Genomic DNA, 138,997 nt, shown 5'->3' with positions numbered 1-138,997 from the left:
AGGGCTACAGTCCATGGGGTTGCAAAGAGTTGGACACAACTGAGTGACTAAGCGCAACATAGCTCTCTCTTTCCCTGACAGTTTAGAAAGAAAAAAACATTAGCATTGCTTGTTGGGTGCGTGCAAATACCTTTTCTCTTTGTATAGGGACAAATAGCTCCCTGGGAGGCAAAAATTCACTCAATTATGGAAAAATGTAACCAGAAACCAGGGAGCATGCCAGGGAATGGCCTCAAGGCATGAGAGCTTCCTCCAGCCTGGCAGCCCTGACACATGTCCCTGTGATGTCACAGTGGCCCCCTTCCCCCCAGAGACTTTGCTTACTGGGGATTCAACTCCAGTTGTCAAGGTAATTTTCAGATATACTCTATAGCATGCATAGTTATGGGTGGGGGGGGGGGCGTTCCTTCTTCAGACCTCAAACTGCTCTGTAAGACACGCCATCAACGCAAGCCGCCCAAGAGACTCCCTTAAATCCATGACAAGGAATCTAAGGTGTTGTCCCAGTGTTCCTCGCCATTGATATTGTCTGAAACAAATTTCAGAAAACCTCTGTTTTATCAATGATATTTTAAATTTAAATTTTATCTGATTATTGGAGTAAAACTGCTTTACAATGTTGTGTTAGTTTTTGCTCTACAACAACGTGAGTCAGCCATATGTATACATGTATCCCCGCCCTCTTGGGCCTTCCTCTTACTCCCTGCTTTACAATGTTTTGACTTTGGTCATCTGACCTGTCGCTTTCCCCCTCGGTGGTGAGCTTGTGTCTGCCCAGTCTGCCATTTGACTGCAGATTACAAGAAAGACCTCGGAGCAAATCTCAGAGAAGCTCGGGGACCTCGTCTGGGTTAGACAGAGAGTGAGGCTGCCAGGCATGGCCTCCCACATAAACCAGTCTACCAGGCCATCCCTTTATCTCGCCTCTGGCTGGGAAGGACCTTAGACGTTGTGGTCATAGCTATGTGGTCAAAAGCTCTCACTATGTGTCAAAGCTCTCACTTTTCAGATATGGAAACTGAGACCAGAGTGGACTACGTATTGTCCAAAGCCGTGGAACCTTATGCTTTCATTCACTTTCATTGTTTTTAGTTGGAGGATAATTGCTTTATAATGTTGTGTTGGTTTCTGCATACAGCATCATGAATCAGTCATAACTGAGACCTCCTCCCTAGTAAGCCTCCCTCCCACCCACCCCCACCATCCTGCCCATTAAGCCTCTCTATTGAGCCTCCCTCCTACCCTACCCCCAGCATCCTGCCCCTTTAGGTTGTCACAGAGCGCCAGGCTGGACTTCCTGCGTTATAGAGCAGCTTCCCACTAACTCTCTATTTCACACACGGCAGTGTATATATGTCAAAGCTACTTCCTCAATTCATCCCACCCTCTCCTTCCCCCGCTGTGTCCGTACGCCCATTCTCCATGTCTGTGTCTCCATGGAATCACATGCTTTTAGCGATGGAAGACACCTTTGGTCTTTTGTGATCTAGCTCCATCTCTCACCCAAAGGAGAAACACTTTCCACACACTCTTCGCCAGGCCAGGTGATCACTCATCCTCTGCTTGAACCCTTCCGGCTGTGGGGCGACACGATTTTTCCTGTCCGTTCCATTCACAGACATGTCTAATTGTTGTCTCGCCCTTCTCTGTAATCAGAGGGCATCTACTTTCCTGCTGTGTCTGCTGACAGCTGCTTCCAGAGCCACCAGGACAAAACCTAGAGCCTTCTGTGTCCCAGGACAGTTACCCTCGCTGCCTGCCTCCAAGCCCCCTCTCCAACCCCACCTCCCAATGAATCCCTTTACTGATTTGACTGCTAAGCTTGCCCTGCCTTAGTTTCCAATGAGGGTTAGGTCCAGACAGACTTCCTTTAGTGTAGCTTAGTATGTTTATTTATTTTGTTTGTATGTATTAATGACAACCATCACCTTCGAAAAGTCCCACCCATTTTCCATTCCTTTCTGAAGTGCAGAAGGCTCTCATTAGAACATGAATGAGTTCACTGCACTCTTCAAAATCGGCTAACAACAACTAAAAGCTTGCATGTGCTTCCCCTGACAAGCCTGCTTAAATATAATCATAGATCTGTCACCAAATGTGCAGGCTTATGAGGGGTTGTCAAAGTCTTTGCTGAAGTGGGAGATGTTGGGGGGTGGGGATTTTTTTTAAGTTAACTGAAGAGGAACAAATCAAGGACCAAATAATTTTATGACAGTTTTGCTTAGCTGCAATGTAGCAAGCTTCACCTGGATTCATGATATTGCAGAGGATTCCTAGCCCTAGAAGAGAAAAAAATGAAAGTTCTGTGTTGCATAGATAATCGGTCTTGATATCTCTGTTCTTTTAACCTAGGGAGGAAACAGGTAAGGTAAAAGAACCAAGTGATCAATTTCACTCATTCAGATGCAAACCTGTGGTACTGCCTGGAATAGACCAGAGGGCAGTCGCTGAATACACACTTGGGTTTCTTTAAGTAATGCCCTGTTCAAATGATTCTTATTATTAGTCACATTTCACATCATGATGCCAGAGGGTGATGGGCTCTAAGGATTTCTTTAAAAAGATTTAAAGCTTTCCTTGTTAGGCCATTTGGATTTGCATCACAACATGAAGGAGAACAATTTAGATCTTTCTGGGTTCTGTAGATAGGATCAGCAATTGTTGTTCAGTCACTAAGTCATGTCTGACTCTTCGAGGCTCCTCTGGACCTCAGCACACCAAGATTCTCTGTCCTCCGCTATCTCTTGGAGTTTGCGCAAACTTGTGTCCATTGAGTCGATGATGCTATCTAACCATCTCATCTTCTGTCACCTCCTTCTTTTGTTTTCAATCTTTCCCAGCATCAGGATCTTTTCCAAAGAGTTGGCTCTTCGCATCAGGTGGCCAAAGTATTGGAGCTTCAGCGTCAGTCCTTCCAATGCATATTTAGGGTTGATTTCCTTTAGGATTAACTGACTTGTTCTCCTTGCTGTCCAAGGGACTCTCAAGAGTCTTCTCTAGCACCACAATTCAAAATCCAGCACCATAATTCAAAAGGATCAGTTTTCCAGCACTCAGCCTTCTTAATTGTCCAGCTGTCACGTCCGTGCATAACTACTGGGTAAACCATAGCTTTGACTTTATAAACCCTTGTTGGCAAAGTGATGTCTCTGCTTTTTAATATGCTGCATAGGTTTGTCATAGCTTTTTTCCCAAGGAGGAAACATCTTTTAATTGAATGGCTGCAGTCGCCATCTGCAGTGATTAAAGAGTGCAAGAAAATAAAATCTGTCCCTGTTTCTACCTTTCCCTTTATATATGCCATGAAGTGACCAACAGAAGCTGTTGTAATTTTCTACATTTTGTGGGGCTGCCTCTTTGAGGTCCTGTGGGCATTGGCCAGGGCCTCTAAATCCCAAATGGATTCCACTCTGGCCTGTGCATCTAGTTGCTTCGAGGGCTGGGGTGGACACAGCGCCACCTTGTACAGTTGTTGCAGAAACAATGCCCAGTGAAGAGGGGCATGTGATTGAACTGGTGCATGGGCTCCTCTGTGGCCGTCAGGCTTTCCATGGACATTCCTGCCTCCTTCCTTCAGCTTCCAAAGCTGAATCTCCCAGGCACTCTATTTGACAATGCCTCAACAGAAATAAGATTTCAGGACTCTGCTGGTTTAACATGTGCTCTCCACTTTCTCACGAGCCCATGGCTCTGACATGCCTTGCCCTGAATGAGAAGTACATCAGCAGGAAACCGCGTAGTTCTCAGACTGCTCCAGTGGCATATTTCTATCTAGTTCTCCAGAGAACTTCCCCTTCCTTCTTCATGCAGCCAGGTTAAATGAGGGCATCTCATTCAGACATGACTTGAATGCCCTGACCCCAAAGCAGCATCATGAAAATCAGCTTACCCTTTCCTCCAAAGAAAGCAATCTCACCCTTTTAAGCTCCCAGGAGTGATTGTAATGAGGATTATGAACAAGCACTGCAGATACCAATTTCATATGTAAGAACGCCTTCCAGTACCCTAACCCTAAGGATAACCCTAAGGGTAGACTGCTGCTGCTGCTGCTGCTAAGTCGCTTCAGTCGTGTCTGACTCTGTGTGACCCCATAGACGGCAGCCCACCAGGCTCCGCCGTCCCTGGGATTCTCCAGGCAAGAACACTGGAGTGGGTTGCCATTTCCTTCTCCAATGCAGAAAGTGAAGTCGCTCAGTTGTGTCAGACTCTTAGCGACCCCATGGACTGCAGCCCACCAGGCTCCTCTGCCCATGGGATTTTCCAGGCAAGAGTACTGGAGTGGGGTGCCATTGCCTTCTCCGCTAAGGGTAGACTAGAGCAGTATTATTGGCGGTGGTTTTCAAAGCCAGGCTGGTGATGCCTGGAATTAAGTTATATTATATCTGCACATGCAAAGGAAAGGGACACCAAGGAAAGAATGGATTTGGATGGGAAACAGAAAGAAACATGTGCTGGGTGTAGACGCTGAAGACATCTGGCTTTTCTGGAGCCTGATTTTTTTTTTTTTTTTTTTGGAGCCTGATGTTTACTTCTTGAAAGTGAAAGTGTTAGTCGCTCAGTCGTGTCTGACTCTTTGGGACCCCATGGACTGTAGCGCACCAGGCTCCTCTATCCATGGAACTTTCCAGGCAAGAATACTCGAATGGGTAGCCAGTCCCTTCTCCAGGTGATCTTCCCAACCCAGGAATTGAACCCGGGTATCCTGCGTTGCAGGCAGATTCTTTACCATCTGAGGCACCAGCAAAGACAATTAGGGACTTTTTGTGAGAGCTGGGTGTGGCTTTGTAATATCCTCTAATTTTACTGTAAGCCTCTTTCTGAAACCTTCTCATTTCTGGGCACCAAGGATGTATCAATTGTTGTATTTGTTACTCTTTAAAACTTATTCTTGTACCTGAACAAGGAAAAGTAATCTTTCAGGTGAGAAGTCTAGGTCCTCCTGAAGAATGCATACAGTCAGGATTAGGTAATTATCAAGGAAATGCAACTTCCTTATTCTCAACCTAGAGAAATAGAAAATCACTTGGGAGAGGGAGGTCTTTAGGGGAATTGCTCAAATGAAAGAGTAACAAATATTTGTAATTAGGGACTTCCCTAGGGCCCAATGGTTTACACTCTGTGCTTCCACTGCAGGGGGCAGGGGATTGATCCTGGTTGGGGAACATGCCTTGTGGTGCAGCCCCACCCCCCAAAAAAAATTGTAATTAATGTCATTTGTACTTTTTATGGACTTTGTGTTTTGGAGTTTATTCTCGGATGTAATTTTAACGATACCTCCTAAGATCTTTTTATACTTTCATTTACCTATCTAAAATGTGTCAGATGCTAAATTGACAGTGTTTTAACAAAAAGGGTTTTGTTGCCCACTATGAAACTGTATCAGAGGCCGCAGAGTTGCACAGACCTAGGTTTGAGTCCTGGCTTGGCAGTGTTGCCCAGGTGATGTTGGGGGCGTGACTCCAAGTCTCCAGACAGTAAATGGGGGATAACAACAGCCTCACTTCCGAGGTGCTGTGAAGGGTAGGATGACATACTGTAAATAGTCACTGATACCAGGGCTGGGCACCTGATGTCAAGAACATTAATTTGTATCCAGAGATTTCAGAGGAGAATGGGACTGAGAGTCTATGACTCATCAGGCAAACACTTGCATCTGTAAACGTCTCTGCTCTCTGCTACCCTTCCTAGGACCAAGCCAGACAGCCAGAACCTCCTGGTTGGGCCCCAGGTTTAAACCCTAAGTAAATATCAGATATAATCTCACGGGGAGCAAGAGCATTTTGTTACGGGTACGGAAATATTTTATCAGTCTTCAGACAAAGTAAACAGGAGATGAAAGGGCATCATTTTTCCCAAGTTTTCTGATGTATAGAGTGAGAAAATACCACTATGAGAGTCTCAGCAGCCTTTGGGGAATCTGGAGTATGGTGAATAAGACCATGATGGTGTTAAGTGTAATAGCCTTGCTAGATGCCTAGGTTCTAAGCTCAGTTCTGCCACTAACAGTAGGACTGTGTTAAGTCACAAGCTCCGTGGGTCTGATTTTCCCTGAGAATATGATGGCTCAGCTAGCGGGTCTCCATGGCCCTGTGAACTTCTGAGTCCTCGTCAGGTCTCCCAGGGTGTCACTTCCCACTCTGGGGGGTCAATAAAGGCACTCTGTAGAGCCCTAGAAAAAGGCTCAAAGCAAGCCATGTTTTTCTTCCCAGATAAATGAGTCCAGGGAAATAGACCCCTCCCCCAGCCTCGCTATGCTCTGGGGTGACACAAGGCAGCCCAGCCACCACCTCTCATGGGGGTCTCCTTGGGGGGTACTTTCTGGGTCACACCCCTATATGAGGCTGGTGGGAGCCATGGTTAAACGGAGGCATCTCCACTTGGAGAAGAAACACCTTTCACTGAAGCTGGCAGCGATTAACCAGATGGCCAAAAAAACCTACCCAGTCCCCATCAGCGTGATGGAAGGTCTTCACAGGGAGTTTTAGGACTTTCCATATTTAGTTCCAAACTGCACGTCCTTGTCACCATGCTGCAAGCCGGCCAGCTGTCTCTCAGTGGGAGTGCATGCTGCTGTTTCTTCCTGACGTGGGCTTGCTTGACACTGTCGTGCTTGCTCCGTTTGAAAGCAGAGTCCACTGGCCCTAACCAGAAGAACTGGAAAATCCAACACAGATCTCTGTGGTTCCTGGATGTGGGGAGCAGCCTTTTGCTGGACAATGGGCCACTAGTTCAGTCATGTGTCTGGTTTAATTGCTCATAACTTGTCAAGGTATAGATATCCCTTTCAAGTGCTACATAATCAGCATAAAAGCAGAATTCACACAAAGAATGCCTTGTTTCCTATATCAGTCCCCAAGTAAGTTGTTTACCTTCCATCAACTGATCAGCTACAGTGACATCCATAATAAGGGTGTCATAGACAGGCTTTGCTGCCATGATGGGTGGGCTTGCTTTCCACAAAGTGAGTAACTCCTGCTGTTGTCTTAATTATTTTTATTTTCATTCATGACATAAATGAGTGAGTCAAATTTAAAGAAAGAGGGCTTATTTAATCAATCGCATTTTAAAAGCAAAGACTGGTACTGAGACTCAGGGTTGAATGTGTGGTTATGAGGGGCAAACTGATACACTGGGTGAAGCAAAGGGGAGGATGTTGGTGAATAAAGAAAGTGATGAACTTGGGAAACCATCCACAAATCAGTGAAGGTTTTTTACCCAGACTGATGCTGGTACATCAGGCGAGCTAACCATTCTTTAACAAAGACCAATTTTATGCCCTTACTTAATCTTTAATCTGGTCACCATATGTTGTTTCTGAAGGATTAGTTAATTAAAAGACCTTATTTTGAGGACAAGCTGAATTGGCAGTGGCAATATGCTGGAAAAAAAGAGAAAAAATTCAGAAACGTCTGCAAAAATGCTTAATGATTTCTTTTATTAATAAAATTTTTGAAAACTTAAGCTGGCCTGGACAGAGACCATAGATTTTATTCCAAATTCTTGAGCTTTTAACTCATGAGAAACAAATGCCCACGATTCTTTTAGAGAACACAATTAAACGTCAACTGATAATAGTAATTTGACAGTGCCCATGGGGTAGAGATACCTCTAGATTAACTATATTTCTGAGGTAACATTTAAACCAGCAAAAATTCTACCTTGTTAGAATTCAATATTGCTTTGTTGTTATTTTTTTATACAATAGTAAATATTTGTATAGAATTAATTTGTATCAGTTTCCTAAGGCTGCTATAGCAAAGTCCCACAAACTTGGTGGTGTAAAACAAGAGAAATTTTCTCTCCCAGTTCTGGAAGCTGTAAGTCCAAACTCAAAATGTTGACAGGTGTTGACAAGGTGCGGACAGTCCAAGGTATTGACAGGACCATGCTTCCTCTGAGTTCAGGGAATGATCTACCTCATTCCTCCCTCCCTAGCCTCAGAGGGCTTCTGGCAGCTCTTCATGGTCTTTAGTTGGTAGGTACATCACTCCAGTCTCTGTCTTTGTGTAGCCTTATCTCTCCGTGTCTCTGGATCTCTATGTCTTCGCATGGTCTCTCTCATGCATCTGTGTCCAAATTTCCTTTTTTTTTTAAAGGACACTGGTTGTTGGATTGTGCTGTGCTGTGCTACGTTGCTCAGTCATGAATGATTCTTTGTGACCTCATGGCCCATACCCCACCAGCCTCCTCTGTCCATGGGGACTCTCCAGGCAAGAATACTGGAATGAATTCCCATGCCCTCTTCCAGGGGATCTTCCCAACCCAGGAATCGAACCCAGGTCTCCGGCATTGCAGGCAGATTCTTTACCATCTGAGCCACCAGGGAAGCCCATGAATACTGGAGTGGTCAGCCTATCCCTTCTTCAGGGGATCTTCCCAACCCAGGAATCAAACTGGTATCTCCTGCATTGCAGGCAGATTCTTTACCAGCTGAGCTATCAGAGAAGCCCTGGTTGTTGGATTAGGGCCATCCTAAAAGGTATGACCAACCTAGACAGCATATTAAAAAGCACAGACATTACTTTGCTAACAAAGGTCCGTCTAGTCAAGGCTATGGCTTTTCCAGTGGTCATGGATGGATGTAAGAGTTGGACTGTGAAGAAAGCTGAGCGCCAAAAAATTGATGCTTTTGAACTGTGGTGTTGAAGAAAACTCTTGAGAGTCCTTTGGACTGCAAGGAGATCCAACCAGTCCATCCTAAAGTCCTAGGTGTTCATTGGAAGGACTGACGCTGAACCTGAAACTCCAATATTTTGGCCACTTAATGTGAAGAGTTGACTCATTGGAAAAGACCCTGATGCTGGGAGGGATTGGGGGCAGGAGGAAAAGGGGACAACAGAGGATGAGATGGCTGGATGGCATCACCGACTCAATGGACATGAGTTTGAGTAAACTCCGGGAATTGGTGATGGACAGGGAGGCCTGGCGTGCTGCGATTCATGGGGTTGCAAAGAGTTGGACACAACTGAGCGACTGAACTGAACTGAACTGAATACATTAAAACCGCATCTTAACTAACAACGTTAGCAAAGACCTCTTTATCAAATAAGGTCACATTCTGACAGTTACCATTTCACTGTCTCCAAGTTTCCATCCATATATTGGGAATCATATCTGTGGTTCATATGTGGTTTTAGGGTAATGGATGTATTATTAGCCATTCTCCAATAGGATCTATTCTTTGAGTCTTACTCCTGAGGTCTGATAAGATGGGAAGCCAAAATTCCTGTGGAATTATTTTCATAGAAAGTGAAAATTATTAAGCAAGGAATCTTTTCTCATGTAAACTCTTCAGACTTGGATTTCCTAGAACACACCTTCAGGAAAATCAATTTAGGAATTTTATCCAGTAAAAGGAATAAAACTAGAGATGTAGGGATGTGGTCTTCATGTTTATGTCTTTCCCACCACTCCCCATTCATAGAATGTTGAAATCCTAACCCCCAAGGTGATAGTATTAGGAGGTGGAGCTGTTGAAAGTTGCTGAGGTCATGATGGTGGAGCCTGGTGAAAGGGATTAATGCTTTAATAAAAGAGACCCAGAGAATTAGCCCCTCCATTGCACCATATTAGGACATGTGAGACATTGACAACCCGAAAACTAGGAGAGGGCTTTCACTGGAACCCAACCATGCTGACCCTAACCTTGGACTTCCAGACTCCATAACTTGGAGAAATTGACATTGTTTACAAGCTACCCAGTATATGATATTTTGTTATAAGCAGATTAAACAGACTAAGAGTAAGTAAAATCCTTATCTCCAAGTCCTAATCCTATACACACACACACACACACACACACACACATTGAACCACTGAATGCCACTTTGAGCTTTTGGCTTTAGGAGACTGTTTTGGAATTTCTACAAGTGCTATATAACATCCTCGTGAACTTCTGTGTAAAGGCCTTTTTTTAAATCTTTTAAAAGATTCACGATGACTTTGGAGATGGCTGCTGTTTGACAGTTATAAAGGAAGAACAGTCTCATGAGTGCAAGGCAGGGAAAGACGGTCCCTGTCTGGAGTACAACCCAAGAAGATGGGAGAGGAGGTCACCCTGTGGAGTGTAGAGTTGACTCACTCTCTGGTGAAACCAGTTAAAATTATAAGAAAGCAGCCATTAAAACTTCTGGAAATGATCCTAAGAACAAACAGTAAATGAAGAATAACCTACACAACTCAGGAAATTCAATGAACTTCAAGTAGGGTAAATACAGAGAGATTCACAAATAGACATATCATGGTAAAAATGGTGAAAGATAAGAGAAAGAATCTTGAAAACAAGAAAAAAACCAAATTCATTACATTCAAGGGCATCTCAATAAGATTAACATCTGACTTCTCAGCAGAAACAATAGAGGCCTGAGGCTGGGGAATAATATATTCAAAGTGCTCAAAGATAAAATCTGTCAACCAGACAGTGTTAGTATAGACCCCAAGTTGAAGGGTATGGTCCACAACGAGATTGACCCTATGTCAGATCAACTGACTACAAGCCAGAGGGGTTCAGTAACTTACCAGAATAAGCCACAGAACTCAGGACAACACCTTAGTTAACCTGCAAAAGAAGATACAGGTAATGTGGGGTCTGGGAGGATCCCAAACACAGAGCTTCAATGCCTTCTCCCCAGGGAATCAGTGTATGTTCCCCTTCAGGCACACTGATGATTTTGCTAACCAGGAAGCTCTACCAGTCATGCCTAGAGTTTTTATTAAGTTACCACTGCATTGAACATTGGCCATGTGAACTCTTGTCTCCAGCTCTTTCCTCCCCTCTCTTCCCTGGAGATCAGGAGGTCAGGTTGATATCATGTGGCTCAAAGTTCCAACTCTCTAATCACAGGGTTCTTTCCAGCATGACCAGTCTCCATTCTGATGCTAAACAGGGGTTCACTCTGAGTCAACTCATTGGCACAAACTTAGGTGTAATCCAAGGGGCTCACAAATAACAAAGGTACTTCATCACTCAGGAAATTCCAAGGATTTTGGAAATTCCATGCCAGGAACCCTGGGCAAAGAAAAGACAGATCATTTATTATACAACAATCATCGTGTGCCATTCCTGTTTGCTACATTCAATTTGTCTGTATTTTTAATTGATAATGTTTGCATCTGTATTCAAAAGAGATATTGGTTTATAGACTTCCTTTATAGATGTCTTTGCTTTGTTTTTGGTATCAGGCTCATAGGATGAACTCGGGAGTATTCTGGTATTTTTTGGAAGAGTTTGTGAAGAATTAATGTTAATTCCTCTTTCAACATTTGGTAGAATTTACCAGTGAAGTCATTTATTCTTGGAGAAATTTTTGTGAGCAGTTTTGCAATTAATAATTCAATCTATTGATTTTCTTAAGTCTTTTAAGACTTTCTATTTCTTCTTGAGTCAGTTTCAGTCATTTTTTTATTTATGGAAATATGTCCATTTCATCTAAGTTGAGTTATTTGTATTTTTCATTCATAATCCTGTTTTTTAATTTTTATATTTGTAAGGTCAGTAGTAACACCCCTCTTTCATTTCTGCTTCTTTGTACCACTGTTCTGGAGATGGTAATAAGGATACTGCCCTATGTTTTTTTGGAGTGACACTCATGGTTCATGAGCATGGTGGTGGGCAGGGGTGGTAGCCTCTGGTCTTCTTGGCTTGAGTATTATGCTGTGGAACCTCTGCCAAATGAGTGAGGTAGGATGAGGGGCTCAGGCCCCAGGGTTCTTGGCTTGCTATACCTGGCTGGAGTAGAGCCATCACGGTATAAGTGAGGCTGGGTAAAGGAAGGGAGTCCATGATCTCTTGGCTACACTCACCTGGAATTTCAACAGAGGCTGGTGGGGTAGGCGAGATAGACACGCAGGTGGCCTGCCCACCTGCAGAACCACTGCAGCTCTTTATGGGAACTGGGGAGAGGCAGTTCAGTCTTCTCGGACTGCCAGAGTGAGCCTTCTATCACGCTGATCTGGGGCAGAGGCTGAAGAGCATGGGTCACAGCTCTAGGGCCACAGATTCTTGACATTGAAGTAGATTTTCTTGGTTCAGTATTTCTTCCTTTGCTGTATGCAATTAGACAATTTACAGAGATGTTTATTTATAGATAATTCCACCAGTTAAGGTTGTTCACTGGAAAGAGGGTCTTTAGGACTCCCCACATGAAATTCTAGAAGTATGCCCAATTTGCAGCCTTGCCGCAATGCACTTCAAGTCTTGGCTTTGTAACTTGAGGTGGCTGTGAGCAGTTTATGGGGGGCTGACAGAAAATAGGACACAAAGACCACAGAGGAGACATGTTACGTGGGGAGTTAACACTGAATTTGAGAAAATGTTAAAATATGAAGTAATTACCTTTGAAAAGTAAAGTTTAAAGTTGTGAAGAGCTTAGGACATGTTCATTGAGCAACAAAAAAGTGGAATGCTTGCAATGGAGAGCAAGACACATAACTTAGACACAAATAATCTCTCATAAGGTTGTTAAATAGCAGAGTGTGCTGCCCATAAAGCTTGTAGAATAGCACTTTAAAGCAAACTGGATCCTCAACTTTAGGTGATTGATCTCCTGAGTAAGTCAAATGCAGCTTCCCTATCACCACATTCATTATGGAAGAATTTGACAGAGGTACTTTATTAACATAAATTATTAAAATAGCATCAGTGTTGTACATTTTACCTACAATATTCAGTCAGAGCAAAATACAAATATTTAAAAATTTTTAATATGTGTGTGCGCTCAGTTGTGTCTGACTCTTTGAGACCCCAGGGATTGCAGCCCACCACGCTCCTCTGTCCATGGGATTCTCCAGGCAAGAATACTGGAGTGGGTAGCCACTCCCTATTCCTGTGGGTCTTCCCGACCCAGGGATCAAACCTGCGTCTCCTGCATTGCAGGCAGATTCTTTACCACTTGAGTTACCATAGTTTTTAATAGCAAAGTGCAGTTAAACCAAATGATGTTCTGGGCCGGACAGATGAGTATTTTGTTCTTCCTCCAGGAAGTTAAGGATTTCCCTGGTGGCTCAGATGGTGAAGTGTCTGCCTACAATGCAGGAGACCCGGGTTCAATCCCTGGGTCAGTAAGATCCTCTGGAGAAGGAAATGGCAACCCACTCCAGTATTCTTGCCTGGAAAATTCCACAGACGGAGGAGCATGGTAGGCTACAGTCCATGGGGTCGCAAAGAGTCAGACATGACTGAGCAACTTCACTTCACCAGGAAGTTAAACAAATAAAAACAGCTATCTTTTCTTCTTGACTCTGGCAAGGCTGTTAGCTATATTGCTGCCCAGACTGAAGCACAGGGTAAACAGCCTTGTTAGATCCCCAGCAATGCTTGGGTTGTTAGGGCATGTCAGCTTCCGGAACATGGGTGATCTATTGTTTTTCCCTTTCCAGGATGAGGAGATAAATCATACTTCAAATATTTATCAGCAATATCTTGCTTACTCTAGTAAGGCACTTGGTTGTGATGTCATTTCAAATGAAATGCCAAATATAGAATGATTTCAAGTTAAAAAGATAGATATTATTTAATGAGATGCCTCTTTGCAAGTTAAAATCTTAAAATCTTAAGGGAAATACATGTTCTCACGTGTTGGCAAGATTATAGAACTTGGTCTTTCTTTGGGATCCTCCCACTCTTCCAGTGGCAGTTCAGCAATTTCGTCAATAAGAGGAAGAAGTAGCAGATACAGTGATGCTAGACAACTTCTCTTAGCAACACAAAGTATACTGAACATATATTTAAATGATCATTTGCAAAGTATGGTTAAAATGACTACTTATTAAAGTTGGGCTCTAGGGTACTAGAATTTGACTGTTGAGTCAAAAAGGAAAAACTAGGAACTACAGTTGGTGAAATACATAAAAATTATATGTAAACTATGTATTACATATGTAATTTCATATGTATGTTATGATTATATTCATATAGATATATAGATAGATATAGTAATCAATATATTTATACTGAGTATTATAGCTCCCTGGTGGCTCAGATGGTAAAGAATTTGTCTGAAATGCAGGTGATCAGGGTTTTCTCCCTGGGTCGGTAAGATCCCCTGGAGAAGGAAATGGCAACCCACTTCACTATTCTTGCCTGGAAAATTCCATGGACAGAGGAGTCTGGTAGGCTACAGCAGTCCATGGGGTTGCAAAGAGTTGGACACGACTGAGCAAGTAACCCTTTCACTTTCAACACATAATGCTAAAAAGCTAAATTCTATCTGAGCTAAAAGAAAGTCAACTTAAAGTGCTTTGGTGAATAGCAAAATGAAGTACAATACTCATTAATGTGAAAAAAATTCTCATCCTAGTTCACTAAAACCTAATGATTTAAAAGGGCTTCCCTTGGTGGTTCAGTGGCAAAGAATCTGCCTGCAATGCAGGAGACACAGGTTCCCACCCTGAATCGGGAAGATCCCCTGTAGAAGGAAATGGCAGCCCACTTCAGTATTGTTGTCTGGGAAATCCCATGGACAGAGGAGCCCAGTGGGCTAGAGTCCAAGGGGTTGCAAAAGAGTCAGACACGATTTAGCGACTAAACAAGAGAAACAAACCATTTAAAACCTGATTTGAAGCAATCCTGTTTGTTTAGTTTGAGGGGTTTATCCCCGCTTAGAAAATAGCTGCACTGACACATCCGTGGATACTGACAAAGTGTTGTTCACCTCAGTTCAGTTTAGTTCAGTTGCTCCGTTGTGTCTGACTCTTTGAAACCCTATAGAGTGCAGCATGCCAGGCCTCCCTGTCTATCACCAACTCCTGGAGCCTACTCAAACTCATGTCCATCGTGTCAGTGATGCCATCGAACCATCTCATCCTCTGTTGTTCCCTTCTCCTCCCACCTTCAATCTTTCCCAGCATCAGGGTCTTTTCCAATGAGTTGGTTCTTTGCATCAGGTGGCCAAAGTAGCCAAAGTATTGGAGCTTCAGCTTCAGCATCAGTTCTTCCAGTGAATATTCAGGACTGATTTCCTATAGGATGGACTGGCTGGATCTCCTTGCCGTCCAAGGGACTCTCAAGAGTGTTCTCCAACACCACAGTTCAAAAGCATCAATTCTTTGGTGCTCAGCTTTCTTTATAGTCCAACTCTCACATCCATCCATGACTACTGGAAAAACCATAGCTTTGACTAGACTGACCTTTGTTGGCAAAGTAATGTCTCTGCTTTTTAATATGCTGTCTCGGTTGGTCATAGCTTTTCTTACAAGGAGCAAGCGTCTTTTAATTTCATGGCTGCAGTCACCATCTGCAGTGATTTGGGAGCCCCCAAAAATAGTCTCTCACTGTTTCCATTGTTTCCTCATCTATTTGCCATGAAGTGATGGGACCAGGTGCCATGATCTTAGTTTTCGGAATGTTGAGTTTTAAGCCAACTTTTCACTCTGCTCTTTCACTTTCATCAAGAGGCTCTTTAGTTCTTCTTCACTTTCTGCCATAAGTGTGGTGTCATCTGCATATCTGAGGTTATTGATATTTCTCCTGGCAATCTTGATTCCAGCTTGTGCTTCATCCAGCCCAGCATTTCATATGATGTACTCTGCATATAAGTTAAATAAACAGGGTGAAAATATACAGCCTTGATGTACTCCTTTCCCGATTTGGAACCAGTCTGTTGTTCCTTGTCCAGGTCTAACTGTTGCTTCTTGACCTGCATACAGATTTCTCAGGAGGTGGGTCAGGTGGTCTGGTATTCCCATCTCTTTAAGAATTTTCCACATTTTGTTGTGATCCACACAGTCAAAGGCTTGGGCGTAGTCAATAAAGCAGAAGTAGATGTTTTTCTGGAATGCTTGTGCTTTTTTGATGATCCAGTGGATGTTGGCAATTTGATCTCTGGTTCCTCTGCCTTTTCTAAATCCGGCTTATACATCTGGAAGTTCTCTGTTCTCATACTGTCGAAGCCTGGCTTGGAGAATTTTGAGCTTTACTGTGCTAGTGTGAGATGAGCACAATTGTGAGGTAGCTTGAGTATTCTTTGGCATTGCCTTTCTTTGGGATTGGAATGAAAACTGATCTTTTCCAGTCCTGTGGCCACTGCTGAGTTTTCCAGGTTTGCTGGCATATTGAGTGTAGCACTTTCACAGCATCATCTTTTAGGATTTGAAATAGCTCAACTGGAATTCCATCACCTCCACTAGCTTTGTTTGTAGTGATGCTTCCTAAGGCCCACTTGACTTTGCATTCCAGGATGCCTGGCTCTAGGTAAGTGATCACACCATCGTGATTATCTGGGTCATGGAGATCTTTTTTGTATAGTTCTTCTGTATATTCTTGCCACCTCTTAATATCTTCTGCTTCTGTTAGGTCCATACAGTTTCTGTCCTTTATTGTGCCCATCTTTGCATGAAACGTTCCCTTGGTATCTCTAATTTTCTTGAAGAAATCTCTAGTCTTTCCTATTCTATTGTTTTCCTCTATTTCTTTGCACTGATCACTGAGGAAGGCTTTCTTATCTCTCCTCGCTGTTCTCTGCAACTCTGCATTCAAATAGGTATATCTTTCCTTTTTCCTTTGCCTTTACCTTTCTCCTACTGAAAGGCAAATTTCAGATTGCAGGAGCTTGGAAATACATTTGCCTGTCATTTCAGTATCCAAGTTCCTTGATTATATCTGCTCCTAAACAGCTAGATAAGAATTGAGCACAAAACATCATCAATGTCTTGATGTATCCCATGTGTCATAAAAAAAATAATCACAAAATAAAAAGCAATATATTTTTTGTAAAGCAGTTAAGATCAAGGTCACAAATCTGTAAAACAGCACAATTACTGTATATTGGATAGCCCATGACCTTCTGTAAACCTTCATTTTAATGGATTTTAAAATACTCTAAGTAAGGTTTTATGTACATAAAGGATATTTAAAATATTTATTGTGGCATATTCATAAAGCAAAAGGGAAGTTATACAAAATTACTTATACTAACAACATTGCATTGGGTTATCTATAAGTGTTTTAGATAATTTTCTGAGTCCTATTAAAAATCTGTATATCTTTAAATGTACTAGTATTTGAGTTGGTTTGTAGTGTGTATATTTCATTCGAAAAAATGTTTTAAAGTCCTAAGTCACAAATAACGAATTGTTATTATTTTGAAGTAAAAGTTAACAGAATTTTCCATATGTATTCCAAATCACAGACTCTTAGAGTGATTCAGAATTTGAGGTCATCTGGTTTCATTTACCACCCACTGTGATAAACACTGGTTCCAACTATCTTACAACCTCTATCTGAAGACATTCATGGGCAGAGAACTCGGTGCTCTTGGCACATGAATGACTCAATGTTGGAGCATGGGCTAGTTGTTAGTCACTGGGCTAAGTTCTTTTCTAATGTTATCATAAAATAGTTCTGTGAGGTATTAATACTCAGTCTAACAGATGGAGAAGCAATGTCAGAGGTGAAGTGACTTGCTCAAGGGTATTCTGTTATTCAGTGATCGTATCAGGTCAGTTGACACAAATTCAGTGTTTTAGACATGCCGCTATGCTGTATGACAAATGCACTCTCACTTTATATGATTTCTCTTCACATATTCGAAGATAACCATCACAGGCTTTCCTGACCCCTATACCCCCAACAAAGAGTTTCTTATTCAGCACTGTTTCTCATGTTATTAATACTTCTCAATGTCCTTCTGGTTACCTTTACCAGGATGCCGACTGTGGGAGACAGCATGCGATTTTGGGAGACAGAAATCATCTTTTTCCCACTTTCGTTTGCCCTCAAAGCTATAAATATTAGTTTGTAAAAGATCAAACAATAGAAAAATATATCAGGTCAGTAAATACTAGTCCTTACCTATCCCCTGTATTTAACTCTATATTTTGTTGCTAATGTTAAGTCGCTCAGTCCTGTCCAACTCTTTGTGACCCCATGGACTGCAGAATGCCAGGCTTCCCTATCCTTTACCGTCTGCGAGTTTGCTCAAACTTCTGTGCATTGATTTGGTGATACCATCCAACCATTCTCATCCTCTGTCGTTCCCTTCTCCTCTTGCCTTCAATCTTTCCCAACATCAGGGTCTTAACTCTGTATAGTTATTAGGAAATTATTGTGTCCCTTCTATTATCTATTTCTTGTTTCTCTCTATATTCAAGGCAGCCCTTGCTTTGAACAATTCTGGTGTGCACAGTTTTAGGGACCACAGTTTAAATAACACCCGTTGCCCAACAACACAACTTTCAGCTTCAGGTATCACGGTATATTAACTGTGAGTAACTTACCTATGAACAGATGCATCCCATGACCAGTGATTCATAATGTCACCTTCAAAGTCTATTAGTGACTGGTCACCGTTCTTGTTTTTAGTTCATGCACAGACAGCAAATCATGTAGTTGTGTTGCCATCTTGTCACAGAGCCATGTGACATTTTACAAAAGTGAAAAATCAAAAGAGGGAATTGGCCTAAAAGACAAAATGTACAGCAAAGCAATGAAAAGTGAAAACAGTGAAAGTTAAATCTGAATGGAATGTAAATACAGTTTCAGAGAAAATAGCTGCCCAGGAGAATGTTTGATGGACTCTAGGTACACAACCAGAGAAACTTAGTGAGGGTGAACTTATTAACATAAATGAGGAAAGTGAATGTAATGAAAAGAATTCGCTGTCTCAGAGGAAGTGACACTGGCCAAAAAAAAAAACCACACACACATTAAAGGAACTCTTAGAGATATCACAGTGCTTAAAGCACAAAGATTAAATGCTGGTAACTGATCCAAACTTAGAAAGGAGCATGACAATTTTCCAGGGCAGAGAAAGGACACCTGCGTTGTCTCATAAATTTGTGATGAGAAGAAAGCAAACACTGTTCAAATAGTCTTGGTAAATTTTCTTAGCGAAGAAATAAAAATTTTAACTCTCAATATCTGTAATGTTTTAAATTACAGTGTGCTAAATAAATATTAGCATTATTTTTAAATTTCCCCCATACATTTATAATCAATGTGAAAATTTTTAATATTTTAATTAACAAATAGTTTTAAAGATCATGGAAAAATAATACTTTCTCCCATTGATTATCAAGATTGCTTTGCAGTTTCAGCTTGCATGCATGGTCATTTTTATAATCTTGCATTACTGTACATAGCAATGACTATTTATGTAATTTGTGTGTGTGTAAACAAATGTGTACCTCTATAGAGATAGTTGTTTATTTTTAAGTAGAACTTAGTACCATTTGACTCTTTACCCATTTTGCCTGTTCCTCACCTCGCAACCACCCATCCGTTCTCTACATCTATGAGCTCAGTTTTTTGGTTTGTGTTTTATTTGTTTGTTCTTAGATTCACAAGAAAGTGAGATTATATGGTATTTGTCTGTCTGACTTAATTTTGCTTATTATAATGCCCTCAAGGTCCATTCAAGTTGGTGCAAATGGCAAGATCTTCTTTTTATGGCTAAATAATATTCTACTGTATATATTCATACATACACACATATATACATATACTATGCACACATACATGTATCACATTTTTTTAATCCACTCATCCATAAATGGACACAGGGTTTTTTTTCCCCTCATATCTTGGCTCTTGTAAATAATGCTGCAATAATGTATGTATCTTTTCAAGTTAGTGTTTTCAATTTCTTCGGATAAATATCCAGAAATGGAATTACTAAGTCATATGATAGGTCTATTTTTAGTTTTTTTAGGAACCTCCATACTGTTTTCCAGGGCTTCCCTGGTAGCTCATCTGGTAGTGAATCTGCCTGCAATGCAGGAGAGAGACACCAGTTTGATTCCTGGGTCTGGAAGTTCTCCTGGAGAAGGGGTAGGCTACCCACTCTAATATCCTTGGCTTTCCTGGTGGCTCAGACAGTAAAGAATCTGCCTGTAATTCGGGAGACCTGGGTTGGATCCCTGGGTTGGGAAGATCCCCTGGAGGAGGGCATGGCAACCCACTCCAGGATTCTTGCCTGGAGAATCCCCATGGACAGAGGAGCCTGGTGGGCTACAGTCCGTGGGGTCACAAAGAGTCGGACACGACTGAGCGACTAAGCGCAGCACACAGTATTTTCCATGATTCACGACGGCTGCACCAGTTTACATCCTCACCAACAGGACACACACAGGCGTTCCCTTTCTCTACATCCTCACCAACAGTTTTTGTTTTTGTCTTTTTGGTAATACATGTAGTTAAAAAAAGGTAATAGGATATTTACATTACCACATTCCATTGATGGACATTTAGGTTGTTTTAAGCTTTTCACTATTATCGTTGCTGACATTCTTTTGTCCGTGTAGGCAAGTACTCTAATGAATGAATTTCTGTAAGTGCAACTACTGGGTCAAGACATTTATGCATTTAAAACTTTGATAGACACGGCCAAATAGCCCTTGAAAGAGATGTATAGTTTATATTCCTTTAAGCCATTATAAAAGTGCCCATTTCCATGTGACCTCACCAAGTCTTCTTAAATCTTGCCAATTTCATGGGCAAAAAAGTCAAATCTACCAGCAAATCTCATGGGTTTACCTCCAAGTGTCAGTACTATCCAGTTCTCCCATACTAAGCCAATTCATAATTAGCTTTTTAAAAAAGTTTTAAAATATCTATTGGGGTATAGTTGCTTTAGTTTCTACTGCATAACAAAGCGGATCAGCTCTACGTATACATACAGCCCCACTTTTCTGGATTTTCTTCCCATTTAGGTCACCGCAGATCACTGAGATCCCCGGGCCGTTCAGTAGGCTGTCATTAGCTGTCTATTTATACATAGTAGTGTATATACATCAGTCCCAACCTCCGAATTCATCCCATTTCCCCTTTCCCCACTTCATATCCGTATGTTTGTGCTTGACGTCTGCATCTCTATTTCTGCTTTGTTAATAAGATTGTCTATACCAATCTGTCCAGTTTCCACATATATCTGTTAATATACAATATTTGTTTTTCTCTGACTTTACTTTGAGTCTCTAGGTCCACCCACATCTCTACAAATGACCCAATTTCATTCCTTTTTATGTTTAATATTGGTATTACACTGTATATATGTTGTTGTTGATTAGTTGCTGAGTTGCGTTTGATTTTTGCAACCCAATGGACTGTAGCCTGCCAGGCTCCTGTTTTCCAGGCAAGAATTTCCCAGGCAAGAATACTGGAGTGGGTTGTCATTTTCCTCTCCAGGGGATCTTCCCCACCCAGGGATAGAACCCACATCTCTTGTGTTGCAGGCAGATTCTTTACTGCTGACCTGCTGGGGAAGCCCTTGTATTTATGTACCATATCTTCTCCATCCACCCCTGTTGATGGACATTTAGGTTGTTCCCATGTCCTGGCTATTGTAAACTAGTGCTGTAATGAACACTGGGGTGCATGTCTTTTCAAATTATGGTTTTCTCTTAGGTACATGTCCAGTAGTGTGATTGCTGGGTCACATGGTAGTTCTATTTTTAGTTTTGAAAGGAACCTTTAGACTGTTTTCCATAGTGACTGTATCAATTTACATTCCCACCAACAGTGCAAGAGGGTTCCCTTTTCTCCACACCCTCTCCAACATTTAATGTTTGTAGAATTTTGTGATGATGATCGTTCTGACAGGTTTGAGGTGATACCTCATTGTAGTTTTGATTTGCATTTAAGCGATATTGAGCATCTTTTCATGTGTCTCTTGGCCATCTGTACATCTTTGAGAAATGTCTATTTAGACTTTCCACTCTTTTTTTATTGTTTTTGTGATATTGAGCTGCATGAGATGTTTGTATATTTTGGAAACTCATCTTTTGTCAGCTGTTTCGTTTGCAAATTATTTCCTCCCATTCTGAGGATTGTCTTTTTGCCTTGTGTATGGTTTCCTTTGCTGTACAAAAGTTTTTCAGTTTAATTAGGTACATTTATTTTATTCTCATTACTCTAGGTGGAGGGTCAGAGAAAGATCTTGCTGCAATTTATGTCTAAGAAGTGTTCTATGCTTTCCTCTAAGAATTTTGTAGTGTCTGGCCTTACATATATGTCTTTAATCTATTTTGAATTTATTTTTATGTATGGTGTTAGGGAGTGTCCTAATTTCATTCTTTTACACATAGCTGTCCAGTTTTTCCAGCACTACTTATTGAAGGAAGCAGTCTTTGCTCCATTGTATATTCTGGCCTCCTTTGTCATAAATTAGGTGATCACAGGTGTGTGGATTTATCTCTGGGTTTTCTCTTCTGTTCCACTGATCTGTGTTTTTGTTTTTGTGCTAGGACCATATTGTCTTGCATAATTAACTCTTTGTTGCTTGGACTAATAGCTTTCTAACTGCTTCCTCTCTCTTGGCCCCATTTCTCATAATCCATTTTTCATATGGCAGGCACAGAGATCTTTAAAGACAAACTAGATCACAGGACTCCCTGTTAAAAATTCCATAACGGCTTCTAGCTTAACTTTGAAATGCTAGAGGATGCACATAACTCAAGTTTGGCTGCTGCCTACCCTCTTGACATTGTCCCCATCCTCCCGACCCCCATCCAGTGCAGCAAGTTTGTACCAGCCTCACTGCCTTCTCTTTTTTAATGGAATGAAGTACATGCAGTTGTATTATCCATAACCCCAGGTTTTAACCCCTCTCCCTAAAACTCCTGAATCACTTAACACAAAAGCTAGGATCACATGACTCACATCTATTGGTCACCCTCACCTCACCTCCCAGACTCCTCCAACCCAAACTATGCACCATTTTTAATCTGGATGATAGGACTCCAAGCAGTAAAATGATCTCATGGTATATTTAAAACAGAAAGCATAAAAAAGAGAAACATAGCGTTAGAGGGAAAATATTTAATCAATTTCATGAAAAAAAATATACAAAGCTTCAGAAAAGAGGCATTAGGTTTCAGTGTACAGTATAAACATTCTGGTTTTCTATAATCACATGTATTATACACTTCTTTTGAGTTGGAAATGAAGGCTACTGTGCTCTCATTCCAAACCATCTTAACACATGTACTTGAAAAAGTCACTGAAAACAGACTTGAAATAAATGTAGAAATACAGTGTTGTACAAAAATATATTACTCTATCTACATGAAATGCTCACAAATGCAGACCAAGTCAATTCTTTTAGAACTCAACTAAGTCTAATACATGATCCTGTAAATTGGATTTCAATCGCATTCTTTATCTTTGAAGAAAAATTAGATATAATCAAACTCTTGGAATGACAGAGGTGAAGTCAGCACAGCAGACCAACACTATTCTCAAAGATAAAACCACAACTTAACACACACACAAGAGGGGAAGTCTGAGTTTTTAAAACTTGACAAATTTATGAAATGTTACAATTTGAAAGTGATTGTGTGTATATATGTATGTATATGTGTATGTATGTGATATATATGTATCACAGCAAACTTTGATTAATCCATAACCCACATGTAAAGTGATGACAGCAATTAAAGCATTTCTAAACTGACTCTCAATGCATGCTAACAGTGAAAACTTCAAACCTTTAAAAAATATTAACCTATGTATAACATAATTAGAAACATATACCTTCAAGTAGAGTAAAATTGATTTTAAAGTCATGTAGCACACTGTTCTCCTTCTTTAGAAATGGACATATGAAGAATTTTAGAAAAAAAAATTTACCACAACAAAACCAATCTACTGTATCTGTCATTTGTGGAACTATATAGTTCCTCATTGCAACTTCTACAGACACTACTGTTTTCAAAGAGAGGGAAGCCTAAGGTGTGGAGTGGATGTGCTATGTATTTCTACAGGTAAATTTGGGTGATGAACATCAGAGGCACACAGAGAAAGTACATTCCAACTCCACACACACACTTGTTAGCATCTGAACATGTAATGAACAAAACAGGTAGCCCATTCTGCACATGCTCACAGAGTTAACACATATCTGGTGGGACTAAGAATGATGATGACAAAAATCTAAAAATAGAAGATAGTTCCAAGACTGAGCCTGTCTTTTCAGAAATTAATGTGTCTATTTTTACCTTTCATTACCATAATTTATCAACTGTTTTACCCTATATACCTTAACACATATTTTTTATGAGCATAGCACACTAGATAATCAAAAATACTATTTAAACTGGTTCTATTCAAATTTGAGGATTGCTTTTCCCCCCTCTATTATGAGGCCTCATTTCAAACATAAATATGTAACCCAGTATATTAAAGGCAAAAGGTAATAAATTCCACTGTCCCTTTAACTCAAAAAAAATCTGACAATTTTGCTTAATTCTGTACTACTGAAAAACACCAGCTCTGAAAGTTGCTCCTTTAAGAGGAAGGAATTCATACCATGCCCTGACATGTTCCAAAAATGCTTGCGAGTATGTGGCTGTTTAGTGCTTCACCAAGCTTGTTCAGGGCTTTTCAGGATATGGTTGGTAGAGGCCAGGAAGTAGATTTGGAAGTACTTACAATTCTTTCCTTTTGATCACGGGGCTTTCAACAGAATAAAATGTCCTTTGGTCCACTTGAGAGTGACATGCCAGTGTGGAAAAGGGACATCCCAAACAAGCAATAACTACAGCCAGGCTGACAGTCCACAGGTATCTAGGGTTCTCACTTTCCAACTCCAACTTCTGACAAAAACTAAACCGAACCCGCACACCGAGAAACACAGGGGATGCAGTCAGAGAAGCCGGCCGCGCCGCCTCCTGCTCTGCTTTTCCCAGGCTGGGGTCAGACTGGCAGCCCTGGCCCAAACCAGCCAGGCTGACCCTCAGTCTAATAATACATGAAAGGGCCAAGGTGTGCAGGGCATGGAATACACACAGGAGGCTAGTCCAGCCTCTAGCTCTTAAAGGCATGCTTTCTATTATCCTACTGCAAGGAAAAGAGGGGGGTGGGGACACACTTTTAAATATTCAGAACAAAATCATGATTTATGGTTACTGTGAATTCATTTAAATAAACTGTGTGCCACTGGAAGAGAAAAGGAGGAAATCTTGGTGATTAACAGTTAATTCTACTTGTAAAGTATAACACTGCCATGTCTTAAAGTTGATGCACATTTCCTTATAGATTTCTGATTTGGAATTTTATAACAATATTAACAAATTCTAGTAACATTTAAATTAGCAGATGATAAATGAAAAACATTTACATTCCTGTAACTGGATGCTCATGAATCATAATCCGTGGTAGGCAGCATTCTACTTCAGACCTTTTAATAGTACCTAAAGCTGGAATAATAGGTTGATCTGGTGAAAACTTTACTAGAATGGAATTGTGTATATCTTGAGTCCTGGGGGGCAGAGTGGGGTAAGGTCTATATACTGCAGTAGTTATGAATCAAGTAGGCAGATGATTCTGTGTGTTAACAGATGGGCAGAGTATTATGTTTCTATAGCTCACTTTGGTCATTAAAACAGTTATTTTCTTAAATATGAACAAGCTTTCAAAGGTTTGAGACAGTCCTGTACTAAGAATAAAGTTATACTTGTGACAAGGTCTTATAATTACCTTCTGAAGACCAATTAAAATAGCATTGTTGGAACTAATACTGAATGGCTAGTTAGTTCTTTAATACATCCATCTGCCAAGAAAAACTCTTGATAATATCTGAATTTAAGAAAGAATGGCACATAAAATCTTCTGAGAGAAACAATTATACAGACTGTTCCAAACCCTGAAGGGTAACTACGTATAATGAAAAGTCCAAAAAGCTGATATAATTAAATGGATTTACTTTAAACTTCAAAAACAATCCCTACTAGGACTTTTGAAGTTCTTTGGGTTGATTAGTTACTATATATAACTATGGAAGATTTATGCTGTAAAAAAACCGAACAAACACTTTTAAAGGCAGGCATAAAAGCATGGTAGTTGAGTAGATGCACCCAGGTTGGGTCAGTCCTAAATGTCTGATCTCAATTACGCTGGTCTAATTGGTTACCACTTCTTTGTGTCTCAGTTTCCTCATCAGAGAAATAAGGAAAACTAGAACCTCTCTCATAAGGTGGTTGTGAGGATTAAATTAGTTAATACACAGACAGCACTTAGAAAAGTGCCAGGCACATAGTTAGCACTGAATAGATTTAGCTATTATTCTTATAACTTTATTCAAATACTGCAAAGGCTTAAGAAAGCATTCACAAAAATAAATACTCTTAATCCCAGTTTGTTTTCACTCTATGTCTAGAAGTAGAGCTAGAAATTAGGAGATCTGTGTTCAAATAGAAGATCCATCACCCACTAGTCACTCTTAATCATTCAACAAAACTGGCTGAGCAACTGCCTGCACCAGGCGCCTCTCCAGCATCAGGCAGTTATTCGGGGAGTGCTGAACTTGAGACATGAAGCCAACATTTTAAAGTTGCTTCCTCATCTGTAAAATGGACATAAGATCTACCTGTCTGACTTGTGAGGCAAAATGCATGAAGGCACTTGGAAGGCTTGGAAAAGCACCATCAGTGGATATTCCAGGAACATGGTTTAGGGTATATCTGGACTTTCTCAAAGGAAGTTCATCAGTCATCATTACAGGTCTTAAAAAACTTCTTAAAACTGGAGGTTTGTTTCTTTATAACATTGTTTATAAAACAGTAATATATTTATTATAAAACTATTTCTCTTCTTGAATCCCAGCACTGCAGAGAGTATTAACATACCACACAGTTGGTAGAGGAATAGTTTCCTTTAGAAACTGCAGTTGCAAAGAAAGTGTGAAGCCATGTGTTTTATGGTCATAAATTATTATCATTATTATTCATGACTGATAACTGGCAGTTTCATTATCTACTAACTGCTCTACAAATACTATTTCACTGAGCCCTTACAGCGACCCCATTTTACAGGGCAGAACCCAAGTGACCGCAGAGTCTGTGTTCAGAAACACTACTACATCACACAATAAAAATACTAGCAGCAAAAGCCACAATTATTTTTGTCTCCACCAAACCACAAACTGAAGAGAACTGGTAGATCAAAGAGCTCTAAACTGAGTTCTGATCTTTCTTGATAAAAGTGACTTCAGAAAAAGTTATTATGTAATTAGTTCTTACTGTTCAGTTCATTTTAAGTCTTTAAAAGCATATTCCCAGTTTTTTTTTAAATAACCCATTGCTCAATTAAAAAAAATGAAAAAGTAGAAAATATTCACAACTCTACAATTAAAAAAAAACAGAAAAAGCTGAAAATATTCACAATTCCACCACTCACAGCCCACCACATGACACAGTCCCTTTGCATATATTTTCATGCAATTCATGAGTTAAGAAATTTAGTTTTTGATGACTGTTCCTATGTCAAATATAATGGTTAGACTGTTTCTAATCGACAGATATAAACTAATACTAAATGTTAGGCAAGTAGAAAATTACTATATTACAGAGGTATGTAATGTTAATGTCTTCCCAAATTTTCCAACTTTGAAAAAGCAAGCAGAGAGCAACTTATCTCAGTGGTACTATCTCCAGACTATACTGGCTATGTGAGAAATTTAGTTGATCTTTGTATCTGTGTAAGTATATAGACACGTACATTTATCTACATATACTAAGCTTTTTGGGGGCTGTGTTAAGATTTATAGCTTTCTGCAGGCCTGATAATACTATAGGTAAATATATTATTACAATAGTTTAGGAGAAAGTTGCTTAGTCATTGAACTTTGTCAAAGTTACACCTACGGGTGATTAAACTGTAAAGTTTTCCCTTGTGGACAGGTTAAATATTTGCTTGAGCATTTCCAAGATAACCAAAATTCTTTTTGGAGATATCAATCCTGAGTATAAATACAGAAAAGAAAATTTTACCATTTGTGAAGTGATATAAAGAATGTTGGAAAAAACAGTGACAAAGAAGCAGAATAATTTAGGGCAAAGATTCTAGGTACTATGTCTAAGTGTATGTAATGCCACATTACTGGCATTTTGATTATGGTGACTAACACTAAAATAGTTTTTCAAACTATCACTGAACATAACTTTTGCTTTTCTTCATGCCATAAGTTTAAAAACAGAGTCAGGAATCACAAAAGTTTTTAAAAATGAACTTTCTAGTGCTCTCTCTTATGTAAGAGGTTTATTATGTTAGTCATAAATTCTAAGAACCTATTTATATTGCTTAACATGATTTACAAAAAATCATGTAATATCTATACATAGTATTTTAAATGTGAAAAACAATGTAGATTACTGGATGGGTAAGAATAAGAATGTTCAATAGAACTGTAGTTAAAAATCAAGAAGAGTATAAGCTTAATACTAACAGAAAACTCTATACAGACAAAATGAACATTAGTATATTCTAGAAATATTTTTGGATTTTAATGTACATGAAAATATATACTGTGTGTAAGTTCATGCAAAATACTGCAAAAATAATTATCAAGCATTCCTGAATTAGCGAGTTAAAAGTGTATATATTTTCTTCAGAGAGTGAAATTGTTTATGTCCTTAAATAGGAAAAAATTAAGTCAAACTATTTTCATTCTGTCCAGCTGGAAATGAGAAGTATAATAATAAAATGAGATTTTAAAAATGACTACAGCCTATTCTCCATAAAAGAGAATGTCAATATTATACATTCTTTTATTACAGAACTTTTTTTTTATGGAGAGAAAAGGTTTATGAGGTACTTATAACATATATAATTTTAAACAGAATTTCTTTTAACTTTACATTTATTCTTCTCTTTAAAAATAGCTTTAGGAGGCTACAAATTAAATAGTCATGATCTATGCATTCCCCTACTTCATATTTAGGTAATCTGAAATAGTATGTTCAAAACTATATTTCAAAAGAATATAAATATATGGGCAGATGATTATGCTTAAAAAATTACAATTCAAATTGTGCACTGGTTTTGAAGCAAGAAGGTGTATTATGTTATATTGTCTATAAATATTTACTGAATAAGTATGATTCACCTGTTGTTTTTAAAATCTTGTAAGCTGATTAAACCACAAACATGTGGAATCACTTTTAGTAAAAACAAGCAGTCTTTTAAAATAGTTATAAAGAGAAAGCATCACTGAAAAAAAAAACTTTTCCAAAATCTTCTGGTGACTATTTCTTTTAAGGTTAGAAAAAAACATACCAAAAACAGGATCAGCAAGTCACTGTATGTTTCAGCCTTAATATGTTAAAGTAATATATTAAGATACTATACATAATGAAAGCATAAAAGTGCTTCATATTGAAATTTTCACCTTGAAGGCTTAACAGCTATTTTTAAAAACATCACAACAACGATCATTTAAATTCTCAATACGGGAACCAAAAAACCCTCAAACCTGGCAAATCTGCATTTAATGCTTCAACTGAAATGTAAATTTCTAATACAACACACATACCCATTTGCATTGGACTTAGCGGTAACAATTAATTCTTTACCATTAAGTGGTGTCACATGCAGTAATGTGTTCTGAAGTCCCTTTCTCCTTGAAAGTCATAGTATTTCTAAGGAGTCATTCATTGCTGACTGTTTATTCATTACTAAAACTGTTCATTCAGAAAAACGTTAAAAGGAGTCTGTATATGTCCTTAGAGACTCTAACTTCCAGAAATATAGAAATATATTTTCTGTATATAGAAATATACAGAATATTTAACATACCATTAATAATGGTATGCTAAAATAGCAAATAATTTATAACCATAAATATATCTCAAATGAGAAAATCACAGAAGAGAACAAGGAACATTTTTACCACCTAGATGCTCTTTAAGCTACTACTGTGATGAAAAGACATTTTTTTTCTTGACCTAAAACAGACCTTACACCTTGAATGGCAGGTGTCCTTATACCAACACGTAGACTGGATCTTAAGCGCTGTTTAAAGTTACTGTGAAATTTACACATTCAGATGTGCTGCTTCATAAAAGGTAAAAAAGTTAGTTAAAATATTTGGTATCATTATTGTTATCAGTATTCACTGAAAATTATCTTTCCTGTAACATGGACTTAAGTCTTGTGCCAAGTAACAGCCCAGATTACAGAATCATGGTTGGAATCATGGTCAGTGACTTTGCTGCTACACAGCCAGAATGAAGGAATTTGTCTATAATAAATAATTAAATAAGCAGCATACTTTAATATAAGTTGCTAGAACTGAACAATGGGTTTCTGGGTACACAGAAGCAGAAATAAAGTTTCTTTTCATAAATTACAGTGATGGTGGGGATATTGAGAAGAGGCGGCACTGGGTTGCTAGTCAGCTTGCTAAAATATATACTTGAGTTCTACTGGAGGTATGCAGTCTTGCTGTGTATCAGTTATTTGTAAAGGCTGACTGAACAAAATTCCCTTCATCATACAGGCACTACTGTCTGCACTACAGTAATAGAGAAACACGCTGATAGACAGAATGGCCTCAAGTGATAAACAATCTCCAGGAATCTGCAGTGAGATTGTTGGTTGATTGGAAATGCTCTCTATCTCTCCAGATGGTATCTGTCCTTGAAGAAGCCATTCATTGCCTAGAAAATAAAGAGATAAATTATTAAGACTGCATAAGTTGAGTAGGAAATCAGACAGACTTTACAAACACTATATTTACTCAACTAACAATATTTACTGAAAGCCTCTAAATGCCAGGCATTGTGCTCTGTGTGAGGAACACAAGATATAAGAAGTCCTAGTCTAGTTATCCTGATATCAAATTAAAATTCTTTTTTTGAACACTGCAAACATAAATATAAATTAATTTTTATTGAAATCAAGATGAAAATTACAAGTATGGTTATAGATTTAAAATGTGGTAAAATTAAAATGAAAATGTAAAACTGAAACCTGTTAGTAAGTCCCAGAAATAAACATAAGACACTTCAGAAAATAGTTAATTTTTACCAGATAAAAGTGTCTAGAAACATAACATGCAAACTACAAAACAAGCTAGGGAATACAAACGTATGTACAGCTCTGCAACGACTTTCCAGTAAAGACAGTGATGAATTATTGACTATCCAAGGATAATAAAAAAAATTGATTTTATTTTTCAGAAACAAGTAACACTGCATACATTATTCCAATGGACTCAATGTAAAAAACAGATCTTTGTTTACTTCATGTTAATACATAAGACTCCTCTGAGACTCAAATATATAAATCATCTATACAACAAACATCTAAAAATCACTAAAAATCTGTCTTCTAGTATTAAAGTTTTCAAAATGTCTTCATTCACCCAGTGTCTTCTCTCCAAAGGAATGTGTGTGTCACCCTGAGGAAGCACATACCTAGGCTGACAGCGTTAGAGGGGCTTAGCTATTAAGAGCCAGTGTTTGGGAAATGCAGGGCATGCTTTCCTGCCATCTGAAACAGAATACACTGAACATAATCTAACGACTTACCAATGACTCAGGGCTATCTGGACAAAAACCGGACCACCTACTGAGCAGTGATGAAACTCTATGTCTAGTTTTTAGCTTCTCTTTCTGTTTTGACTTCAGGATGAGTCGACAGACTACAGCACCTGTCTCTACCTGTCCTCTTCATCTCTCCTTTAGTTTATTGCTTCTAATATTCTGTTGATTGAAAAATTAAATTTGAGAAAAATATATCAAGAGTAAGGAAAATGTGAAAGGTGAGACTCTAAAGAGTTAAATGCAGAGCTTTTAAACATAATTCTTTTTAAAGTCTCTGGCCTTCTTTGTTTATTTCTGGACTGAGGAATATGTTTGATTTTGTTATACAGCAGATTAGTAGGGGAACTTCTTATATTTTAAATGAAAACAGGAAAATAATAAATTATGCTATTTTAATGTCCAGGTTTAGAAATAAAAGTGTTTCTGTAGACAATTTTCAAATACTTCACATGAAGGATTTGTGAAGCACAACATGCCCTTGGGGCTTTTATACTGCCATTTATTTATTAATTTATTGGCTTAAAACCTTCCCATAAATGCTGGCAGCTTTAAGATTAGACCCACCAAAATTTAGTTAAAAATCAGTGTTATGGTCTCTAAATAACAGGCCAAGAAGAAAAAAATGTCCTTTAATCACAGGTTTACAAAGGTACCCTATAAAATAATAGTCAAAGACTTAAATTATTAGGATTCTTGCTTGAAAGTTTATTTGTCCCTATACCAAAAAGAAAAAAAAAATTGTTTCTCTGGTGGCTCAGAGGTAAAGAATCCGCCTGCAGTGCAGGAGATGCGGGTTTGATCCTTGGGTGAGGAAGATCCCCTGAAGAAGGAAATGGCAACCCATTCCAGTCACGGCAATCCATTTTCCATTGCTTGGTAAATTCCATGGACAGAGTAGGCTGGCGGGCTACCGTCTATAGGGTCACAAAGAGTTGGACATGAGTTGGCAACTAATGCAAACAATACAATAAAGATGGAACCCATGCCTTGGATAAGTGTTAAGATAACTAAGAATTTTCTCTCTAGGTTATTTCATTTTCCTTTAACACTATCTATACTTTGTATTCTAATAACTCAATATTAATACCATTAACTTGTATAATTGACAAAGTAGAGTTAAAATAAGCATGTTAAATTTACCAATATCCTACTTAAAAATAATGTTTAATTTCACAGAGAGAAATTAAATTAACATGATCTCCCAGTGATGCAATGCTTTCAGACTAATGGACCGAGGCCGAACAGCTGAACTGGCAGCCGAGGACTTGCTCTAAACTAACTGAGGAATGAATGGCCAGGGTCTGAGTTCTCTTCTGCCCACAAAGCTAGCTCCAAACATCCTCTAGTGCTGCATGGCTCAGAACTCTCCTCTGCATGGAGTGGATGGTGGTGATCTTCTCACAGGCTCAGCTGGTCCCTCCGGAGCCAACACAGTGTCTTCTGGCTAGCCTACCAAGAGCCCTCTGCTCTCTTGCTGTGGATTCCAAGCGGGCAGCAGCAGGACAACAGCTGCTGCCCTGAGAAAGTACCAAGGTAAGAAGGTCATAAAGCCTGGATCTGGGTAATTACAAAAGAAAAGTGTGTGAGAGGGCATGAGAGAGGCGGAGTAGGGCAGGAAACTGAAAACTGAGTGAGAACATGTGAAAAAGCTTGGGAGACTAGGACAGAGGAAGATCACTAGAGACAAGAAGTCAGAATTCAGTTATGGACTACACTATTTCACTTTGAAATTATTATCTACTCTGTTAGAGATGCTGGAAAGCAATGCTATAAGACAAGTAGTATACTGATTACTTGTTAATTCATGAAATAAGTTCACACTGATTCAAATACACACCCAAGTCTTAACATAATTTACAGTAACTGAATACTTTGAGAATAGGCTCAAACAACAAGTGTTCTTAGGCTAAAAGATCACAAATTAGAGAGTGAGGACAAAGGCTCTGCCTGGATTCTAATCATAGTAATTTGTGTGTATTCAATTACACATCCTGCTCCAACAATGTTTTTTCTTTTACTCGAATGGCATACTTTTAAGCAAAGGCTTTGGCATTCATTTTCTTGTAGCAAGCAAGTTAATGGGGCTCAAGTTCTACTTTGGGAATCTCTAGAGAAGAAAACACAGATTCAAGCTTAATAACTGGTCTCAACGGACATGAATCTGAGCAAACTCTGGGAGACAGTGAAGGACAGAGAAGCCTGGTGTGCTATAGTCCATGAGGTCACAAAGAGTTGGACATGACTGAGCAACTGAACAAGTCAGTTCTTAATGATACTACTGAAATAAAATGAACAGCAATTGAAAGCTCTAAAGTATTTGACAAGAAACTATCTGGAAAAGTGAAAGATAATAAAACAACCAAAGAATTGAATTAGAATATGTCAAGTTATTTCAATTAAAAACAAGAATAAAAAATTTTAAAAAAATTCATACTCAAGGGGGAAATCTAGTTCTTTAGAATCTGTGAGATTTAATGGTATAGTGGTAATCACAATTAATACTGGATCAGGACTTCAGAGAACTCCTGATTAAACTACTTAGTAACTACACTTTTTAAAATTAATTTTAATTGGAGGATAACTGCTTCACAATGTGTTGGTCTGTGCTGTGCAATGTGAATCAGCCGTATCCATATATTTCCTCCCTCTTGAACCTCCCTCCCAAGTCCCCCACCCCACCCGCTAGGTTGTCACAGAGCTGCTCCCTCATGCATAACCTTGGCTGGAGAAAAACCACTTCCATGTGGACCAGACTAACTTTCAATTCATGACAGCCAGCCTCAAATGCAACCTTTCAGCCGTTCAGCAGTCATACTGTATTTCCCTCACGTAGTCACCCCTTCACCCTTCGGACCCTCTTTCTTCAAACCTCCAAAACCTTCTCCCCATCCCCTTCTCATGCTCAGCTGATGGTTGTATTTCCCAACATATTAATACTAAGAAAACAAGCATGCAGAAAAACACTTCTGCAAGCATTCATCTCCACAGCTTCCTATCCAGATCTCTGGGTCACACCTGGAGCCTTCCCTCCTTACCATGGAAATGCTGCCCACTTTCCTGGCAAAGACCAGTTTTCCACCTGTGCACTCGAGCCCATCCTCTCTCATATCTTCCTAAAGGATATCCACGGCTACCACACATCATCCTTTCTCTACTGATCTTTGCCATCAATAACAGAAAACACACTGCTCTCCCAACTCTGCTTTCCCCTTCAAGCAACTGCTCTCTTTCTCGTTATCTTTTTAACTAAACTCCTCAAAGAGCTATCTACATTTGATTTCTCCAGTTCCTTTCTTCTTTTTAAATCTGCTCTCATCAGGCATCTCCTTCATCATTCTGAAATAGCTCTGGTTGAGGATATAAATTAACTATAATGTTGAATCAAAGATCAATTCTTGGCCCTTAGCTCATCTATCAACAGCACTTGACACAGCTGATCACTCTTTCCTTAAAACACCTGCTCTAGAAAACTACCCTCTCTGAGTTTTGCCTGTACTTGCTTATTCATTCTTCAGTCTCCTGTGAGGCTCCCTCTTCCCCTCCTTGATCTCTGTGCTGCAATGTGCCAGAACAGAGCCACCAGAGTATAACCTATGGATGGGTGTTGGTCCACAACACAATGTGTTAACTCAACACAATGATGAGTTAAGTGCAGAAACCAAGAGTAAGATTTGGAAACTTCTGTAACATCCAAATGTGTAACTGGTGGCCTTGAATTTTATGTCTGTAGAAAATTAAGTTCATTTCAAGCACTAGTAACCCTAGAGCTCGTTTGAGATGGAGGGGCACAATGGAAAGGGCTTCCCAAGTGGTGCTAGCAGTAAAGAATCTGCCTGTCAATGAAGGAGACGCAAGAGATGCAGGTTTGATCCCTGGGCTGGGAAGATTCCCTGGAGGAGAAAATGGCACCCCATTCCAAAAGTCTTGCTTGGAAAATTCCAGGGACAGAGGAGCCTGGCTGGCCATAGTCCATGCGGCCGCAAAGGGTCGAACATGACTGAGCGACTGAGCACACACACAGAGCACAAAGGAAAAGATACTGAACTAAGGACTAGCAGGGCTGGGTTCAAGTTCCATCTTTTGACCTAATTAAAATATGCCCTCAAGCAAATAATTTTACCCCTTTGAGCCACTAGTCTCCTCATCTAGAAGAGGCTTAGGACAAAGGGTGTATTTTGATGCCTTTCAGTTCTAATATTCAAGGACCTATCATTCTAAGACCCAACAGTCCGCCTCATGTGATGAACTTGCCTAGGAGCAAATGGCAGCAATTATGATTAACTTTGGGTGAGTTACACAGTTACTTAATAAAGAGAGAGAATCAACCTCAAAGACTAAAGAAAACTGCTAAAGTGGGGTTAGATCTGGATCTTTTTGTGTTATAAGACCCCCTTCAAATCCTAACTGTAGAGTTAAAGTATCACGTAACAAACGAGAAAAATTTCTAGATCAAACATCAAAAATTCACGAAATATTTGCATTTGAAAAGGTTACTGTCATACCTTCAGCTGACAGAAACCAGCAACTGGACGCTCCCTCCGTCAGCTTTGTTCCTGATGGGAGGTCTAGTCTCAGCTTGAACTGAAGAGTCTGTCCGGGACACGCAGCCACGGGGGAAAGTCTAACGCCCGGAGCAGATTTAGGAAGTTTGGGTAAGGTCTTTGGTTTTTCTGCTAGACATGGACCATCCACCACAGCATTTTCAGATGTGAAGACTGGGAACTAAAAACAAGAAAATCTGTTTTTTAAAGCACAAGTACTTTACAGTACTGTAGACTGAGAGAGCTTCTTTTCAGACTTCAGAACAAAAGTGAGGTTCAATGTCAAGGAAACTTAATTGCCATTTTCTTCTGAATCAGAATGCATTTACTTAGACTTCCTCATGATTATTTTGTAGGTTCAAAAAATATTTCATCCTAGCCAAAAGACTGTCAACATTTATGAATGAAATGGAATGAAATTGTTCAATATGTTTATTGATAACAGGAAATTAAAATAAAACTTTATCAATTTAAAGGCAGTGGATGTAATACACACCCTCTTATAATTTTCACTGCCAACTATAAGATGTCAATCATCTCATATCAGAGATCTATGTCAAGAGAAATGAACTTATGATGGCATCTGTGTTTTTATTTTAAATCTTGGAAATTGTTAGAATTTTAGACAAAGAACTCCTGGATTTTCTGGACAAATGTGACATAGAAAGGGATAACTTTGTCTATATCTTTAAAATTAGAACTTATTTAAGTTTCCTCTCATCTTATTTTTAAGTCCTGACCTTTAAAGACCTTTCTTTAAAGATTATTTGGTAATGGATTCACCATAGGAAACAAAGATTACACATTAGTCTGAGGATTGTTTAAAAATTAAAAAAACAAAAACACTCGATTAAACAATCCAACCCACATAGTTTGTGTGTATCAGTATGTCCATATATTTAAAAACAGATGCGCCTTTTTTTTCCTTTTCTGAAAGTTCATCAAATTCTCTCCAACTTCTAGTGTTTTTCTCAAACATTCTTGGCACAGATGAAATTTTTACTTTAAAAATAACAGGATATCCTTGGAAGAGGCACCCACTCACTACTCTGTCTATATGTTTCACTTTCACCACTAGTGTTGGTCTAACCAAAAGTGCCTCTGTTGTTGCTAGGGATTTCAGAATCTTTCTTAAAATGATGCCCCTTAACTTAAAGATTACTTACCACGGAAACTGTTTTGGTTTCTAAATCCAACACTTTAATTTGATGGTTATTGGTGTCTGCCACATATAATAATTCACCATTCTCTCCAATACACAAGCCTCCTGGTTCATTAAAAGTTGAGTCGGTAAAACTGGAACTGATAATATTACTTGCATTACCAGTTCCTGCTAATGTTGTACAGTTTTTTGTTTTTGGATCCACAACTTTAATCTAAAAAGGACAGAACAAAAATTTATTTATCTGAAGCTCAGTTTCACATTTGTGGTGTGGAAGAGTAACATATTAATAAGCAAGGCAGAGAAATCCTGATTGCCATTAGTATTCTTAATAAACATCAGAGAAAGAACAGACACTTCCATATTTTCTTGAACAGCCAAACATTCAAATATCTCTAAGGGGAGATATTTCATCCTGAGAGTTAAACACTATAAAATCCCCAGTTACATCCTGTCTTCTAGAAGAACTCTTTGAAAAAATTATTTAATGTTATTCTTTTCCCTCACAATGGGACACAGTTGAACTGACTTCCTTCTTAGGAACATCTAATACCGGCTGCAGATTTGCTACTTACGTTAGATGCTGTGATTCCTGTATTTCAATTACATTAAATTCATAAGCTTCTCACCACACAATACTAATATTTATGTTCCAATGATTTTATTTTAAAAATGCATAGTAAAAATAAAATAGACAAAGAAAACAGAAATGTTGATGAAAACGAATTATTTGCTAACAGGCACGGCAACTATGCAAAGGCTCAAAAATGTTCATCTGTTAACTGACATATTAATTTCCCTGTTACCTGCCCTCTCCTTATTTACTGAAGTTGTTACTAAACAGCTTTAGTGGCTTGCAATTCCCAATTTTTGGCTATTGTCATTGGGAATTTGTTTAGTCCTTTCCCCAGCTCAGAGTACTATCACATCATTTCTGCAAAGAAAGGACCAAAAAAGGAACAGAAAGGCTTATGTACAGTTGTCAAAGACTGTTATTTCTCTCTACATTTTAGAGTGGCAGTTGTAGGAGACTCACAGATCTTTCAGCATTTTAAATACCACAAGTAAAAAGCAGGGTATTATATAATTCTGTCAAGACTCACCTTGTGATTGTAAGAGTCTGCCACGTACAGTAAATTCCTTTTCTTGTCCCAAGTTACTCCAAGTGGGTGCTGAAGCCTTGCACTGATTCCTACTCCATCAACATCACCAAAAGCAAATAAATTCTTTTTTTTTAAAAGAAAAGAAGCAGCATGTATTAAAGTCTTTTCACAGAACTTTGTTAGGGTATAAAGTGAAAATTCAGATGGCTGTACATGCTATTTAAGTTAAAGGGAGAAAAGTCTGATTTCATATAAATAGGGTTGGGCATTTGACTGAAACTAGAAAAAAAAAATGACAGAATTCTGAACCTGACTTAATTTGTGGTTCTACGGAATCTTATTCACAAAAATGACACATCTGATCTGGACAGGTCAGGTCTACTACTCTGGTGCTCTTTCCACCCTCCTGCCAAATTTCTACTCTTCATTTTCCCCTTGCTCAGTAATCACAATTTTATCCTTCCCTTCTCTCGGAAGCCTTGACATTTATACAGAATCGAATCATATCGGTTAACTTTTCTTAGGTGGTTTTGTTACTTGTGCTTCTTTATAGTCACATTTCCTTTGGTTTGACTTCCATTTTAACATGGGTAAGTTCAAGCATTGTCTCCTTCCTACGTCTTATGAACTTCACAACTCAGAAAACTGCAAGCTCGCTAAGCAGGCCCGCCGTGTAAGCGCTTTTCATTACCATGGGATCTCTCTCTCCTCCCACGAGGTGCTTCACTGCCCCATCTTTCAGCGAGACGGTTCTCACTGTGCTGCTCTCACTATCTGCCACAAACAGGCAGCGCCAGGGATCCTCTGAGGCCAGAGACAGGCCCGAAGGCTGGGCAAAGCCTGCCTTGTGAGGGTATGCATTGTTTCGATTCTCTTCATTTCCACTTCCAGCAAACCGAAGACAGGTTCCTTCTTTTAACTCGCTAAAGAAGACAAATTAACAGGTGAAATGTCAACACTGTTACATTGTGCCCAGTTTAATTATTAAACAAATGAATGTAAATGATGAAGCCAATGGTGATAGCATTATATATTAAAAAAAAATTTGCTGATCTTGACCTAGTTAAATTGTGCAAATAAGCTTTCATTGTAGTTTTTCTAAGTATTAACTTATTTACCCACTGTATAGGGCTCTTTCTACCTTTTTTTTTAAACATACACAAAAGTGAAACTATTCTCAATGATTAAACAGGAGATCCCAGACAAAGTTAAAAATACATGAATTAAGGTCACATCACTGATGAGATAGTTTTCCTCCAGATGATCAGAGGTAGGTACAGCTAGATTCCACCTTTATATCCTAGTGTCTTAGCTTCACGCAATATTAGATTTTGAAAGGGAATTAAAAAGATCTAGATAATCTCTTCTAGCTCTTGATAGTTCTGAGCTTAAAAGGGAATTAAAAAGATCTAGGTAATCTCTTCTAGCTCTTGACAGTTCTGAGCTTAAATTTTCATTAAAAATGTTTTATTTTCTTGTACATAAGTAGAGACCAGGTTTCCCTGGTGGCTAAGTGGTAAAGAATCCACCTGCCATCCAGGAGACGTGGATTCAATCCTTGGGCTGGGAAGATCCCCTGGAGTAGGAAATGGCAACCCACTCCAGTATGCTTGCCTAGAAAATTCCATGGACAGAGGAGCCTGGCAGGCTACAGTCTATGGGGTTGCAAAAGAGTTGTACATGACTTTGTGACTAAACAACAAAAAATATAAGAAGAGACCAGCAAAAAGAATTAAAAGAATCATCTGTGAAAGATGGGTGCTCATTTTAAAGTAATAATATGATTTTGCTGCTTTAATCAATTGTACAAATCCATTTCCTATGTATACTAGGGAAATTTCTATTTAAAGGACTATTGTAATGATTTCTTTGTAATGTGGAGAAAGTTTTATACCTTGCTTTCTAAGTTTATGTCAGAGGAACTGTAAGGAAGACATGCTAGTGTCCTGTATTGAGGGGAGGGAAGAAGCTGACTTGGGATACAAAACAATGAGAGACTCTGTATCATTTTCTAATACTGTAATACATGCAAAAAAAAGTATAAAATGACCATCAGTCACTTACTGGTTAATATCATCCCAATGCTAACGTAGGTAGGGAACAAGGAGTAGAAGCAAAGGGATAGAAAATGTATAAATACAGCCATTTATTCAAGGCCTATTTTTATGTAATAACAAATATGCCAAACAAAGGAGTTATAACAATTTTACAAAGGAGCTCTCTTAATAAAAGCTAGAAATAGTGGGGAGAAACAGTAACTTCTAAAAGCTCAGGAATTATTACCACTTTAAGGTCAGTGACAAATAACGCATTCTTGAAATTATAATACAAGTCAGACTGGACACTTTTCTATTGTGAAAGAGTGACAACTCTACTTAGTGAAATTTAGACCACTCTTGACTGTCTAGGTCCAAAACAGTCATCATTTAGAACAACGCAGTCTGGTCATCTCTGCTACTTCTTTTTTCCTCATCTCATATGCTGTTGGTTACCTCACTGTTCAGCTTCTGTCAGCTCTGGCCTGGATAACAGCAGCGGCCTCCTCCTTGTACCTGTCTGTAGTATTGCCACACTCCAAATGCTACCAGTGTTCTTTCAAAAACACAGATCTTATCATATCACTTCCCAACCTAAAACTTCCTATCAAGTCATGCAGAATACCTTTCAAATCTCTTAGAAAGATTCACAAGGAACTTCAGGATCTGGCTTCTACTGACATCACAAGGGTCATTTCTTGCCTAGAAAACCTTTACCCTTCTGAACTCCTTCCTACCCTTCTGTCAGGTTTAGTTAGTAGCTAAAAAGCTCTTAGTTAGTAGCTTCTTCCAGGAAGCCTTCCTTTGATACCTTAAATTTTATTTATATCAGATGTTCCTCTTATTTATGTAAGAGATATGCCATTTCATCTCTACTACAAAGCATAGTGCCTTGTTTGCTTAATAAATATTTTTCAATAGATGATTAAATGCTGCTAAACATCTCACAAAGCAACACACACACAATTTAGGATATCCGATATTCTGGATTATCTATACAACTGCTCCTCTCTACTGATAAAGGTAACTGAGGTGACTGGCACGTACTTTCTACGGTGATTTGACATTCTTTATGGTCTATGAATTTCATTCATTTACTTCCGCAGACCTTCACTGAGCTCCTGTCATATATCAGATACTGTGCTAGGTGCAGAGGACAAGAAGTGAATGAGAAAGGGTCCTTTCCTTAAAGAGGCAGACTAGTAGGAGAAAATAGCTATGTAAACAAATAAGTGCAAACAAAAATACAGAAGGTGAGAGAGAGAAGAGGGGAGGGTGGTGGGATGAAGGGTGAGAGGGAGGGAAGAAGGGAGATATGGGAGGAGAGGGGAAGAGAAAGGCTGGGGTATTAGAGGAAGAGGAAAGGCTTTACAGGAGAAATACAAGAAACTCTGTAGAGACACTACTTTTCCATCTTTATACCCCTTACAGTGGCAGCAATGCTACCTACATTCACTGTACAGGCTAGGCACTAGGCTGAGCTTTTCACACATATTAATTCTCAAAACAAAACCTATGAGGTAGATATAAGTAAGGAAAACTGAGGCTTAGAAAGTTAAAGTGACTCTCCTAAGCTCATGTAGATAAGAAGTGGCAGAGCCAGGCTCAATATCAGGCCTGATGACAAAGCCGGAGCTATTAATCATTCTTCCATGCAGTCTTCATATATCTGAACTGATCAGGGAGATTAGAAATAAGTGTTAAAAGATGTTTCCAGTTCTCTTTGTGAATGCTTGGTGAGACTGCTCTTCCTAAGCTACTTAGGGTTGGGTGTGGTCCTAAGACATACTTGGGCTGATGAAATGTGAGTAGAAGTGATATGTCACTTCTGAGAAGTTTTAAGAGCTGGTGAACACCTCATCACCTCTCTCTCTCTGCCAGGACCACTGGCAAAGCTCCAGATGGCGGCTGCTGCATAAGCTTGGGTGGCAGAGCAGTGCTTCCCCTGCAAGCAAACCTTGTCTTAAGCCACCGAGAACCACAGCTATTCATTATGGCAGCATAGCCCCGCATATCCTGTCTAGTACAGCGGGTGTTACAAGGATGGAGACTTTTGGAAAAGGAATTCTGTGAACTCCATGTTTACCCAAAGAGAGATGTTACCACTTACTTTTTCTTTGGTAATCTGCCACAGTCCAACAAGAGTGCCCATATCTGATGAGTCCCTGCCATGGCTATCCACAGAATGTTATCTCTTTGGACTTCTGAACCTTTATGAAAAGAAATAGTAATTATCATATATGTATCTGGTTAACAAACACTCCCAGTTGTTTCAGAAATTTAAATTAAGGGAGACAATAGTATGTTTATAAATCAGCTGATAGAAGGAAGCAAAAACATCTGCAATGTTTTAAGTCGTTTTGGAAATTTTTCCATTTTCCTCGTGAAAGGTTTACTTCTTTAGACTTAAAAATATACATTCACAGAAATCCAAAGTATTCTCAGTAGCAAAATGTCCCTCTGCATCTCTGGGCATGATGTTTTTAAACATCTGATTTCTTATTTTATGTGACAAGAAATCGCTTGATGCACATGCTCCAGAGAAACTTTGGCAGTCAAGAACCTAAATTACATGCTTCAGGAATACAGGAATAGTTCTTTGAACAATTTCTCATGAAGAATTGTACCTTTTAATAGTTTAAGAAATGTATATTTCCACCATATATTAGCTTTTAGGCTTAGACTCACATCACTACTGCTATTTAAAAACCTACTGTTTAATTGTTGTGAACTTTTCTCAAAAAGATATAGTTGACATGCAATAAAGCTAAGAGTACAATATATTATACCTATTTTCTAAAGTTAATAAATAATTTTGTCTTTTAAAACTGATATTACAACTTATTACAATGTGACAAGGCTCCATTTCTCAAATTAATTCTACTGTTAAAATATTTAATTATTTTAATTTAAACTGAATTCTGAGGCTACTTTTACATGTAGTTGAGACATTTTCACTAAAATAATTTGTTCAGATGTATCTTGTGCTAAAAGAAATATCTTGGTAAGATTATTTTATTTTTTCGTTAACTTCAGTTACGTCCAGAAGAAATATTTCTTCATTAACTTGTACTATTTTCAAGTGTCTTTCATAGCAACAAAAATAATGGTGATGATCAACAAACTGTGGTGCTATATGCCAAGCACATTATAGAGAATATTACCTAAATCTTCTCAAAAGCCCCAGGAGACAGGTGGTGTCATTAGGTCATTTTTACAGGCCCTTTACAGAAGAAACTGAGGCTCAGAGAGGTCATGTCACTTGCCAGGATCACAGAGCTAGTAAATGAATGAACTGGAATCGGAACCCAGGCAATCCAAGAGAAAACTATTTAACATATTGCCCCTTTCTCTGTTAATTGCTATCATAGAAATCTAAAGAAAGATAGTTTATTTCAATTTAATTTTTCATAGTCAAATACTCTTATAAACAAAAACTGTATTAAGAGTGACAATGGCATCCATATGCTCTGGGGACTCAGTCTCTGCTTAATCACTTTAAAACTAGATCAAAAGCTCTTCATTATTCTTATTTTGTCCCTGCCATGTGAAGACAAAGCTTGAAGATGACCTTCTAAAAGCCAGAAGAGAGCTCTCACCAGAAACCAATCATGCTGGCACCTTGACCTTGGACTTCTAGACTCCACAACTGTGAGAAAATAAAATTCTTTAAGCCACCCAGTCTGTGGCATTTTGTTATGGCAGCCCGAGCTAAGATATTCCCCCTGAGAATAGAAATGAGACAAGGAAGATCTGCTATCAACACTTATTTAGCATCATATGAAGGTCCTAATTCATACAAGTAAGAAAAAGAAGCAAAAAGCGTAAAGATTGGGAATAAAACTGTAAACATTAGAAGATGACATGAGTTTAAGCCTCTCTAACTTGGCCAAAGAACTGTCTGGTTTATACATAAGTAAAAGATCAAATCAGGTGTCCAACTTCTCCAAACAGGCCAGTCTTGTTCAACTAGGCTTGACTGTAAGAGGCCAAAGCTTCAAAGTAATGTTAGTGTGAGCCTCTGTTTGTTCTTGGTCTCTGCGTCCTTATTTCCTTTAGAAGTTGGAGGTATGAAAAAGAGAGCAGAAGCAGAGGCTGTATCAGGTTGGGTTTCAGGAGTTTATGATTCTACACACCAACTGATAAGGATAATGATGGGGGGTGTGGTGGTGAAAAGGATAACCATTCAGAACACTTCCTAGTTTAAGGCACTGAGCTAATAATAAGCCCTTTACATGGATTATTTCGTTTAATTTGACAACATTAGCAAGTCCTGCTATTATCATCTCTATTTTATAAAGAAAATGAAATTGAAATGGGTTAAATAACTTGTTGGTATTCACACAGCTAAACCTGGAATACTAATACCTTAGTGAGTTCAACTCCATGGTGGCTCAGGAGGTAAAGAATCTGCCTGTAATGCAGAAGACCCAGGTCTGATGACTGGATTGGGAAGATCCCCTGGAGAAGAAAACGGCTACACACTCCAGTATTCTTGGAGAAGGCAATGGCAACCCACTCCAGTACTCTTGCCTGGAAAATCCCACGGATGGAGGAGCCTGGTAGGCTGTGGTCCATAGGGTCACTAAGAGTTGGACACGACTGAGCGGCTTCACTTTCACTTTTATGCGCTGGAGAAGGAAATGGCAACCCACTCCAGTGTTCTTGCCTGGAGAATCCCAGGGATGGCAGAGCCTGGTGGGCTGCCGTCTCTGGGGTCTCACAGAGTTGGACACGGCTGGAGTGACTTAGCAGCAGCAGCAGCCAGTATTCTTGCCTGTAGAATTCTATTGATAGAGGAGCCTGGCAGGCTACAACCCTTGGGGTCACAAAGAGTTGGACAGGACTGAGTGACTAACACAGCAGCACATAGCAGTGAGGCCAAATCCAGATTAGTGTTATGATCAGAATGAAGGAACTACAGAAGTGAGCTTGTGCTTTATAAACACCAAGTCAATGTGATAATATTCAGACACAAAAATACAACTGTTTTATTTTATTAAAATAAAAACACACTAGTCACATTATATAAGATTTATTCCTCAAAAAAAATTGTTTCACCTGATTAGAAGATAAATGTTATTTTAGAGCATATTAATGGAAGTCAGAGAAGCATATTATCTAAGCTGTAAATTACCAGACAAGCATACTAAATAGTTGGATTTCAATCATTAAAGGTCAAATAAGTACAGCTAAATTTCTATCTAGGGAAATGCTGATTAAAGGGCCAAGGAAGGTTAATGGGATTCAGGCATACTATCTTTCCTTAAGCGATTTTAAATCAGGTAAAGTCTGAATTACTTAGAGACTAACAGGGGTTACTGAAAAAAAAGTTCTTTATGATAAAAAATAATTCTTGGGTTATTGTCTTGTATGAGTAAGAGTCAGCACAGACTTAATATGCACATTAGAAACATGGCAATGTTTCTGCTGAAAAGTGATTTTTTTGGAGTTATTTTTAATTATTTTTAGTGGATGACAAAGTTCTGACCATATTTAGAGTGATAATCAAAAATAAAGATGAAAAAACTTTGGCATAAATGTTAATTATTTTCATGCTTTTATCACTGTAACAGCATAATTGGATTAAATATTCAGGTACTATTAAAAACACAAACACACACACTTACATATCACACATATGTTTAAAATAACCAGAGGTATTTCAAATCCCTTTCCTTAATATCTTCTTTAAGTATGCTGTTCATTATTTGAGTCTCTTGGGGGAGTATATACACAACTGGATATTTATCTTTTATTTTCCATTCTCTTTACCTGACCTATTTCATTTCCTTTTAAGATTTACTTTTTCTTTAAATATGCATATGAATAGATAAGTGTTCATTATAAAGTTTAATAGTAAGTAAATATCCATGTGCATACCACCAGCTCAACAAAAGGCAGTATTATTTAAAAACCTCCTGCATCCCTTTATGAATATATCCTCTTCCTCTCTACCAGTCTAAAACTTTGTTTTTTTATTATATTCTTCAGTTTTTAAAAATCACCATGTTTGAATGGCTCTCTCATTGTATAATTAGTCTTGCTTGCTACTGAACATTCTACAAAAACTGAACATTTTTCTGCTCAACAGATTTCCTGATACTCATCCAAGCTATTAGGTATAGCTGTGGGCTCTTGTTTGTACTGCACAACTGCTTAATATATGAAGATATTATAATAAATACAACCTATTTTTCATGTTTTCCTTCTGATAATTCCACCCTCTTTCATATTCCTAACTATGGTAAAATTTCAGAAATATTCTATATAATTTTTAAAGTACTAAAGAATTTAAGTGTTTACAAAAACAATTTTTCTTAACCACAATCCCTGTCAAATTACATTTAATCCCATATCTGCTTAAACCAGTTCTACAATGATATAACTTAAATATATATGAATCAACTCAACATGAATGCAAAAGGGAAGCTATTTCTCTGAAAACAAAGTTAATACTTTGGAAAGACTCAATAAAGGCAAGTAAAGTCAAACTATTAGTGAACTAGATGTGGAAAGATAACTGGGAAGAATAGCTTTTAAAAATTTCAGCCCTCAGTTTATTTTGCAGGTGTTTAAAAAACTCTCATCATGGTTTAAGGAAACCAAAATAATACATTTTGAGTGGCATAAGACTATCAGGGGACACAATATATATTTATAGTTCTTAACACAAAGCATTTTTAGTTTTATGATTCTCAGATTTAACCATTTTTTTTCCTCTATGGATCACTTATAGCCAATCACTTCAATAAAGGATTCTACTGGATTTATTCACCTCTACTTTTATTTTACAAAGTATTTAGGTAGTTCACAAAGAAAGAAACCCTAATAAGATAAATAAATCTAAAATAATAAAATTGAAGCAATAGGTAAAGAGAGAAGAAACAAAAGATGCAGCCATACTAATATTAAAATATGAATGTCATGTTTCCATTATACTTTGCTAAAGACAAATCCGTCTCTAAGTTTCCTACAAATCAATATAACAATGCAAACATAATCAGTTAAGATACTTAAATTATCCCAGAGCTTAAAAATAAACTTGATACTGAGAAAAAAGTATAATTATTTATAACACAGAAAAGAACTTCTCTAGTAGATATTCAGAGAGGTTAAGATAATAACTAAAATGAGCAGCAAGCCCTTACAGTAAAAACAGTTAACAGTCCCATAGGACTGTGCTTTGATGAAATATAAATATGAAACATATAAATAAAAATGAATGTAAGATACATTGATATGTTAAAATATTTTTAAATGAATGATATGATATGATGCCAAAATATAGTTTAGTAAAAACAATTGTAAGGAGAGAAAGTAGTCTATGATCCAATTTCCCCATACCCTAACAAAATACATTTCTAGGATTATATTTCAGAGTGATTTAAAGCAGTGGTTCTAAAAATGATTTTGGGTAACATACCACTTTGGAACTCTGATGAGAATCTGACCAATTCCCCCAAACCTTAAATAGAATTTCTGGGAAATTTAAGAACTTCACAAAGTCTAATCACAAATGGCCTTGGGTATATTAAGTCAAGGTTAAAAACTCTCAGGGTTTTAAAAAAAAAACTCTTGTAGTCATTGAGATTACAGGACATTCGTACAGTATTTGAAAACCATTTACTCTTAGCATTTGAAAGGTGTTGAGCTTATTTAAGCTTATTTAAATTCAAGATTATTCCTCTTGCCAAGTATCTGGAAGCGAGGTCACTTTAAGTTCAGTTCAGTTCAGTCATTCAATTCTGTCCGACTCTTTGTGACACCATGGACCGCAGCACGTCAGGCTTCCCCGTCCATCATCAGCCCCTGGAGCATGCTCAAACTCATGTCCATCGAGTCAGTGATGCCATCCAACCATATCATCCTCTGTTGTCCCCTTCTTCTCCTGCCTTTGATCTTTCCCAGCATCAGGGTCTTTTCAAATGAGTCAGTTCTTTGCATCAGGTGGGCAAAGGATTGGAGCTTCAGCCATCAGTCCTTCCAACAAATACTCAGGACTTCCATTAGGATTGACTGGTTGAATCTCCTTGCAGTCCAAGGGACTCTCAAGAGTTTTTTTTCAACACCACAGTTCAAAAGCATCAATTCTTCATCGCTCAGCCTTCTTTATGGTCCAACTCTCACATCCATACATGACCACTGGAAAAACCATAGCTTTGACTAGATGGACATTTGTTGGCAAAGTAATGTCTCTGCTTTTTAATATGCTGCCTAGGTTGGTCACAGCTTCTCTTCCAAGGAGCAAGCGTCTTTGAATTTCATGGCTGCAGTCACCATCGGCAGTGATTTTGGAACCAAAAAATATAAAGCCTTTCACTGTTTCCATTGTTTCCCCACCTATTTGCCATGAAGTGATGGGACTGGATGCCATGATCTTAGTTTTTTGAATGTTGAGTTTTAAGCAAACTTTTTCACTCTCCCCTTTCACTTTCATCAATTTCATCAATAGGCTCTTTAGTTCTTCTTCGTTTTCTGCCATAAGGACAGTGTCATCTGCGTATCTGAGGTTACGGATGTTTCTCCTGGCAATCTTGATTCCAGTTCGGCATTTTGCATGATGTACCCTGCACATACGTTAAATAAGTAGGGTGACAATATACAGCCTTGACATACTCCTTTCCCAATTTGGAACCAGTCTGTTGTTCCATGTCTGGTTCTAACTGTTGCTTCTTGACCTGCATACATATTTCTCAGGAGACAGGTAAAAGGTGGTCTCGTATTCCCATCTCTTTAAACTGTTAAGTTAAATGCAGAGCCATATGCTTTTAATGATGCTTCCCAGGTGGTGCTACTGGTAAAGAAACTGCCTGCCAATGCAGGGGATACAAGAGATGTGGGTTCGATCCCTTGGTCAGGAAGATCCCTGGAGGAGGGCACAGCAAACCTCACTAGTATTCTTGTCTGGAGAATCCCATGGACAGAGGAGCCTGGCAGGCTGCAGTTCATAGGGTTGTACAGAGTTAGACGTGACTGAAGCAACTTAGCATGCACGCATGCTTTTAATGATCTATTGAGCTAAGGTAGCACTCATTTCCTTTCTAAAAACTGAGCCTAATAAAGATATAAGCCTCAGCACATCACTCCAGTTAGAAGCTGAAGGAGTACTTGTCAACAGAGCCAATATTTTCCTTGGAAAGCAATTTGGGTACACTCTCAATATGAAATAAACAACCAGAAATTCCATGCCATAAAGTAGGACCGAACAATTTCTAGCCTAGAAAAATATGTAAGTACTCTACTAAATGAATCCAACATAGTAAAGCATCTGGTAAAGTACACCCAATTTTTAAACAATATAAATTCTGATTATAGGCAGGATTAGACAGTGTTTGTCTTTCTCTGATATACTTCACATAGTATAACACCTTCTAGATCCATCCACGGTGTCACAGATGGCAAGATTTCATTCTTTTCTATGACTGACTAATATTCCAGTATATAGAAGTATTATTATTTTTTTAAACTACTCAAAATAAGCTATAATTATTAAATTAAAATTTTAATAATCTAAAAAAAAACCCGTCATTTCTTGATTTGCTTTTTCACATGGCAGTAAATAAAAAGGACATTGTTAAACAGTATACTGCATGAATAATCTTTTGAAATTTTGAAACTATAATCCTTCCAATTTAAGAATATTCAGAACTATCTTAATTGAAAACTGCAACTAAGATGAAATTCTTTAACATTAGAGAAATATAAAGTAAGCCAGAAAGATAAAGACCATTACAGTATACTAACACATATATATGGACTTTAGAAAGATGGTAACGATAACCCTATATGCAAAACAGAAAAAGAGACTCAGATGTATGGAACAGACTTGTGGACTCTGGGAGAAGGTGAGGGTGGGATGTTTCAGGAGAACAGCATTGAAACATGTATATTATCTAGGGTGAAACAGATCACCAGCCTAGGTTGGGTGCATGAGACAAGTGCTCGGGCCTGGTGCACTGGGAAGACCCAGAGGGATTGGGTGGAGAGGGAGGTGGGAGGGGGGACTGGGATGGGGAGTACATGTAAATCCATGGCTAATTCATATCAATGTATAACAAAAACTACTGTAATGATGTAAAGTAATTAGCCTCCAACTAATAAAAAATTAAAAAAAAAATAATAAAAAAATTAAAAAAAAAAAGAGAAATATATAATCTATCTTGTATATAAAATATGCATGTAATGTCACATGTTATATATAAAGATATAGTTATCCTACCTTCTATATATTATTGGTAGCTTTGCTTTTATGCAATTAACAAATCCCAAGTCATGGATATAAAAGCATAAAGTAACTAGTAACAATTAATCCAAATGAATGTTCCTATAATATTTTTAAAATCTTATTTTAACTCAGCAAAATTTACTTATTTAGTATCAAGTTTACATACCTGACCTTCCAAAAACTACATCCCAAGGGGAACTAATGGGCTGTTCATCTCCTTTAGCTCCACCTTCTTTATCTGTACCTTGAATTCCAATTCCAGCCACAGTGCTCACCATCTCAGCTTCTAGGTCAATCTATAGAAATTAATACAGGTTTTATACAATGCATCTATTTCCAACAGAACATATAGAAAACATGTGCTTTATTTACACTATGTGTGAACTTATATATTAAAAAACTGAGTGGTTTTAGTATATAAAATAAAAAAGGAAACGTGCAACATAAATACTTTAAAAAAAAGCTTAAGAAAAAAGGCTTATCAAGTACATGGTGATCTTGTTATTAAAATGCACAAAACTTAGTCCTTTTCATTTCTCTATCCATCCACTCCCCAACTTTCCTCTCACCCACTCGCCTTCATCATGCCTCTACCAAAACTGGAATTGAACTCAACTATAAAATATTTTAAAAGAAGGTGACATTTGAAAATGTAAAGCAGCATCAAGAAAAACACTTCTTAAAATTAAATGCATATTTAAATTGTGCTTGGTTAGTAATTGACACATTTAGAGCTTAACATGTGGTAAGCACTGACCTCATCTATCCATCCAAACTCATATACCTCTATAACTGTGATTTTGATTATTTCAGAGGAAACTGAGGCACAGATCATTAAGTAAGATCCCAATACCCCACAGCCAGTAAGTCCAGGATCTTGGATCTGAACCACTTCCAGCTCTACTACATGCTTCTGCATCATAAACCAAAAAACTAATGCATTCTACCAAGAAAAAAAAAGATGCTCTTGTTTCATGAGACTTTTCAACATCTTATGAAAATTTTCAAACAGAGAAAAGCTGAAAGAATTTAACTCGAGTGCTTCATTTTTTCAGAGCTCCGTTTTCCTTTATTTGAGGCAAAACTTACAACAAAATGTACAAATCATAAGTGTATCATCTGATAAATTCTCACAGATACATAAACTTGTGTAGTCCCAACGTACATAGATACAGAATGTTACCATCACTCCAGAAAGTTCCCTCACACCTCTTTCCAGTCATCCCCAAACCCAGTGGCAAACAGTATTAATTTTTTTTTCCATCATAGATTAGCTGTAACTCTTCTAGGATTTCAGATAAATGAAATGATACAGTAATGTACTCTTTTTGTAAGGCTTCTTTAACGTGTTTGAAATTTATTCATGTTCCTTCTGATTGCTGAATGGTATTCCATCAAAGGAATCTATCACAGCTCATTTACATATTTTTTTAAAATGTATTATTATTTATTCGGCTGCACTGGGTCTTAGTTGAGGCATGTGGGATCTTTAGTTGCAGCATGTGATAACTAGCTTTCTGACCAGGGATTGAACCTGGGCCCCCTGCCTTGGGAGCTCAGGGTCTTAGCCACTGCACTACCAAGTCCCTCATTTATATATTTTCTTACCGATAGACACCTGGACTACTTCCAGCTTGGGGACCTTTAAGTAGGGATGCTGTCAATGTTCTTATATAGCCTTTTTGTGGACATGCTTTCACTTTTCTTGGATATGTACACAGGACAATAACTGCTATGTTATAGGGCAGGTATATTAGCAGCTTGATATAAAAACTTCCAGAAGATTTTCTCCAATGGTCTATCATTTTCTATTGCCACCAATAATGTATGAGAGTTCAAATTGCTCCACATCTTCGCCAACCTCTGGTATCATTTTGTTTTTATTTTTTATTGAAGGATAATTACTTTACAGAATTTTGTTGTTTTCTGTCAAACCTCAACATGAATCAGCCATAGGTATACATATATTCCCTCCCTTTTGAACTTCCTTCCAATCTCCCAGTCTTTTTAATTTTAATCATTACAGTGGCTATACAGTGATATTTATTGTGGTTTGAACTCACATTTCCTTCTCAACTTACAACGTTGATCATTTTTCTACGTACTTGTGGTTACTGTCATATCTTCTTTTGAAAATGTTAAAATCTTTGGCTCATTTTTTATTGGGTTGTCATCCCATTTTTCAGTCGTAGATACCTTTATATTACACGGATACTGATCCTCTTCATAGATGTATTTTTGTGAATTTTTGTGACTATTTTCTGATAAAATAAGGTGAAAGGCCACAGCCTAATTATTTTGTGGCCACACCATGTGGTTTGTGGGATCTTAGTTCCCCAACTAGGAGCTGAAGTGGGCCCTCAGAAGTGAAAGCACAGAGTCCTAACCACTGGACCGCCAGGAAATTCCCACGGCTTTTCACTTTAACAGTAAATTTTAATAATAAGCAGAAGTTTTATAGTTAGATAAATGTGAATCTACAGGTTTTCTTCTTTTGTGATTTTTGTTACTGTGTCCTGTCTTTGAGAGACCTTTGCCTACATGCAAGTCACAAAGATATTCCTGTACGTTTTCTTCTAAAACCTTCACAGTTTTAGCATTTACATTTAGGTCTGCGATGCATCTTGAACTGATGCTTGCACATGGTGTGTGAAGCAGGGGTCATGTTTATTTTTTCCCCATGTGGGTATTTAGTTGTTTTAGTACAATGTGCAGAAATGACTCTCCTTTCTCCCGACTGACTGTTTTGATGCTTTTTTAGAAGATCAAGTAATTGCATAGGTGTATGGTTACCCCTAGGTGCTGTGTTTTTTTTTTAACTGATCTATATATCTATCCTTATGAAACTATCACTTGTTTTGATTAGTATGTAGTATAGCATTAGTATACTGCATAGCATTATAGGGTCTTGAAATCAGGTAGTACGAGTCTTTTAACTTTGTTCTTTTTCAACAGTGTTTTAGATGTAATAATCCTTGGCTTACATTTCCACATAAATTTTAGAACCCTTTTGTTAATATCTACCCAAAAAGTCAGGGTGTTTGGATTGGGACTGCATTAAGTCTATAGATCAATTTAGAACAAAATGAATTCTAATACTGAGTTTTGCAGTCCAATACTGAGTTAATTTTTCTCAGTTCAGTTCAGTTACTCAGTCATGTCAGACTCTTTGTGACCTCACGGACTGCAGCACGCCAGGCCTCCCACTCCAGCATCACCTTCTGGAGCTTGCTCAATCAAACTCATGTCCTACAGCATTGAAACATGTATATTATCTAGGGTGAAACAGATCACCAGCCCAGGTTGGGTACATGAGACAAGTGCTAGGGCCTGGTGCACTGGGAAGACCCAGAGGGATCGGGTGGAGAGGGAGGTGGGAGGGGGGACTGGGATGGGGAATACATGTGGGTCCATGGCTGATTCACTTCAATGTATAGCAAAAACTACTGTAATGATGTAAAGTAATTAGCCTCCAACTAATAAAAATAAATAAAACAACTCATGTCCTTTGAATCAGTGATACCAACCAACCATCTCATCCTCAGCTGTCCCCTTCTCCTCCTGCCTTCAATCTTTCCCAGCATCAGGGTGTTTTCAAATGAGTCAGTTCTTTGCATCAGGTGGCCAAAGGATTGGAACTTCAGCTTCAGCATCAGTCCTTCCAATGAATATTCAGGACTGATTTTCTTTAGGATTGACTGGTTTGATCTCCTTGAAGTCCAAGGGACTCTCAAGAGTTTACTCCAAAGACAGATACACAGATCAATGGAACAAAATAGAAAGCCCAGAGATAAATCCACGAACCTACGGACACCTTACCTTTGACAAAGGAGGCAAGAATATACAATGGAGAAAAGACAATCTCTTTAACAAGTAGTGCTGGGAAAACTGGTCATCCACTTGTAAAAGAATGAAACTAGAACACTTTCTAACACCATACACAAAAATAAACTCAAAATGGATTAAAGATCTAAACATAAGACCAGAAACTACAAAACTCCCAGAGGAAAACATAGGCAAAACACTCTCCGACATAAACAGCAGGATCCTATATGACCCTCCTCCCAGAGTACTGGAAATAAAAGCAAAAATAAACCAATGGGACCTAGTTAAACTTAAAAGCTTTTGCACAGCGAAGGAAACCATAAGCAAGGTGAAAAGACAGCCTTCAGAATGGGAGAAAATAATAGCAAACAAAGCAACTGACAAAGAATTAATCTCAAAAATATACAAGCAACTCCTGAAGCTCAATTCCAGAAAAATAAACAACCCAATCAAAAAATGGGCCAAAGAACTAAACAGACATTTCTCCAAAGAAGACATACAGATGGCTAACAAACACATGAAAAGATGCTCAACATCACTCATTATCAGAGAAATGCAGATCAAAACCACAATGAGGTACCATTTCACACAAGTCAGAATGGCTGCTGTCCAAAAATCTACAAGCAATAAATGCTGGAGAGGGTGTGGAGAAAAGGGAACCCTCTTACACTGTTGGTGGGAATGCAAACTTGTACAGCCACTGTGGAGAACAGTGTGGAGATTTCTTAAAAAACTGGAAATAGAACTGCCATATGACCCAGCAATCCCACTGCTGGGCATACACACCGAGGAAACCAGATCTGAAAGAGACACGTGTGCCCCAATGTTCATTGCAGCACTGTTTATAATAGCCAGGACATGGAAGCAATATAGATGCCCATCAGCAGATGACTGGATAAGAAAGCTGTGGTACATATACACAATGGAATATTACTCAGTCATTAAAAAGAATACATTTGAATTAGTTCTAATGAGGTGGATGAAACTGGAGCCTATTATACAGAGTGAAGTAAGCAAGAAAGAAAAACACCAATACAGTATACTAATGCATATATATGGAATTTAGAAAGATGGTAACAGTGACCCTATACCTGAGACAGCAAAAGAGACACAGATGTATAGAACAGTCTTTTGGACTCTGTGGGAGAGGGCGAGGGTGGGATGATTTGGGAGAATGACATTGAAACATGTATATTATCATGTGAAATGGATCGCCAGTCCAGGTCCGATGCATGAGACAGGGTGCTCGGGGCTGGTGCACTGGGATGGCCCACAGGGATGGGATGGGGAGGGAGGTGGGAGGGTTGTTCAGGATGGGGAACACATGTACACCTGTGGCGGATTCATGTCAATGTATGGCAAAACCAGTACAATTAAAAAAAAAAAAGAAGAGTTTACTCCAACACCACAGTGCAAAAGCATCGATTCTTCAGCGCTCAGTTTTCTTTATGCTACAACTCTCATATCCATACATGACAACTGGAAAAATGATAGCTTCAACTAGACGGACCTTTGTTGGCAAAGTAATGTCTCTGCTTTTTAATATGCTGTCTAGGTTGGTCATAGCTTTTCTTCCAAGGAGCAAGCGTCTTTGAATTTCATGGCTGCAGTCACCATCTGCGGTGACTGCAATGTTTTATAGTTATGTATTTCTAAAAATTTATTCCAATATTCTGTTTTGGTTGCTAAGTAAGCAGAATTTTAAAATTCCATTTCCAGTTGACCGTTGCTGCTGCTGCTAAGTCACTTCAGTCGTGTCCGATTCTGTGCGACCCCATAGACAGCAGCCCACCAGGCTCCCCCGTCCCTGGGATTCTCCAGACAAGAACACTGGAGTGGGTTGCCATTTCCTTCTCCACTGCATGAAAGTGAAAAGTGAAAGTGAAGTCGCTCAGTCGTGTCCGACTCTTAGCGACCCCATGGACTGCAGCCTACCAGGCTCCTCCATCCATGGGATTTTGCAGGCAAGAGTACTGGAGTGGGTTGCCATTGCCTTTGCAGTTCAGTTCAGTTCAGTTCAGTCGCTTAGTCGTGTCCGACTCTTTGTGACCCCATGAATCGCTGCACGCCAGGCCTCCCTGTCCATCACCAACTCCCAGAGCCTACTCAAACTCATGTCCATCGAGTTGGTGATGCCATCCAGCCATCTCATCCTCTGATGTCCCCTTCTCCTCCTGCCTCCAATCCCTTCCAGCATCAGGGTCTTTTCCAATGAGTCAACTCTTCGCATGAGGTGGCCAAAGTGCTGGAGTTTCAGCTTCAGCATCAGTCCTTCCAATGAACACCCAGGGTTGATTTCCTTTAGGATGGACTGGTTGGATCTCCTTGCAGTCCAAGGGACTCTCAAGAGTCTCCTCCAACACAATAGTTCAAAAGCATCAATTTTTCGGTGCTCAGCTTTCTTCACAGTCCAACTCTCACGTCCATACATGACCACTGGAAGAACCATAGCCTTGACCAGATGGACCTTTGTTACTAGTATATAAAAATAAAGATCTTTTTACATTGACTTTGTAGTTTGTAACCTTCCCAAATTCACTTATTAGTTCCAGTAACTTTGCATAGATTTCTCAGAATCTTCTATGTACATGACATGTCTCTGGCAAATAGTTGTTATTCTTCCTTTTTATCCTATATGCCTTCTATTCCTCTTTTTTGCGTCATTATAATGGCTAGTACTTTCAGTACAATGTCTAATAGGCATGATGAACGTGATCATGCCTTGTCTTGTTCCCAACCATGAGGCGAAAGTATTCAATACTTTGCATTAACTGTAGCTGTAGGCTTTTTGTAGACGGCATTTATCCTATTGCGGACATTCATTTCCATTTCAGGTTTATTAATTTTAACATGATTAAATGTTTCCCGCTGTTTTTCTGAACCTAGTAAAGCATCAGATGGCTATTTCATTGTTATTATGGTAAATTACATTGATTTATTTTGGTGATATCCTCTTGCATTATTTTTAGTAGCTGCTCTATAATCTTTTGAAATTATAAAAAATGTTCATCAATGTAACTTTATATTTTTATTGCAACATATAATCTGCAAAAATACAATTAGCAGCCAGGGATGAGTTCTTGAAATAGATCTTGATTTAAGACTTCCCTGGTGGCTCAGGTGGTAAAGTGTCTGTCTACAATGCGGGACACCTGGGTTCGATGCCTGGGTCAGGAAGATCCCCTGGAGAAGGAAATGACAACCCAATCCAGTACTCTTGCCTGGAAAATCCCATGGACGGAGGAGCCTGGTAGGCTACAGTCCATGTGGTTGAAAAGAGTCGGACACGACTGAGCAACTTCACTTTCACTTTCTTTTCACAGAAATTGACAGGATAGTTTAAAAATTCATCTTGGAGAAAGCCTGGGCCTAGGTAATGTTATAGGAGTTTTAATAAATATTCAAAAACCATTAATTCCTATGTGAGACAAATTATTACAAAGAAACAGAAAATAAAAAAAGAAAAAAAACTAACTTCGATGAGATCAGTATGACCTTGATTCCAAAATCAGGTGAGAACAGTACAAGAAAATATAGAATTTATGAATATGAATTTTATAACATTGAATGTAATTTTGGATAATCAAATCTAATTTGGCTTTTAAAAAATCATGATTAGGTAAGTTTTATTCCAGGGATAAAAAGATGATTCAACATCAAATACACCTAATAATATAATTCATCACATCAGTATACTAAGGGCAAAAAACTATACAATTATTTCCATAAATGCATAAATTATTTCCAGAAAATGCATTTAATAAATCATATAATAATTCTTAGTAACTAAGAGAAAATTTCTTAAGTTCATAAATATTTTATCTCCCAAAGCTACAGAAAATGCATGTAAACTTCTGGAGAAAGTTTACATGCATTCTACTTAAGACTATGAGCATGACAAGATATCTACTATTACCATAATGCTTAAAAGCAATAATAATAAAAGTAATGAAGTATAAAAATGAAAAGGGAAAAGATAAAACTGTTGTGTGTTTTTTTCAAACAATATATTCACATGAGAAGGAAACAGAAGTTTTTGCAGAAATGGATAAGGTGATCCTAAAATTCTTATAGAATTGTGAGGGATTTAGGAACGGTCAAAAGATGTTGACAAAGAAGTAAGTAGGAGGACTCATACTTTCTGATTTCACAACTTATTAAGTTATGGCGATCAAAACAGTGTGATATTACCATAAAGGCAGATAAACAGACCAATGGAATAGATGTGAAAGTCTGGATATAAACCCATGCAAGTATGAATAATTGATTTTCTAAAGGCTGCCAAGACTACTCAAAGGAGAAAGAACAGTCTCTTCCATAAACAGTTCTGGGATAACTAGATGTCCACATGTAAAAGAATGAAGTTGAACCCTTAGCTATGACAAACCTAGACTGCATATTAAAAAGCAGAGACAAAGGTCCATCTAGTCGAAGGTATGATTTTTCCAGTAGTCATGTATGGATATGACAGTTGGACCATAAAGAATGCTGAGCGTTGAAAACTGATGCTTTGAACTGTAGTACTGGAGAAGACTACTGAGAGTCCCTTGGACTGCAAGGAGATCAAACCAGTCCATCCTGAAGGAAATCAGTCCTAAATATTCATTGGAAGGACTGATGCTGAAGCTGAAGCTCCAATCCTTTGGCCACCTGATGCAAAGAACTGACTCATTTGAAAAGGCCCTGATGCTGGGAAAGATTGAAGGCAGGAGGAGAAGGGGACAACAGAGGGCAAGACAGTAGGATGGCATCACCAACTCAATGGACATGAGTTTGAGCGAGCTCCAGGAGATGGTGAAGGACAGGGAAGCCTGGCACGCTGCAGTCCATGGGGGTCACAAAGGGTCGGAATGAGTGACTGAACAACAACCACCACCCAAAAGAAATAAAAATGTATGCCCACACAAAACTTCTATGTGAATTATCTGTAATAGCCAAAAATTGGAAACACCCTAAATGTCAACAACTGGTTACTGGATAAAATGTGGTTTATGCACACAATGGAATGCTCTTCAGCAGTATAAAGGAACTCCTGACATGTTACATCATCAGTGAACCTCAAAAATATTACACAGAATGACAGAAGCCAGACACACAGACCATACATTATATGATTCTATTTATATAAATGTTCACAAGAGGCAAATTTATAGACATAGAAACTGGGGGGTAGAAATGGGGATTAATTATAACTGGGTATGAGGGTTCTTACTAGGAAGATGAAAATGTTCTAAAACTGATTTATGATAATGGTTTCACAACTTGTTAAATTTACTAAAAATTCCTGAATTATATACTTGAAATGGGTGACCTTTATTCTATGAAAAATGTATCACAATAAAGTTCTTAAAATACTACAGATTTTATAAGGTCAGTTCAGTTCAGTTCAGTCGCTCAGTCGTGTCCGACTCTTTGCGACCCCATGAATCGCTGCACGCCAGGCCTCCCTGTCCATCACCAACTCCCAGAGCCTACTCAAACTCATGTCCATCGAGTTGGTGATGCCATCCAGCCATCTCATCCTCTGATGTCCCCTTCTCCTCCTGCCTCCAATCCCTTCCAGCATCAGGGTCTTTTCCAATGAGTCAACTCTTCGCATGAGGTGGCCAAAGTGCTGGAGTTTCAGCTTCAGCATCAGTCCTTCCAATGAACACCCAGGGTTGATTTCCTTTAGGATGGACTGGTTGGATCTCCTTGCAGTCCAAGGGACTCTCAAGAGTTTATTCCAAAACCACAGTTCAAAAGCATCAATTTTTTGGTGCTCAGCTTTCTTCACAGTCCAACTCTCACACCCATACATGACCACTGGAAGAACCATAGCCTTGACCAGATGGACCTTGGTTGGCAAAGTAATGTCTCTGCTTTTTAATATGCTATCTAGGTTGGTCATAACTTTCCTTCCAAGGAGTAAGCATCTTTTAATTTCATGGCTGCAGTCACCATCTGCAGTGATTTTGGAGCCCCCAAAAATAAAGGTCACATACAAATAAAATACTACAGGTTTTATAAGGTCACAAACAAATAAAAAGATGTGAATCAAACACATCAAAAAGGCTGCCTATAGGTATACTTATGCACAGGGAACGGCAGGGGAAACAGAAATGGAGATGAGGAGGAGTTTAAAAATAAATAAGTAAGTTATTTCTAACAAGAAACAGGCTGACATGGAACAATGATGTTTGTGAGGTATAAACATAGGAGTGTGATCCACCCTCTGCAAATGGGATCTTAAAAACGTAAAGTAAACATTTTTATAGATTTAAAAAGAGAGGAAGAAATAATTCTACATCATTTCCTTTTCCTGAAGATACTGTCATATAATATAAAAATGACTCCAAGTAACCTATATTTGTTATGATGATTATGCTATCAATACTTTAGAACCCACTAAGTTCTAAAGCAAGAGAAATTAACGTGTAGTCAAAAAAGGACAAGTATTCCCTCTACCTTGTGGGCTAAATACCTTACTACCTCATTATTCTCTTCAATATCTACGGTACTCTGATGAATTTTAGAAGCACAGAACCCAAAAAAGATAATGATAAAGAAATACTGACCTTTAAGGAGCAACCCGAAGTACACAATGTTAAGTTATCAGTCCTATGAAAAGTTCTGCCAAATAGGGCTTCTTGGTCAAGTAAGCTTAGAAATACTGCACACATATCCCCCCACTAATGTATGCACAATATATTGGCATATTAAAATCTAAGAAATTCTCTAAGATGTTTAAAAAACAAATCTGCTTTAATTTACAAAGCCACAAAATCTTTTCCTCATGTAACATCTTTTCATATTAGGATAAACACACTTTAGAAAATGCTTCATTCAACAGATGTTACTTGCTCATAAATTCATTCAATAAATATCTATTAAATATACCTACTGTGGGCCAGGCTCTGTTTTAATTTAGGTGCTTAGAATTTCAGTAGTAAAGAAAACAAATTTCATGCCCGTGTGGGGATTTACATTACAGTGATTATTATCATTATATGTCCTACGTTTTTCCCTATTTTATGTATAATTATAAACTAAGTATATTAGTTGACAATTTTGTCAATATAAATAGGCAAAAACATCAAGAGAGAGAAATAGAAAAGCAAGGGAAGTGCCTGAAATAGTATGTTCAGACAGAATGGATTAGATGAACTTATTTTCCAAATAGATGGCACGTTAAAGAACGATAAATTACAGCCAAAATACTCATCTGTAAGAAATGCCTAAAATAACTAGGTAATACTATGCAGTCATATTCATATGACTAATATGGGGAAAAAGTTAAAGGAGAATGCAAAAATTATGTATATATATTATGATTCCATTTGTTTAAAAAGGAACATTCTCTAAAGACAAAATTAACTTGTGTATGAGTAGAAAACTTCCGAAGACACAAATTTTAACAATGGTTGGTTACCACTAGGGAGCCCAAATACTCAGGACTTTAAAACTCTTTAAGTATTACATCATTTAAAAAAAAAGATCATATATTGCTACTATAATGAGACTAAAAAATATTTAAGTCTAATTAACACATAAGTATTCTCAGAGAAAACATAAGGGCTGAAGGGAGGCAGAAATGTGTGTTTGTTTTTTTCCTAGATTTGAGAAAATTTAACTGAAAAGGGACAAAGCAACACTCACAAACTGATTAGGAAGATACCTCAAATTGAGAAGCCTTAGGGTGATTAGGCACATGACTTTGAAATAAAGGATTAAAAAAAGGACTTGATGGATTTGCCCTCTGTGACAATAGGCTGACCCACAGAAAAACAAGTTACATAAGAATAAAGTTAAAGCAAGTACCTCTGAGAAAAACTGAATGAGGATGATCTGAAATATTTAAGCAACACCCTCTCATTTCAAATATTTATGTAGCAAGTATATATAAGTTTTTCTGATTAGAAGTATTAAACCTTTATTTAAAATGGAAAATTACCTTTCTTATAAGGTGATTTTCTGTATCTGCCACATATATGATATTATTCATTATGGCTACACCTTGTGGTGAGTTAAAACTTGACTCTGAAAAGATTCCATCTTTTCTTCCCGGGTTGGGTCCTAAAAGACAAAGCAATCATAAGAGAAAAATTTTCTTATCTCAAAGTAAAACAAACAAACAAAAACCCGAAAATAAAAACTTGTATTTAAAGCTGGGATTTTAATATAAATGATACTTCTGCAGTCCATGGGGTCGCAGAGAGTCAGACATGACTGAGCCACTGAATAATAACAACAACCTAAAAACTAAACTGTTTCCCAAGATACCTGTTTTTCTCAGGAATAAGTTTTGCAAGTAACAGGACTTACTAGATAATGGTTACTGAAATACTTCAGTAGTGTGTATCAGAAGAAATTAATTCAAAAGGCATCTATTACCTAGACTAGAAAGAATTAAAAATAATTTAAATCTTTCAGCATCTAGATGAATGATTTTTAACAATTTTGGAACATAAACTCCTTCAATAGTAACAGTGAAAATTATGAGCCCTTCCCTTACAAAAATACACATGCCCATTAAATGTCTGTAGAAGGAAATGGCAACCCACGCCAGTACTCTTGTCTGGAGAATCCCATGGATGGAGAAGCCTGGTAGGTTACAGTCCATGGGGTCACTAAGAGTCGGACACGACTGCTCGACTTCACTTTCACTTTTCACTTTCAGAAGGAAATGACAACCCACTCCAGTGTTCTTGCCTGGAGAATCCCAGGGACAGAGGACCCTGGTGGGCTGCCGTCTATGGGGTCGCACAGAGTCAGTCACGACTGAAGCACCTTAGCAGCAGCAGCATTAAATGTCGCAAACAATTTCAAGGGGTTCACAGGTCGTGAGGATCGTTCAAGCATTCCTTAATAATAGCCCATGAATCCCAACTTAACAGACTTGGTTTAAACCCCAGCTCTACTTAGCTGTTGATCTAGGCAAGTTCTGTGTGACTTATAGCACTGTGTACATTAATACAGGTAAAGTGCTCAGAATAATGCCAGGTATATTTTGGTTGTTTGTTACTATTAATAACACTATCACTGTTGATGATGAGAGCTCTCTGAGGGGGAAAAAAGGGGAGAGTACTGTGGTCACCAGATTGGAGAGTACTAGGTACTATATAACTCCTTCACATATATTCTTGAGCCACATTAGCAGAGTAAAAGATAGTAGAATGAGACCACCACCACCAAGAATCTTTTAAAGCACATCTGATCAGTATCTCCTGAGTGCATCTGACCACAAAATTCTCTTTTAAAACTTGCAGAATAACTATAAATTTATCACAAGATAACAGTACTTCTAGAAACATGTATGGAAAAGGTAGTTTGCTGCTGGTTTCTCTGTTTAACAAAGGAGAATATCCATCTAAACTATTTTGAAAATTTGAGAAGCTATTAAAAAAACTTTTAATTATTTAAATGTAACTTGCTATAACACATGTTTTTGAGTAACAATTCTCTGCCTGTTACAAATTAAGATACAAAATTGCCAAAGCAAAATAAACAACACAGAACATACACAACAGAAACAACAAACAAATGCATTCAAGAGCTAAGGGAATATTATCTTGGCATAATAACAGCCCCAGGGCTTAGGGTATGATTAGTTTATTTGCATCCTTCCTTATGTACTAACAGTGCATGTGTGACTAAATCAAGACTGCAAAGAGATGAATTACTTTTCTATTTGACTAATATGTTGTTGGATGTCATTTCAGCCTGGATGAGCAGGATTAACAGTGTACTTAGTAGATTTTATTAATTAGGTAAGATGTCAACAAGAGCCCTTTTTAGATACAGACCAGGGAGATATGGAAGAAAATGACCTACGCCTATATGATACTTTTATTTTGCTACAACCAAAGGCAATGGATTCAAAAGTATGCTTAAGTTCTTATGGAAGGAGAGAAAAGTATAATGTTATACAAATCCTAGGTTATTTATTTTATAACCTAAGTCTCAAGTTCTTAGGGTATAATCTTGGTCTTAAAAAAGATATGGCTATATTTTGATGGAAAGGGAAATATAATACTTCCATATAAAATGCCCCAAATCTAAAATGTATACAATATTTTCATAAGATACAATAAAGTGGCAGTTTTTTGAACAAACAAGATGGGATATACAGATATACTTGAAAATTATACAAAAGATTTCCTCCTTTTGATCTTAATGGGATTTTTTTGGGTAGTTTTGGTTGTTTTTGAGGAAGTGAGAAGACATTAATTCAGATACCCCACATTAATTAACAGAATAATTTCTGATGAAGTTAACAGTCAATGTATATTGCCCTTCTGTAGTTATTTATAAATTTCCATTTTAATACATTTCTCTGAATAATTTTACATATATAATGTAAAATACATTACATATCATAATCAGCAAACTTTACCTCCAATGCTGTACTGAATTTGTCCATTCTTCCAGACGACCAAAATTCTATGATGTCCAGTGTCTGCTATTACCAGTCTATTAGAAACATGGTCCACTGTTATTTTGCCAGGAAACAGCAATGGTGACGGTGGCAAGGAATCTTTATAGAGTTTTATTCCAATTTTATTAGCTCTGATCTGTCCCCTGTCTTTGTAATACTTTAAAGCTATTGAAGTATATAAAAATAATTTCTCTTTATGTCCTTCTCCAATCAAAGAAAACAACATATTTCCACGGGGTCCAAGTATGATCAGAGTTGGCCAGCAGGAAACTTCTAGTTCTTGCCAAAGGCTGGCATCTGCATCATTAACCACAGGGTGGGTGATGTTGTATCGAAGAACAGCACTCCTAATATTATCCAGGACTTTTTCATTTGGAAACTTAGCCGAGTGAACACCAACAATCAAAAGACCATCTAAATGCAAAAAATTAAAAGTTGAACATTATTAAGTATTAATATTTGACTACCACTATCCATATATTAGGGTTGAGGTCATTAATAAGTATAAACAGATAAAAAGAGAAAAGATAGGACTAAATTAGTATCTTCAACTGTATTTAAGCTCATGAATAAAAAACTAACATTTAAATCTAAACTCAAATCTTGATGACTACATAAAAACCACATATGATCAAAATCACGTAGCAACTTTAAGTTTAAAACCCTGTGTCCTTTATCTAGCTAAAGCTTTAAAATAATTATTTTATTAAAAAGATGTTGAAATTTTGTAACCTTTCCCCACCTATTTTAAGCTCCTTTAAAATTCACAAAGACTATGATTGCTTTCTGCTGGTATTGACTGTCACATAATCCTCTTAAATTTTTCTGATCTAACTACATCATAGATTAACAGAATGAATAGGAACAAGATGTTGCCATAAGGTCCTTGATTTATTTTAAAATTCCTACTGTATAGCTCTTAGAACAGATCATATTATAGATAGCAGAATTGCTGAAAACTAAAAACAAAGTATGTCTTTTACCTAATCAATACAGCATGTCAAGAAAATAACACAGAAAAAAAAAAGTATGAAGTGTTAGGCTGGATTCACAGAAAAACTCAGTATTGACTACCAAGGTGATAAGAGGTAATAATAGCCATGTAAATTAGAATCTCCCAACATATTTATTAAAAACTATACAAACCAGTATGAAGAAAAAATAAAACCACACAAATTGGGAGGTCTAAGTACCAGAGAGCCCATCCTTCCATTACAACTAGCAACTCCAAATCAAAACACACACACACACACATATGCCTGACGGCTGAGAACAGCAAACAAAAGCAGGGAAGACTGTGAGAGAGGGGTCAGCACTTGGAAAAGCAAATTACAGGAGGGCGCGTTCCCAGCTGTATTTTGCTTCCCCTTTCACAGCTTTGCATTGAGAATGGGCCCCAGTGAACCTGTGGAACAGTTTCAGAAGATCTATCTACTATTCATGCCACAGGAATCTTAGAAGGAGAGGAGCAAGAGATTGGGGCAGAAAAAATACATAACACCAGAGCTTCCAAAATTTGATTAAAGATATTCAAGAAGGTTAGTATATCCTAAAGAAGAGAAACTGAAAGAAAACCATGCCTACCTACATCATTAAGTTTTGAAAACCAAAGATTAAAAAAAAACAACCCCACAAATGTCTTGAAAGCAGCTGCAGAAAAAAAGACAGTAATGAGTGGCACTTTGCAGAACAAGGTAGAAGGGCAGTGGGGAGGAGTGGGAAGGCCTGTACACTTAAAATACACTGTATGTCAAATATACAGCAATAAAGTTCTTAAAAAAATAGAATAAGCTCCCTGAATTCAAATTCTGGCTTTACTACTTTCTGAGTTACCTGGGGCATGGCACTAAATCTCTCTGTGTTATCAGTTTTCTTATTTTTAGACTAGGAAAATAATAGTAATTGCCTCACAGGTCAGCTTTGAGGATATAAAGATAATCTGTATAAGACATTTAGCATAGTACCTAGTACACTGTAAAACCTCAACAAATGTTCATTATTATTATTTAAGTTATAAGTACAAAGATAACCAATAAAAGAGAAATATAACAATTTCTATGTATCAAAAGAAATTAGTAATGTAAAACAGAAAAAAAGCATATGTTGACAAACAACAAATAAAACCTAATATACAAAATAACACATAATTATACATAATAATACTTAAAAATAAATGTGAATGGGTTTAATTCATCTATTAAAAAGATTCAGACACATTCTGTACATCAGAGACACATCGAAAACATAGTGAACCAGAAAAGCAAAAAATAAAGATATGGGAAAAGATATGTGGGCAAACGAAAGGATAGAAACAGAAGGGTGTAATTCTGGTAAGTAGGATATATCTGGGAGAAGGAAATGGCAACCCACTCCAGTATTCTTGCCTAGAGAATCCCGTGGACAGAGGAGCCTGGTGGGCTACTGTACATAGCATCGCACAGAGTTGGACACGACTGAAACGACTTAGCAGCAGCAGCAGCAGTAGGATATATCTGACAAGGTAGATGTCAATCCTCACAGCATTAAACTAAGGAAGAAATTTTTTAATGTGAAAAGCATTTACAACAAAGATAAAACAACTAGGAATACCCCCAAGGAATAAAGGAAGCAACTTGATAAAGCAGACACACTCCAGTAATAAAAAATACACCTTCCTCTCAAGTGTACATGGGATATTTATAAATACTGATCACAAAGAAAGGCTTATAAAGATTACATTCTAAACCACAATACAGTAAAACTGGTATTATTAACAAAAAAATTGTCTTTTGTTTCAGAAAAACTCCACTATTCTTGCATGTTTCTTCTTTACTCCTACACTAACACCACTTAAAACACTGCTGACACCAGATGGGTGGGTTTCTCCCCCCACACTAGGCAACTGTTTGCAACAACTTTTGGGTGTTCTCCATTCTAACATGCGGGCAGTCACTCACAAGACTGCCCTCCCACTTCTGATGCCAACAGCAAGTCACAGGTCCCCAAGCTACCCACACTTCTGTTCAAATTGGCTACAAATGAGATTTCCATGACCCTTCCCTTGGATTAGATTATTTGCTAGAATAACTCACAGAACTCAGAGAAACACTTCTGGTTTACTGTACAAGCGTATGATAAAGCATACAGCCAAACATCCAGATGGAAGAGAGAACATAAGGCTAGGTGTGTGGGAAGGGGTACAGAGCTTCTCCGTGCTCCCCCAGTCTGCCACTATCCCAGCTCCTCCTGTGTTCACCAACTTAAGTCCTTTGAGCTCTATACCCTTGGAAATTTTATAAAGGCTTCATCACAGAGGCATGGTCCATCATTAACTCCATTTCCAGCCTCTTTCCCCTCTCTGGAGAAGAGGGATGAGAGGTGGGGGTGGTAGGGGTCTGAAATAATCAAGCTTCTAATCATGGCCAGGAAAAGAGAATAAATCAAAAGAAAGCAAGTAATAAACAAGAAATTCATGAGATAAAAAAATTTTTTAATTCAGCATTCACTCCTGACAAAAAAATATAAAAAACTGAAAAACAGGAAATAGGAATTGACGGGTATTTTCTTTCAGTAGGAAAGTTAACCTTAATCACATTTATTGATGTGATCATTTGTTGATCAAACCTTTTCTATTTCTCTATACTGTAATTACTGCATATTATGTTACAGTGTGTTTCTCTATTTGGTATGCCCGTTTTCCTTTTTTTAAAAGACTTTTTGGGGGTTTTAGGAAGGTTTTTATTTTTGTTCCAGTGGTTATTTTCTATTAATATTTTTTATCATATTATAAACGTATTAATTCCCATTTTTATAATCTTTTATGGTCTGGTCTATCATTTTTAAATGGTATCCTTTAACTGCCACTTATTACCTATACAATTATCAATAGCCTGTTTCCCCACTTTCCCTTTTATTTCCATTTTTCTTTAGTTGCATTCTTTCTGTCAGAATATATGATTTTATATTACTCTTCAACTCTCGGGTTGTATTCTGCTGATTAGCTAGGTTGGACTGTTGTCCAGTAGTCTATTCCCTAGTTCTGGGTTCTCCTGGACCACGAGATGCTTTGAGAGAGAACTGGAAGGTGTAAAGCAGCCGCAGCCTGATCCTCTCCTGTGGGGAGACTGGTGCAGGGCACAGGCGCTGCTGCAGTTTACACACGCTCCTCCTCTGCGGGCTCGCCTGGAGGGCTGTGGGGGAGCGGCTGGCCCCCCCCCAGCTGCTCTAGCTCGGCCAAATCTCCTCCTTCAGCATGTCCAACTCCTGGGCCAAGTTGAGCTGCTAGCTCCATGATGAAGTGAACAAACATATTCTGCTGGTCACCTCATGACTTAAGCTGGAAGCTGACATGGCTGCAGCTCATCCTTAAGGGATTAAGTTCAGGCATACAGGTTGTAGTTTGCCCTTGTTCCCCCCTACTTCATATCCATCTTTCCTTCTCAACTGCCTGACCGCCTGACTTCGAGTTGAGCCATCAGACATACAGGCAACAGCTACAGGTAGACTGACTAACCAGCACAAAAACGTACCCACGAGATTATTCACTGTTTCTATTAGAAACAACCTAAGAGCCTGGTGCGCTGCAGCCCCTGGGGTCGCAAAGAATCAGACACAGCTTAGCGAGTGAACAACAAGGGTCAATACACAGGACAGCAGAGTGGCTGAGTAAGTTACAGCACGTGCTCATGCACACACAAGACACACACGCACACACTACTATGCAGCTATTAAAAATAACCGGGAAGTTTTCTATAAATTTATATGGAGTGACTGCCAGGAAAACTTACATGATAAAAAGTAAAGTGCACAAAAACATCAATGGCATGTCACTTAAAATAATACAAAATATTTTTAAAGAAGAAATTTAAAAAAGAAAAAGAACAGGACAAAAAGAATGAGAAGGTAAGAATAAGCAGAAGAGATGGGTAGATGGAACTATATTTTCTATGTGGTTCTGACTTTTAGACCAAGTTATAATTCTTCATGAAGTAGTGAATGTGTTAGTCACTCAGTCGTGTCCAACTCTTTGTGATGCCATGGACTGTAGCCTCCCAGGCTCCTCTGTCCATGGGGTTCTCCAAGGAAGAATACTGGAGTGGGTAGCCATTCCCTTTTCCAAGGAATCTTCCTGACTTGGGTCTCCTGCATTGCAGGCAGTTTCTTTACTGTCTAAGCCACCAGGGAAGCCCATAGTTTTGCATACCTAAAAACAAACAATATCAAATAAAAATGGGGGGAGGGGGGCTAAAAATACAAATAAAAACAAAAGAATCTTGCTGCACTTCAAATGAATAACATAATCTCACGGGGGGTGGGGAGTACGAGGAACTAATTTAAATAATTTTTAAATTTAGCTCAGAGGGACTGGAAGCAAAGACACCCCAGTACCAACAAGCACATCTAGTGTCCAGATCTTATTTTCTCAAAACCATTCTCAATATTCAATACTAAAGGGAATCAGAGGCTTCTTGGAAAAATGGCTGATTTAGATACGGGGCTGGGAAAGTACAAGACGAACCTGGAAATATTTTGTTATTGACAAGAAGTGCTAAGAGAATGATAAGGACAAAAGGACACAGGTGATAGTATAGAATAGTTTGAAGGTGATCCTATTAGTCAAATAGGAAAACTCTGAAAATCAAAATAAATAATGACAGTGATGCTTTATAGAAACAAATAAGAACTCATGAATTGAGTTCAAATATATTTAACTTATATGCAGAGTACATCATGAGAAACGCTGGGCTGGAGGAAGCACAAGCTGGAATCAAGATTGCCGGGAGAAATATCAATAACCTCAGATATGCAGATGATACCACTCTTATGGCAGAAAGTGAAGAAGAACTGAAGAGCCTCTTGATGAAAGTTAAAGAGGAGAGTGAAAAAGTTGGCTTAAAGCTCAACATTCAGAAAACTAAGATCATGGCATCTGGTCCCATCACCTCATGGCAAATAGATGGGGAAACAGGGGAAACAGTGGAAACAGTGGCTGATTTTATTTTTCTGGGCTCCAAAATCACTGCAGATGGTGATTGCAGCCATGAAATTAAAAGATGCTTACTCTTTAGAAGAAAAGTTATGACCAACCTAGATAGCGTATTAAAAACCAGAGACATTACTTTGCCAACAAAGGTCCATCTGGTCAAGGCTATTTTTTTTCCAGTGGTCATGTACGGATGTGAGAGTTGGACTATAAAGAAAGCTGAGCGCTGAAGAACTGATGCTTTTGAACTGTGGTGTTGGAGAAGACTCTTGAGAGTCCCTTGGGCTGCAAGGAGATCCAACCAGTCCATCCTAAAGGAGATCAGTCCTGGGTGTTCATTGGAAGGACTGACGCTGAAGCTGAAATTGCAATCCTTTGGCCACCTGATGTGAAGAGCTGACTCACTTGAAAAGACCCTGAAGCTGGGAAAGATTGAGGGCAGGAGGAGAAGGGGACAACAGAGGATAAGATGGTTGGATGGCATCGCTGATTCGATGGACATGGGTTTGGGTAGACTCCAGGAGTTGGTGATGGACAGGGAGGCCTGGCATGCTGTGGTTCATGGGGTCACAAAGAGTCAGACACGACTGAGCAACTGAACTGAGCTGAATATATATCATATATATATGTATATATGAGATGGCTGAATGGCATCACCGACTCAAAGGACATGAGTTTGAACAAGCTTGGGAAGAGGGTGAAGGACAGGGAAGCCTGGCATGCTGTAGTCCATGGGGTCGCAAAGAGTCGGACATGACTGAGCAACTGAACTGATACCATATTACTTAAAAAAATGTGTTTTTTTTTCCTTCTGGTCAATATACGCCAATACTTCTTCAAAAAAGTGATGAGTAAGGTAAGATTTGAAAGATGAGAAGATGTTAACTATGTGAAGACAGCAATGAAGGAGATTGCAGGGAGAGAAAGTAACACACGCAAAAGAGACTGAAGAAGGTCAGTGACTAAACACACAGAACAAAGGGGAGCACTGGACAAAATGAGAATACAACTACAGACAGAGACAGGCTCGTGAGTCGTATTAAGGACTGAGATCTTCATTCTTAAAAACAATGGAAGTCAGATGAAGAATGAAGTGCAAGCCTCAGAGATACTTCAAACTAAACTCATGAACTTCCCCTCCAAACTTGTCCTTTCTACAGCATTTCCTGTCACAGAACGGCACCACCATCTGTCCAATTATACAAGCCAGAAAACTACCTAGGATATCTCTGTCATAACCAACCAGCCCTCTATCATCACCCACAGTTAATCCATGATCAAGTCCCATTGATCTTATTACCTAAAACCGACTTCAAGCTATCATCCTGTCTCACAGGGAACACAACAGCCTTGTCACAGATCCATTCTTCTCCACTAATTAAGTTACCCACCCAGGTAACTCCAGTTCCAGGAGAGGAACTAGTAGCTAGATATTTAGCTACTACAGATAGCACAGGAGCTCAGATGGGTATTCTGTGATGACCTAGATGGGTGGGCTTGGGAGTCGGGGAAAGGAGATCCAAGAGGGTGGGGATGTGTGGCTGATTCACTTTATTGTACAGAAGAAGCTAACACAACATCCAATAAAACAGAAAAAGCTTTCTATTCTTCCAGGTGACTGTAATTTCCTTCTTAGCACTGATCAGAAATTATAAAAATATTTATGTGGTTATTTAACTTTTCCCCTTGTTAGACTGTAATTCCTATTAATTATTTAGGGACCATACACCATTTTACTATTTGCCAGCACAGTGCCTAGTACAAAGAAGGTAATGAATGGACAGGATATAAATGCTAAATAAACTTTTATGTGTGCAATAAGCCATACTATATTGACAAAATAGGGTATCTATACTGATCTATATACAACAATAATTGCCAAACAATTGCATCGCATGTTTTTCAGTGTCAACAACCTTAAAGTACGCATACAGAGATTTTTCTTTTCTTTTTTTCTTATTTTTATTTTTTGAGATTTTTCTTAAAATAGTTTGCTTGTTCTGTTAATCATACACAAAAAATAAAACAGGATGTAAAAGACTCTTTCCTTTTAGATCTTTTGCCAACACATGAATCAAAACTACTGCATTTAAAATATGGAAGGAAGAAAAGAGAGGGAAAAGGAAGAAAGTGAGAAGAGAGGGAGAGGAAGAGGAAAGGGAAAAAGGGAAGGTGAACCAAATAATGAGTAACAGCTTCTAAAATGTTAGTAATAAAGTTAAGTTTTTTAACGTCAGTGACTGGGGATTTTTGCAGAAGCAGTCAATAATGTGTTAAAATCATTTAAAAAACTTTAAAGGTCTTATTTTTGTGAAATGTATAGACATATAGATACAATTATATATAGTAGTATAAACATAATGTGTGTGTGTGTGTTCAGTTGCTCAGCTACGTCCGACTCTTTGCAACCCCATAACTCCACAAGGTTCCTCCATCCATGGAATTTTCCAGGCAAGAATACTGGAGTGGGTTGCCATTTTCTATTCCAGGGGATCTTCCTGACCAAGGGATCAAACCCGTATCACTTGTCCCTCCTGTATTGGTGGGCAGATTCTTTACCACCGCACCGAAAAGCCTCATGTATTATGTATATATAGTATATAAAAGACAGTATAGTTTGATCACAGGCAGTATAATAACTTAGTTCAATGCAAAAACTAAAAATAATTGAGGGGTTTTAGCTGTTACAAAAACTGTAAACTGACACATCTTGAGATCTAAAAGACAAGTGTGACTTTAGTACTAGGCAAGAAAGGATCCAATGGAGTAGGAAATAGCAACCCACTCCAGTATTCTTGCCTGGGAAACTCCATGGAGAGGAGCCTGGCAGGCTCCAGTCCCCGAGGTCGCAAAAAGTCAGACACAACTTAGCGACTGAGAATGCATACACAAGAAAGGATGAAGGCAGACAAGGGAGGTTAGAAGACCGAGGGAAAGCAAGAAAGGTATGGAGAGAGAGGATTTTAGGTTTTATACCAAGAGCACTAAAAACATAAGGTGAAAAAACATCACAGTCACTGAAAACTAAATTAAAGCAGAGGCCAGAAGCAAATTTGAATGTTTTTTAAATTTCAAAAACTGACATTTCCCTGTGTCCACATTAAACACTCTGAAAGTTTACCATAAATTGACCAATATCTTCATCATACTTTAGGAACAAAGAATAATAAACATATGGGCTGCTGCAAAAAGAAAATATGAAGTGTGCACAAAAAAGAGTTAACACAGCAGGCCCACTGCTGTTCTTTCAAAGGTCTGCTTCCAGGGCTGGGCCTTGCTGGGATTTTGGGAGTGTTCCCATCATTTCCAGAACTGATAAGAGTAGCGCACAAGACCTAAACTGTTTGTACAAACACTATGGTTTATGCTGAACACTTGCTTTCCTTCTGGGAGTCTGGAACTTTGGTACATGGCGCCAGGCAGAAGACGCCTCTGTGGCCAGCCCCCGACAGAAACCTCGGGTGCTGTCTCTAATGACCTTTCCTGGTTGGCAACATCTCAAGCTTATCCTAACAACTCCTTGCTGGGGGAATTAAGCACATCTTATGCGTCCCTGGGGGCTCAGAGCGTAAAGCGTCTGCCTGCAATGCGGGAGACCCGGGTTCGATCCCTGGGTTGGGAAGATCTCCTGGAGAAGGAAATGGCAACCCACTCCAGTATCCTTGCCTGGAGAATCCCATGGACGGAGGAGCCTGGTGGGCTACAGTCCATGAGGCTGCAAAGAGTCAGACACAACTGAGCGACTTTCACTTTCACTATGTGATTCCACCAAGAGGGGACTCTGGAAACTTGCTCCTGGTCTCCCCTATGTGTCTTCTCCCTTGGCTAATTTTGCTTTGTATCCTTTTGTTGTAAAAAATTGTAGCCAGCAGGAGTATAACTACATGCTGAGTCCTGTGAGTCCTCAAGAACTGACCTAGGGGTGGTTTTGGGAACCCTGGCAGAGTAAAATCATCAGATAATGACTCATTAAAAGGTTTCATTTCCCAAAGGAGACATACAGATGGCTGCTTTGTGTTGTTCAGTGTTCAGTGATATTCCCACTGACTCCTTGTGACCCCATGGACTGCAGCATGCCAGGCTTCCCTGCCCTTCACCATCTCCGGGAGTTTGCTCAAACTCATGTCCATTGAGTCCATCTCATCCTCTGTCACCCCCTTTTCCTCCTGCCTTCTATTCACCGCCCCCCCACCTGCCCAGCATCAGGGTCTTTCCTAATGAGTCAGCTTTTCATATCAGTTGGCCAAAGTATTGGAGCTTTAGCATCAGTCCTTCCAAAGAATATTCAGGATGGATTTCCTTTAGGATTGACTGGTTTCATCTCCTTGCAGTCCAAGGGATTCCAAGATGGCTAACAGACACATGAAAAGATGTTCAACATCGCTCATTATTAGAGAAATGCATATCAAAACTACAATGAAGTATCACCTCACACCAGTCAGAGAATAGCCATCATCAAAAAGTCTACAAACAATAAATGCTGGAGAGAGTGTGGAGAAAAGGGAACCCTCTTGCACTGTTGGTAGGAAAGCCAATTGATACAGCCACTATGGAGAAGAGTATGGAGATTCCTTTAAAAACTAGGAATAAGACTGCCATATGACCCAGCAATCCCACTACTGGGTATATACCCCGAGGGAGCTTAATTGAAAAAGACACATGTACCCCAATGTTCACTGCCATACTATTTACAATGCTAGGACATGAAAGCAACCTAGCTGTTGATTGACAGATGAATGGATAAAGAGGTTGTGGTACATATACACAATGGAATATTACTCAGCTATAAAAAGGAATGCATTTGAGTCAGTTCTAATGAGGTGGATGAACCTAGAGCCTATTATACAAAATGAAGTCAGAAAGAAAAAAGCAAATATTGTATATTAACACATATATGTGGAATCTAGAATGATGGTACTGATGAACCTGTTTGCAGGCCAACAATGGAGATGCATATATAGAAAACAGGCTTGTGGACAAAGTGGGGGAAGGAGAGGGTGGAACAAATAGAGAGAGTAGCATGGAAATATATATATTACCATATGTAAAAGAGACAGTCATTGGGAATTCGTTCTGTGACTCAGGGAGCTCAAACTGGTGCTCTGTGACAACCGAGAAGGCTGGGGTGGGAGGTGGGAGGGAGGTTTAAGAGGGAGGGGACATACGTATAACTATGGCTGATTCATGTTGATATATGGCAAAAACCAACACAATATTGTAAAAATATTAAAAAAATAAATTTTTTAAAAAAAGTTTACTTTCACTGTAAAATCAGAAATATATTCTAATTTTTAACAAAGTATGAAATGAAAAAATAGCATATACTACATAATGAGAATACCAGTGGTTACTCAGAGGTATTATGGAATTTAGATTTCTAGAGGCTGATTTAATTATATATTAACATTCACCTAGCAAGCACATTTAAAAGTATGCCAAATTTTCCTACTAGATGTTTTCTTATAAAATCAGTGCTTTTCCTTAGATAGCCACTGTGCTAAATTTGCATGTTATATAAAAATATACCATTAATATATCCAGTATAAAGAGATTAAAAAAAAATTAGAAACCCTCAAGGAGAAAAGGGAAAAAAAAAAACAGAGGTACCTGTCAATTTAATACAAATATATGCTAACTCATTACAAATTAATAACAAGCTTAGGGCCCAGCTACATTCTTAAAAACTGTTTGAACATCAGAACCATTCAGTACTGTTAAGTATCTTTTCACTTTTGCTTTAGATCTTTGACATTTATAATTTCTTGTATGCTATTGTGAAAGTGATACTGGTCACCATTACAAACCTGATTCTAAAAGCTGTTTAAGAGGAACGAGACTGAGTACGAAATCAGCCCTCTTTCAGAGTGTTTTTAAATTAACATCCACTTCCTTACTCAGCTGAGCATTTCTGGCTTACTGATAAATGAACTGAAATTCCATGAAATAAAAACAGGCTGCTGAATGCCTCTTCAAGGACATAAATAACACTGCTGCAGATACATTCATAAATATATCAGACAGTACTGAGATAAGACACAGCAGCGTGATAAATTAGGAGGCTAGAATTAACATATACACACTAATATATGTAAAATAAATAACAAGAACCTACTATAAAACACAGTAAATTCTACTCAATATTCTGTAATAACATAATCTATTATGAGAAAAGAATCTGAAAAAGTATATGTATGTGTGTGTGTGTGTGTGTACAACTGATTCACTTTGCTAAAACTGAAACTAACACAACATTGTAAATGAACTATATTCCAATAAAAAATTTTTTTAAAAGACTCTTAGCAGCAAGAAAGCAAATTAATTTAGTGCCAGCTTACTGAACTTTCATATGGTAATTCTGATTATGCCTGCTTTTGTGAATATGAACTGAACTTATCTTCTAAGCAATATAAAAATCTTTTATTTCTAAGTTACCAGAATTTTAATACAGTAGCATATTACTGAAGTAATGTTTCTTTGAAATTACAATGTTGAAACCACTTACAAAGTATTTTACTTTTCAGAAGTATATTTATATGTAAAAATTGTTATTATTTTTTGTCACAAAGTGTTGTAAAATATTTTCAGTAAACTGGAAAAGAGATTATAAGGATCCATTCTAAGAAGCCACTGAAGTTGCTTCAGATAGAGGTTAAACAACTGAGTTAACCGAACAGTTTATTAGCAGTGATCTGAAGTAGGAAACGGTTAACTTTGGGATTTTTAACCCAGTCTGTATATGCCATCCTGAAACACAAATCATATTGTCATTCTCCTATTATGCAAAGAAAAACCTGAAACATCTCTGTACTTTCAATGGATGAAAAAGTCTATTAACTTTACTATTAAAAATGTTATACAAAGCTCTTCATAGTGAATCTGAACCTAATCTACCCTCCTCTCCTTTCACTTTTCCAAGGAGCCCCTACAGTCTTGCCACAGTAAACTATTTTCCACTCCTCAAATCTACTCATTCCATTTGGTACCTAAGAGAGATGAAAATGTTTGCAATTTCCTAGAAGGAGGATTATAAGTAAAGCATTTCATGGACATTTCTAATCTTTGACTATATGAATAGAGTATCACTGTTTAATTGGTTTATTGTAAAATTTCCTAATTTGATTAAATGGATCAGGGGAATTAACTGCTTCTCATATTAGCTATAAATCTAACTTAAATAATTTTTAAGATAATTAATCTGTTTCTTTTAAAATTTTTATAAAAGCATTTTATATAAAGGTAATACATTAATATGGCAAGAACTCAAACAGAAATATAAAATGTAAACCAAGTATTCCTCCTTCAACTTTAGTCCTTCTTTGCTTCCCTGCTTGTTTACCTGTCACTTCCTCAGCCAGGAGTGTCCCTCCTGCCCCATTTTCATTTTCAGCTACACTTCTGCTCATTTTTCAAGTTTCAACCTAATTGCCTTCTCTGAGAAACATCTTCCAAAGCTTTTAGGCAAAGCGAGTTACTCCTTTCCCCACTGCTTTAATTCAACTTTGTTATATATTTCCTTAGCAGTTAAGAGTATCCTGCACATAATACATACTCAATAAATGCATTTATTACATGGACTTGAACAAGACATACAAGCATCTAAAACCTAGGAGATAATGAAATACTCTTATTTCTTAAATATGGATGAATTTTTAAAAACATGATTTAATTACTGGGAATAATTGAGTTTTTGATAAATCTCATTAACAGGCAATTCCAATATAGTCCATTACAAATTAAAAGCATCAGAAGTTTCACTTGCACTGAAGATTTTATTCAATATTTCTTTTTTTTTAAATAACTAAGTTTTAAGATACCCTTCATTTTTGTACATGCATACGCTATTCTCATTTTTACTCTCACAAGATCAGCGAACACTTTTTAGTCACTGCAAAGAGGACAGCTTCAATTAATTTAAGCCTAATCAAATGAAATCTTTATTTCATTTACTCCACATGTTCTCTTTTTATAGAAAGAAGTAAACAAAAAACAAAATCTGAAAAAGTCAAAGTTTTAAAGAAAATACTAAGCATAATCTCTTGTTAAAATTTCAAAATTTGTAATACCATAAAAAAGGATTTCCTAGTGTGCTCTGGAAAGCCTTAACCTTTATAAATAAATAAAGCAGGGTCAAAGAAAAAGTATCTGTTATAATATTCTGCCTTCTAAAATATCAGTAGTAGTTTTAGGTCATTTGAAATCAAAGGAAGCCTAGTTATATTTCCTAAAAAGAACTTTAAACCTTTTTATCACAGTGAGAAGAGTATAAAATTAGTCATGCATTTTATTTTCTCTTTTTTTCACAGAACAAATTTAGGTAAGTCCAGATGTACAAAAAGACGTTTTTAAAATACCTGATCATGAAAAAAGTAAACTATATCCTTATTTTTAAAGAAAAATCATATACTAAATGCTAGTTCTTTAGGAAGGCAAACCATTATCATTAAACTTAACTCTTCACAAAAAGGTACACGGAGTCCTCAATTTATAGATTAGAAATTACTTTCAGAATCCCCGAAGTCTTGCCAAATGTTCATTCTCATATAAGCAAAATGAGTCAGCCACTCTCCAGAGACTATGCCAGGACAGTCCGTTAGAAGCCAATTAAAAAGAGCAGATACCTTTATCAGAGTATGTGTGTTCTAATGCATGAAGATCAGGCAACAGGTGAATACAATTTATGCAGCAGTAGGTGAAGAAATCAAGGACGACCACTTTTCCACATAGATCCTTGTAGACCGAAATAGGTTCTTCCGTATTCAGCCATTCTAATCCTGAAATTTACACAAAATAAGTAATGATTAAAGGAAACAATGAAGATAACTTATCTAAAACTTTCCATTAAAATGTGAACCATTATTATTTTTAAGAAAAGAGAGGGGACAGGAAGGGAGAGGGGAGTTAATACATAGAAAGCTACTATTATGAGGCAGTCCGCAAATACAGTAAGAAAAAGCTACTAAATTCTCTCAGAAATAGCATATTAGTCTGTGTGTGAAAGGAAGACCAACATATTTAGGTAAAAATGGGAGGAAGAATCAATATTAAAAGGACTTAAGTACATGATTAAGTACAAATAAGCTATTGAAAATGAAAGTCAACCTTAAGAACAGAATAAATATCAAAAAGGAATAGTGTTAAACTTTAAGGATAAACATGCTGTTGTGCAGTCCCAGTCATGGCCGACTCCTTGCAACCCCACGGACTGCAGTACATAAAGCTTCTCTGTCCTTCACCATCTCCCAGGGCTTGCTCAAACTCATCTTCATTGAGTCCCTGATGCCATCCAAACATCTCATCCTTTGTCGTACCCTTCTTATCCTGCCTTCTATCTCTCCTAATATCAGCGTCTTTTCCAATGAGTCAGCTCTTTGCATCGGGTGACCAAAGTATTAGAGCATGAGCTTCAGCATCAGTTCTTCCAATGAATATTCAGGGTTGATTTCCTTTAGGATGTACTGGTTTGATCTCCTTGTTGTCCAGGGACTCTCAAGAGTCTTCTCCAACACCACAGTTCAAAAGCATCAATCCTTCGGCACTCAGCCTTCTTTATGGTTCAGTTATCATATCTGTATATGACTACTGGGAAAATCATAGCTTTGACTATATGGACCTTTGTCAGCAAAGGATAACATACAAAATACCTAAGCCAATTTTGTAAGAGAAAGAGCTAAAATGCTCTGGATTTAAATGAGACCTTAAATACAAAATATTTTAATTGAAAAGTTAAGCAAAGCACAGTTAAAGAGTTCATGAAAGCAATATTAATATTGATGAAGAGCATGTTCCCTTCTCTCCAAAGAAAAATAAAATCTCATTAATCTGTGCTTTCATAAATCAGAATTTATAATTACTAGACCATGATTTACAAAACTTTACACACTATGAAGAAAAATTTTGTTAAACAAAAGTAGATTAAAAGAGCAGCATCTCTGTTACCAATTTAAGAAACAAAGATAATGAGTTTGTTGCTTATAAGTAAATAAATGTACCTACTAAAACCATTATGCCTTGAAGCTTGGAAATAGTTTATAGAAACTGAAAACCAAAGTTGGGTGGAACCAGTGAATAATAACAGTTAACAACTAATAACGGCAACTGGAGTTACTCAAAACAAAATCTAGAAAAAAAAAAACCCTGCAAATCAAACTAGTATTTCTGTCAATAGTCCAACCGAGTGAGGGTTTTGGCTTCCCTGGTGGCTCAGGCAGTAAAGAATCTGCCTGCAACGTGGGAGACCTGGGTGTGATTCCTGGGTTGAGACGACCCCCCTAGAGCAGGGCATGGCAACCCACTGCAATATACTTGTCTGGAGAGTCCCCATGGACAGAGAAGCCTGGTGGGCTACAGTCCACAGGGTCACAGAGAGTCAGACATGACCGAGAGACTAAGCACAACAGTGAGGTTTCAGGGTACAGCAAGGTCTTAGTTACCAGTTTAATAAAGTGTTAATTATATACCTGATCAAATGACCATATAAAACTTCAAACTAATTAATGTGTATTTCACATCCCCTAATTTTAAAATATCTATGAGTCTCAAACATATTTTTTATAAATAATCAAGTGATTTAGATTAGGGAAGGAGGGAAAGTATTATTATATATGTCAGTTATTGTGCTAGGTGCTTAGCAGACTTAATAATAATAATGCATTTTATAATAAAAAGAACAATGAATATAATTTTAAAAGCTGCTAACATTTACTGAGCTCTCATATGAAGTAAGAACTTTAGATAGATTACTTCCAAACTGCATAATAAACCTGAAAAGTAAATACTGGTTCCATTTTATAAGTAAGAGAAAAGTAAGGCTTGGAGAAGTTAAGTAACTTGCTCAAGATCATATAACTAACAAATGGAATAACAAGGTTTAATTCCAGGTCTGTCTGAATCCTTCATTTATACCATGCTGCTTCCCATAAAACATGTTTCTTTTAAGAAATGAACAAAGTGAAGTGTTTCTGAGTTATGTTCATGACTTCTTCATTACCATAATTGATAAACCAAGAAAAAACCCACCCAGTAATCTGTCCTCAGTAATTATGCTAAAAACAAAGACTGAGTATTTTGTTATTATATTACATATGAGTCATGGAGATCAAATCTCATGGTAATAAAATACACTCATTGTAAACACCAACAAGAAAATAAAAGCACTGAGCAAAGTCCTAGTTGCTGGCATGCTGGTTTATGACAGTGTACTATATATAACTGATTTTGGTACTAACAACTTGGTGATGTCTGTGCAGAGAGTCATCTCTTCTGTTGTTGGAAAAGGGTGTTTGCTAGGATTGCTGTGTTCTCTTGACAAAAGTCTATTAGCCTTTGCCCTGATTCATTTTGTATTCCAAAGCCAAACTTATCTGTTACTCCAGGTATCTCTTGACTTCCTACTTTTGCATTCCAATCCCCTACGATGAAAAAGACATCTTTTTAAAATTTTAGTCTTATAGGTCTTCACAGAATCGGTCAACTTCATCTTCTTTGGCGTAAGTGTTCGGGGCCTAGACTTGTATTACTGTGATGTTGAATGGTTTGCCTTGGAAACAACCCAAGATCATTCTGTCGTTTTTGAGACTGCACTCAAGTACTGCATTTCGGACTCTCTTGTTGACTATGAGGGCTACCCCATTTATTCTAAGGGATTCTTGCCCACAGTGGCAGATATGATGGTCATCTGAATTAAATTCACCCATTCTGGTCCATTTTAGTTCACTGATTCCTAAAATGTTGATATTCATTCACTCTTGCCATCTCCTGGAGTTTGACCACTTCCAATTTACCTTGATTCATGGGCCTAACATTCCAGGTTCCTATGTGATATTGTTCTTTACAGCACTGGACTTTACTTCCACCACCAGACAGGTCCACAACTGAGTGCTGTTTTTGCTTTGGCTCAGCTGCTTTACTCTTTCTGGAACTAATAGTAATTGCCTTCTGCTCTTTCCCAGTAGCATAGTGGACACCCTCTGACGGGGGGGTGGGGGGGTGGGGGGTCATCTTCCAGTGTCAAATCTTTTTGCTTTTTATACTGTTCATATTCATTGGGAAAACCATGATGATGTGGTCACTCACCTAGAGCCAGACATCTTGGAATCTGAAGTCAAGTAGGCCTTAGGACGCATTACTACAAACAAAGCCAGTGGAGGTGATAGAATTCCGGCTGAGCCTCTTAAAATTCTAAAAGATGATGCTGTTAAAGTGCTGCACTCAATATGTCAGCAAATTTGGAAACTCAGTAGGGGCCACAGGACTGGAAAAGATCAGTTTTCATTCCAATTCCAAAGAAGAGCAGTGCTAAAGAATGTTCAAACTACCATACAATCATACATGAACCAAGAACTTCTACATGTACAAACACGGTTTAGAAAAGGCAGAGGAACCAGAGATCAAATTGCCAATATTTGTTGGATTGTAGAGAAAGCAAGGGAATTCCAGAAAAACATTTACTTCTGCTTCGTTGACTATGTGAAAGTCTTTGACTATATGGATCAAAACAAACTGTGGAAAATTTTTAAAGAGATGGGAATACTAGACCACCTTACCTGTCTCCTGAGAAACCTGTATGCAGGTCAAGAAGCAACAGTTAGAACCTCATATGGAACAACTGATGAGTTCAAAACTGGTAAAAGAGTATGACAAGACTGTATATTTTCATCCTGTTTACGTATCTTAAATGCAGAGTACATCTTTTGAAATGCTGGGCTGGATGAAGCACAAGCTGGAATCAAGATTGCTCAGAGAAGTACCAACAACCTCAGACATGCAGATGATACCACTCTAAAGGCAGAAAATGAAGAGGAACTAAAGAGTCTCTTGATGAGGGTAAAAGAAGAGAGTGAAAAAGTTGGCCTAAAACTCAACATTCAGAAAACTAACATCATGGCATCCAGGCCCATCATTTCATGGCAAATAGAAGGGGGGAAAGTGAAAGAAGTGACAGATTTTCTTTTCTTGGGCTCCAAAATCACTGCCGAGAGTGACTGAAGCCATGAAATTAAAAGATGCTGGCTCCTTGGAAGGAACGCTATGACAAACCTAGACAGTGTATTAAAAGCAAAGACATCACTTTGCCAACAAAAGTCTGTACAGTCAAAGCTATGGTTTTTCCAGTACTCAAGTATGGATGTGAGAGGTGAACCATAAAGAAGGCTGAGAGAAATGATGCTTCAGAACTGTGCGGCTGTAGAAGATCTTGAGAGCCCCTTGGACTGCAAAGAGATCAAACCAGTCAGTCCTAAAGGAAATCAACCCTGAATACTCATTGAAAGGACTGATACTGAAGCTCCAACTTTGGCCATCTGATGTGAAAAGCCAACTCATTAGAAAAGACCCTGATGTTGGGAAAGAGTGAAGGCAAAAGGAAAAGCAGGTAGTAGAGGATGAGATGGTTAGACAGCATCACCAACTCAACGGATATGAGTCTGAGCAAACTCTGGGAGATAGTGAAGGACAGGGAAGCCGGGCATGGCTGCAGTTCATAAGGTCACAAAGAGTTGGACAAGAATTAGCAACCAAACAACAACAACACGTATATAAACTTTTGAAGTTTCTAGGATAGGATAAGCACTAATGCACCCAATTCTTTTGACAGAATTCTGCAATATTTCAAGTCCAGTATAGGATTAACAACAGAAAAAAATAAGCACTTCTGAAGGCCAGAGCAAAAGGCTTGGAAAGACACGAGGCTGTCGTCAGAGGCAGGGTTCCAACAGGCCTCCCATGAGACACTGAACCCTGCCACAGCCAACCAATTAACTATACATGTGGTTTCAGTGTCATGACAGGAGACATGCCAACACCACCGGGCAAAACAATGCCAGTCCCAACCAAAGAAGGTAAAGTTCAGTTTCCTTTATCATAGCAAGATGAGCTTCACAAATAGCACTGCTGGGAATATCAGTTCTCTCACCCTCCGAACATTGACAGCAACAGGATTCAAACCTGGAGACAGGCCATAATTGATTCTGATTTTCAAAATTACAGGTTTCACAACTTTGAAAGGAGGAGGGTGGCCCAGTTAAGAAACCAGCCGATGTCGGAGGCAGTGTCTGTATAATCCAACTTCGGCATTTCTTAGTTGAGAGGCCCTAGGCAAAGGACCCTGTTCCCGTGCTTCAGTTTCCCAACTGTAAAGCAGCTAACAAGACCACCTCAGGATTCTCTGGTGGCTCAGAATCCTTCTGCAATGCAGGACACCTGCGTCCGATCCCTGTGTTGGGAAGATCCCCTGGAGGAGGCCATGACAGCCCACTCCAGTATTCTTGCTCGGAGAATCCCCATGGACAGAGGAGCCTGGCAGGCTGCAGTCCATGGGGTTGCAAAGAGTTGGACATGGCAAAGAGACTAAGCACGCATGCAGTAAGACCACCTCGATGGTTTCTAAAGAGGATTAAATAACAAATACTTTGTGTTCAGGACTCTGTGTGGCCCACAAGTGATCCGTAACCGTTAGCTTGGGTGATGCACAAAGATGATGATGGGCAACCAGAATGAAAGGACAGGGTGGCGTGGGCGCTGGAATCATTGCCAACAGGGGCCACGAAATTTTACTCAGTGTACTGAGTTAACCCAAGGCCAGGGCAGAGACGGAGGATAGAGACGAAGATGCAGGTTCCCGCCCTCCACAAACCCCCGTTCGCTGCCGCCTGGGGGCAGAGGCTCGGCTGGGAGAGGCGTCTCTCCGCGGCGCGGCCTCACAGCCGCCTCGCCCACCGCTTCAGGGGAGGGCGCGGTCCGCGAGAAAGGGGAGGTTCCGGAGGGGTCCCCACCCCGAAGCCAGCCCCTCACCTTCCGGAAACTCGGGCACCGACAAGTCCTGCTCCCAGCCGTCCACCTTCTGCAGATACTGGTAGACCAGGCCGTCCTTCTCCTCCTGGGTCACGGCGTCGAGCAGGGCGTACTCCAGCGAGGTCTGAGCCGGGAGCAGGCCCGAGAGGTTGCAGCTCCGGGCTCCGGACGCCGCCATGTTCTCTCCGGATGGTCCAGGGGCGGCCGCCCAGCCCGCGGGACGGTTTCGTGTGGAGAGAGAGAAAGCGCTTATTGTTCTTTGGTTTCCAAACCGCACATTCGCCTCCCTTTTCACCAGCCCCACTCCACGCTAACGGCACTTTGTTCAAAGGCTAAAGTGTAAATCGGCGCAATTCCCAGGCACGTAATTAAACTACCTTCCCAAGCTGCCCCGCCCGTCCTAAGTCTTCCCGCCCCAGGGGAGCCTGGACATTCAGAACGCCAGATTCAACAAGGAAAAGGCCCCTGAGCCGGCGTTCTAGAAGCTCCGAGAGAACAATTCCCCACCCTACAGTTTGGAAATTAGCAGCTTTTAGAACTAAAATAAAACAAGATAGATCTGTAAAACTTAAAGGGCCCAAACTTTTTTTTTTTCTTTTCAAAGTTCCCCTTTTAGACCGGGAACAGCCGATTCGACACAGCTTTGGTCACGGGAAGCTGTTCCCGCCTCGACATGAAAGGTAAAGGAGTAGGGTTTTTTAAGTTGGGAGGGACTAGCCAATGGCTTGGCTTATACACCCAGGCCGCGTTTTATTACCAGGCAGTGCAATGAAAGCGCAGGAACGAACAGGGTGACCCAGCGGGCGAGGGGTGTCGGGGGGAGCGGACGCAGCTGGAGCTCCTCGCGGCGGGGTGGGGGTGGTGAGGGTGGCAGGTGGGCGCCTGCGGGGATCCCTGCGGGCCCGGCGTCCGCCCTCACAAGAGGGGTGGCGGCACCGATGGCTTTTGCGGAGCGGGCTGTGTTGGCAGCTCCCTCACTCCCAACCCTGGGGGTGGGGAGGGGAATGAGGGCCCCCTCCACTGGCCTCGCCGCCTCTAATTCCCAAACAGGAGGTCGAGCCGGTGGGTGTCATCAGGCAGGTGAACCTTGGTTTTTGAGGCTGATGGGAAAGAAAGCTGATCACTTGCAGGCAGATCACCTCTGCGATCTGAAGTTAGGCTTGTGGGTGACCTCGGTGCAGGTTCAACTTCACATACTTGAATTTTGTTTGTTCATTGTGCAGCCTTTATTCACTGCCGCTGGAGGAAGATACTGTACTGACCTAGGAAACCGAAGTTGTTGAATGTCCTGGAGTCACGGCTATAAGGGCGATTACTTTTCTTTTGCCGATCACACATTTAATTATGGTGTGACTAGAGTTACTAGCAAGTTGCAGCAGCCGTTAAGTGTTTGGAACACCTGCTGAGTCCGTTGCCTGGGGACTGTGGTTGGATTTGTGATTTGGACAGTTGTCCAGCTGGAAAAGAATTGACAGGAGCTTTATAACGATTTTACAAAGCTCCTTCTGAAATTAGTCTGTTAAACCTATGATTTCCATTAGGGCTTGGTATTCAAAGTATTACTGATTCTTATTTTTATGAATCAAGTCCTGGAAAAAGCCAAGAGACCTGAATGAAGTATACACAATGGAAAACTCAGATGCTACCCGTTAATTTTACTGTGCTGTAAATGGAACAGCAGGTGTTCTTAGGTATAAGGTTTGTAGTTTGCCAATATATTCATTACCAGAGCTTTAGAGTCCTATCAAGTTAGTAAGTTTTTTGTTACTTTTTTTTTCCTCAGCAAAATAATTCCCTTAATAATTTTGTAACAAGAAACAGACTGTCAGTTTGCTTAAGATTAGTACTTTTTTAATGATCAGAATAATTTTGCCATGTTAGAAGATGCTTTTTCAGAAGAAGACATCTGGGAATACAAATCCAGAAGAAAACCAAAACGAGTACATCCAAATAATTGCTCTGAGAATATTCCAGAATCTGTTGAAAAAGCAACAGATGGACAACACCAGTCAAAACGAAACAGAAATAAAAAAAGGACTGTAGAAACTAAAAAGAAGGCCAAGACCCCAGAAACGTGCCTTAGAGAAACAGTCAGTCAGACTTCTGTAGCTTCCAGTCAGAACTCCACTTGCGGAGATGGTATTCAACAGTGCCAAGACACGGAGGCCACTCCAGAAAAGCGCTGTAGGACTCACAAAGACAAACACGTGTCTCCAAAGACACGACCGGTTTATGATGGGTACTGTCCCAACTGCCAGATGCCTTTTTCCTCCTTGCTAGGTCAGACACCTCGATGGCATGTTTTTGAGTGTTTGGATTCCACACCAGTCTCCGCAACAGGTAAGATGCCAAAAAAGAAGTGGACTCAATAGTCAACAAGACCTGAATGAGGCCAGACTTACCAATCTGGAAGGAAGGAAGGAAACAAGATAAGTAGTAAACTGGAAGTGAGATGAGATTCTCTAAGTAAGAATGACTCACCTTTGAATGAAACAAGATAATGCATTGTTACCCTTCTTGTGAGGGTAAAAAGATGCTAGTCATTGGTATAACTGTAGAGAGTGTTGCAAACCTGAAAACAATTTGAAAGGGGAATTCCCTGGTGGTAAGTGGTTTGGGCTCCTTTCTTCCACTGCAGGTGGAACGGGTTCAATCCCTGGTTCAAGAACTAAGATCCTATAAGCCACGTGGCCAAAAAGAAAGTTTTAATGCATTTTAAGAAGTTCCAAAACATCTGATTTTTCATAAATGTTAATTGAGCACATATTAAGCTACTTTGACCTGCATAAGGTAGGTAGTGTTGACATCTAATGGGCTTCCCAGGTGGCATAGTGGTAAAAAAAAAAATCCATCTGCCAGTGCAGAAGACATAGGTTCAATCCCTGAGTTGGAAAGATCTGGAGAAGGAAATGGCAATCCACTCTGGTATTCTTGCCTGGGAAATCCCATGGACAGAGGAGCCTGGGGGGCTACAGTCGCTGGGGTCACAAAGAGTCAGGCATGACTTAGCGATTGTGTTTTCAGTCGCTCAGTCATGTCTGAACCTTTGCGACTCTAGACACTGCAGCCCTCCAGGCTCCTCTGTCCATAGGGGTTCTCCAGGCAAGAATACCAGAGTGGGTTGCCATGCCCTTCTCGACTTGGTGACTAAACAACAGCAATTGATATCCAATCGAGGTGAAGTGAAGTCGCTCAGTCGTGTCCAACTCTGCGACCCCATGGATGTAGCCTGCCAGGCTCCTCTGTCCATGGGATTTCCCAGGCAAGAATACTGGAGTGGGTTGCCATTTCCTTCTCCAGGGGATCTTCCTGACCCAGGGATTGAACCTGGTTCTTCCTCATTGCAGGCAGATTCTTTACCATTTGAGCACTTAGTGTTCTTAAAAGTTGAACAATTTGCCCATTTTATCTTTTATGAAACAGACTTTTAGAGAATCATGAGTGTAGTCCCCAGGATTCTTGAAGTCACGAATGCTGTACATTCTTCTTAATATACAGAAAGAAGAAGAGTGTTAGGTTATTAAGATTCTAGTAAATAAACTTGTGCCAAATGAGAACTGAAGTAATATTACGTTTTTGTTATCTTTTAAACTATATAGTAAATGTCATGTTTAAAATGTAGAAAATCCTACTTATAGTATATGGAGAATGAGTTGTTATTGATTTGTATGAAGTTATATACCATATGTAAAATTTTAAATCTCAAAAAACTGAAATTCAGTAAAATAAAAGTAATACTCAATATGGCTTTCATGTTAACTATGATTCAAAAGACATTTTATTATTAACTTCTAGTTCTCATTTTAAAGTACTGCAAAGATGCAAAATAACAACAATAACAAAACTGGCACTAGCCTTTTCTGTATAAGTAAAAGCCTCAACAAATGCTAGTAATTTCGTTTTCAATGGCTTGAAAATCAGAAATCGAAGTCCCATAATGAGCCCCTCAGGGTGAAATGTCTTACCGATGAAGCCACCTCAAAGAGATTTTTCTCTTTGCTTTTCACTGATAAACTCCTTTGAACAGAATCTCAGGTGGATTGTCCTTGAGTTCTATAACATATACTTTTATGAGGTAGTTTTAAGTTTTAAGCAATGAAGTCTTCCAATTTAATGTAACATCCTTTTTGGAGGTGAAAGTCGCTCAGTCATGTCTGACTCTTTGTGACCCCTTGGACTATACAGTCCATGGAATTCTCCAGGCCAGAATACTGGAGTGGGTAGCTTTTCCCTTCTCCAGGGAATCTTCCCAACCCAGGGATGGAACCCAGGTCTCCCGCATTGCAGGTGGATTCTTTACCAGCTGAGCCACAAGGCAGGCCCTTTGGAGGTGGAGGGAGTCATTTTTTGATAGGCCTGGAAAGTGACATACAGGGGGGAGGTTGTGCCAAGACGGTTTCCATACTGTTTCTCGATCATAATAGTATGACGGGAGTTTCCAGATTACTTAAGCCTTATTATTAACCAATTTATCAAATTAAATTGCAAATCTTACAACAGAATCTAAAATGTTTAGTGTATGGACAGCTCTGATTAAGATTGCTATTATTGTTTTTGTATACAGTGTGAATATTAAATAATGGAACCTAATTTGGTACTGTAATTGTCATATATCTGTGTTGCCTGATAAGACAAAAATTGGAGTAGAATTTTAGTCTGTGGAATTTTAAACTTGATTCAGACATACCAGCTTTCTCTACTCTTTTTTTGCCTGAGCAATAGAGATGTAGTGAAACTGATAGGATCGATTTCTCGTGCAAGCATGATATTCATTTTGGAGGAGCTTATCTTTGTGAAAGTTTTTAGTGGGGAGAAAAAGGTGTTAGTCTTAACTTTTTTTTTTCCCCAAGAAAAGAGTATTTGAAAAGAAACTTAAAAGAATATTTGATTTAAAAATAATAACTAGCACCTTGTAAAACCATACTTGATTGCTGATAATTGTGTGTTGATTTTTTTGTTGGTATAAAAATAGCTATTGTCCTAAGGCTGCAAAGTAGGGCTGATTACTTACCTGTTAAACCACTTACCTGTTAATTTATAGTGCTAATACTGTCAAAGCTTAGTCTGTGCTTTGATCCAGTAATACTTTTTTCTTTTTTTCAGAGTGTCCTGATGGCCTTCAGTGTTCCTCAACAATTCCTTCTCATTACCAGAGATACACTCACCTTCTGCTAGCTCAAAGCAGGGCTGGTAATAGTCCTCTCAGGGATCCTTCCCATGGATCAGGTTGGAGTTTCAGTGAGACTAATTCAGACTTTCTTTGTAGCCTTGAGAAAAGATGGTCTTCACATCAGAAACAAACAGAAATCTTAAAAAATGTTTCAACTGATCCCTTGCTAGTGACACAATGTCTAAAAAGCTCTCAGTCTCCAACTGAAACCCATAAAAAGATTTCCTCTTTGACAAATATCCAAACTTCCCAACAAGTCACACAATTTACAGGACATGTTAATAGTGACAAACTGGTAGGAGTTGGTTTGCCTCTTGTTGAAGAATTAGACAGCCAAAACAACCCAGAACAAAGAAATTTGCCATTGCCAGAAAATGACTTTAGCAACTGTGAAATCTCCTATTCTCCACTTCAAAGTGATGAAGAAACTTACGATACATATGATAAGCTGGATGATTCACAACAGAAACTATTTTTCATGGAAAGCTCTAAAGATGGTAGCCTAGAAGAAGATGACAACAGCTCCACTTTGTCTAAAAAACTATATGACTCCTTACTGAAGGACCAGGAGGCCTGCCCCGAAGTGGATAGCTTCTTAATGCAGGATAAATACAATGAAGAATTGTATGAATGCAACTCTCTTAATGATTCGTCTCAACTTACTTTCCAAAATAAGAGATTTGTTTCATGTGGTCATCCAGCATATACTGATGATGATTTTATGTTGCTTCCACCTGCATTAGCAGAGAGGTTTACTTCTCCTAGTTACCAAGCCTCTAAATCAAAACCTAATGAGCCAGAATTTCACTCCTCTCAATCAAACAAAGAGAAACAGGTGATTGAAGAATCAGCTGTTTACAATCAAAACTCTCTTCCACTACTGAAGAGTAAAATGTCAAAACCTTTTGAAAACCAGAGAGGAGGGTGTCATTCTGTCCACCCAACCCAAAGTAAAATCAGAGAATTATCAAATAAGAATTCCAATGCTAAGAACAACGCAAACTCAGCATGTTTCTGCAGAAAGACATCAGATGGTATGCTGGACAATCAAGTTCCGGTTTTAAATTCAGAAACATTTTCTAGTACACCTACTGTTGCTAAGCCTTCGAAAATGTTGCCCTCTGGCCCTAAGTGTCATGCAACACAGCCTTCTACTAAGGTAATGAAGCAGATGGATATAGGTGTGTATTTTGGACTGCCACCCAAAAGAAAAGAAGAGAAAGTGCTGGAGGAAAGTTCATTAGAAGGGGTGAACTTCAATACAGCTGTAAGTCCTAATGAAAAGAGGTCCCAGCAGCGCAAGAGGAAAGCAGAAAAATCTTTAAGTGATTTAGAATTAGAGGCAAAGAATTCAAGTGAAAGTCAGCCCTCTGTGGAGCTTTCTGATAAGGGGTCACAGCGTCAAAGAAAGAGACTTAAAAAGTCAGATTCATTGCAGGAAGGAGGACATCAGAAGAATCCAGGTCACCTTAAAAAGACAGTGCCTGAAACAGTCAATTTAAGTAAAGACAAAGCCTTCATGAAATCAACTCGTCGCAGGGTGCAGAGGGAGAACACGAAAATCTCAGAGTCATCTAATGCAGGAGAATTAAGGAAAAGGACATGTCCATTCTATAAGAGAATACCTGGTAAGTCGAAGTATCAATGCTCAGTGTATCTACAAAGACGTAACTTCTTTAAACTTCATGTTCATTGCTCATGTTGTGTGCCTGTGAAACAATTGTTTGCGTTTCCCTTATTTTTTATATCTCATTAACCTGTAGCAGATTTTGTGTGTGTGTGTGCCTATTTAATCTTTTTTTGGTCCATTTAGTTCAGCAAACTTCTACTAAACATATTCTATATACAAAATGGGGCTTCCCTGGAGGCTCAGACAGTAAAGAATCTGCCTTCAGTGCAGGAGACCCAGGTTCAATCCCTGGGTCGGGAAGATCCCCTGGAGAAGGGAATGGCAACCTACTCCAGTATTCTTACCTGGAGAATCCCATGGACGGAGGAGCCTGGCGGGCTACAGTCCATGGGGTCACAAAGAGTTGGACACAACTGACTGACTACCACCACCACCATATACAAGATACTCTACTAGTTAAATAGATATTACAGATTTGACAAAAATGAATATAGATCAGTTTAATACAGAGGAAGGAAAGGATTTATGTAAGTAACCATAGTAACAGATAGCCTCTAAGAACTTAAGAAAAATGCAAAATTCTAAAAAGCTTCAAAGAAGGAAAATGTCATGGGTTACACAGGTCATAATAATGCTCAACTTTTTAAATGTTCATAAAATTTTCATTAAAATGCTAAACATTTTAAAACCATATCATAGCTTAGTTTCATAATCTTTTCATATTTTTTTAATTTCTTGTGCCTTCATAGAAGAGCTAATAGAAAAATGAGTAGTAAAATGAATTTTATTAATGAAGAAACCAGGTACCCTTCTGAAAAGAATATAAAACTGCCAAAATGCACTTGGTTTCAGGAAGATTCTTTAATGTGCTCTTTTGATACTATAAATGTATAGTTTGCTCAAAATATTTTTGTAAAGAAAAGTTATTTATGCACATTACAGCACTAGTTCTGTTTTTATTAATTACCTTGATTAAATTTATGTATTTAAAGTGAGCCCAGAACTAGTGGGCCATGTGTGGGTAGGCCTCTGTAGAATTGGGGAGGTATGCTTATTTATATATATAGGAGGTATGCTTATTTATATATATAGGAGATATGCTTATTTACCTGCATATTTAGAACAGCTCTTTTTTTTTCCATAATTGCTGCTCTAGGGAGCCTTTTTAGGCTTTTTTTTTCTCATTTCCCTTTCTCCTCCCCACCTCCCACAATGAAATTCAAATACTACAGATATCTATTTACCTGTTGTTCTGTGACTCTTTGGAGGGCCAGTGAGATCATTTGGGTCATCAACCATTTTTCTCCTGCCAGAAGCAGGTCAGCGTCACCCCCATTGAGATTTCATGTTTTAGAAGAAAGATAGCATTCTCCTTTTGCTGTTTCACAGAAGTAAAGGATTTTTAGGTGCCTAGTAAGTATCATGAAAATATTCAGCTAGCCAAATAACTGGTTTGTAGCTTAGGGCATTTTTTTTTTTTTTTTGGCAAAGTTATTCTTAAAAAAGACTATACTGGGTATATTTAGCATAAACTTACAAGACTCATTTTCATCTCTAGGATCATCCTTTGGTGAATTTATGTGTAATAGATTTTTTAATTAAATTGTAAAGTTAAGTTGGACATGAGATGTAAAGGTGTAAGAGGGTTTGCTATATAAGCAAATTGGGTAATTTTTACATCACTCTTGCTAAAGCAGCTGCTTTGGTGTTTTCATTGTAGGAACTGGCTTTACGGTCGACGCCTTTCAGTATGGATGGGTTGAAGGTTGCACTGCCTATTTTCTCACTCATTTCCATTCTGATCATTACGCTGGATTGTCTAAAAACTTCACGTTTCCCATTTATTGTAGTGAGGTAAGTTCTAGTATTCTAAATTATGAATTTGTGGAATGCAGTGAATTTCTAAGCAGTCTGGTTAAAAGATAATTAAAATTGTAAGATCATTTTTCTGGAAAATATATGAAAAAGCAGATTCCACATTGAGGCTAAAATCAAATGAGTTATTGTCGATAGTTACAATAGATGTTTTAAAATATGCTTTATTTTATGGAGACAATAGATAAGCTAGTTCATGATATACTGAAATACGGTTCATTCAGTAAATATTTACTGAATATTTACTAAATATTTACTGAATGCCTGAAAAGAGACTCATGGCAAAATACCTAACTTCAGGGAGCTTACAGCCTACACATTCACCAGTTCTCCAGTGGGCTCTCTATTTGTAGTAGAAAAGTAAACAGAATGCCTAGAAGTAAGGAGAAGTCGGGGGCTTTACTGTGTCCTGGCTAAGGTTAGAAACAGTTTCATGGTGAAAGAGACACCTTGAGCTAATTATGAATAGGTGAGCATTACTGTGTCCTGGCTAAGGTTAGAAACAGTTTCATGGTGAAAGAGACACCTTGAGCTAATTATGAATAGGTGAGCATTTTAATGTGTACTACTAAGGACTTTGGCTAGAATTTGATTTAATCTTCAAGTATTCTTGAATAATCCTCTTTTTATTAGTGAAGCAACTGAGGCTTGGAGCGGTTAAGTAGCATGCTCCAAGTCACAGAGCTAGTAATGACAGACACAGAATTTGAACACAGGTCTGTCTGACTCCAGATCCAAGCAAAAGAAAGAGAAGAGAGGCTTCCAGGTAGAGAAGAGTTTGTGTAAAGGAACAGACACTGAGAAGTATAGCCATTCCAAGAACTCCAGTTGCTAAAAACAAGCTAAGGAGTAACAGTAGATAAACCTGCAGAAATGGGTAGGGGCCTAATCATCAAGGATTCTGTGTCTCATGATGGGGTAATAGACTTTTTATAGGTGAGGGAGAAGTCGATGATAGTGTTTAAGCAAAGTTGTGATGCAGTCATTTTAGAAAGTTCTTCCTGGCATTCTGGTAAGTTTACATGAATATATAAGTGAAAGAACAAGGAAATTATTAAGATGCTTGAGTTCTTAAGTAGATATGAAATAAAAGACTTATTTAGTGTTTTAATGTATCAGCAAACTCATCCTGTTTTGCAGATAACTGGCAATTTGTTGAAGAGCAAACTTCACGTACGAGAACAATATATCCATCCATTGCCAATAGACACTGAATGTATAGTGAATGGTATCAAGGTTATTTTGCTAGATGCCAATCAGTAAGTATTAAAGTTACCTTACTAACAACCTGTTTTTAAATATTCAAAAGGGAAACACATTGCATGGTTATTTAAGAACTTTTTATTGAAACTATTATGCTTGATATTTCTTAAAACAAGTAAAATGTGTTTCTTATTTTGAAAAAACAAAATGTACCCAATACAGAAACATGTAGAGTTTAATCTAAGTGTTTTCTAACCCTTTTTTAATACAGTTTAAATTACTGTGCTTTACATATGAGACTCTATCTTATTTTTTTTAATCTTTTAACATATTGCTGCTGTTCTTTAAGAGATAACCTTTTGCCATTTTCTTTAATATCACTTATATAAATTAACAGCTGGTACTCCATTCAGATTCTAGAGGATTTTTTTTTTTCCTTTAAGGAATCCTTTAGGTTTTTGATACTAAAGACTTGGAAGATTTTTTTCTTGAAATATGTTTTTCTTTTTTGCCTCATTTTTTTAATGTTAAGTACTGTCAGGATTCACAGTGCCAAAATACAACTGTCAGTTAGCTACGCATCTTTACGCTTTCCATGGAATGTTATCCTTATGTACCTTAGAGATCATAGATACCTAGAGAATTAAAACTAAGACTAAACCAAGGTCTCCTAAATTCCAGGCCAGTGCTTTTTTTTTTTTTTTTTTTTCAGATCACCCGTGAGATTTAATCTGCTAACTTTGCTGGTGATTATTTATTTAATCACCAATTATAACAACTCCAGTTCTGATCTTTTTTTTTTTTTGGTGAACTTTATTGAGATGTAATTTGTGTAAATAAAATGGACCTATTTTAAGTCTTTGTTGAAATTTGACAAAAGTACACACCCATGTAATTCCCACCAGAATAAAAATATGGAAAATATTCCCTACCATAGGAGTTTTCCTTGTGTTCCTTCCCAGTCAATCCCAAATCCCAACTCGGATTCAGAAAACCTTGTTTTCTGTGACTGTGGATTAGATTTGTCTTTACTAGGAATTCATCTGAATGAAATCATATAGTAACTCCTATTTTGTATCTGACTTCTGTCACATGTTTTATTTTTGAGATTCATCCATGCTGTTACGTGTTCCTTTTTATTACTGTGTAGTATCTACTGAATGACATAATACAATTATTTTATCCATTCAGTTCTTGATGGACAACTGATTTTTGTTCTTTGACTTTGCATCCTGAGACCTTGCTAAACCTGATCATTAGTTGTTTTAGGTTTTTTTGTATTAATAGATTCATGAAAATTTTCCATATATGTCTACAAATAAAGATGATTTCATTTTACTTCTTTCTTTCCATTTAGAGTGGTACTTTTTCTTTTATTTATTGTACTGGATTAGACCTTCAGATACTGTCAAATGTAAGTGGTGAGACTAGACATGTTCCCATGTTTTTGATCTTAAGAAGAAAGTATTCAGTCTTTCTCCATTAAGTATGATGTTAGCAATAGGTATTTCATAAGTGCCTTTTATCAGTTTTGAGGAAAAGCCCCTCTGCTGGAAGTTTGTGATGATGAATGGGTGTTGAATTTTGTCGGAAGAGTTTCTTTGGCATCTATTGAGATTATAATATAATTTTTCTCCTCTATAATGTTAATGTGGTAAATGACAAAGATGGATTTAAACCAGCCTTACATTACTGAGATAAACCTACTTAGTCTTCATATATTACCCTTTTTGAAAATTCATAGGTGGATTTGATATGCTAATATTTTGTAAAGGAATTTTGTCTGTTTTACAATGTCTATTGGTCTACAGGTTTTTTTAAATAATACTTTTATCTTACTTTGATATCAGAGTAATACTGACCTCATGAAGTATTCCCTCCTCTATTTTCTGAAATATGTCATGTAGTAATTGTTATTATTTCTTCCCTAAATGTTTCATAGAATTGCCCAGTGAAGTCACTGAGGTGTGGATTTTGGGTTCAGGGAAGTAAGGGGAAGTTTGTAATTATTTCCTGTGTTTTCCTAGAATTTAATTTCCTAGAATTCCACAAGACCACCTCTAGGTTCACTGGAAGGACTAACAGGACATAGAAAAGCTGTTTTATTTGTGGTGACAGCTTATCACAGTGAACGGACACATTACAATCAGCAAAGGGAAAAAGGCAAATGAGGGTGAATTTAGGAGAAACCAGGTCCGAGCTTCCAGGTGTCCTCTTGTAGTAAAGTGGCATTCTTGGTGTTGTTTAATCGCTCAGTTGTGTCTTGACTCTTTACAACCCCATGGTCTGTAGCCCGCCAGGCTCCTCTGTCCATAGGATTTTCCAGGCAAGAATACTGGAGTGGGTTGCCATTCCCTTCTCCAGGGGATCTTCCCGACCCAGGGATCAAACCAGGGTCTCCTTCATTGCAGGCAGATTCTTTACCATCTGAGCCACCAGGGAAGCCCTTGACAACACATGGGACCTGTGACTGACCAGGGAAGCTCAGCTGAGCGTTAGTATCCAGGGATTTTATTGAAAGTCAGTGGTGTATAATTCTAGCACCCATATGACTGACCTCCAGTCAGCTAATGCAAGAAACAAGTATTCACCACTGCTAGTAACTATCTGATGAAACTAGTAACACATGGCCCAATGGGTGAGGCATCCAAAACACTCTTAGCAGGCAGAATGCTCCCAAGGACTCAGAACTCATCTCCCAAGGGCCAGCCAAGGACTAGTCCTAAAGACAGGCTTTTCTTGAGGATATGTGGAGTTTTACCAGCCTTGGCCTGCTGAATTAACCTTTTCCTGCACACCAGTTTTTTGTGTGTGTGACATGAATTCCCTGAAGTTAAAATGGTACACTTCTCTGTAGTACAATGCTATATCATTACAGTCAGTTAATAAAGTGTGTTAACTTGTTGATATTGAAATGGAAACTCTTTCTTTAGATGCTTTGATCTGTGTAAATAATATTCCTCTGAAATGTTTGTGTTCAGCTGTCCAGGTGCTGTCATGATCCTTTTTTATCCTCCTAATGGTCATGTCATACTACACACGGGAGACTTCAGGGCAGACCCCAGCATGGAACGTTCTCTACTTGCAGGCCAGAAAGTCCACATGCTTTACTTAGATACAACGTAAGAGAAGCTTTGTTTGTTTGCCTCTTTTTTCCACTGACAGTATTTCCCTGTATATTATGAATAATTTGAGCTTGTGCTTAGGTAATCAAAGTGATGACTTATTGTCAATTATCATTTTAAGTATTTATCAGAAGAATGGTTGAAAAAACATACACTTACTAAGGACAAATCTGGGATTACATGTCTTAATTGACTCCAGCTCAATTTTTTTTTTTTTTGCAATATCCCTTTGAAAATATGGTTTATATGAGAATCTTGTTGCTGAAACAAGGAAGGGAAATTTGAAATTTGGGAACAAACTTTAGGAAAACATCCTTTAAGATTATCCTTTTAAAGTATCTGTGTAACAAGTGTGATTATGAAGAAAAGAAAACAGAGTGAGGTCTGTGTCTGAATATTCAGAATTACGTTCTTCCTTTCTCCAAAAGGTAATCTACAAACAAGAGTCTTGAATTACTAAGTGCTATCAACATAATAGTATAAACAATTGTCTTTTTGACTGTATGCATGCTAAGTTGCTTCAGCTGTGTCTATCTCTTGGCGACTCCACGGACAGTAGCCCACCAGGCTCCTCTGACTAATAGGATTCTCCAGGCAAAAATGCTGGAGTGGGTTGCCATTTCCTCCTCCAGGGGGATCTTCCCGACCCAGGATAGAACCCACGTCTCTTATGTCTCCTGCCTTGGATGAGGGTTATTGACTACTAGCACCACCTGGGAAGCCCCATTGTCTTTTTCAGTTCAGTTCAGTCACTCAGTCGTGTCTGACTCTTTTGCAGCACACCAGGCCTTCTTGTCCATCACCAACTCCTGGAGCTTACTCAAACTCATGTCCATTGAGTCGGTAAGGCCATCCAACCATCTCATCCTCTGTTGTCCCCTTCTCCTCTCACCCTCAGTCTTTCCCAGCATCAGGGTCTTTTCAGATGAGTCAGTTCTTTGCATCAGGTGGCCACAATGTAGGAATTTCAGCATCAGTCCTTCCAATGAATATTCAGGACTGATTTCTTTTAGGATACACTGGTTGGATCGCCTTGCTGTCCAAGGGACTCTCAAGAGTGTTCTCCAACACCACAGTTCAAAAGCATCAATTCTTCTGTGCTCAGATTTCTTTATAGTTCAACTCTCATATCTATACATGACTATTAGGAAAACCATAGCTTTGACTAGACGGACCTATGTTGGCAAAGCAATGTCTGCTTTTTAATATGCTGTCTAGGTTGGTCATAACTTTTCTTCCAAGGAATAACTCTCTTTTAATTTCGTGGCTGAAGTCACCACCTGCAGTGATTTTGGAGCCAAAAAAAAATAAAGTCTCTCACTGTTTCCATCACTTCCCCATCTATTGCCATAAAGTGATGGGACCAGATCGCATGATCTTAGTTTTCTGAATGTTGAGCTTTAAGCCAACTTTTTCACTCTCCTCTTTCACTTTCATCAAGAGGCACTTTAGTTCTTCACTTTCTGCCATACAGGTGGTGTCATCTGCGTGTCGGAGGTTATTGATGTTTCTCCCGGCAACCTTGATTCCAGCTTGTGCTTCCTCCAGCCCAGCATTTCTCATGATGTACTCTGCGTATAAGTTAAATAAGCATGGTGACAATATATAAACTTGATGTACTCCTTTTCCTATTTGGAACCAGTCTGTTGTTCCATGTCCAGTTCTAACTGTTGCTTCCTGACCTGCATAGAGATTTCTCAAGAGGCAGGTCAGGTGGTCTGGTATTCCCATCTCTTGAAGAATTTTCCAGTTTGTTGTGATCCACACAGTCAAAGGCTTTGGCATAGTCAATAAAGCAAAAGTAGATGTTTTTCTGCAACTCTTGTGCTTTTTGATGTTGGCAATTTGGTCTCTGGTTCCTCTGCCTTTTCTAAAACCAGCTTGAACATCTGGAAGTTCACGGTTCGCATATTGCTGAAGCCTGGCTTGGAGAATTTTGAGCATTACTTTGCCAGCATGCGAGATGAGTGCAATTGTGTGGTAGTTTGAGCATTCTTTGGCATTGCCTTTCTTTGGGATTGGAATGAAAACTGACCTTTTCCAGTCCTGTGGCCACTGCTGAGTTTCCTAAATTTGCTGGCATATTGAGTGTAGCACTTTCACAGCATCATCTTTTAGGACTGAAACAGCTTAACTGTAATTCCATCACCTCCACTAGCTTTGTTCATAGCGATGCTTCCTGAGACCCACTTGACTTCGCATTCCAGGATGTCTGGTTCTAGGTGAGTGATCATACCATCGTGGTTATCTGGGTCATGAAGATCTTTTTTGTATAGTTCTTCTGTGTATTCTTGCCACCACTTCTTAATATTTTCTGCTTCTTTTAGGTCCATACCATTTCTGTCCTTTATTGTGCCCATCTTTACATGAAATGTTCCCTTGGTATCGCTGATTTTCTTGAAGAGATCTCTAGTCTTTCCCACTCTGTTGTTTTCCTCTATTTCTTTGCATTGATCGCTGAGGAAGGCGTTCTTATCTCTCCTTGCATTCAAATGGGTATACCTTTCCTTTTCCCCTTTGCTTTTCGCTTCTCTTCTTTTCACAGCTATTTGTAAGGCCTCCTCAGACAGCCATTTTGCCGTTTTTGCATTTCTTTTTCTTGGGGATGGTCTTGATCCCTATCTCCTGTACAGTGTCATGAACCTCCGTCCAGAGTTCTTCAGGCACTCTGTCTATCAGATCTAATCCCTTGTCTTTTTATTATTCTTAAAATATCTCATTGGTTTTTCAGAAATGATATTAACTATTTCAGTCTGTCTCAAGAAGACCTGAGTTTGGATGGCATATTTTAGTAAAAGATGATCTTTCCATATCTAGTTTTCTAACACTATAGCTAATTTTTCCATCCTTTTATATGTACTTAAATACCTGGTGAATTAAGAAAATAATGTTTTAAAAGAAACCTTTTCATTGTTACTTTAGTCTACATACCATTCTGAATTTCTTTGTGGGTTCTTACAGGAGAGAGGACTGAGTTTTTTGTCTACTCTCATAGCTGACCAGCAAAGAGTATATTTCTTGGATGTTTATACTTTATGAGTTTTTTAGTTGAAAAGTGCTGAACTTTTCATGTCAAATATCTATAACTAGTAGTGTTAGGGTTAATACTAATAGTATTTTTCATTGGGTGTTATTATATTGAGGTAGACACAACTAGATCTGCTATATTCCTATAATACTATATATATTTCTGTATCTCCCAAGAGAGAATAACAACCATGTGAATATTAACTATTTGATTTAATGCTACTTCATCAAATTCATGTTCAGTTTCATTATTAAAAATATATATTTTTGATAAAGCAGAATTCTGTAGTCCATAAAGATAATCCCTATCAATAGTATTTTCTTTGATAGGGGTTGGGGTTAAAAAAAGAAGATATTAAGGTTTACAATTCATAGCTAAAATAGCTAGCTAGAAATATTCTTGAAGGAAGAAAATGCAGTTTATTTGAGAGTGATAAAAGAAATATAATGAAAAAGGTATATTGAAAATGTAATTCCATTATAAATAATCAATAGCTGTTAACAAATACTTTAACCACAGGCACTGGTGAGGTAGCTACAGTGGTGTTAATACACTATACTGCTGTTGTATATAGTTTTGATAAAGCTTCTTTTCTAAAACAGCATCCGACTTAATGCTATGGCTTTCTTGTTGTTCTTTTAATAAGACTGTATTTACATATTACAGATATTGCAGCCCAGAATACTCTTTTCCGTCTCAGCAAGAGGTTATCCAGTTTGCCATCAACACTGCCTTTGAGACTGTAACTCTAAACCCACGGGCTCTTGTTGTCTGTGGCACTTACTCTATTGGAAAAGAGAAAATCTTCCTAGGTGGGTGATAGCTATAGCTAATTAACATTACTGTATTACAAGGATCAGATTCTTTTTGCACAAAGCCCTTTCAGGCATCGTTCTTGTGCTCGATGTTTATTTCCTGAAACAGTTCAGTATTACCTTTGAAGTCGAAGAAAAATTTGATAGAGTTTAATTCCTATGAACTTTGAAAGACTTAATGGAAACATTTGATAAGTGGGTTTATGGTAGCCTTTATATCTACAAAGTGTTTATAGAGCAAAAGTCCATGCTACATTAATATTTTAGCAGACTGGGAGATGACTAGTGCGTAGTTGTTTCACTGCGTTTTTTGATGATAACTATCAATTATTTTAGAGAACAGGTTTAGATTTTGTTCCTAAATGATCTCTGGAAATGCAACTGTAATTTTTCTAGATAGTATGGTGCTATTTTGCAAAGTATTTTCCATTTCTTCTTAACTGTGGTTCCGTAATGTCAAATACTAAGATGTAAAATGATAAAGTCAGGGTTTTAACTCATGCAAACTTATTTTTTCCCCCTCCCTCAACCCCTTTCCATCTATCTTTTGCAATTTTGAAAGACTAGTTCTTTAAAAATAAGTTCTTGGATTTCTCACAATTTATTCCTCATGGTTAACCAAGAAAATTATTTAGCCTTTTTGAGACATTATTGCAAAAGTGTGAATGTTTTGAATTTCTTTCTATTTGTAAATTCTTGTCTTAAAGTTGATTAAGTTGTTTAATCTTTTCATGAACTATAACTCACTATTTTTGAACTTTTCCTGTAGCCATTGCTGATGTTCTAGGTTCAAAAGTAGGCATGTCCAAAGAAAAATACAGCACATTACAGTGCTTCAGCATGCCAGAAGTCAATTCCCTCATCACTACAGACATGTGCAATTCACTGGTTCACCTTCTCCCAATGACGCAAATTAATTTTAAGGTAAGCATTCAAGAGATACGTCTTTAGGATGAACTAGAAAAGGCAATCTGATGATTGTAAACTAGAATCCCATTTTGCTTGCATTTAAGGTAGAGGAATTCAATTACAATGGAGTCAAAGTAAAGTTTGCCCTAGAAAATCTTTTAAGTGGAATTTGAAATGTTTTTAAGTTTTTTTGGTGCAGCTGTATAGTGTGATTCACATGCTCACCAGGAGTTTAGGAGCTCGGGAAGGAAGAAACGAAGAAACAAAAATAGAAAAAAGTATGCATCTCTCTGGCCATTCAGACCTTCTGTTTATAAGATTATTTTCCATTTCTTCCTGGATGAGTGGGGAAATGATTGAAGAATTCTAAGGCATTCTTACTTTTCTTCAGGTCTATTCTGTATAATATTAAGCCACTCTACCATTGATATATGTTGAAAATATATATGTGAGGATTAAATGAAATAGTAGAAGTGTATTTTAAAAGAAAGTTCTAATGTTAGTTCTGAGGTATAAATTAAGAAACATATGATGTGACCTCCCTGTAATCTATGGGGGTTTGTCAGATTTATTCAGATACTAAGATTCATTCCTTTTACTAACATTTTGACACCTTGCAAAGGAATACATCAAACCTGTGTATTAAAAGCAATAAAGAACATGATGTACACCAAAAAAAATATATTTTTAATTTTGTTATAATATTTATGAAACAATTTTATGGAGCCTTTTGAAATAGCTTAGTAGGTATTGATTACTTTGTCATAAATAAGAACACTGATATAGTATAAGGAAAATTAGTATTTTAGTTCTATCCTTTGAGTAAGGAATTCTCCTCTTTTCATGAGATTATGATAAAATCCTTTTGGCACCTATTTCCATGAGTATGTAATTCATAAAAATGTCAAGGATAATCAAGTCACAGTGTTGTCCATTAGTGTTTAAGCCAGCTTTGCAAACATATGTTAAATTTGAGAGGTATCCAGTTTGCGTGGAGGCTAATGAGAATGTTGCTTAATCAAAAAATGAACACTGATATCCTGAGGAGGGTATAATATATGTCTATGATTTTTATCCTACAGTCTTATTTCTTGCTTAGTTTGTTTCATTTGAACAAATGATCCTTTTAAGGGGACAAAACAGGTGGGAGAGTCAGAATATTATGGAAGTGAAGGGGCTAGAGTTCTCAGGAAAGAATGTTCGAGACTACCATGTGCTGTGCAGAGGTCATATAAGGAAAGGATGATGTTCACAAGGACCATTTCAGTGAAGTAATGGAGGAAGCCAGAGGCAGCAGAGAGCTAGGGATGAATGAGAAGGTATACAAATAGCCAATAAGCACATGAAAAAGGAGGATCAGCACTGTTAGCCATCAGGGAGCTGTAAATCAAAACCACAGTGAGATACCACTTTACACTCACAGAGATACCTGTAGTGAGAAAGATAGTGCCGGTTTTTGATGAGGATATGGAGAAACTGGAACCTCATGTATTGCTAATAAGACCGTTAAGTGGTGCAGCTGCTTTAGAAAACAATTTGTTAATGTCTTTAAAAGTTAAACATGGAGTGAGTATATGATCAGTAATTCTAGTCCTAGGTATATGCCTGGGAGAATTAAAACATTATGTCCACACAGAAACTTCTACACAGATGTTCATGGCAGCATCGTTCATAGTAGCCATAAAGCTGGAAACAGCTCCAGTGTCCATTAAATGATGAATGGATAAAAAGGAAAAAAAAGTGATAGGTACATAAAACAGAAATATTCAGCTGTAAAAAGGAATAAATTACTGTTTCATGCTACTGTATGAATAACATGCCAAGTAAAAGGAGTCAGACACAAAAGGCTACATATTTTGTGGTTTCATTTATATGTAATGTCCAGAATAGGTAAATCTGGAGAGAGTAAGTAGGTTAGTGGTTTCCAGGGCTTGAGGGAGTGGGGATAGGGAGCAACTGCTAATAAGAACTGTGTTTTCTTTGGGGAGTGGGTGGAGGTATTGATGAAAATGTTCTAGAATTAGACAGTGTGATAGTCACATAACTTTGCGACTATACCAACAACCACTGAACTCTATGCTTAAAAAAAAACAAAAACTGACCCGTTACCTGCTTTGAAGAAAAAAAAAAAAAGAATATCTGAAATCTTTGTCTTATTTCCATTATTTGTTGTATGTTGTTGGTATTTTTCTGTAGCCCTTCCCCTTCTTCCATTTAAGTGACCAGATAATGATGACATTCTTTTTACAATTTCATATCTTCAAAACGCAGATGGAGTGGCAGCAGATGGTTACCATAAAGCTACATTTTAGTTAGTACTTAAAGCCAATTTTTTAAACTAGGCAAAATAGTTTTATTGCATCAGAGATAATGACTTTTTTGTGGAAATGTAAACATGATACAGTTGTCAGCGTTTCTGAGGCAAGCTTGAAAGGCTTAGAAACACTGTAAATCAGGGATCCCCAATCTTTTTGACACCAGAGACTGGGTTCATGGAAGACAGTTTTTCCACAGACTGGGAGGTGGGAGGGGAATGGTTTGGGGATGATTCAAGCACATTACATTTCTTGCGCGCTTTATCTCTATTATTATTACATCAGCTCTACCTCAGATCATCAAGCATTAGATCCCAGAGGTTGGAGACCCTTGCTATAAATAATAGCACTCATGCTACCTAGTTCAACAAACCAGGTTCATATATGTAAGAACGTAATTGACTACCACCACTGATTTTAACCTGATTGATGAGATGTGGTAAAACATTAGTTATAGATGATTAATTTACATACTGAAAAATAACTTTAGTAGCATTTTTATCACAAACTAGTTACCAATAAACAGAGAGACAAGTCATAGATCAGGGACTTTATGTCGACTAAATCATAATAAAATTCCTCTTGATAGTAGTCCTCCAGTTGTGGCTAATGAGTGACTAGTGGTGGTTGCAGTCTTTTCTATGTGCTTGGCTTAGATGATGATGTCCTATGTTTTTGTTTGTGGCACAGGTTAATAATGTTTTTGTGGTAACTCTAATTTGTCTCATGAAAAGCAGAAATTACTTCTGATTCAGTTCTCCCAAGTGTTTTTACAGAGAAACATAAGAATGGATAAATTTGATGACCTACTTTTGAAAGTTGGACTCTTAGTTTATGATATTACATGTATAATTGCTTTAAACCTGGTTCCTGTAATTTTCTTTTCTTTGTGAGGCCAGGAAGAGAAGAGGATTAGTAATTAAGCAAACAGTATTATATTAGCTAGATCCTAGACTAAGCAAGACAAAAACCTGAAAATTTTCAGAGCCAGGGATATGGTAATGACAACTTATATATCTATAACTGAAACTTTTTTTTTGGAGGAGGGATAGTAGTTGGTAAGATATGTGACTGTTTAATGGTAGGTGTACAAATTAGTAAAAGATCATTATTTGATATAAACTAAAAATCAAAGGATTATTATTAATTCACCAGTGAAATATTAATGTCTGATAAACACAAAATCGTCAGCCTCTAGATAATAATAAGAAAAAAATTTTTAAATGAAACACAATGATGTGTTTATCTTCTGCCAAATAGGCATACTTTTAAAGAAGGTAGTATTCCTATGCTGAGATTCAGAGAATGTGGCACTCTTCATCCACTTATAGGAGATATTATGGGTAAATCCTTAGCTATTCCATTTCTAAGAGTTTATACTAAAAAATAAGTCCTTTCTGAAGAGATCAATCTAAGGTTCCTAGGTGCTGATGGTGTAATAGATGGTAAGAGTTTTTAAAAGAAAGAGCACATTGTTTCCACTAAAAAAAAGAAAAGGATTCAGAAAGTGGTGTTCGTTGAAGTCTTCCCCTTATGCTATAGGCTTCCAGAAGGTGAAGGCTCTGTCTCACTGACCAGTCAAACATCAGCACCTGAACAGATATTTATTGAATGAATGAATAGGTAGATGAGTGATTTTGTCTTTATGATTTCTTCAGAACTTCCTGCCAGCATCTTTTTAATATTCAGTAGTTTATATATATGGTTAAAAAAGAAACAGGAGACTTTTGGAAATCCAAGATGACACTATATACTGTTTAGGTTTTCTATTGTTTTAAATAAAACTAGGATGTTATTATAAATTTACACTAAGCCTTTGACCCTCTGGGTTTAGTCTTTAGCCAAAAAGTATTAGACTTTTTGTTTTTTTTTAATATCCCTCATGACATTTTGCCTTTATCTGGGTTTTTCTTATCTTTTGAAGGTTGAACCTTGGTCATTGATTTTCTAAGAAGCTTACCTAATGTCCTCATTACTGACAACCTTAGTTTGGAAAGTTGTCTTCTACTCAAAATGTATTAGCATTTTATTTCTAATTACAGCAGCATGAGAAGTTTTTCAGTTATTCTAGTTCATGTTTAAAGGGTGAAAAGGAGTAAACATTTGAAAAGAGCTACTGTGGGTCTTCAAATGTGTGTCTGTGCTGAGCATAATGCAGTTATAAAGTTATTTCCATCTTTATAGCCATCCGTCAGTCCTCTATTGGTGTAAATGCTTGGAGAATATGGACTCACATGTATCAGTGTTAGTATCATACCTCTAATAGGGGTTGCAAAAAGTCAGAAACGACTGAGCTACTCTCTCTCTCTCTCTCACACACACACAACTTCAGATAAGTAAAGGGGAAATTTTTTTTTTTTTCAGTTTTTTATTTTCTGGTGAGGAACACAGCACTAGGTTTTCCAATGCTCACCAACTGAAAACTCCCTAAAACTGTGCCGATGTAACATTTTAATCATTCTGTTTTATTCCACATTACCCATCTTCACTGACCATTAAATAAATATCTTGTTGTTTTTTTTTTTTTAACAGGGTTTACAGAATCACTTGAAGAAGTGTGGTGGGAAATACAATCAGATTTTGGCTTTTCGGCCTACAGGTTGGACGCATTCTAACAAGTTAACTAGACTAACAGATATTATTCCCCAGACCAAAGGAAACATTTCAATATACGGTATATTCATTTTGCTTTTACTCTTTATATTTGTAGTTACATTTTTTTTTTTAAAAAGCAGTAAAATTAAGATCCAACAAAAAAGAGGCGCCAAAGTATCTTTAAGAATTTAACAGGTGAAAATTGCTCCTCACTTTCTAAACCTGTATCTTTAGTACATTGTAAACTCATATAAAGGAGTGCAGCTAGTAGACAATGACTAATACAGAGGAGTCCGTGTGTGTTATCAGTGACATGTCGGGGAGATTGTAGAACTTTCTGGCCAACCCAATACACTACTTGAAAGGAGAGATGGGTGGTACCACTGTGCTGTGGAAGGTTAAATGATGCGGTGGCACTGAGAATGGGAAGACAGTGACGGATGCGGTGACAGCAAGAGTTACAGACTTGACTTTAGTTTTTTCATCTTTGGAGTACGTTAACCATTTCTGTCCTCAGAAATGGGCTTATGACTATAATGGCCAATGGAGACATTTTTGGACCCTTCTTTACTCTAACCAGGACCCTTTCTCTATGGTATTTTATCTTTAGTAAAGAAGATAATGAGATTTTGAATACTTAATCTTTTTTTTTTTCGTTTTTATGTGTACAAAGCTTGGGGATGGAATCTGCTTACTTGCTCTGGAAATCAAGAATCCTTTGCTTGTTACCCTTCAGGTTTTACTCATATTTCTTCCAGAATTTTCGTGAAATCGGTAGCTGGGCAAAGTGCTTAGGGGAAGAATTGTTTAAAAAGAAAAACTCTATTTACAAATAAGAATCTATAGAAATGCATATTATTAAGTATCTACATAGAAAAGACCCAGGGATTGAACCCAGGTCTCCTGCATTGCCAGGCAGATTCTTTACCATCTGAGCCACCAGGGAAGCCCACGTAGAAAAGTAATAGCATTTTTTAATGTTCAAAAGTGTTTACTTAATTTTAATCTTTATTATCTGTAAGAGACGGCTTCCCTGGTGGCTCAGTGGTAAAGAATCCGCCTGCCAAGGCAGGAGACGGGTTCAGTGCCTCACCTGGGAAAATACCCTGGAGCAGGGCATGGCAACCCACTGCAGTATTCTTGCCTAGAGAATCCCATGAATGGAGGATCCTGGCATGCTACAGTCCGTGGGGTCGCACAGAGCTGAGTGCGACTTAACGACTGAACAAAGGAAAAACAATTTGTAAAAAATACTAGCAAATTTTGTCATCAGAAAAAGAAGCACCGAGGAGTTTTTGGCAGAAGTACTCGGATTGCTTTCTTTTTCTCTTTTATTTGATTTTGGGTATTTTATTTGGGTATTTTATTTTATTTTATTTGTGTGCAGTTTTCTTTATTAGTTTGATGTTTAGTAGGCACTATCTTTTGTGTTGCAGGGATTCCTTACAGTGAACACAGCAGCTACCTAGAGATGAAACGTTTTGTTCAGTGGCTGAGGCCGCAGAAAATCATACCTACTGTGAATGTGGGCACCTTGAAATCTAGACGCACAATGGAGAAATATTTTCAAGAGTGGAAACTGGAAGCTGGATATTGACATTACCTCAAAGGGCTCAGAAATAGTTAAATAACTTAGACCTCGCTTGTTAGTAGTTAAATCTTCAGTGATAATGAAGTACACTTTATGTGAAAAACTTCATGAAGGTCACTCATTCTGCTTACGTTCTCATTTACATTTGAGTAGTATGTTCATAGTGCTGACTATGGAGAGCATCTTAGCATCATCCATGATAATTGGTCAGCCTAGTATCTTTGTTTTTTGCCCCTTCTTGCGGGGGCTATTGTATTCTGCATCCAGCAGTAGGAGGGGAAACAAGGTCAGATGCAGGAACCAAAGAATTAATGATAATGAACTAGATTGAAAGCATTATATATAAGTAATTATGTATCTTTAAAATTATTTAATATGGGGCATATTTTTATGAGATAAAAAGTTTATATGATATGCATACTTAAATAAATTAATCTTAAATATGCTATAGTGTCATTTGTTTTTTAGGATTTATAACTGATGTTTATGTAATTTCATAAAATTTCAGTGACAGTAATTGAACATTTGACTCTGAAGATGACTCAGAGAGCCTAGATAATTACTCAATAAAGGATGGAGAAAAGCTTGCATGAATAATGTTTATCTGGATTGTTTGCTCAAGACATCAGATAACTAAAAATTTAGACTGCAGTTTTTTAAGTGAGATTATGTAATTTATTTATGAATCTTGATCGCTCCAACAGAGATTAAGTAGCTGATACAAAATTAAAATTTTTGGGGTAATGTGTGTTTTAAACGTTTTAATGGAGTTTAAATCAGGAAATACATTTTTTTTCACTGGGCTTCCCTGGTGGCTCAGCAGTAAAGAATCCACCTGCCAATGCAGGAAACGTGGGTTCAGTCCCTGAACCGGGTATATCCTCTGGAAGAGGAAATGGCAACCCACTTCAGTATTCCTGCCTGGGAAATCCCATGGATAGAGGAGCCTGGCATGCTCCAGTCCATGAAGTCATAGGAGTCCTACATGAGTTAGCGACTACACAACAACAACAATCCTTGCATTGCCTCTAACAATGAAATTAATTTAGGGATTTCTTAATAAATGTTTTAATAGAAAATTATTTTCCATAACAGTTTAGTCACCAGAAGGATGGTACTGTCAATGGAATTTGTTTTCATAAGCTTGAATTTTACTTTGTTATGGAGGTAATTGTTAACAGGGATCACATTAAGGGAGGAAAAACTTTGGGGGCCCAGAAGTAATAAATCCAGTGTAAGTATGTTCTCGGTTGACTTCAATTACATATTTAAAATATTTTGACTTGTTTGGGCTTGGTGTTTTAAACTTTTTATAAGTTATTAAGAGTTATAATTAGACTATAGTCTATAAATAAAGGAATTTTTAACATGGGAGAGACAGTATAGTCATTTAAGGTTATTACTTATTATTTGAGTAATAGTTTTTTCCTAGAATTGTATTTTTCATTGGCAAAAAGATTTTTCATGATTTTGAATGTTTTACTTTGGAAATCCAGGCATGTTATTTAAGAGCAGCCTCAGCTGTCTCATTTTCTAGTGCAGAAACATCTTTCTACACAATAGTCCATTTATGGCAGCTTAGAATGATTTTGTTTTGCTATTATTATTGCAGAATATGCACAACCTCATTTAGAGACCATTCCAAAAATGGGATTTATTTTATAAATAAGTCACAACAACCAAACTTTTCAAGGCTCTGTTGAGAACTGTATATGAAATTCTTAGTTCTAATAGCCCAACAACCTAATTTGGTAGGTAAAAATTTTCAGTTTTAAAGTAAAAGAAGAAAAAACATAAATGGACAGCAGCTCTTGAACAGCCTTAACAGGAGTAGAGAGGGAGAAATAGAATTAAGCCAATGCAGGGGAAAATGCTTTACTACATATCACGTGTATTTGGAACTTTTCAGAAAGTTCCTTTATACTCTTAATCTGACACTGAATATTCAGTTACCAGATACAATGATACATGACAGGTTGTTTTCAAGTTCTCATGACTTTGATTTAATGGGAAAACCTTTTCTACTTGATGTCAGTGCCTTTTATTTCTAAGTTATTTATCACTTTCCCTGCATTTTTTCATGTCCCTAAATATGAAGCTGGTTTTCAGAAAAACTAAATTATGGAGTTATATTCCTGTGAACCAAATACATCAAGAGTTTACTTATTTGATCCTGAATAACCATCTGTACTATGGGAGATAGTGAGGGACAGGGAGGCCTGGTGTGCTGCTGTTCATGGGCTTGCAAAGAGTTGGACACAACTTAGCAACCGAACAACAGCAACAACAACCATCTATACTGGACCAGGGAGCTTCACGTGCTAATATCCAAAATTATCTGTCTTGAAAGACTATTGATATTGCCTTGTAACTTTTCTGGTGGTTTTATTCCTGTTCATTCAGTTCATGTGGAATTGATACTAGAAAAACTCCAAATAAGCAGTTATTTGAAATCAGCAGAATTATAAGTTAATGGTTATAGATAATAGTAGAATGATCTAGTAAGAGAATTCATTCTAATATGACTAGATAGAAGCTTTTAACTTGCTAATCATTTCATATGCTAATTATATTTCATCTTTCCATTAGTATCTACCCCTTCTCCAGAAAGTAGACATACTGTCTTTGCTTAGGAACTCAATCCTTCATGATTTCACATTTCTATTTTTGGTAAGCCACAAATAATTTATAAAACACTTGTTATGGAGTAGACCAAATATACAACACCGAGCATAACAGAATTATTCTTTTGTTGAACAGTCATAGCTGGGCCAGAGCTAGGGTGAGGCAGGAGAGATGCCTGGAGTACAAGATTTTAAAAGGCAAAAGTTGAAAGTCTTAATTTTAAGGCTGACCCCATGCTCACATGACCCTGAGAGTATCTTCTTAAACTCAACACTAGGAAATCTGTCTTGCCTCACACTAGTCCTGAGCCCTGATTGCTAGCCCCTAATTATGTTTTTTTTTTTTTGCTCTTTTGATAAATCCAAAATGGCTTTCTAAATAGAATATCACTATAGCTTTGTTTTTAATATATACTATTTTTATATATATACTTTTATATACACTGTTTTTAATATCTGTAAATACTGTAATCTGAGTTTAGAAGAGTATAATTTCAAGAATTTCCAGATTCATTGATACAGAGGTAATTATACCAGCACCAAAACCCAGATTCCTTTGTGATTCTTCATCTGGGGTATTATAAACAGTTTCAGGGCAGGGCTTATATCTTACTCATTTTATGATCTAGTACCTTTTTCAGTGTCTGGTCCAGAGATAGTTCTAACAGATGGTAAATGCTTGAATGAATCTTGAATAAACAGTGAAAAATCCATCTATATTATAAGAATTTGACTTCCAAACCTCTTTTATGTGTTTTCCTCAGGTGAAAATAGTTTGATTCCAGAAGAACCACTAAAATAAAAATATATTGAAACTATTCAGTTGATTGTTTTGGTATATTAAAATGTCTATTACTTCAGTATATGATCAATTTAAAGAATAAACCTTTTTTTTATCAAGTTTTATCACTTTAGTTTGTCACTAAAATCAGTCATTGAGTATTTGAATCCTCCCTTCCAGAACTTATGTCCTATCAACATTTTTTGTTGTTGATTGATAACTGCTGTGTGCCCACACTGTTTTTGGTGTCATGGGGAAAGTGAGACTAATTCAATCAAATAAAGATTTATTGAATGATTATGCTGTATAAGGTGAAAGGCATACAAATATGTTCTTTGTCCAGAAATTCACATATAAATAAAATAGTCTTCAATGTCAAAAAGTAGTATCAGGAGAGAAAGACATGTCTCCAGGCAGCATGTAAGTCCAGTCATGATAACTGATATAATACCAAACACTTCAAAGGGAGAACTTAATTCTGATAAGAAAGACTCCATAAAGAAGATGACTTTTTACACAGCCCTTAAAAGATCAACAGACTTTTCATAGGCTGAAGAGAAAAGTAAGACAGTGGGTCCTGGAAGTATGACAGTGTAAGGCAGAGGTCCCCAACCTCCCAGATCAAATACCCAGTGATCCAAGGTGGAGCTGATATAATAATAATAGAAATAAAGCACACAATAAATGTAATGCCCTTGAATCATCCTGAAACCATTCCCCCTGCCTCAGTCTGTGGAAAAATTTTCTTCCACAAAACCAGACCCTGGTGCCGAAAAGGTTGGGAACTGCAGATATAAGGTGTGGAAGATTGGATTTGAGCAATTGGTGTGTTGACATGTGAAGCTCAGGCTAGAAATAATAGGTGGGGAAGATGGCAAACAACTCTGATAACCCCACTAAGGGGTTTGGAGGTTATTCTGAAGAAAATTGAAAGTTTTTGAGGGTTTGGGTGTCACCAGCATATACTAATGTATAGGAAATGAAGTAAAAGTGAGATAGATATTGATATATATATACACACATATATTAATACATATATGAACAATATATACAGCTTGACAGGAGAACTGGGCTAAGCGTTGAACCTTGAGAAGCATTATAATTATGGGGTATCAGAGATGTTGACATTTAAGACAAAATCCTTGCCTTTGAGGAGCTTAGCATGTCTTTAGGGGGCTGGAAAATAAAGCTAATATATGTAAAATTATTAAGAGAGAAATTTATGTGGCTTTATATCTTGAGAAAGGAGATTGGAGTAGGTTGGAGTTATATGAGCTAGCTGATGAAATAGAAAACACGTGAAACTAATTTAGACACAATATGTAAACAGTTCATGAGTGATCAATTGAACAGGTCTTTAACAAGCTTATTTAAATCAAATTTGGTTTATATAAGTGCTGTTCTTCTATTTGGACTGCATTTTGTGGTTTAAAATCCTTATCAAGCTATTGTAGATTACATAGGGATTTAAAAACAGCTAAGCCACTACAATACTGTAAAGTAATTAGCCTTCAACTAATAAAAATAAATGGAAAAATAAAAAAATAAAAATAAAAACAGCTAAGAACACTATTTGCTTTGTCCTAAATATTATAGATTTTTTCCAATGAAAAAAGAAATTTCATAAAGTCAAATTACATTATCTGTATAAGTCCTTCTGCTATTTCAAAGTGGAAAGCAAGGAGCTTAAAATCATAAAGCAATGCTCAAAGCAATGCTTTAATACACTATCAGATAATGTTATTAAACTGTTTTTTTAAGTTTGTTTGAAAAACTGTTGTAGACTTCCTTCCGAGGCTCCGGACTCTGATTACATATCACACAGGATAAGCAGATAAAACTGTAAATGAACTAAAAGCAACAGTGTCTGGAAAGGGATTAAAGGCCAAATACCCTTGTTTTGTTAAATCAGCCAATTTTTTTATTAGTGTCTTTTATCCATGGAAAGAGTGCTAAATTCTGTTTTTTTTAAAAAACAGCTTTATTGAGTCATAATTCACATACCATATCATTTACCCATTCAAAGTGTACAATTCAATGGATTTTGGTATACTTACAGAGTTGTTCAACCATTGACACAATGAATTTTATATTATCACCACCCAAAGAACTCCCATGCCTATTAGCAATAACTCCCTAGGCCTCTGCTCCCCTCCCCCCACCCAATCACTACCACCATCCTCTCTTCCTAGGCAACAACTAATCTTTCTGTCTCTGTATATTTACCTATTCTAGACATTTCATATAAATGAATATAATACATGGTCTTTTGTTATTGACTTTTTTGATTTAATATTTTCAAGGTTTATCCATGTTATAGCATGTATTAGTATGCCATTCCTTTTTATGGCCAAATAATATTCCAGTGTTTGAAAATACATTTTGTTCATCCAATCATCAGCTAGTGGCTATATGGGTTATCTACTTTTTGATTATTATGAACAAACTGCAGCTAACATTTTGTCCAAGTTTTTGTGGGAGAGGTTTTATATTTTTTTTTTTGGTGTGTACCTGGAAGGGAATTGCTGGGTCATATGGCAACTCCGTTTACATTTCTTGAGGAACTCCAAATTGTTTTTCAAAGTGCTTCACCATTTTACATTCCCACCGGGAATCTATGAGGATTCCAACCTCTCCAACATTCTCACCAATACTTATTATTGTCTGCCTTTTTGATTACTACCAGTGGATATGAAGTGGTATCTGGTTGTGCTTTTTATTTGTATTTCCCTAATTACTAATGATGTTGAGCAATTTTTCACTATCTTGAAAGAGTACACTGTTCAGAAAGCTTACTTAACTGGTTGTTGTAAAATGTATTAAGCCTAAGTAAAATAGTTTTATAGACTGGCTTTGACTTGCTAGAAGATGATGTTTAGTAAAGACAGGTGTAAAATGTTGGTCCAATGAGAATTACTTGAATTAATAACAAGATAAATTTAAAATGCATAACAGCATTCCAAGTACCATAAAGTGGTTATATGCAACGCAGGTAACACAGACTTCCTGCCTCAGTTTGCGAAAAGGAAGCAAAATGATCTTTGTAATTATACGTTGGAAAGGAAGACTTGAGATAGGAAGATAGGAAGTTTTCAAATATTGTGGTCGATAATAGCAGATCATATTGAATAAGCGATGCAGTTTATAAAAGTGGCCAACAAGTTGATGTGAATACATAAATGTAAATCTTTATCCAGTTCTTAAACTCTAAAGTTGCAGCATGCTATTTCAGATATTTTGTGAAGGCTAGATAACGAAATAAAAAACTTACTTGGGTCCTGTTTAGTCTTAAACCCTCTAATTATATAATTCCTGGTTAACATCCAGGGTTTTTTTTAAGTACATAATAAAAGCACAGTGTTTTAAACAGTTCAGCTATTCACTTGTCATGAGAATAGATAATCAGCCAAGAAACTTATCTTTTTGTTTTGAAGCTGTTGACATTTATATAAGAACTCTCTACTTATCCCAGGTTATGTCCTAGTAATTTATTCATATGTATTAAAATTTTTAACAAGTTTGTGACAAAGAACAGGTGAGATGAGTCAGGAGTCATGAGAAGGTCAGCATAAAGTTCTTTTTGTCACCATATGAAATCCCCAGACAAGAGGAAACAGATGGGTTTGGTTACATTACCCTTGCTGTGCCAAATAAACAATTGAGGAAAATGTTAAATATCCTTTTGCTACATGTCTGTGTCTAGGCTAGGAATGGTGCTTGACGTTAACAATGCTGGCTTTTCCAGCTGTTCAATATTTAATGGCAGAAACTTGAAAATTTTTTAACACATAGCATGAAAAAGTTCATTTGAATCCTCATTGGTTGACTTAGTTTATTCATTCCGGAGACATTTACTGGATGTTAATTATATGTAAGACACTGTGTTGGGCAAGGGAAGGGGCTTGGATTCCTTAGGTAGGTCTTCGGGGACCAGGTAGCATTTAAAGTAGATTTTAAACAGCTATGTTTTTTCCAGTAGTCATGTATGGATGTGAGAGTTGGACCGTAAAGAAGACTGAGTGCCGAACAATTGATGCTTTTGAATTGTTGTGCTACAGGAGACTCTTAAGAGTCCCTTGAATGGCAAGAAGATCAAACCAATCAATCTTAAAGGAAATCAACTTTGAATATTCATTGAAGGACTGATGCTGAAGCTGAAGTTCCAATACTTTGGCCACCTAATGTGAACAGCCAGCTCATTGATAAAGACCCTAATGCTGGAAAGATGGAAGGCAAAAGGAGAAGGGGGCAGCAGAGGATGAGATGGTTAGATAGCTCACTGACTTAATGGACATGAATTTGAGCAAACTCTGGGAGATGGTGGAGGACCGAGAAGCCTGGTGTGCTAGAGCCCATGGGATCTTGGAGCCAGACATGACTTAGCAACTGAACAATAATTGGGATACTGATAATAGATAAAAGCTCAGCGTGACAATTATATCTTAAAAAAGAAAAATCAAAGTTGGTTGAGAGTGCTCGCTTTGGCAGCACATATACTAAAAAACTGGAACGATACAGAGAAGATTAGCATGGCCCCTGCACAAGGATGACATGCAAATTCGTGAAGCGTTCCATAAAAAAAAAGAAAGTTGGTTGTGAGTAAAGGTGTCCACTCAAAGAAGAGGTGAACAGCATTCATACATCCAAGAAATATTTAAATGTCCACAAAAGTTCAGGCAATAAACAGAGCAGTTCAAAAGCAGTCAAAAAGAGAGATACTTGCCTTTTAGGAAGTAAAAATACATTATCTGGGAAATAAGATGGTATGGGCAGAGATAGTGTCCAAGTTGGAGGCTGACAAAGAAGGAGTATGGCCCCATTAAAGCTGAGCCCCTGGCATCTAGACACATACAAGGGAACAATTAAACAGAGACATATTGGAAGAGTTTGAATCTTTTCTGTAGTCTCACAAAAGTGTCAAAAGGGGAGTCTTATTTTTAAGGTGTATTTCCAAGTTAATAGTTACTGTAAAAGGAGAGAAATTTTTAAGCTAAAATGTTAATGGAATGTCAGTTAAATGGATGGATATTTTCCTCCTCTCTATCCCGAGATTCATTAGCATGGTAGTAAATGTATTAGAAAGAAATGGATACATAAGAATAATCCCATGGTGGGGGTTGATTGGAAGATTGGGATTGACATATATACAGTACTCTGTATAAAATATATAACCAAGGAGAATCAACTGTATAGTTCAGGAAACTCTACTCACTTGGTGACCTAAATGGGAATTAAATTCAAAACAGTGGGGCTCTGTGTATACTATGTATACATGTAGCTGATTCACTTTGCTCTATAACAGAAACTAACACAGCATTGTACAACCACACTCCAATTAAAACAACAACAAAGCAAAACAAAACCAAAAAATGAATAATCCCACCAGTGGGTGAAAGATTTCAACAAGAAATTTCTGGAAGACAGAAGAAAGTCAGCTGGACAGAATAGATGACAGATGGTATGATAGATACTTTGGAATGAATTGAAACTGTGTATTTGTGTGCATATGTGTATAATTAAGTAAGTGAAAACCAAATTATATTATTAGCATGAGGCAAACCAAAAGCTATACAAGAGATCAAATGGAAGCCCAGTTATACTACTTGGTTCTACAGTGAACAATATTTCCATATCATGATGATGGGCTTCACCAATGGCTCAGTGGGTAAAGAATCCACCTGCAATGCAGAAGACACAGGAGTCGTGGGTTCAATCCCTGGGTCAGGAAGATCCCCTGGAGGAGGAAATGGCAGCCCCTCCAGTATTCTTGCCTGAAGAATCCCATGGACAGAAGAGCCTGGTGGGCTACAGTCTGAAGGGTCACAAAGAGTTGGACATGACCAAGCAACTAAGCACATAGGCACGATGATGTTAACGGTGATGATGATTTCATCAAAGTCAGTTTTGTAACACTATTAAGGAATGGAACAGAGGAGGATGTGAGAGAGAATGGTTATATCAGTTCCCTGCTGAAAAGCCTCCCATGGGTTCCAATTGCACCTAGAGTGAAATCCTCACCGTGGTTTAAAAATCCTCACATCCTCTGGTCCCTGTCTGCCTCCCTGGAACCCATAGCCTCTCTCCCCAGCTCTTGAACCATCATTCAGTGACACTGGCCTTCTTTCTCTTCCTTAAACAAGTCAAGGTCTTTCCCTCCTCAGAGTCTTTGCCCTTGATCGTTCCTGCGTGTAAAATATTCTTTTGTTGGAGAATAAGTTGATCCCTGTTACCCATTCTCTTCTCCCACAGGAATAGAATTTTAGCTCAGCACATGGCTGCCCAGAATAGAAACCACATTTCAAGTTTCTCTTGCAGCTAGCTGTGTCTCTGTGACTAAGTTCTGGCTAAAAGACTGTGAGCAGAAGAGATGGGAAATTTCTGAGTTGTGTCCTTACAGAGAAAGGATGTACCCTGCTCTTTCTTCCACCTTGCCGGGTGGAACACGAAGGTAGTGAAAATATCTTGGACCTTACAGATGAAAAGCAAGAAAACAGAAGGAGCCTGGACCACCAGCTGGCCTACCCTCAGGCTACGATATAAGGCAAAAACTAATCTTCATTTGTTTAAGCTGTTGTTACAGGGTCTGTTACATGCATCTTACCCAGATCCTAATTAATACCATTCTTTCTGACTCTAGATCTTCAGAATACAGGCTCACCTCAGATGTCATTTTAGAGGACATTTCCTTTTTAAACATTTTTAATTTTTTATTTGTTGCTGCACTGAGTCTCTGTTGCTGTGCTAGGGCTTTCTCCAGTGGTGGTGAGCAGGGGCTACGTGTTGCAGAGAAAGGTCTTCTCATTGCAGTGGCTCCTCTTGTTGCAGAGCACTGGTGCAGGCCTCAGTGGTGCACGGGTTTAGTTGCCCTACGGCATGAGGAACATGCATGGGATATTCCTGGACCAGGGATTGAACCCACGTCCCCTGCATTGGCAGGCAGATTCTTAACCACTGGATCATCAGGAAAGTCCTGCTTATTTGCATTTTGATTGCCTTTCTCCTAGAATTAAGTTTCACGAATATAATAATCTTGTCTGTTTCGCTCATTGCCTGCAACGGTGTCTGGCACATAGTAGTGAGTAACATGTTTGAGCTGAGTTATTGACTCGATCACAACAGATAAAATAAATCAATACAAAGTGGCATACCCATATTATTTGGAAATATAGAGATCAGTTAGGAAAAACAACAGCTGAAACATTCTTAAGTGGCTCCTTCTTGGTACCAGATCTGGAGGGTGGACTGTTGGCACAGGGTGCTATTGGGTTTTTAAAATTATTATTATAAACCCTTTAATGCTATTTAATTTTTTTAACTTGTTCACTTATCACTTTGGAAAAGATCAAGCTTAAAAATAAACAAATCAATAAAATACTGTATGGTCATCACAGTGGTAGAAGAATGTTTAATAACATGGAAATATGAAAATAAAAAGAGTAGGTTGCATAACACATCAATATGTAGAGCTAGATCTATTTCTGTATATATATATGAAGCACATATGCATAAAAAAGATGCTGTGTTATAGTCAATGCATATGGCGAATTCCTAACTTTAGATAAAAATGGATATTCAGGTTTTATTAATAGAATCCACCTTTTCCTGATTAACAATGTTGAATGAATACTTAAAGACTTTAGATTTGAAAAGACATTGTGTTATCTTCCTTCCTATGAGTCTTACAGGCCACTTAATGAGTCATTTCTTGAGAAGTTTTACCCTTACCTAAGAGCAGTGAGTTTGAGGAAACTCCAGGAGTTGGTGCTGGACAGGGAGGCCTGGCGTGCTGCGATTCGGGATCACAAAGAGTCGGACACGACTGAGCGACTGAACTGAACTGAACTGAAGAGCAGTGAGGATCCACTGGGGTGTGTTAAGCAGAGATGGTGGGATAAAATTGGCTTCAGGCAGGTTCATCTCTCTGTATTGTGGAAATGATTTGAAGAGGCAAGCCTAGAATCAGAGAAATGATTTAGGAAGCAGTTGAAGCAATCAAGGCGAGAAATGATGGATCCCTGAAGCGGGAAAAGAGTGGTTGGGTTAGAGAGAAGGGGGCTGACTCAAGAACAATAGGACAGTGTTAGCAGCATCAGTGAGAATGAAGCGTGTTCATGACTATAAGCTCTGTGAGGTCAAGGACCTTTGTTACTACTCCTTTCCAGGGACCACCTAGCACGGTTCCTGGTACGTGTTGACACTCAGTGAATATTTGTGATCTAAAGAAGAGGAGAACTTCCGCAGTGGCTCAGTGGTAAATAATCTGCTTGCCAGTGCAGGAGACAGAGGAGATGAGTTTAATCCCTGGGGTTGGGAAGATCTCCTGGAGGAGGGCATGACAACCCATTCCAGTATTCTCACCTGGAGAATCCCATGGACAGAGGATCCTGGCAGGCTATAGCCCTTGGGGTTGCAAAGAGTCGGACACAACTGAAGCCACTGAGCACGCATGCATGCAAAGAAGAGGGAAGAATCAAGGATGAACTCAGAAGTCTGACAAGGTGACCTGGGTGATGATGGGCTGTTTGCTGAGCAGTCGCGTGAGGGGCAACATGGGCAGAGGGCGACCAGCGAGCAACTTGAAGATTCCTGGTGTTGATGGACGTAAAGGCAGTCGGGGAACATTTGACTTTCCAGGGCTAGAAGAGCTTGGCTAGAAATAGGTTTGAGAGTCACCAACATAAAGTGAAGAGTGCTGCCAATAGAGCATTCAGTTCAGATCTGAAAAATGGCCATTGTATTTAGAACCAAGAGGCCGTGAGTGATGTTTGCTTGGGGAGCTTAGAAACATATGAGGAAATAGGGACTGGGGACCATTTTGTTGTGTTAAGGAGACTGACAGAGCTACCACCTTTTCCTCCTTTTTAGGGTTTTCCCCTTTTAATGTTCATGCTTCACTGAACTTGCACCCACTGCTAAATTGTCACTTTCTTATCAAGTTTCCAATGACTAATTTGGCAGCAGGAAGGTTTTTCCACTTGGTCACATTTGTAATCAGCGCATTATCAGCGAGCTGACAGCGCCTTGTTTGTGCTGGTTCAGAACGTGACCCTACAAAACCAGTCCTCCAGATGCTTGGCTTTTCCTGCGTTATAATCACATTCACAGTTTCTGCGTGTCTTTTCACCTTTCTTGGTATAACTACACACACACACACATACACTCAAGATCCAGAAAAAGATAATAGATCTTATAACTTTACAAATTACAAATTATGCTGCTGCTGCTGTGTTTTTGATTATTGATTGAGGTTTGGATTGTGTATTTTTCCAAATTTTCTCTACTAGGATATTCTTAGCACATGGATATTTCCTTAATATGGCATTCCCCCACCCTCTTCTTTCTTCCTTCAAGCCATTATTTCTCATTTAACACAACTCCATCATAGTATTACTTTTCCTTTATAATTAACCAGCCACACTTCTTGCCTCTGCTTAACCAATATGAAATCTCTCTTTCCTCCATTGTATTTCGTGATTTTCCCTTTATAATAACTCTTGGAGGCAATAAGTGATTTAGCAAATTACATACGAATATTAAGGGCCAGATTGTTTTGTGGTAGCTCGTACTCTGTTCAAACAAAATGTCTTTAATTATAAGCCACTTGTTTTATCATCAAAACATTTACTCAGGTACTTCTCAACACGATATTGGTGGCAGACTCCACGTATGTGCTGTAAACTTCAGTGGCAAATACAGGCCTTAGCAGCTATTCAATAAGTCTGTGAATGAATGAGAAACCTCAGACTGATACATCCAGGAGTTTGTGGGGAGAGTATGAGATGAGATTAGACCTCACACTTGGAAAACCCTGTAGATAAAGTCTTGACAGCTGTGGTCGTCCCTGCTGTGAAAGTGAAAGAAAGTGAAGTCGCTCAGTCGTGTCTGACTCTTTGCAACCCCATGGATTGTAACCCACCAGGCTCCTCAGTCCATGGAATTTTCCAGGCAAGAGTACTGGAGTGGGTTGCCATTTTCTTCTCCAGGGGATCTTCCCAACCCAGGGATCGAACCCAGGTCTCTCACACTGTAGGCAGACGCTTTACCATCTGAGCCACCAGGGAAGCCCAGATCAAGAGACGGATGGCAAGGCTTGAGTCCCTTTAAGAGATGAATGTGAATGGGTAAGGCAACCTCATTCCTCATGGCTCTTAGATGATGAAAACCTTTTGGTTGGCATGACCACCAACCAAAGGAGGAGGGAAATTTTTCTATCTCTAATTAAACATGGTGGAATTAGCCAAGTGAGCTAGGAATGCTATTTTCATTTCATGTTTCTCAAAGGGTTCAGGTGTTAGCTCTGCAAAAAAGACAGTCAGTCTCATCATCATGTAGAAGTATTAGTTGCTTAGTCATGTTCAACTCTTTGTGACCCCATGGACTGTAGCCTGCCAGGCTCCTATGTCCTTGAAATTTTCTAGGCAATAATAGAGTGGGTAGCATTCACTTTTCCAGAGGACCTTCCCAACCCAGGATCAAACCTGGGTCTCCTACATTGCAGACTGATTCTTTACCATCTGAGCCACCAGGAAAGCCGCTATCATCATATACAACATGTAATCAATTTTCAATTTTTTTTTGAGAAGAGACATTGCTGATGTAGGAGGTATAGTAATGAAAACTTTTGGCTTAGTGTCCAGAGGCTATAATTTATGCCTGGCTCTGCCACTAACTACCCACTACAGTGTTCTTGCCTGGAGAATCCCAGGGATGATGGAGCCTGGTGGGCTGCCATCTACGGGGTTGCACAGAGTCAGACACAACTGAAGCAACTTAGCAGCAGCAGCTGCCACAAACTTTGTGACCTTGGGCAAATTAATTCACTTCCCTGAATTACTGAAATGAGGTCTGTTTCCCCCACTATAATGGAAGAACTGATAGAACTCTAGATCGTGACTCTGTAATTCTAAGTCCTGTTAGCTCAGTTGTTGTTTTGTTCAGAGTGTTTCATGCTTTTCCAGGACTTGGATATGATGGTTTTGGTCAAGCTGCTTATCACAATATGTATATTCTATAATATTAAAATATGTCTGTCAGATGAGAAAAGGGTTTCAACCAATTTATTTTGTTTAATATATATTAAAGCAGAACTTCCTGCCACTTAGATTTGCGACCTTGGAGGTAAAGCAATGGCAGAACTGATCCCTTATAGTGTTATTAACCAAAATAGTTGTGTTAACTTTAAAAATGAGATGAGACCAGGAGTCAATATCAACAGACCAGCCCATCGGTAAGTAAATGAAAGAGTGAGTAAGAAGAGCATGTTTATTCTTCTGCATTCTCAGGGAATAGTGAGCACACAGGAACAGCACAAATCTGCAAACTCGGATTATTCATTTTGATAAGCAAGGTGTCATACAAGCAGTTGGTAAGACCTATAATGGCTAATGAGCTAATGCTCAGTCATGTCCAACCCTTTGCAACCCCATGGACTATACCCTGCCAGGCTCCTGTGTCCGTGAAATTTCCCAGGCAAGAATACTGGAGTGAGCAGCCATTCCCTTCTCTACCCCTTTCTCTTCCCAGATGGAAGATGGCTTAATTCTCTTTGAGGCGAGCCAAGAGAGAGGCCTGGCCCCTAGTTGGAACACTAGAGGACAGAGCTATTATGCTTTTGAAAAAAAAAGAGCTTTTTAAAGTTCCACTGTCTCTGTCTCTCTGTCTCTGTCTCTCTCTTTCTCTCAGTCTCTGGAGCCAGCTCTTCAACCATAAGTAAAACAGATACAAACCCACCAGGATTCAAACCCCACTGGCAATTGTTCACCCATTTTGGCAATGCCTATCTTCCCAACAGTGACATGATCAAAAGATACTAAGCATTATCTGTTGTTTATCCCTAAAGGGGTCCATGGAGACAATTTATTTTTGCCACATCCTGGCCTGATGAGAGAGGATGTTGCTCACCAACTGCCTTTTACTGGTCAGATTACAGTGTCAAGACAAACCAGGCAGCTGGTTTGCTTCACCGATAAAAGAATGAAAGGCCTTGCTTGTAAATAGCTTTGTCTGTGTTAGCAACCTCTTAAATTAGCCTTGCTACCCCCGAATTCCCCAAGGGCTACTTCAAATGCTCTGCCCATTCTTGGGCTGTGAGTCACCCTGGTGACTAATCTTGATAATCAGTTCCTGGAGGTTTTCTTTGTGGCAGAGTCTTAACGCCTGTGTGTGATGGCTTTGAATTTGGTAGGAACTTGGACTCTGAGTTTGCCTGTTCCTGGTAATGGGCGTGTTTGTGTGGAGTGGGGTGGGGTGGCGAATTCTCCCTTGCTAGGATCTGAGCAGTGGAGTGCTGCTGAATTTCTCTACCACTTTACACACCTATCTGATTCACCCTAAAAATAAGAAAGGTAATTTTTTTCCCAGCCAGTGCCAAGATTCTGCGGAGACCAGCTCTTTAGCTTCCCAGAAGTCTTTCAGTTCTGCTAGCATTTGATAATTTCTACCTACTCCATCTTCTTAAAAATAGTCACCTGACAGACTGAGCAACAGCTTGTGCAAAAAGGGGTTGGAGAGTGAAAGGAGAAAAGAATATAGTGCCTAAACGCACCAAAAAAGAAGGAAGGAGAGGGGGAGGAGGGAGAGGAGAGACAGGGGGTGAGGAAAGGGAGGAGGGTGGGGGAGAAGGAGGAGACAGAAGAGGAAGAAGGGGAGGGGGAGGGAGAACAGGAAGAAGAAGAAGGCAACCAGGTGATGAAATGAGCCCATTTTTTGAAACAAAGCATTTGCCTGTATCTCTTTCGAGGCCTCCAGAAGCTTCCCACTGTGGAATGTGCAGTTCACTCCCAGAAGGACTTTTTTACTCCTCATGGGTTTCTTTCTGAGCTTAGAGAACCCTCAGATAAGAGCTTAATAAGGAGGTGAGTAAACCTAAGACAGCTCTCCTCCATTCCAGGGTTTCTCGGAGCATTTCTCAAAATCACCTGGGGCCCTAATTTTAAAAAAAGACAAATTTCTGGACCTATATCTGTATCTCCAAGGGGGCTAGCAGGGTTGACCTGGGAATTTATAATATGCAGGGGTTGTTTTTTTTTTTATAGTTAAGGAGGAAGGACTCAGATGATTCTTAATGTCACCAAAATTTTGTGAATCACTGCCTTAATCCATAGGATTCAGGGCTCTGTTTTTCTCCCTGTGAAGGATAAAATTTGACAGTGTCTAGAACTTGCATCACCAGCCAAGAAATGTGGGTGTTGCATAGCTCTAAGCGTCCTAAAACATTAAAGAAAGATGTGTGTACAAATATTGAAAAAGAAAACATTTGCTGCATTGCTATGACACATAGTCAGATATCATAAAAGATACCAACATCATAAGTCTCAAAAAGAAAGCGAATTAGGAAGCTCATCTGCAGGGGGCTTAAGAATAATACGTACTATGTATATGGAAAGAGATGACGCACCTGAAAACAAAGTTTCAGTGAGGAAGTGGCTTTTTTTTAGGGACCTCAGCACACTGTCCTGCACAATTTACTGCCAACTGTCCATGCTGGAGGCATTCTTCCCTGTTTCGTGGCGGGCACAATGGCTCATTACCCACAGTCTGCATGTTACAGAGCCAGGAAATGCAGCTGACTGAATAGTACTATAATCTGAGCAGAAAAACACTGAGATCCAGTGCCTGGCCAGGTGGCTGGCTTATCCCTGAAATGCAAACCCGTGTTTCTGGGTTTTCTCTGCTGAGAACTCAGTATGCAGGAGCTTCCCGAAGATACTCAGAAAGGATACACGGAGGGGAAGGAAGACAGCCCACGTCCATGGTGTTAGATAAAACAGCAGGTACCCCTGGAAACCCGCTGTCTGAGAATAAGCCAAGACACAAGCAAGCAACCAACAACCAGAAAAGCACCTATGCTTTCCATGTTGTGTTCTGTAATGTTGTCGTTGTTCAGTTGCTAAATCGCCTCTGAATCTTTCCCGATCCCATAGACTGTAGCCTGCTAGGCTCCTCTGTCCATGGGATGTTCCAGGCAAGAATACTGGAGTGGGTAGCCATTCCCTTCCTTCTCCAGGAGATTGTCCCAGGCCAGGGATGTACCATGTCTCCTGCTTGGCAGGCAGATTCTTTGTCACTGAGCACAGGGGAGCCCCAGTTCTGTAATGACCCACCTCTTAAACTGTTTTTCATGGATAGGAATAGAAGAAGGAAATTTTTATAAACACTTAAAGCAAAGTCACTCTGTCAAAAATAGGATCATTTAAAATCAACAGTGGGATTGAAAAATGGAACATTCCAAGGAGAAAACAGTCCAAAAAAAAAGCCAGAAAAAATATATATAAAAAAAGAAGAAAAGTCAATAATTGAAGTTTTTTGGTTGTCAGTAATCCACTCTGCGTGGATTAAATGAACATTTTGTGGAATGATGAATAAGATAGAAAAAAATTCTCTGTTTTGTATTTATAAAAGCTTATATTGCTAAATTATGAAGTTTTCCATCTTTATACAATCCTTACAGGTTTTGACAAATACTGTTTCCCTACTGACTCTTGTTAACCTCAAACAATAGAACAGCTATTTATCTGATCAACAAAACAAGTTTATTGGGAGCAACAAAGACTTGCAATTCAGGGCATGCAAGTCTAGTAAAACAAAAGAGAGAAAACTATTTTATAGCAGAGAAGAGGAAGTTGGAAGGGACTGTTTATAAACACAAAGTCCATTGGGAAAACCTGGAAGTTCTAAGTATGGTGACTTTTCATTGGCTGAGTTGTAACAATGTGTCATTGATTTGTTGTCATGAATCAAGTAACAAGAGCTGAAACTGACATTGAATTTTGTAAACGTCAAATCCTGGAATGCCTGAAATCATTATATTACACAAGGATTACTCACAAAAGCTGTCCTTATGTTCTTGTGTTTTGTCAGCCTTAGAAATATTAGGCATGTGTGGAATTGAATCCAACAAAAGATATGTGCTTCTTATGTACTTAGAATGAGAGTATCATCAGAGAACTTCACTTGTAGTAAGTTGAGGCTTTCCTGTGATGAAGCGAACAAGTATGGCCACTCTGCATTGTAAAAGCTGAGCCTGAGTTTTGTAACATTCTTGGTATTTTTTCTTGTGATTCCATATGTTGACAGTACAAATGAAAGTCATGTCTTTTTTGGATTAAAATAAATGATGGACAATAATCTCCTTTTTGCTTGTCTGGTGCTTTGTTATTTACAAACCTCTTTCCCACTCATCTCACCTACTTAAATCCAGACCAATATAAGTAGATCTCCTGAAAGTCCTTACTTAGAGCTTCGGTTATCAGCTTGTGCTCTTTCAAGAACCAGGTCTGGACAAGCTGGGAAAGTTCCTGGAGATTGGAATAGAAGACCCCTTCCACTTTTGTTTCACGTCCTTCAGTTCAGTTCAGTTCAGTCGCTCAGTCGTGTCCGACTCTTTGCGACCCCATGAACTGCAGCACGTCAGGCCTCCCTGTCCATCCTTACATCCCTCCAAATGCCACTATTTCTGCTTTCATGTGTTCCACTAAGACTGGCAACCTAGTGTCATTCTATCTCAGGGGACCTGCAGGGAGCTAAGGGGAATAGAATGACTCCACACTTTTTATTGCTTTCTTATTTCTGGCAGCCTTTGAAACCACCCGATCTTCTGTGTGATATTTAATGTTTCTTACCAATTCATCCAATGAATCTAGAGGTTAGGAGTGCTAGGTTCAAGCTGTCATTTTGCTACTGAGTTACCATGGACATGTCTTTGGAGTTTCTGGAGTGTTTCAACCTTACTCAGAAGATGAAACTGTTATATCAAATGGCCTCCCATACTCCATCCAATTCCAGCACTTTCTGTATTATGGAGAAACTTTGAATGAGAAGTATAGGAGATGGTGAGAAGGGACAGGAAACCGAGGTCTTGGTATCTGACCTTCAGTACCTACAATGCAGCTGAGGGGTTAAGGCCTTCAAACAAGTGTCGAATTATCAGTCCAAGGCTATGTGTTATGAAATGCCCAAGCAGCTGACTGCTGAGGCTCACAATTCTGATTGCAAAGCTTGAAAATAATACTGGATACAGTTTGTAAACAAATCTGTGAGCTCTTGGGAGGCCAAATATCATCAACAGTCTTTTGCAATTTATTAGAGGAGGGACAGGCATCTGCAAATTGTAGATATTTACATAGATGAAATGCAATACTCTAAGGGGATTAGACTGCATCTCAGTAAAAAATGAAATGTCTAGTCACCATATTGTAAATTTAATTCCAACCAGAATCTTTATTAAGCCTTTTGGGGCAGGAGGACATGCGGATATAAACATTTTAAAACTCGGCGGTTCTCCAGAACCCAGCACTCTTTTCCAGTTGCTGAGAAGAGAATGTCCTATTTTAGTCACACTTAAGTAACTTTAATTGAATTTTTAACTTCTTATTAGCTAGTTTGAGACAACAAGAAAAAGTCAAGGCATGTACAAGTATTTAGAACAATGGCTACTTTTGTGATGAGTATCCTTTTTTAAAAAATACTTTAATCCATTCATTATTTTTTGGTTACACCGGTCTTTGTTGCTGCACACTGGCTTTGTCTTATTTCAGGGAGCTGGGCTATTCTTCTTTCCAGGGCATAGGTTTCTCATTTTGGGGGCTCCAGGCACATGGGCTCAGTGGCGTGTGGGCTCATTAGTTGCATCTTGAGGGTTCTAAAGTGCTAGAGTGTGAGTTCAGTAGTTGTGGCTCCCTGGGCTTTAGTTGTGCGTGACATGTGGAATCTTACTGGACCAAGGGTCAGACCTGTGTCCCCTGTATTGGCAGGTGGATTCCTATCCACTGTATCATCAGGGAAGTCTTCTCTTAAAAAAAAAAAAAAAAAAAAGTATTTATTTATTTGACTGCACTGAGTCTTAGTTGTGGCACGCAAGATCTTTTAGTTGCAGCATACGCGATCTTCAGCTGTGGCATGCAAAATCTTAGTCGTGGCGTGTGGGATCTAATTCCCTGACTGGGGATTGAACCCAGGCCCCCTGCATTGGGAACACAGAGCCATTGGACCACCAGGGAAGTTCCCATGATGAGTATTCTTAACCATACTTGGTAACAAGTCAGGCTCATCATTAGGTAAAGCCCCTAGTATAGAGCTCTGTACATGGGAGACTCTCAAAGAATGGTTGCTGAGGGACTGACCTTGAAATTCCAATATACCTGAAAGCCAACTTTAAAGAAAACAATTAATACTTGCACACTTGAAAATTTTGTATGTGGTTTGCATTTCAGTTGTTTTTCCATCTAAGTTATATTTTTCAAATTAGAAAACTGGGGGTTATAGAGATTAATTTGCTCAAGACCTCATTGTCGTAGCATCAGGATTCCTCTACCTTTAATTTGAAATTCCATGATTCTTTCCAAATCCCGAACATGTAGGACCTAAATACAGACATAAATATAGAGAGATACAGCTCTTTCTCTCAATAACTTTGCATTATTTGGAAGCAAAGAAGTCCTTGAGAAAGAAAGATCTTTTATTCTGTGATTTCTTTTCTTCCCTGTTCCATTTTCTGGGCTTCCATACATCTTTGCCTTGGATAAATGTGTTGACCTTTCCAAATAGCAGACCCAAATATAAGTTTTAGAAACAGGAAAACCACAACCTCGAGAATAATTTTCAAGAAGTCCTCCAGTCTTTAAGGATTCCTTTTGGGGCCCACTGGGTCAGGCTTACTAACCAGGGCTGGCATCTGGCCTGGGTTTTCATTTTCCTCTAGTGCTACCTGCTGGTAGTGAGTCTGCAATGGCACCTTCTAGGCCATAGACCATGCGATCATTTGTTTTGGGGTCAGATTCTCTGTAAATCAATGATTCTCAACTTCACCTGCATATCAGAGCCACATGGGATGTTTTCAAGAGTGCTGATACCAGGGGCTTCCCTGGTGGCCCAGTGATTAGGATTCCGTCCTTCTACTGCAGGTTTGATCCCTGGTCAGAGAACTAAGATCTTGCATGCCACACTCTGCGCTCCCACAAAAAAGAAGCTGCTGTGAGTATTGATACCCAAGCCTCACCCCTAGAGATTCTGATTCAGTTCTGTCTGGGGAGGACCCCATGCAGTGATATTTTTTGAAAAGCTCACCAGAGAATTCTAAATTGTAGCCAGGATTGAGAGACACCAACCTAAATCAATCAAATCTCACTAGTACGGATAATAAGAAGGGTAATGCAACTGTGAAAAATATGCATTCAATTTTGTTATATCTAGACCAGTACCCCAGTTTATTTCATACCATTAATACAACTCACTTCGACTCTAGGTAATTTTTATGGATTAAAAAAATAGATCAATTATTTTCTCTGTAAACTTTTAGGATTTTCCTCATGACTAAACAGGAATCCAGCCTAAAATAAGTTAGCTTTATTATTTTACTGCATTTCTTATTAAAAGCTATGATAATGTATAATTCAGAAAGAGGTGGTTTGCACTTCATTTTAATGTTCCTGTAAGCTTGGCATTCTTTTAACACATGAGTCAATGTTAGACTAAGTCAGAGGCTTTCTTACTATTATAAGCAGGCAGACTAAAAAGGCAATTTATTTGAGATTGAATTTCTATCCGGTCATGAGGAAAACGGAACATTTCAAGAGGAGAAAATAATATAAGCTTTACACACACACACACACACACACACACACACACACACTATCTTGCATCATGTACAAATCTTATATATTTTCACAAATTACAAATGGATGGGAAAAGGGGTTTGATTTCCTTGGAAGTGAATTTGACAGATGATCCAAAGAACATCTATTAGAATAAATAAATGTTAATCTTGTGTTCCCAGGAGGTATTGTGTCGGCTGCAGGTCAGGAAGCGTTTTTACACCCTAGGCAATTCCAGTCTCAAACAGCCCAAAGGAAAACATGGCATGTTTATCCTTTTCTTAAAAGTTTAGTTTTAATTGGAGGATAATTGCTTTACAATGCTGTGTTGGTTTCTTCCATGCAACAACGTGAATCAGCTATATGTATACATACATCCCCTCCTTCTCGAGCATCCCTCCCACTCCACACTGCATCTCACCCTTCTAGGTCATCACAGAGCACTGGTCTGAACTTGCTGTGTCATACACCAGTTTCCCACTAGCCATCTATTTCACACATGGTAGTGTATATATATGGGCTTCCCTGGTAGCTCAGCTGGTAAAGAATCCACCTGCAAAGTAGGAGACCCCAGTTTGATTCCTGGATTGGGAAGATGCCCTCAGGAAGGGATAGACTACCCACTCCAGTATTTTGTGGTTTCAGACAGTAAAGAATCCACTGGCAGTGGGGAGACCTGGGTTGGATCCCTGGGTTGGGAAGACCCCCTGGAGAAGGGCATGACAACCCACTCCGGTATTCTTGCCTGGAGAATCCCATGGACAGAGGAGCCTGATGGGCTAGAGTCGATGGAGTCCCAAAGAGTTGGACACGGCTGAGTGACGAAGGACACACACCACAGCACTGTGTATATGTCAGTGCTACTTGTAGAAAACGGACTTGCAGACACAGTGGGAGAAGGAGAGGGTGGGATGAATTGAGAAAGCAGCATCAGACTGCTCATCCTACACATCCTCATTATTGTTGGGAGACTTTCTATCTTGTCAGGACAGAATGTTAGAATCTATCCATCACCTGTGCCTGTGAGACCCTGACACTCTGACCTGCTGGCCTTCATGGCGTTTAGGAAACTACAGCTGGGGCATTTTCCTCTAACTGTGTGAGCTTTCTAGAAAAAAGCCAAACCCCAAACCAAACCCCCACTAGTAACAACAAAAAAACTCATCTGGTATCTTTTGACCTTTAGGCCTTTCCTTAGCTTCAGAAATTTTATAAACACACAAAAAATTCACAGTCTTGTTAAGTGCTTTCTGTCTGATGGGGGAGAATTGCCAGTGTTAGTCTCAAGTGCAATTTTTACGCAAAACATTTTGTAATAGAATATAACCCATTATTTAACAAGATGAATCTGAAAATTTCACTGAACTTAAAAGATTTCCAATAAATATAGCCTTACAAAATATAAGGACACATGAAAGGAAGGCAGAATAAATTCATTTGTTTTTAGTCTTATTGCCTAATTAAAGTTCTGAAGACATTGTGCAATTATTTGTTTTCATGGCTGAAAAGATGAGTTACAAAACTAGAGAGATGTGATCGTGAAATTATTTGAAAATAACCCACTAGCTCATCCCTCACACTTGTTTCATCTAGAGGATTATAGTCCCGTGAATTTCCCAGCATTATCATTTTCAATTTAGCCAAGATTCCAATTCTGATTATCCAGAATAGATCTAGGGGAGGTAATGTGATTTTTAAATTTCTGTTAAAATCATTTTGTACTCGGAAGGAAGTCATTCCAGTGCCCTTTGGTACTGCAAAGTAAACAGGCAGTTCTAAATTCCTGAGATTAGTGTCAACATCAGTCAAAACGCTATCACTAAGATGGATTGTTCCACCTGGTTCTATTTTAAACTAAACAGGATTGCTCGTCGAGACCCAATCTACTCCATCGAATTGTTCAGGAGGGAAGACTCTTTATTTGGAGGCCAGGTGTGGGTTTAAACTGGAGAGAGTTGGGGACGTAGAGAACTTGTCACTCATCTAAGTTTGCACCGTGAGTCATGGTGAAGGTCAGGCTATATCCAAATATTTTCCAGTCCACCAACACCCCACCACCTTGGGAACCCCACCGTCAAATGCACTGTTGACATTACTCTCTTTTTAATTCTTTTGGTAAACGCAAACCTCTGCAAGTTCTTAATCAATTTCTTGCTTTTCCAAATGGTGCACTTTCTCACTGGAATGTTAAATTCCAGACTTTTTATATCTAAAAGATGTTGCTAGGAAATGTCTGATCCATTCCAACTACCTTGCAAATGAAGCAAAATTATGAAGTGAAAAATAGTTGAGGCCTTTTCAAGGGTACACATGTGGGATTGTTACTTCTTAGGACAAAACAAAGTTATTCAAGAGATTACATTTGCCAGGAGGGGAAAGCCAAGAAACCACATTGCAGCAAGACCCAGGATCTTAGAAATAACAGCAAATTAATGAAAGTGTTTTGATATTGTCAGCATGTTAAGTGTATTTAAATGTTTAAATAGTCAGTTAAAATATGCATATTAATTAATAGCACAGTTATACTTAAATTTTAAAGTATCTTATTTTTCAAATAAGGGTATAATTAAATAGTAACCAGTTCACATATTGTGAAATGAAATTTACATTTTATGGCAAGACAAGAAAGATTTAGATGTAAAAATTTTTCTCTGCTCTTTGGCCTCCTTTCTCCCTGCCACTGTGCATTGTGTATCTGCATTATGCAACAATTAGACCTCCCGGTTGGCAGAAACACCCTCTCTCAACCAAGAAGAGCAACTTTCTCCCAGCATCAGTAAGCAACTCCTTAGAAGATAACATTTCTTCTTGATCTTGTAAGGGGGCCATGATGCCACTTAGATCTGGATTGTGTAAACTATCAATGATATGTCATTTAACGTATAGCCCTCAGTCTCAAAATACTTATATAACTGTGCCTTGACTTCTAACAGGTGAAACAATCCTCAGAGTTTTTTGAGATGCTCTTCTCAAAATGAGGTTATAATCCTCAAATTTGGCTCAAGTAAAATTTTACATTTTTTCTTAGATCATCTGATTAATATTTCATCAACAGTGTTATTCAGAAGAGTTTATTTTTTTAACAAGAGAAAAACAAACAGAAGCTTATTAACTTGTATACCTCAGGTGTTGTCCATGGGACACACAGAGGGAAAATCAGGAAATTTTATTTTCAGTTTAGATGTCACTCAATAAAAATTCTTCCTAAAAAATATTGGCAGAAAGTACATACTCTCTGTCAATTTTGTATAGAAAACACATCCATTATTATAATTTCTATGTCGGAGGTGATATTTTTACCAAAATGTAAGGTCAATGAAAGCAGTGACTTTGCTGCTTTTTTTTTAACAAGGAAGATTTTATTCCTTTATGCATTTCTCAAAAAAAAAAAAAAAAAACCCCCACAAAAACAGAACCCACAAATGGAAGCAAAGAACAAAGTTTTCTGGCTCTCTGGGACATGCAGAAACATGTCTTACAGAAACACAGCTATGTACTAAAAATGTACTAATCAACATTGTCTTTTGCTTCCCCGGTCAAAAAGTCTATAGGGAAAAACACTTTAAATCGTATTCTATGATAACTAACAAGGACCAACTAACTGTAGAGCACATGGAACTCTGCTCAATATTACGTGGCAGCCTGGATGGGAAGGGAGTTTGGGAGAGAACGGATCCATGTATATGTATGGCTGAGTTCCTTCGTTGTTCACTTGAAACTATCACAACATTGTTTTTCAGTCAGCTATATCCTTCCCCAAAATAAAATATTAAAAAAGTTTAAAAATTCACTAAAAGAAACTAAGTGAAAACCTACACAGGAACTCCCAGTACTATTTTTTCAATTTCAGTAGATCTTTATTTTAAAATAAAAATTTTTTTTAAGTGTCAAAAGAAATAAATTATATTCTAATATAAATTTGTTCCCCAATTAAACTTCAACCTACTCAAAGACTTACTGTGTAATAAACTGCAGAAAATAGAGTAATCTTTAATAATCTGGTCACAGTGGACAATTAAGCAGTAGACACCTCGATAAATATAGCATGTATTACTTATTTGTGAAACTTCACATTTGTAACAAGCAGATGATTTATCATGAATAGTAACTACTTTCTTACATTTTAGGAGATACCAGATCCAGAAATGGAAGTAGGAAGTAATTTAATGAAGCTGATTTTAGAAAACATTTCCTTGAGTCTGAGTCACTATGGTATTTATTCCATACTTAGACCAGTTCCAACAGTTTAAAAATGTAGATATTAACAGATTGATAATCTTCAGGGAGAGAACATAGTGACACCAATTTCTAAAGCAATGCTTTTTGGGTTTATTGCTACAGCTCTGATACCTTGAATAGTCCCTGGAACATAAAAGGTGCTGGAAATATTTGTTGAACCAGTGGCTTTTTCTTAAACAGATACAAATTGGCCACCAAGTGACCAGGACTGGAAATCTGGAGAATTTACTAAGACCACGGAGAATTTAAAACTGGATATTATTCTCACTTCCGGGTTTCCCAGGTGACTCAACAGTAGAGAGTCTGCCTGCCAAGTTCGATCCCTGGGTTGGGAAGATCCCCTGGAGAAGAAAGTGGCAACCTACTCCAGTAGTCTTGCCTGGAAATCCCATAGACTGAGGAGCTTGGTGGGCTACAGTCCTTGGGGTCACAAAGGTCAGACACGACTTAGTGACTAAACCACCCCCACCACCATTCCCACTTTCAGGCTGGGGTTGGTCATTGATTTGGGGGTAAGGAAGGGATTTCCACTTTGACCTTGATTTATATTTTCAAATCTTCATCCCATGTGTTGGCAGTCACATGTTCGCTGTGACAATTTTCAATGCCTGGGGAGGCAATAAAAACAAGAGCTATATTTTATCTAATCTTATATCTTGCACATACTAGGTTTTCAATACACATCTACAAATTTGCTTTGAACTATGCAATTTCAGTTTTAAGTGTAGCTTTCTATTTCTTTGGACAAATGCTAATCTGGGTAAAAATCGACATAAGGACTGAGCACATAGACACACTGTTATTCAGTCCTGCTGCAATGATTAAGTTTGGTCTTATTTCCAACCTGAAATGAGAAGCAGTTCACATATGGGAAACCACTGCACAATTCCTCTCCACCTGCCAGTCATTTTTTAAAGAAAGTACTATCTGCATAATTCTCCATGTGATTTTCCAAAGAATTTATGTTATATTAAGATACTTTGGCTAAGCATTCCAATATGAGTTCCTCTCCAAGACCCGGTAGGTTGACAGGATATGGCTAAGCTTGCTCTATGCTGCTCCCACCTAATCAAGACTCACTGTTAGGGGCGCTGCATGGCTGAATTTTCACATGAGACACCATGGGGAGTTGGGAACACAAGGACGGGGTACAGGAGTAGACTTCCCCACCACCTCACCACACCTTCTTCCTCTGTCCATTTATGCTCCTCAGAGTGACAACAGTGGTTATTATTAAAAGCCAGCTTTCAACACACACACACACCTTCCCTGGAGAAGGGAATGGCAACCCACTCCAGTATTCTTGCCTGGAGAATTCCATGGACAGAGGAGCCTGGTGGGCTACTGTCCATGGGGTCACAAAGAGTCAGAAAAGACTGAGCAACTAACACTTCTTCGTTTCAACACAACTTACTTCCTTTCCGCATGGTAATCTTCACATCTAGTGCCACAACATCCAGAGTTTTCCCTTCTGGAAAGACTTTATCCTTTGATGGGTATTCATTTTAGTCTTTAATAATTGGTGTCCTGAGAAAGTCAATGCAATGTGTAACAGCAACTTCAGTTGATGGCCACTGAATCTTCAAGACTGCCACACATTCTGGGCACAAATTCCCACCAAGTGTTGGGGGCCCCAGCCTTGAAGGCTGGGAGATAGGTTATGCCTTGAACATTTGTGCCTTGAAGTTGGCTGATAGGTTGACTGAGCTTTTGCCACTGCAGATGAGTGAAAACAGATGTGGATGCTTGAAAGCGTGGTGGTCTTCTAGAGCAGTTCTCTCTGAACCCAAAAGGGCCAGTGGTCAAGGGTGGCTTAATTTGAAGCCCATCACTTCTTGACCCTTGAAGTCACATAGTCATAGTAATTGATTGTCCTGTTTTGTGCAGTGCAGTGAGAAAGTGACTTCTTATATGATATCACTTCTATATTAGAGGTCTAGTGTTAAATTCTTGAATTTCTTAGAACACAAGGACTAAATATATGATAGAACCAAAGCCTCTAGAGAGCCAAATTCTCTGATACACTAACGTGTAGAAAAAATTATTAGTCAAAGAGCTCAAAGAGAAGAACTGAGAGTTAAAAGCCTGGGAGAAAGAGAAAGAAAAAAATATCAACAGACACATGAAGAACAAATCTAGAAATTATAACAATAATAACAACACTTGGCACTCTTAAATAAAATTAAAAGAAATTTGGACTACAAAGATCTCAAGGAACCATTTTCTCCTAAAGAACCCTTGGGAAATGTGTCTCTGTAAAGAGTTTCATCTGGTTACCATCTATCAGATGGAATTAAAGAAATAAATCTGCTTATTCACTGCCAACCTCTCCCTGTTGTTTTTCGACATGGGATAACAGACCAGTTACTAAGTAAAAAAGTTACTAGATATTAACTCTGAAAAGAGGGAGAAAGGCTAACTTTCAAAAGGGAAGAAAAGTAAGTAACAGAAACCACCTTGATTTTATAATGACATCAGAATATAACAAACAAAAATGAAATCTATTGACATAACAAAAATACAATGATGCAATGAATATCCAGAAAAGTCCAAATCAAATAAGTTGAATTTTTTGGTCCATCAAAGGGTAGGACAAATTACAGGAATTTAGGGAAGATATCTTTAGGGTGTCACATTTATTAATATTTTGTGGGGAAAATTAATCCACATAGACTGATAACCTCAGTGACTACAGAAGCCATATGATATTCCAGAGTCTTCTGAATAACCTCTCTTTAACACATTGTCATCTTTCCTGGTTAGTCAAGAGCATGGAATCAGACTTCTGGTTCTACCACTTAGAAACTGTGTCACCCTGGGAAAATCACTTCACCTCTCTGATCCTTTGTTTTCCCATCAGTAAAATGGGGTTTCTCAAACAGCTAACTTCAAAAGATTAGGGTGAGGATTAAATAAAGTAATGCTTACAAAGTGCTTGGCGCACTTCTCACTATATATTAATAATAAGCACACAATAAATGGAAGTTTTCTTTATCATTATATGGAGTGCTTCCCTATCATGCTCATTTCAAATTCATTTTTCCTTTGTTCATTCTGCTTTCTCTCTCCTTTGTCTTTCCAAATCTCATTCATCCTTTTAGTTCCAGTTTATCACACTTCTGTTCCAAGCGGCATTCTCAGGGAACATTAGCTTACATGCACATGATCTTCCTGTGAATTCCTGCATTA

The 138,997-nt window shown here is 38.2% G+C and overlaps 2 protein-coding genes and 1 non-coding gene across 5 annotated transcripts; 2 read left to right on the top strand and 1 right to left on the bottom strand.

Annotated features, from left to right (window-relative positions):
• Window positions 1–22,738: 22,738 nt before the first annotated feature.
• Window positions 22,739–85,712, bottom strand: NHLRC2 (NHL repeat containing 2). 3 transcript variants are annotated; one of them, XM_020876394.2, is made up of 11 exons: window positions 85,319–85,710; window positions 79,150–79,302; window positions 64,528–64,983; window positions 62,086–62,207; window positions 50,494–50,623; window positions 42,210–42,309; window positions 38,755–38,986; window positions 38,064–38,186; window positions 36,965–37,174; window positions 35,760–35,979; window positions 22,739–30,369 (listed from the first exon to the last, which is right to left on the bottom strand). In XM_020876394.2, the coding sequence occupies exons 1-11, from the start codon at window positions 85,494–85,496 to the stop codon at window positions 30,113–30,115; spliced, it is 2,181 nt and encodes a 726-aa protein (XP_020732053.2). In that variant the 5' UTR covers window positions 85,497–85,710; the 3' UTR covers window positions 22,739–30,112. The 3 variants fall into 3 exon arrangements, with proteins under 3 accessions (XP_020732053.2, XP_070326321.1, XP_020732054.2); XM_070470220.1 differs by lacking the exon at window positions 22,739–30,369 and adding an exon at window positions 30,378–31,416 and having other exon boundaries at window positions 85,319–85,711; XM_020876395.2 differs by lacking the exon at window positions 22,739–30,369 and adding an exon at window positions 31,517–32,171 and having other exon boundaries at window positions 85,319–85,712.
• A 183-nt stretch (window positions 85,713–85,895) lies between these two features.
• DCLRE1A (DNA cross-link repair 1A) lies at window positions 85,896–110,020 on the top strand. The gene is made up of 10 exons (XM_020876391.2): window positions 85,896–85,998; window positions 86,542–87,658; window positions 90,422–92,116; window positions 93,839–93,972; window positions 95,134–95,252; window positions 98,178–98,318; window positions 102,016–102,161; window positions 102,934–103,088; window positions 107,921–108,062; window positions 109,420–110,020. The coding sequence occupies exons 2-10, from the start codon at window positions 87,193–87,195 to the stop codon at window positions 109,578–109,580; spliced, it is 3,159 nt and encodes a 1,052-aa protein (XP_020732050.2). The 5' UTR covers window positions 85,896–85,998; window positions 86,542–87,192; the 3' UTR covers window positions 109,581–110,020.
• A 7,431-nt stretch (window positions 110,021–117,451) lies between these two features.
• On the top strand, window positions 117,452–117,560 carry LOC139036165 (U6 spliceosomal RNA). Its single transcript, XR_011488897.1, has one exon. It is a non-coding gene; the product is annotated as a U6 spliceosomal RNA (small nuclear RNA).
• The last annotated feature ends 21,437 nt before the right edge of the window (window positions 117,561–138,997 follow it).

The sequence above is a fragment of the Odocoileus virginianus genome, chromosome 7 (assembly GCF_023699985.2).
Source record: "Odocoileus virginianus isolate 20LAN1187 ecotype Illinois chromosome 7, Ovbor_1.2, whole genome shotgun sequence".
NCBI lineage: Eukaryota > Metazoa > Chordata > Mammalia > Artiodactyla > Cervidae > Odocoileus > Odocoileus virginianus.
This window is presented reverse-complemented; position numbering and strand designations above follow the sequence as displayed.

Coding starts and splice junctions, on each gene's coding strand:
- NHLRC2 (XM_020876394.2), bottom strand. CDS start 85,496: ATGGCGGCGTCCGGAGCCCGGAGCTGCAACCTCTCGGGCCTGCTCCCG. Junction 37,175..38,063: donor CAGACTCTTACAATCACAAG/GTGAGTCTTGAC, acceptor TGTCCTTTTTAG/ATTAAAGTTGTGGATCCAAA. Junction 35,980..36,964: donor AAACCAAAACAGTTTCCGTG/GTAAGTAATCTT, acceptor TCTTGTTTTTAG/TTCCCAGTCTTCACATCTGA.
- DCLRE1A (XM_020876391.2), top strand. CDS start 87,193: ATGTTAGAAGATGCTTTTTCAGAAGAAGACATCTGGGAATACAAATCC. Junction 98,319..102,015: donor ATGCTTTACTTAGATACAAC/GTAAGAGAAGCT, acceptor TACATATTACAG/ATATTGCAGCCCAGAATACT. Junction 102,162..102,933: donor AAAAGAGAAAATCTTCCTAG/GTGGGTGATAGC, acceptor CTTTTCCTGTAG/CCATTGCTGATGTTCTAGGT.